Source organism: Lampetra planeri, chromosome 43, assembly GCF_965212315.1.
Source record: "Lampetra planeri chromosome 43, kcLamPlan1.2.h2, whole genome shotgun sequence".
Taxonomy (NCBI): domain Eukaryota; kingdom Metazoa; phylum Chordata; class Hyperoartia; order Petromyzontiformes; family Petromyzontidae; genus Lampetra; species Lampetra planeri.
In genome coordinates this window covers 8,710,746-8,854,924 of record NC_136149.1, presented here as the reverse complement: position 1 = coordinate 8,854,924, position 144,179 = coordinate 8,710,746, and the positions used below count along the sequence as shown (strand labels likewise).

General features: G+C 50.8%; 1 protein-coding gene across 1 annotated transcript; it reads right to left on the bottom strand.

Moving 5' to 3' along the window:
• Positions 1-39,257: 39,257 nt before the first annotated feature.
• Positions 39,258-118,222, bottom strand: LOC144732526 (SLIT and NTRK-like protein 2). The gene is made up of 5 exons (XM_078613933.1): positions 118,138-118,222; positions 113,454-113,588; positions 44,172-46,294; positions 42,230-43,518; positions 39,258-41,125 (listed from the first exon to the last, which is right to left on the bottom strand). Exons 3-5 carry the CDS (start codon positions 46,132-46,134, stop codon positions 41,108-41,110), a joined length of 3,270 nt encoding a protein of 1,089 aa, XP_078470059.1. The 5' UTR covers positions 46,135-46,294; positions 113,454-113,588; positions 118,138-118,222; the 3' UTR covers positions 39,258-41,107.
• Between the last annotated feature and the right edge of the window lie 25,957 nt (positions 118,223-144,179).

The window sequence follows — 144,179 nt, the reverse complement described above, 5'->3', positions numbered from 1 at the left end:
TGTCGCGAAACATTAAAAAGTATATATTCGACAAATTCCACCAAGCCACACGGCCAAGCTGGGAGCGATTATTTTCAGCGGCATTGGCTCGTTACAAGCAAAGCTCCGGTTTTGCCATTTGCTTGAACCAGTGCAGGTGAATTGTCACGTGTTTTTAGGCAAGGACTCTCTCTGCTGGACACGGGTCATGGTTTGACACACACATCTCTCATACACAACATAGAATAAGCAGCAGTGTTGTTGTGGAGAACACGGACTCGTTGTGTGCACTGCTAGAGCGAGCTCTAGAGTGGGTAGTTGACCTCTTCCACGCTGTATGTTGAACTTCTTTCGCACCGTAGTAGCCAACAGTGCTAATCGGAGGTGCTGTGGACGGACAACTAACTAAACAAATAAGCCGTTCTAAATCAATGGATTTCAATCTAGAGTCTTGTAATTCGTTAGCTGTGAATTGAAGTTCGTGATCATTATTGTTTTCCGTCCAAACTATTTGCAAACAATAGAGAATGAACGCGGTGTAAGCATGGTGCGGACAAAACCACTCGATTCTTCTTGTTTATCCCGGTGACTTTAACAAATGTCGGCCCTTGGTGCTGCTGTGGGGTAGGAGTGGAAGGCAGCAACGGTGACCTCAGGGTGTATGCAACAGGGTGGTGGAAATCGGAGCTGGAGGGGGTTGCATTACTGTAACGCATGGGAGGTTGGGGGGAGAAACCGGTTTAATAACAACCGTGGAGATGCGCGCGCGAGCGAGGCCGCTTGTTTTGCAGCAATTCGCGTGGAGCTTCTCAGCAGGCCGCCACAGGGTGTATGGGCTGCGGTGTCCGTACGAGCCCCGTACAATGACGGAACAAAATGGGCACGGGCTTTAGCCTTTGGGGAAATAAAATAATCAGGTGTTAAGATGTTCATACACCCAAATAGATACACCTTTTGGAAGGCATCAAGTCTGCATTAACCACACGTACTTGTGGCAAAACATGCAAACAAACATGCTCTGTTAACATACGCATTGGGACATTTTGTCAGTATCAAAGTATGAAAACATTTGAATAGGTTTTACCCTTTCTGGCAATAAAACAGGTGTGAATGTGTTCAAACACCAAATAGAAACCTTTTGCAAGGAACCATATCGACATTCACCACGCATATTTGTGGTGAACATGCAAACAAATATGCTCTGATTATCAATATATGACTTTACTGATTAGCCTACACCAGTGTCAGACCAGTCAAATAGAACGCACTATCAGAGGTTTCTATTCGGTGTTTCAACATCTCACCACCTGCTTTATTGCCGGAAAAAGGGAAAACCCTATTCTTATGTTTTCATAATATACGCGTTGTCTTTGAAACGGATTGCCCTACATCCGCAGCCTCTGTCTGTGAAACACAGCGGCCGCCTTCCTCCGTGATGATCGCCTTGTGCCGTAAGGACGATGTCGAGCAAAGCAAATATACAAAATAATTAATGTCCGTTGCCAATCCACTGCTGGATGATGCCCCCCGCCCCCTTGCGTGTGGCGGGAGGGTTGTTTGGCCATACTTCATCCATCACGCTGGCTCAGTGCAGGGTTGCTGAAGGTGGGGTGCATAGACATTGGAGTATAGTGCAGTACAACAATGGGATTTGCTGCTTTTGCCCTCTGATGACGAGGAATTGGACTCATAGTCTATAACTTCTGTTACGCATGGTGGGATTCCATCAAAGCAGTCTGATCCTGGGCTACACTGTTCACTGTCTGGTAAGCAAAATAGCCATCATCAGCGTCGCTGTGGAGAATATGAATAACATAATACATTAGCAATGTCTCCTGCACGCATTCGTCTCTCCACACACAAAAGGGTCCTCGCCTCTTACACATCGAGGCACTTCGCCAGCATCGGTTCAAGCGAAGCCAGACTGCCGACGCAACACTGAATATCGAAACGGGACCATGGCTGTGTAGAGGTGCTAGACACACTCTATTCGGTAATCTGCAGGGCACTATGTAAACTGTTATTTACAGCACCACAGTTGTTTTGGGTTTGAGCCAACGCGACAGATATGATTTCGCTCCCAGGGAGTCGAGTTTGTGTTTTCTGTGCGTAGAGTTGTGCAGTTGTGTGAGCGGGACTGCTCTTCCTGTGTGTATACACACACACAGTGTATATACACCCTGTGTGTGTATATATATATTGTGTGTGTATATATGAACTGTGTGTATACACACTGTGTGTATAGCGGGGAGCGGTAGTGTAACGGCCAACACCACCAACACCACTAACAACAGCGACGATTCTTCTTGGTTCTTTCTGAATGAGTGCAGACACTGTCTTTCCGACAGACCTGTTCTTCACCTGAGGACGGCTGCTTGCGTTGTGGCCGAAACGTCGTGAGAATTATTTTATTATGTTTTATTTGTATTACTTTATTATTTCCCTTCTACATAACTTTACCGAAAGAACCAAGAAGTCACGAAAGCTTTAAATCGAAATTTAACAGCGACGATTGTTTAATCAGTCCTCAAACGTGTACTTGGTGCCGAGTGTAAAAATCATCGCCAGCCTTCATAGTTGCTCGCTAACGGCACTTGCCCCAAGTCTGTTAAAGGCTATACGGGGGATCTTTGTTGTTTGTAAAATTATCATCATCATCATTCCCTTCTGCAGCTCGAACTTCTTTCTCAGCGAATTCTCATGAAAACAAAAACGGAATCGGGAATCATCCGAACGCAGCCAGTCAGAGGTGCACGTGGCGGTGGCTCTGACTTGTGGTTGCTGTGTTGGCTGGGGAACTCCACAATCACAAGCAGCAAGGGCAGTAGCAGCAACAACAACAGCAATAACAATAATGACAGCAACAACAATAACACCAACAATAATAGAAACACTAACAACAGCAATGACAATAATAACGATAGCAACAGCAATAACAACAATAATAACAATAAAAACCGCCTCTCCAGCATGACCGATCCGCGGCTCTCAGACAATGGCCACTGTTAAAGAATGTTGACGTTCAGACGCTACACAAATTCATCAATGTACGACGCTGCACGCATTATTACTGTGAGCGTTCAGCACATAGTGAACATTTACGTGTATTACATACAAATACACAGATCCCCCATATAGCCTTCAGCAGACTATTGGGGCAAGTGTTGTCAGCGAGCACCAGCTCAAGGCAGACACGGGCATACGATGTTCACACAACCGCGCTGCTGGGTCCTGATGGGAGTCGACCTAGGGGAAGCCCAGGTTCAAGTTCAGATATTCGTCACCGATAGTTGGCTGGGAGTAGGAATCGAACTCGCGTCGCTGGATGCATAGCAAAGCTCTAACACACCAGTAGACAAATGTCCCTTAGTGAACACCTATTAAGGCCGGCACAACGCACGCATCGATGGGTAGCCAACACCGCCCGGCCGTCTTTGTCTCCCCAGTGCAAATGTTTACACAAAGTAGCAGGTGCTCAAGATTGAGTCGCCCTAGGGGAGACATAACCAGTTCAAACATTTATCTGTCAACGTTATTGTTCTATGAACGGGAATCGAACTCTGGTAGCCGGATATGCAGGGCAGTGTCGCTTACCGCTGCGCCACCGTTTCCCGCTCGATACACTAACAAAGTTAAAGATCCCCAGTCTAGACTTAATTGGCTATTGGGGAAAGTGCTATTAGCGAACACATATGAAGGCAGGCACGGCACACGAGGGCGTGGGTGGCCAACACCACCCGTCCGTGTGTGTCTCCCCAGATGTTAAAGCAACGTACCAGATGCTCATGTAAAGATTGAGTCGACCTTGGGGAGACACAGCACCAGTTCAAATATTTCGCTGTCACCGTTATTGGTCTATGAGCCGGAATCGAACTCGGTTCGCCGGGTATGTATGTAGCGCAGCGTCGGTAACCACTGCACCACCGTTCCCCGCTCGATACGCGAACACGACAAAGATCCCCCATATAGCTTTTAACAGACTGTTGGGGCAAGTGATGTTAGCGAGTAGCACCTATAAAGGCCGGCACGGCACACGAGTAGGTGGGTGGCCAAGCACCACGCCCGGTCTCCTTAGTGGCGATTTTTACACACGCACCAGGTACTCATTTGAGGCTGAGTCGACCCGTTCAGATAATCGTCGCCGGTGTTGGTGGTCGTGAGCGGGAATCGAACTCAGGTTGTCGTGTTCACAGCGCGGCGCGCTAACGGCTATACCACCGCTCCCACATTAACACGCACGCACACACGCACACAGACACACACACGCAGACACACACACAGACACACAAGCGCGCGTGCAGGTAGATGCGTAATTCAATTCGCGAAATTGCGTTGCTGAAGGCGAAGCGCGGGAGGTGATTGCGGTGGTGGGAATGTGGTGGAGTGGAGGAGGTGGCTGTGGAGGGGGGTGATGGTGGTGGGAGGGGATGGGGAGAGTGGATTACGATGATGATAACGATTTTCAGGTGTATGTGTGATAGCGAGCGCCTAGCAGGGTCAAAACAAATACGCAAACAATAATAAACTCGCATTCACATATGTCCATCCACGTTATAAGTATGGCTTCATAAATATGTTTTACAGGGTGTCCATAACGTATTTAATTTATTTAAATCAAAGCAATTTATGGTAAATTATGCAATAATATAAGCAGAGGTATAGTTATTAACAACACTTAAGCGCAGTCAGGATCTCTGCACAACTCAAAACTCTCAACTGCATTGCGGAGCCACTCTTTTTTCAGCATCTTTGGAGTTTTTTTTTGTAACTGACGCCACTACATACGATTTCGTACATCTTGCAGATTTGTAAACTCTTGTTTGATGACACCTCTATAACTCTATAAAGACTCCATGCAAAAAAAATCCAAAAGGCGCCACATCCGGAGATGGAGCGGTCCAAGAAGCCTAATGCCGCCCCGTCCAATCCAAGCGATTTGTATAAAAAACGTTCATGAAAGGCACTCCCTGACACGACGTTTGCGTAATGACAAGGAGTCCCCCGTCTTGTTGACAAGTGTCACTAACGTGGCACGTTCATAGAAATGTGTACGGGGTGCTTCGAAACAATGTTAACATTTCCGAGAATTTGCAACAACACCACAAGACATGTGTCTCCGGACTCTGGAGACCACCTGGAGAAGAATCCAGGCATGCGTTGACAATGATGGCGAACAAGTGGAGACTCTTTGACTTTTAGAAGCTATTGACATACATTTGTTATCATGTTACAGTGTATTATCCGTTCTTTTTTCTTTAAAAAACGAATGTCCCATATAAGTGTTAATATGTTTTTGAAGCACCCTGTATATACACATTAGTTCAATACAAAATAGATAGGGAGCTTTATGGACACCCTGTATGTTCCGGCTTACATGAATCCAGCTTGCTGAAGGTTTGCTGTGCCTCGTGGTCCCCCACCTCCCTGCTCTTTCTGCACGCAGCTCGGGCAAGGGCTACGTGCCATGCTTCTTGCGTGTGTGTGTGTGCTGTGTGTTCGTGTATGTGTGCTGTGTGTTGTTTGTGTTCTGCGTGTGCTGTGTGTGTGTATGCTACGTGTGTGTACTGGGTGTGTTGCGCTTGTATGTCCTGTGCGTATATACTTGTATGATGTGTGTGCTGTGTATGTAATGTGTGCACTATGCGTACTTTCATCGCTGCGCGCTCACCTTGAATGCGAATTACTTCACGAGCAAGATTATTGTGTAGACGCCATCATCAAGATCACGATCAGAAATATTACCTTCATCAAGAACATCGACAACATCATCATCAACATGATCATCACCATCAACGTCGTTATCACCGTCATTATCATCATTATGAGTGCCTCACTATCATCATATCATCAGCCATACCATCAGCAGCAACAGCAGTATCATCATCAGCTGCAGGAATTATGCACCATCGCTGTTTGCACATGGGGGAGGGGGGGGGGGTCTATGAATATCTGAGTCAGTGCAGAGGTGAAGAAAATTTCAATGGTTCCACAAATCCCAGCTCCGCTGTCAGCGCTGGTCTCTCGTGGCGGTGGCACGTGCGCCGTTTGTTGCCGAGGTTCGCGGTATTCCAATCCTGCCGGCCGCCCTGGTTATTACGCCGACAGCTGGCAACTGACATTAAAATACACACGTGCCGTCCGCTTCAATCACAGTGGACGTTAAACGTTCCGTGTGAAGTCACGGGATACAAGTAGGCGATCATCTATGGGACTCTTTTTTTTTATAGCATCAGGATGATGTAAGAAAATGGAATTGGCTCTTTAGCCTTTAAGGCAAGAATACAGGAGGTGTTAAGATGTTCAAACACCAAATAGACACCATCACAAGGGATTAACACACATGCTTGCGGTAAAATATGCAAACAAACATGCTTGGATAATGTGTGCATTGCCCTTGAAACTGATTGGCCTACACCATAGACAACCTCCTTTATGGCAGTGTCTCACCAGAAATGTTAGAACAGAGAATGTTAAAAGGCAAACATCACAAAACCAATGCAAATATCAAAGCATTAATAGCTCGAGTTGAGCTGTTATCCCCGTGAGATATTGTCAAAGCACGGTTTGTTTGCCTGTTTTACCACAAACGTATGTGGTTAATGCGATGGGTGCCTATTTCCCGTTTGGACATCTTAAAACACGAGTAGGCCATTGTGTGCCGGCGTCACGGACCAAATGTTGCTAATGCTGCAAAATGACGCCGCCAATTACTTAATTTGGATTACACGTAACAACAGCAATTATCGCCAATAACGGCAGACCAGCAGGCCAGGTCATCTACGTCGCCTGGTGCCGCGCGGGGACAACTGCCACTGGGAGTGCCCGAGGCTAGACCAGGGGTCAGCAACCTGCAGCTCCGGAACCGCGTGAGGCTCTTTGGCCACCCCCTGGCAGGCGGCCGTTTTTAAACCCCTGAAATATTCAACATCATTTAACGTAAAAAGATACTTTATCAATTATGGCAATTAATACGTTACTATGGGATGTCTTGGTGACAACAAAATGTAACAACTGTGTTGTTAAAAATATAACTAAGGAGGGTGGGGGGGAAGTAAATTGACGCAGTTTATTCCCTCACCAATTTTGTTTAATTCAGAATGTGTGGTGTTGTTGTTGTTGTCATCTGCTGTATACCCTCTGCTGTGTTTGTGTACAAGTAGCTCTGCATGTGAAGCTGCGGCTGTCCAACTATTTTGGCCAAAGACAAAAACAAAACAACAATGGCTCTTATTATTATTTGACCACGTGGCAGCCACTTTGGTTGGCCCACTTTGTGTGGACCTGGGGACTATACTTGTTCCCTTCCCCCAACCCCACTTCCACTCCTCCTGTTCACCGCCCCCCCTCCCCTCCCACCTACCCCACCCCTCTTGGGGTCCCGCTTCTCTGGAGAAGGGGACAGAGCGACAGGGCGCTCTCCACCTCATTCAGGCGGGGAGGAGTGAAGAGTGAGAAAACCTGTGGGACCTATTTGGTTGTATCAAGAATGATGAAAAATAAGATTTTGCCCTTTTTGCAATAAAACAGGAGATTTAAGATGTTCAAACAACCAAACAGATACCTTTTACAAGGCATCAAGTCTGCATTAACCACACACAGTACTTGTGGCAAAACATAAAAAAATACATGCTTTGATAATGTATGCATTGTGTTTGAAACTGATTGGCCTACACCAGAGACAGCCTTTTAATGGCCTTGTCTCACCAGTGTCAGATTAGAGAACGCCAAAAGGCGAACAGTACAAAGACATCATGGGACCACCTTTGCCACTACCAAAATATGATAATAGATCTTTCCCCTTTTTTCTGGCAACAAAATAGGTGTTAAGATGTTAAAACACTAAACTGAAACCTTTTACAAGGAATCATATCTACATTAATCACAATGATTCTGGTCAGAATGCAAAAAAAACATACTCTTATAATATATGCATTGTCTTTGAAACTGATTGGTCCACACCAGAGACAGCTTTCTTTTGAGCCTCAACTCAAATGGTGTTAGACCAGAGGACGCCAAAAGGTATACAGCACGAGGCTCAAAAGAAAGCTGTCTCTAGTGTGGACCAATCAGAAAGACAATGCATCATATTATCAGACTATGTTTTTTGTTTGCATTCTGACCACAAACATTGTGGTTAATGCAGACATGATTCCTTTTAAAATGTTTCAGTTTGGTGTTTTAACATCTTAACACCTGTTTTGTTGCCAGAAAAAAGGGGAACAACCTATTATCACAGAGTAGTCTGTGCGGGTTGCAACGCAACTCCCCTTAAGCGGCGTTCGCCTCAGGCAATACTACCCTAGTTCCCGGCACAGCTTGATGCCGTCCCGTATGTGCTGTTGATGACGCGACTCACCTTGGCGGAGTCCGTCAGCCCCGGCTTCCACGCATTAGTGACCTGCCCCGACGTGGAGTTCACGGCCATTGTGCAACCAGGGCCTTTTATGCACGAGCTGTGCCCTCACATCCTGGGCCTGTACTGGGTGTGCTGTGCCCTGACGATTCGTGTTCTCCAGAGCGAGGAACCACAAGGACCTGGGACTGGAACTCTGCGAATTGGCCTGGCCGGTGCATGCAAATGGCTGGTGTGTTGTAAAAAAATGTTCCGAGTTTTTTTTTCTCACCTTGTTGCCATAATGCACCTTGCCAGTCGGGATTAGGAATTCACGCCTTTTGGCGTTAGTAACGAGGTGTGATGGCAACCGAGCTTGGTCTCCGTAATTCGTCTGGGGATGAGCGCTGGCGAGACTGCATGAGTGAATATGGTGGAACGAATAGAAGGGGAAGATTTACACCTCCATTCCACCACAGAGGCCATTGCTGCCTCCGACTGGCAAACTAACAGACCAGGTCACTTTGTGCCACACAGGGGCAGCTGCTTCTTGCAGCCCTCAGATGACACCGCGTCGCTTTCCATGGTAGAATTGCGAGCGGCTGGTGTTGCCCCCTTGCTGAAAGACGTGGGTTTTCTCCAAGTGGCTCAGTTTCATCCTGCAAGTGAATAATAATAATAGCTAATCGATTGGTGGACACATCTCAAAATAAAAAGCCCAATGTAGTAGTAGGACCCTCGAGAAAAAAATGTTATACGACTGAGCATGGCTCTCCTAGATACATGTATGATGTTGGGATTACAGGGACTGCACAAATGGGATGTTTTTGGGCCATAAATAGGGTGTCTGAAAATTAATATACCAAAAAAAAGTGTAGTAGTTGTATTGTTACTCGAGATGACATCAATTTGATATAAAGATATGCATTATACTTATAAGTTGTAGTTTATTGTGAATATTGATTGTTACTTTCTGTTGTATGAGATGTTCTGATATAAAGACAAGACTGCCCCTTCACCTGACTTGACACCATTCTATTTTTGTATCTCTGAAGTGTGTTAAAAAGTAAAGTCTCACACCAGCAAACCAAGGGACCTTGAAGAAGTTAAACATCGTATTGTTGACGCTGCTGTGTCATCATCCATCCCTAGAGCTGTGTTGGGAAATGTCTCAAGAGTTTGAAAGCCGATTTAGATGGATTAGAGTGAATGATGGACGACATATAGAAGTGTATTAAAAGTTCGAGAACATGCAATGAATACCATACAAAATTAAACAAACTGAAATGTATAACTCTATTACATATGTAGTGACATATGGCTGACTGTTGGACAGCAGCAGCAACTGCAGATGGGCACTTAGCACACACGCCGCTGAGCATATACACGGGTGTGCCGGGAGGGTGGAGGAACTTGGGCAAGGGTCATGGTGGACCTCGTGTGAAAGCCCCTGGAACTCTCTATAGGGTTCGAGAAGGGAGGCGTGACTCAGGCAGAGCCAAGCCACGCCGAGGGGAATATAAGCAGCGGAGAGCGAGAGCGACGCGCTGCCGGTTTTGGGATTGGACTCGTCGTCACTTTCGTCGTCGCCGCCCTCGGCGCTGCCGCCTTCACCCGATCATTGCGCGGCCGGACAGTAGTTGACTGTCCTGGTCGACACTCTCGGTGCAACATGGACAGGGTCATGTCTGGGATGGGTCATGCGACAGCGGGGTCGTGTGTGGGAGAGGCTGCTGTCGCTGGTGCAGGAGTTGAGTGTTGCCCTGTCCATTACGGAGGAAGACAACCTCACGTCCTTGAAGGTGCCCCGATGTATACAGGTGCACCTTAACTTGCAGCAGTGGCCTGCGGTGGCTGCTTGCGCAGGGGAACCCACGAATCCAGAGGGGCCCCCACCAAAGGAGATGGAGCAAGCCTGTGCTTCATTCACCCACAGCTCACGCGGGGGGGGGGGGGGGGGAGTCAAGGGAAGGCAGCCGGAGCAGGAGTGGCGCAGGAGGGACTCTCTGCTGACCTGGGAATCCGCGACCAACTGCTTCAATTGCAGCCAGCCAGGCCACATCGCCAGGAAAAGCGGCCAAAGTGAATTCGGCCAAATGGCAGGCCACAAACGAGAGACTTGTGGGCCGGCACGTATACGAGCTTCCTTGGAGACCCGGAGATAGAGCATGGTTGCACTGTCCGCAGGTGCCCGTGGGTATGTCCCCTAGATTGCATCGACCAATGCAGTGTCCTGTCGAGGTAGTTGAGGTTAAGAGGCCATAGTGTGTACGCATTCATGTCGGTCGCCATCGTTGGTTTGTGCACCTGTCACGATTGAAACTATTTGTCCAAACCCGTACACGTGCTCCATACCCACCTCCAGATCGGCGGGTGTCTGAGGTGTCCGACGAACCAAGGTCATGAGGCCTGGAGGCGGTGCTCAAAAGAATTGCCTTGTGCCATCCGCAGGATCCTGGCATCTGATGCCTGAGAAGCCTCATAAACCTGCGCAAGCCGGGTCGCAAATCACCGCTCCCGTGGTGGGGCCGCATCCCATAGGCCATTCGAGGGGTGCCCCTGCGGCCCCTGGCATGCTTTATCCTGCTTGGGAGGCGGGTCTGGCATCAATAACTCGCGCCAAAAGCTCTTCGTTTCGTTAATTGGGTAGTTCTTGCGTTCCTCCTACCCTCACGGTTCAATTGTGACGTGTTAGTTGCGAAATTTCTGCTCCCGTTGTTGTGTTCACGGAGATTCTCCGCCTTAACTCCCTTTCCTTAATCAGGTTGTAAGATCAGCCGGGACGGCTGGGTTTTTTTTTATGGGGAGAGGGGGGATCATGTAGTGTAATAATGCGGGCTGCTGACGGGGAAGTGGTACTGGCAGCAGGGGGCAGTACACACGTCAGCAGAAGAAGATCGAAGGGGAAGCCCAGAAAGGGGTCAACCACCTTAGACACTGCTAGCTAGATAGCCTGCCAACTGTTCTAGTTAGGTAGTGCCATTGAAAGTGACTGATGTGTGACTAGCGTATTAGCACGTGGGGCGTGGTTAGCTCCCCAACGTATAGAATAAAAGGTGCCTTACGAATCCTGTCTCCGACTGAGTCACTACACATGTATTCATATAAAATCTATGTCAGTATCTTGAATAACAATACAACTATTCAACGTTTTTTTTGGTATACACATGTTCAGATACCCTGTATAAATATACAGACATTGCCCGGTTTATGCCCAGGATGCATTCTTAAATACGAGAACGTCAATCGAAAGTACTTAAATCGAAATATTTTTGGTGGATCCACAAACTCGAAGGAAGACATTGTAGTGATGATGCACTCCGCGAGCTCCTGACGCAGTTGTCTGACTTCACCACCTCAATGTAAAATTGTAGTTGTAACTCTGCATCTACATCAGCAGCCGTATGACAAGAAGAAGATAGCCCTAGCTCTGTCTCTGATCATAATCTTTCCTCTGTCTAACTCTCACCATAGCCCTTTCCAATATTTCTCACCATAATCCTCTGTCTAACCATAACCAAGGTCCTAACCCATAAATCCGACCAAATCACATGGCAGGGCCTCTAATCGTCATGAGGGGGGGGGGGTGATTCTGAGTAAGCGTTTAATTGGTCCAATTGGCGTTAATTGATGGCTAATTAAATGCACGCGGATTGCCGTGCTGCAGCGATAATTAAATAACATTGACGAGGTGCTCGGGTAAATAAATAAAGTTGGACACCAACAAGAGAAACAAAACCCTTCAATTTCCAGGATCAATCTTTTCGAATCGGTGCAGAACTTGTTAACAAATGTATACATTGATCAGAAGTTGGAGCCATTCCCAGAGATAATGTGCTTAGGATTTGATTTAGGGCTGCGATCATTACCAGTAACTGCATAAGAAAAACTGTAAAAAGATAAAACACATCCTCATCGCCTATAAGAGGCTGTTGGGGAAAGTTCTGTTAGCGAGCACCAACATGGCACACAAGCGAGTGGCTATTGAGTAGCAGGCAAAACCCTTCAATTATCAAAAAGTATTTACTGCGAAAATAAATAATATATTTTAAAAGTAAAATTTAACACGTAGGCTTTCACGACCAATATCATCCATAATATAGTTTTTTTGGGTCAGATCGCGTAAATATATAAATGTGTCATTAAAACCCGCCACCACTACCCAACACAGCCAACTACTAAGGCTTGTCACATAAACAGAACATGCCAATTTGTCACTAGTACAGCACACCGGTGTGTTGTGGCTTGGCTCTCCAACACACCGGTGTGCTGTACTAGTGACGAATTGGCACGTTCTGTTTACGTAACGACACATATATTTACGCGATCTAACCCTAAAAACCTCTTATGGATAAAAGTTAAATTATCAAATATTGTTGACATTGCATTACGGTTAAGCCTGTTGTACCGAGGTCAATGTAAATATAATTCGCATAATCAACTTAGGGATGCACTCCTGGATACAACTCGAGAAGGGACTTGCAAATGTATAAAACTACTGAATATTTTATGAAAATAAAAAAAACTTTGTTAATTATTATACAACTTCAAACTAGTTTTGTCTGAGTGTCTTTTTAACCATTGCCATTCAAAACAAATGTGTTAATTAATCAAATATGTGTTTCAATAGCATGTGACCCCCGATGTGAACCGACAATGGGTTGTGATCGTGAGGCGTTCATTCAACCCTATCGGCTGGATGGTGCTTAGTTTGAAGACGCAAACAGTGACCCAGAGGTACCAGGATGCCGGTGACATCACCACAATGCTCATGCCAGGCTAGTGTCGAAGGCCCGCTGCTGAAAGGTCAGCTTTACACCGGGCCTGCCCACCATCATGAAGATTCTTAATGATATATGAGCAGAAGATCAGGGCCCCAAATACCACGAATAACAACCCAGAGCCTTGACCTATGAATAGTATCATAGGCCTTGGTAAGGTCAATAAAGCAGAAATGTAGGTCTTGTTGAAATTCCCTATATCTCTGCTGTAGCAGATGGACATAAAATTAAAATGGCGTCCGTGTAGGACCTCCCCCGGTGTGAAAATCTATTGGGGCTGCGCAAGCCCCTTTGTCTGGCAAAGGGGCAATGTAAGAAAATCCTTGCCAGGACCTTTTCCGGCACACTGAAGAGGGAAATGCCATAGTACCGGAATTCCCAGCTGCACGTAGGCAGTGCGTCCCTAGGAATTGCTACATAACTCGAAATTACTTAAAGCAACTCTAATTTCCCACAGACCCAATGTTAAAATCAGGGGTTGTGTGGGGGCCGACGTCCACCCCACTGCCCTCGCTGGGCAGGTGGGGCACGATGTCCGCTCATTCCGCTCCCTCCTCCACCGCATCGATTGGCTCCCGCCGGGCCCCTGCCGACCGGGTGATTGGGTCCCACACGCCTGCACCCTCTCTAAGGGACATAGCTAAACTGCTGGCTCACCGCCACACGGAGTTAACCCACGCTCACCCGTGTACACCACAGCCAATGCTAATGCAGGGCCGTGACCACGCTCGCACCTGCGGGAAATTATCTCCTAGCACACGCGCACAAACTGCGGCTCTGTGTTCAGTCTCCCACGACACCACCACTAACGCGGCACCCAGCGGTATGACCACACCCACACCTGTGAGTGATTTCCTCTTAATGCGCACATCCTGCAGCTCTGCGTTTGCTTTTTTGCGCGTTTTCCCATGCAGTCGTTGCACACACAAATCACAGACACAACACCGATGCTCTGTGCTAACTTTTATTCGTGGCGCAAATACACATTACCTGGGGGAATATTTTGCGAGAAGAGCCTAGCCTACTGCTGCCTAAGTGCCCAGTCACTCACACGTCCTATCTCGCCTACTTTTGATTATCGCCCACGGGTATTTTTTATTATATGGAGTGCCGCGGGCCAATCGTGTGCCCACCTCTGATTACCGCTCACTTGGACCTTGTGCCACGGGGAGTGCTGCTGCTCTGCCCACCCATTGTTCTCCCATGCTCATTGATTCTGACCTCCTGGTCTGCCCTTCTTGCCTAATATTCCACCCTCAGCCTCTCTCAATGTGGTGAATGACTCATTGAGGCTGGCCCATCGAAGCTTTTTGCGCCCATACAATTTTACGCCAACTCGGGGGCACCGCAATGTGATCTGTCCTGCAAGGGTCGGACAATCTCCTGGAACCGGGAAACTGTGGGACTTTCCTCCGGCCTACAAAGTCACCTCAGGCATCTCCATCACAGACCGTGTCAGGTTCGCGCATCGCTGGTTCTAATCGTGTCGCGTCATGTGAAATGCATGGTTTTGAGGGTGTTGGATAGCTGCGGTGTCCTGGTCAGTGGACTGCGTTGGCACATCGAGTCGTAGTAGTGGCAGTGGGATCGTCAGTAGTTGTAGGGATGGTGCAGGGTGTAGAGGTCCAGGTGTTGATAGATACCGGCACATCCACCACCCTGATTTCAGAAATAATTTACAGGTCGTTGCCGCAGAAATAGATTTGTTTTGGACTTATAGGGAGTACTTGTGTTGCCGTTAATGGCAGGAGTTTGGGTATTGTATGCCAGATAATGGTGTAATGCGGGCGTAAACGGCTTCGCGGATATGACGTCATGGGGGGGAGGAGTTAGGTCACGTGTGAGAGAGGGGTGAGATCTTAAGGGAGAGATACCGGAAGAGACGATGGAGTGTGGGAGACAGAGTTAGAGTGAGGCCACGCAGGGCGGAGGTCGAGGAGTGGCGAGATCGCCACACACACGGGGGAGTAAGACTTGGCACCGTCGGCCAGCGGTGACCAAGCACGGAGGAATGACGGGCAGCGGTGGAGCTGCAGTGAGGGCAGCAGTGGAGCTGCAGTGAGGGCAGTCGGAGGACTGCACAGGGGATCTGCAGCGGAGCTGCAGAGGTGTGGAGGCTACGGGAGCGAGGGCAGCTATGGAGCTGCCAAGGGGAGAGTTCTGAGCAAGGGCCATGTGGGAAAAGTGTAAGAACCCGAATAAAGGACAACGGAGACAGACCCAGGATCGAGTCCTTTATTACAATTGCAACGGTCCGGATCAGGGATATTGGGATGACAGGACCAATGCTGGTCTCGAAGTCACTGGCTGTACCTTGTCTATTGGGGATTATCTTTTTGAAGAAGATGCCCCTTAGAATACTTGTGGACCAGGGTTGTGTTTAACTGCCATCAGGCCGTCGGTTGGCGTTTTTGTCGGCCCCGACTCGATTGAGTGCGGCGAATGTTACAGTTCAAGACCCGGTGAGGGAGACTGTTCGAGTTCCCTCGGGAGCACAAATGCTCGTGCCGTTACGACAGCGAAAGCAGCTCGACCGGGAAGTTACTGCGGGGGGCTTCTCCTGACCGCCTCGAACAGGGCCGTTAAGGGTCTCATGCTGGTGGGAGCCCAAACAATAGTGAGGGGGGATCAGGAACCCTTCCTCTAGGTTTTGAATGCAGGATTGCGTACCGCGGTTGTGCAGGCGGGTACGGTTTTGGCTCATGCATCGGCTGCATGTTGTGAAGAGACCAGTGAAGAAACTGCTCATGTTGAGGTTTTAGTGGAGCATGGAGCGGCGGCGGACGTGTCATGGATGGATGCATTGTGTGCTGAGAACCCGAATTTGACAAGTGAGCAGAGGGGTGAGTTACGAGCCTTACTCCGGGAGTTCTCTGACGTTTTTAGCAAAAGTTAATTTGACACACGTCTTTGATGCATCATCATATTGATATGAGTAACGCTGCTCCCATCCAACAACATTCTCTTTGGTTTAGCCCAAAGGAAAAGGACCATGTGCATTAAGGGGTCGATGAGATGTTGGCCGCCAACATTATTTCTCCGTCCACCAGTCCGTGGGGAGCGCCCATCGTTCTGGTTAGGAGGAAGGAAGGGAATATGAGATTTTGCGTGGATTTTAGAAAATGTAACAAGGTCTCTCCCGTACATGATGCTTATCCGCTCCCACGGGTGGACGATTCATTGGATGCCTTGTCGGGTGCGTGATTCTTTTCCATCTTGGATTTGCTGTCGGGGTTTGGTAGTTGCCCTTGGATGAAAGCTCAAAGCCCAAAAAAGCGTTTTGCACCCCTCGAGGCCTTTTTCAGCTTAACTGTTTGCCAATGGGACTTCATTAGGCCCTGGCTATGTTTCAGCAACTGATGGAATTGGTATTATTGGGACTCCAGTGGGATTCGTGCTTGATTTAGTTAGACGACGTGATCGTCTTTGGACGCACGTTTTGAGAGCACTTACAGCGATTGCTCTCGGTGTTTGTTAAAATATGGGTGGCAAATTTTTAACTTAAGCTGCAGAAGTGTCATCTCTTGCAAAAGTCGGATTGTTACCTGGAGTACATTGTGAGTGAGGCGGGGATTGCAACAAACCCTGACAAAACTGGTTGTGTGCGCTCGTGGCAAACCCCCAAGTCAATGGGTTAAGTTCGCAGTTTTGTGGGGTTCGCGTCATTATCGCCGCTTTGTGCCAAAGTTTGCGATTGTCACCAAGCCGCTCCACTTTCTTACTGCTAAGGGTCAGATTTCTCTCTGTCGTTTGTGCTGGACACTGACGCCAGCGACACCGGAATAGGTGCCGTGTTATCGCAGGTAGAGAACACGGTAGAAAGCTTGGTCGCGTACGGGAGCCGGGTGCTGTCTCCCGCAGAGCAGCGTTATTGAGTTATGCGCCGCGAGTTGCTAGCCATCGGTATCTTCGTGCAGCAGTACCGGCCGTACCTATACGGTAGACATTTTGTAGTACGCACGGATCATGCGGCTCTGCAATATGCGCTACGAGTTGATCAACCATTGGGACAGCTCTCGTGCTGGGTAGAGGTTTTCCAGGATTACTCCTTCACAGTTACCTACAGAAAGGGGTTGCGCCACTGTAACGCGGACGCTTTGTTGCGATTGCCGCCTAAAGGCCAGTGTTCGTGTTTGACTGTGGCAGGGCATTGTAAACCAGTAGGTGATAGAGTGCCTTGCGCTATGGTAGCATCTGTGGACGTTTCACCACCCGTAGCGACAGTCCCACAGTACACACGAAATTGATTTCTCTAAGACGAAGGTACTTTGCAAGCCCACTGGCTATCAACAAAGATTCGTTCATGAAGCCATCCATATATATAGACACAGACACAATTTCAACCGAGAAGATGGGTACAAACTGAGCAATCATTGAAAGGACATTATTAACCAGTTTAGGTCATAACTGGCTGTGATGTTACCATCCTACCTTCCGATGTTAGTAGTTATTTTCGACTTTCTGGTTTTACATTAACAGGATAAATGTCTCACTAACACAGCCACCGTTGCTCGTTTTCCTTGATGTGACGGTGGCTCTACGATCTTACATTGACATGCTATCTCTCACAATGCAATGGCCAGCCCTGCAGCTTTGGCGTCATAGAGGTAGCTCTCCGATCTTACATTTACATGCAAATGTCTCACTTTAACATCACTAGCCCTGCTCACTTCGCTTATGACCCTTGGGCTACACCCATTTCCAAACTTTAAAATATCCTGCCTCAGCAGCTTTCCCGCTTTTTTTCTCCTGATGATGTGCTGGTTTTTTGTTACTTTTTGTTATTTTCTTTGAACCTATATTGACCGAATGTCCCAAGAATATGAATTCCTGCAGTCACGAAAGCTTTAAGTCAAGGAGTAGAATACCTGTCACGGTGGGCTTTTACTTGGCCCCTGCAGGATCAATCATCTTACTTTCATTATTGACGATTTAATTAATGGATATGTCTTGGACAAGAGGGCCCTGGAATGTCTATTTACGGACCAAGGCCATAGTTTTTCTTCTAAGTTGTTGAAAGATGTATGCAACCTATTGGGTACTAGTAAAATTCGGACTTCGCCCTACCACCCCCAGACTGACGGGATGGTGGAACGGCTGCATAGGACTCTCATGGCCATGTTGTGCTAGCAGGTCAACGAGGCACAGTCCGACTGGGATTTACACATGCTGGGCATCCTCGCGGCCTATAAAATGGCCCCTCACGCCTCTACCAGGTTCTCCCCATTCTTTTTTACGTACAGGAGAAAGTGTGACCCCCCCATGGAGGCCCAGTTGAATATTGACTCATTTACTAAAAAGACTGCTGTGCCGGAACGTATGCACCTCACGCTTAAACGTCTGACTGAGGCGCGGGAGGCGTCATGTCTGAATTTTGCTAAACGGCAAGTGTCCAACGAAAAACTGGCGGAGCCCCGCGAGTCAGGGAACCCGTGGAACGTCGGGGAGAGAGCTTAGCTGCACTGCAGTCAGGTGCCCTTGGGCACGTCCCCTAAGTTACATAGACCGTGGGAGGGCACGGTCAAGGTGATCGAGGTCAAGAGGCCCCAATGCGTTCGGATTCAGGTCAGTTGCAGACGTTGGTACATGCACCCATCGCGACTGAAACCATATTTTCCGCCTTGTCAAGATGTTTCATCTCCACTGCCCGAGGCCGGGTGTCTGATATGCCCGACGAGCCCCTGGCGTGCGACCACCGAGGTTGTGCCTCAGCGGATTTCCCCAGCACTTAGCGACCGTGGAGCTACCCATAAGGCCAGCAGAAAGCCTTCCAACAGGGAGGGAGCGGCAGACATCCACTTCCCCTCCTCTCCCATCTTTTGTCAGGGAGGGGCTGCGCCCATTAGGCCAACTTCAAGTCGTCCCCGGGGCCCGCGGTAAACCTGCCCTTGTCCCGCCTGGGGGCCCAGCAACAAGAATCCGTTCCAAAACTGTGAGGTTTAAATGACCACCCCGGTCATCCTATTTATTCCAACACTGCCTGGCAAGAGGCCGCAGCCACGAGGCGGGCTGCATTTGCTGGTTGAACTTGGTCCTTCCTGAGTTTGTGGGCGGCGGCGGGTCGGCGGTCGTCAGGTATTGTACATAGTCCGGGGGTGGGTCGTTACTGTGCCACGGAATTTTGTTGTGTGTTGTTGTTGGTTCTTGTTGTTGCCTCGTGAGGGGAGGGGCTTCCTATTGTTATTGCTGTTCGTTGTGAGGAGGTCGTTCGAATTGTTTGTCGCTGTTGATTGCAGGAGGTCTTCCATTTGTCGTTACTATTGACTCGCGAGGGGGGGCTGACGTTTTTTGTTGGTTCAGTTGACTTTCGAGTTAGGGGCTTCGACTTTTTTTTTGTTTTGTGTTCCGGTGGTTCGTCCCACTGTGTAAGGCATAGGGGTCAACCGGAACGGCTGAGATTTATAAGGGGGGGGGGGGGGGGGTGATGTAGTGATGTTAAATGGATCACTACGGCGTGTAGCGCCAAGTGCCATAGCAATGGGCACTGAGGCTAACACACCGTACAGTACCATACAGTGGGTCACTAGGGGCATGCTACTGGGTGCTAGCAGAAGAGAGCCAGACGAGCCCTACCAACAGAGTAGGGGATAACAGCCTCCGCCCGCGCGGCAGGTAATTGTCACAAAGTCGGTCACTGGGGGAGTGTAGTGGGGGTGGCTGGCGGTAGGGTGGCATGTGAGGACGAGTCACCCTGGCACCGGGTTAAGCACATGATGGGCCGGGGTGAGGAATGTGGACCAAAGGTGAACGGGACATCGGAAGAGTAGCTGAGAAACGTCTGTAAAGTTCCCGAGGGGGGCGTGATTAAGGGCGGAGCCAGAGAGGGAACAGGTGTAAGGTGGCCTGGAATCTTCGGGAATATGCCAGAGGTAGGCGCGGCCGGGAGTGGAGCCAGAAGAATAAAAGGGAAGCTTTGATCGTATATGGTGGCTGTCTGCAGGTGAAGTGGAACCCAAGTGCTACGTCTCCGTCTTCGACATCCGAGAGTGAAAGATAGGTGTATTAGTCCCGTGTGTAACGATGTTGCATAAGTGTAGAATAAACGTTGTTGCCTCCTAATTAGTTTCTCTGAAATTACTCACTACACAAGCATTGAACTGTTTTATTGCCGTGGCGGCTATACTATAGGAAGTGGAGTAGTCGTGTCAAGGATGTAATGTGTGGGATGAGAGAAAGGAATGGGAAATGGGAAGGGATGCCGGTACGAAAGTACCCAAGACCGACAAAAAGGGTGAATACCAAATGTATTTAACTAAACTAAACTATTTTATTTTACCAAGTAAGGCCAACTGAACTATACATCTCTATACATTTACATCAGCCAAACACTTAACGCATGTCGATTCTAAATGTAGAGGGAAAAACTGGAAGACCCGGAGAAAAATCCACGCAACCCTGGGGAGAGAGACATGCAAACTCTAAATATACAGCAGGCTTCAGAGTCGGGATGGAACCCACGGCCTATTAAACTTATCTTAGATCAACTCCACAGTAGATCTCACACATGAGGGGGTTGTTTGGGCAGCCCCACATCTGACCGCCTTTATATTCCCAGTTCTGCTGTTTAACACAGCACTGCGGGTACACTTTTATGGTTGAGTCGACCTAGAAGCAGCTCAGATATCACACGCAGCTGATGTTAGTCAAATTGGGAATTTAACTTATTTGGCTGGGTTCGTAGCACGGTGGGCTAACCACTGTGCGACCGCTCCCCACAGATCCACACACACACGCACAGACCAGTACACCGTACACATCAACACACGTACACACAGACACACATACATAAGCATACACACGTACAAATGCACAACACGTTTTACAAATGCACGTCTTGCGATTTCAAGTAAATTTGGTTTTGGGAGCACATTTAGCAAAGGTTACCGTACACACCGAGTATGGAACATGCAATCAAATGTCTTTTCACTATATATATGTGTGGACGTGTTTATATCTCGCTATAGCAATAACGTTCCGCAAAATTGCTTCAGCCAGCACGGTTTGTGTATGGGAGCCCCAGAGGAGTGAATTAAATGGCTTTTGCTGACTGAATCCCAAGACCTGGTCCCAGTGCACACATATAACAAACCTGACACACACGAAGACACAAAGATACAAATCTCCCGTATAGCTTTAACAGACTGTAGGACCAAGTGCTGTTAGCGAGCACCTATAAGGCCGGAAGGGCACAGCAGGGGATGGGTGGTCAGCAGTGGAAATGTTTACAAACTGCACCAGGTACTCATTTGAGGCTGAGTCGACCTAGGGAAGGCCTAGAAACAGTTCAGATAATAAAAGAGATAAACACCATCACCAACATATGTATATACCAGTACATAAACATAATACCAAATGTTCTAAACTTATCTTAGAGACAATACATATGAATCAACACAATAGGATTGTACAGATACACACATCCACACACAGAACAATCCCTACCACGGACGGTGGTCTGTAATCCAACACTGCGGAGGCAGCGAGGGTTGGGTGGATCACAAAAACAAATGTTGGCCCCTCGCCCAAGGTGTGCGTTTACGGTGTACTGCTGTGTGTCAACGTGAGAAGTATGCACGCGAAGAATTAAGTGTACTGCATTATATTGAGTTACATGTGCGCCCATGAAAGTCATTAAAACATGCATGCGCGAGTGTTGCCTAGGTGTGCGCGCCTGGTCAACTGTGCTGCGTGCATATGAAGTGTGCATTAGTGTCGTGCATGTCAAAAAACAGTGCCCGATAGTGTGCTGTGTGTGCTCAATACGTGCTGGGATGTGTATTGTGTATTTACTGGGTTTCGTGAGCGTCTGCTCATCATGGCTTGGCACCAGCGAGACTAGCGATTACGAATCCCCCCCCCCCACCTGCTGTGCTCATCCCAACTGTGAGTCGCATGACAGAGATGAACAGCGCCAGGGAGACCGCGAGTGGTTGGCCCAGGGGATGACGGTGTTCAATCTTCTGCAGTGACTGTGGTTGTCACTGTATGGTGCCGGGGCTTACGAAGCCACAGCGGATAATGTGTTGTCATTATGGGCAGCCCGGGTTACGGGGTCTAGTACCAGCCCTAGCGGGGCTTGGGTGAGCGCTGGTTAGCGCAGAGGCACTGCGAGCAGTGTGCGGTGCGGGCTCCCGGTGAGGGATCGAGAGAGAGTGTCAGCCAGCCAGGGTTACGTTGGGGCATGATACGCTGGTTGACCTGCTGACACGTGACCAGATGAAATTGGAGGGGGTCCACCGGTGGACGGGGGCCGCAGGGTGGTCACGTGGTCCAAAAAAGCTCTCGGGAACCTTCGAGAAAGAGCTCGAGAGACCTGGAAGGTGGGCGGGGTGAAGGGCGGAGCCAGCCCCAGCCCGGGGGCATATAACAAGGGCCCCGTGAGAAGCTCGAGGTTCTTCGTGTGCTGGTGTTATGAAGATCCACGTCGGGGAGAAGAAGCATCTAGCCACGTGGTCCGGGATCCAGCTTGCGGGATAGCGAACCGTGTCTAGTTCTGCCGTAGCGTGGTTAGATGGGCATTCGAGACCCGAGTGTAAATCGTGTTATGTTGCGTGCTGTTGTATAATAAATAGTGTTTCTCCCAAGATAACGTCTGCGTCTCAGTTGGACTCACTACACTTCTACAGATTGTTTGCGGAAATGACACCGGAGGTGGAAATTGAGTTCCGAGGAGAGTCATAAACACTGAAAGTGGACGGCCTGGGGGATCTGAGAGGAGAAAGATCCTGCACGTCTCGGTAAAGGCCTATGTGGCGGGCCTGCCTCCTCTCAATAGCCATGCCCTGAGACCCAGGGTGTACGGGTCCTGGCAGCACACGCCTCGCTGAGACAGAAGGTCTGAACGCGAAAGGCAGAGGCCAAGGGTCACAGTCCACCAGCACCAAGAGAACCAGGACCTTTTGGCCCAAGTTGGGAGTGACGAGAACTGCCCCCCCCCCCCCATCGCTGCACCTTCTGGACCACCCTGAGTATCAGGAGAAAGGACGCAACAGATAGGCCAGACCCTGTCTCCATGGGCATGTCAGGGGTGTCCGTGGTGAAAGTGCCGGGTTGGCAGTGGCGCGACGTGTAGCGGGTCAGCTTTGCATTGTCCATGGAGGTGAACCAGTCGGTGGCAGGCAAGCTGAAGCGGCACACGAGCTGACCATAAAGCACCGGGTGTAAAGGCTACTCACTGGGATCTAAGGCCTCCCACATAACCAATCGGAGGTGAATTTCTCGGTCCCAGCCAGATGCCCTGGCCACTAGGATTAAACCGGTGGGCCTCCTCAGCCCAGATTAAGAGAGAGAAGAATTTGTTCCCTCATGAGAGCTCCGTGGTAATATTAATAATGGCATTTATAACGCGCCACATTTTTCAGACAAGTCAACAACTCAGAGGTGCAGAGCCAACCTCAGGGCTGCTCGAAAGCCTGAGCTAGACAGATAGCGAGGCCTTTAGACGCTTCTGAAAAGTCAGAATGCATTTGATGTTGCGGATGTGCACACCGAGGGGCCGACAGCAAATTACCGACTGTAACAGTTCGAGACAATGGTGTCCGAAGCAGACATTGAGTGACACTGATGAGGGGACCCCTGGCTCATCATCATGGCAATGGCTGCCGTGTTATCGATGCCCTAGCATTCCAGTTGACCAGGTCAAGGCCTGCATCAAGTAATTAGCACGGTTGGCTACGTACGGTGCGAAATAAGTTCAACATACGTACGGCAAATTAAGGTGGAAGCCAATTACGGTCCCAAAAAGCCCTGCACAGGAGTTCAAAACTTGCCCTTAGATTTAAACCTGACTGATGCCTTCTGTGCTATTTTTTCCACGTACCCTACATATACACCGCGGCCCCGGAGACAGTGAACACCATCGAGGCCTCCTTGTCAGCGGTGCTGTCCACTGAGTCAGAAAGAACCAAAGAGGGTTTTTATTTCCCGCTGGCAGCACGCCTATGGGGAAAATGCGGGAAAACAATGGGAGCATCCACAATTAAGGAACCTCGGACAGCTGCTCACACTGGCCCTCGGGCACAGCATACCGATCGATGTGTAGTGTCTGGAAATGTCACTGCGTGGTACTGGGCCTGCAAGCCCACGGCGGCATGTATACTGTTGTGTACACCCCGGAAACGGGGTGTAGTACCAGCCCTAGTTGGGGCTTGGGTGAGCGCTGGTTAAGCGTGGTGGCACCACGCAAAGTGTGCGGTGCGAGCTCCCGTTGAGAGAGCGAGGGAGTGTCAGACAGCTAGGGTTACCTTGGGGGCATGCTACTCTGGCTGACCTGGGGACATGTGACCGGATGATGCTGGAGGGGGGCCACCAGTGGTGGCGGCCAGTGGGTGGTCACATGGTCCTAGAAGAACTTTGGAGAGCCTTCGGGCAAGGACAAGAGAAATCGAGAAGGTGGGCGGGTCCTGAGGCGGAGCCACCCCAGCCCGGCCCGATATGAGGGGGCCCTGAGAGGGGCTCGGGGTTATTACTGTTGGAGAGGCAGGAGATCCACGTCAAGCTTGAAGAAGCCTCCAGCCACGCGGTCTGGGACCCAGCTTGTGGTCCGGACCAGGAAAGTGGAACCGTGTCTAGTTCCGCCGTAGCGTGGTTAGTTGGGTGGTCACCACCCGAGAGTATGTTGTGTCAATAGCTTGGAGTATTTTGTGCTAAGAGTTTAGTAAAACGTGTTTCTCCCGATTTAGAGTTCCGGTAGGGTCTAATTGGTTCAGCTCATTCACGCCGGATGGCATCCATGCTGGTATCAGCAGAATCTCAGCATAAGTGGTTGTCGTTCTTTGAACTGCCCTCCTTCACCACTGACAGTTCACTGACAGGTCACTGGCAGGTTACTGACAGGTCAGGAGCTACAAGCCCCAGGATCAAAATGATACGCTTATGAAAATGCTTTAGGTCACCGGGCACAATGTGGAGGATAAAATAATCCACCCCACCTCCAAGGCAGCTGAAAAGGTTCCCTTATCCCGCAAATCTGAGTCTCCCCCTGGATATATATTTTTTCAAAGAGCCTCAGAATCACTGTCTAAAGGGATTTCTTTATTTTATTACCTTTCTATTCTCTAGAAAGAAAAAAATGTTTTTTTTTTATATACAGAAACTTTATTTTCCATTCGATTTCGCAAGAAAATGGTTGAAGCTGTAATTTTACCACTCTTGACTACTGTGACACTGCTTACAGATGAGCTCCTAATGAAATATTAAACAGACTAAATCCACTTTATTTTTCAACTCTTTCATTTGCACTGGATGTACCATACAGAACCCACCATTGTGACCTCTACTTAAAATCCAATCTCTCATCACTTGTTGCAAGAATAAATCTACATTAGGCCTTGTTCATCCATACATCCTCATTGGCAAATATTCGCTATACTTAGCTAATTCGCTAACCCTATTGTAAAACCCAAGAAACCTAAGGCGTCCATCTAATTGCCTTTTAACTATCCCAAGGACAATACTTGGAATAGGTGACATAGCATTTGTCTTTGCAACACCAACGTTTTAAAATAAACGTGTTTCCTCCCTTAACACCGTACACCTTTCAAAAAATATCCTGAAGCAGAATATTAGTACTGGACACAACTGCATTTATTTGCAAATATTATTTTTAAGTTTCATCCTTACCCATGTATCGAAAGTTACAATTTAAACGTGCAATTTTATTGAGAGCTGTGTGTTGTATTGGTGTGGTCTGGGACTGTGTTGTTGTTTTTCTGCCTTGCCCAAGCTTGAGAATTGGTTTACTTATGCAATTTGAACTTATATACTTATTTAATTGACAGATGTATGTTTAGTGATTTGCTTAACTTCCCTATACTTTGTACTCCTATCGTTGTTATTGTTTGTTGTTGTAACTTTCTAGACGTCTGTGATAAGGAGCTTCATAGCTCATAGGATTTCTCCAGCATAAATTAAGATTATTATCCTGTACAGCATTGTGTGAGATGCAATTTAGCATGAATGACGCGATATCAAATTAATGATTATTATACCTTAATATCTGGAAAATAAAATGGCCCTGATGAGGATGGAGAATTAACTTTAGCCTTATCCTTTATCTTCTTAGCCCTACTGCGCGTAGGCATCTTAACTGTGGGGTGCCTGTGGCGTTTTGACTTAGTTATGGGGGGCACCCCGGATAGGGTTTCCCTAAACCGGGCCACCTCAAGTGCAATGTCGTTAAGAAAATCACCAAAGCCCAAATGAGATAGCTGCTCAGACCAATCCTCCAGGTCTTCTTTGTCGGCCTGAAGAACCTCTTCCTCAAACCTTCCGTAGGAGTAATGCTGAGTAGGAAACTCCTCAGGCAAATCGTGGAAGGGCTTCTCAGGACCCAAATCATCCTGCGCAATGACTCTGAGACCACAGCTTCATGGCCCTACAGCACACAGTACAACGCACTGGTAAAGGCGACCGTTGTCTATTTGAGTAGGGACCTGCAGGGACCTGACACCCCGCCAAAAGGGACCGGCAAAAGTTGGCCTTTGCCCCATCGTTCGGAGGCCCCGAAAACAGAAGAAAAGCTTGGCAGAGGTCACTGGTTCCTGGAGGCAGTGTAGGCAGAGCCAGAGCATCCCCCCAGCATGACACGCCCATTGCCACCTTCTAGACAGTCAACAACACTGGGACAGCTGAATCGTGCCTACCTGTCCCTTTAGGATAAAGCGCGCAGCAGAAGGGACCGGAATCGCCCGGGAGCGATGGGCTCGGGGAGAAGAGATGGGTTTTAAGGGAGGAACGAAAGCAGGTTAATGCATATGATTGCTTTTACATGCTGAGGTATGTGGTACCTGTTGGAAAGGAGTGAAGGCGTAGGTAGGAAAAATGGGATGAAGAGAGTTGCAGTCAAGTGGAGTGAAAACGAGGGAGTAAATCACGAGTTCAGTAGCATAGAGTGAGACGAGGGAACGGATTTTGCTAATCATAGAATGGGTGAAAGGGGCAAGTGCGGATAGTGGTAGAGACGTGGTTGAAGAGCGAGAGAGAGGAGTTGAAGATGTCACCGAGGTTCCGAGCAGAGGAGATGATAAGATGGTAGAAAATGAGATGGTAGGACAGGGTGGAGGTGAGCGGGGAGAAGGGAAGAAAAGGATTTCAGTTTTGGAAGGTAGTGGAGTGACATCCAGGATTGGACAGTGACCAAGCAGTCTGAAATGCGCGAGGCAAGGTCAGGGGTAAATGAGAGAGAAATAAAAATAATATAACATCTAAGTTTCGCCGGGAAATAAGTGATGGGGAAAGTGAAATGAAGAGAGATACAGAGGGAGAATAGCAAGGGTCCTAGGACAGACGATTAGGGTACTCTTAACAGTGACGGGGTGGAGTGCTTGAAAGAAACAGAGGAACGGCGTGAAGAGAGTTGAGAGGAGAGTCAGAGAAGGTGCTGGAGATGAGGGAGATGGTGGAAAAGATGAGCCACCGCTTGTCAAAACCGCTGCAGATGTTTATTTTGCTTGGTTTGAAGCAATGTTGCTGACATTATACGCTTCCAGAAAGAAGGCCGTGTAGCTGATGGGATGTGTAAAAACACGTAATTTGTATTGATGTGCAGGCACACACATGTGTGAAGGTGGCGAATGTTGTCCATTTAACTCCGAATGCTCAAATCAAGCCGCGTGTGTTGCTCGAGGTGTCCATTGCCGACCGGCATAGAGAATCACTCGCTCCAGTGCCGCAGCTGTTATTGCCGGGTGTTTTATTATTGATGCCAGATAAATGTTACCGTGAAGGACGTAGCAGAGCGATTGATAGACTCGCACACAAACGTAGGAGACAAATAAAAAAAATATCCCCCGTATAGCCTGTCAGACTTTTGGGGCAAGTGATGTTCGCAGGCACCTATGAAGGCTTGCACGGCACACGAGGGGGTGGGTGGCCAGTACCACTCCCGGACACGTTTGTCTCCCCAGTGGTGATATTTACAGATCGCACCAGGTACTCATTTTAGGCTGAGTTGACCTAGCGGAGGCCCAGGACGGGGTCAGATATGCGACACTGGTGTCAGTCGTGAGCGGGAATTGAACTTGGGTAGACAGGTTCGGAGCGCAGTGGTCCACTAACCGGTAAATTACGGCTCCCCAAACAAAGACAAAGATCCCTTATATAGCCTGAGCAGACTGTTGGGGCAAGTGCTGTTAGCCAGCACCTAACGAAGGCCGGCACGGCACACGAAGGGGAATTGAACTCGGTTCGCTAGGTTCGTATTGCGGCGTACTAACCGCTACGCTACCGCTCACCACACGTATACGCACACACACATTCACGAACAGTCAGATACATAAAGATCCCCCCCCCATACAGCCGTGTACGGTGCGCGAAGTGCCAATATTCTTCAGCTTTTCTTTCAGATCCCTCGGCTATCGAGGAGTCAGCTGTCACCCCGGCTCCAAGATCCCGTTCCTGCGGTCTCATCTACATGCTTGGTGGCCAACCTCCGGGCGTCGTTCCGACAACCACGGTAGAGTTGGGGTAAAGTTCCATCTTCGTTTCGCAATGCGCCACCACATCACCCAGCTAGTCTCTTTAAACCGACTGCAACGTGAAGCTGACCAGTCGTGAAACTCCCAAATGATCCCAACTGTAACATTATATTCCATGCTTGCGCATGATTGCAGCAATTTGCTCACGAGATAAATGCCCAATTTTCAGCTTCGCTGGCCACCATTAGAAGGCTTCAGGAGAGAGTTTTTGTAAACTACTATTTTAAAACTATATACTTTACCAGGTAAGGCCGACTGAGCAAAGCAGATCTTTTTCAGAAGTGACCTGGCCACAAATGATAGCTCAACGAAATGGCTTATCAGGTGGAAATTTATAGCAGCCAAATACTCTAAATGCTTGTTGTTCTAAATATGTAGGGAAAACCCGGAGGACCCGGTGGAAAATCCACGCAACCACAGAGAGAACACGCAAACTCCAAATATACAGCAGGCGTCACGATCAGGATCGAACCCACGACCTCCTCCATGCCAGGCGAGGTAGTTAACGTCTAGCCACGGTGGCGCCCAATATAAGGCGCGTATGATGGGTGATGGAGGAGCTCCTGACGAGAAGGCTTTCTACGCACGAGCAAGTTGTCAAGTTGTTTAGAGTGCGAGGAACTTTTGTTGTCCTATCCCCGCACCTCCAATTATCACGGTTGGTTAAGTACGGTGCGAAAGAAGTTCAACATCCATGCATTAAAGTCATCACCCGAAGATGTACGTATGTATGTTGAACTTCTTTCGCACCGTACGTAGCCAACCGTGCTAATTGGAGGTGCGAAGATCGCCTCGAGTGGACTTCCTTTTCCCTTATGCGATGAGGTCCCAGTTCGACGCTGGATTGTATAATAATACACAACTCAACATAACGATGCGCGTTATTGTGCAGAATGTAAATAACAAGAGTTAGCTAACCGCTGCACCATCGATCGATTTCAGAGTTTGCTTTGCGTTGAATCCCTGATGATGGAATCAGGACTGATCATCACGCACTCCTACAGGGGCTGATAGGGTGCGTGCAGATTCCTTTAATTTAATGTGCGGAAGACGGATATGTGAAGGAGACATCGCCTGCCAATTTATCTCCGTATTTCTAATCTCCACTGCCGCCCCGAGAAAAATGGTTCTTTTGATCGCAGGCTGTTGGCTAAAAAGTTGTCGGATTATCATTTACACGGCGATCCTGGAGAGCCAAATGTTGTTGGTGAGCGTCCACAATGCAACCTTTTCTGTTGTCTGTCAACAACAAAACAACTTAACGCACGTATTGATTCACGGTTGCAGAACTCGAGGACAATCATTAAGCACGTTATGTCTCGTGACATTGCTGCTGCTGCTTTGGCAGTGCTGCACTCACACAATCAACACAACGGGAAGCTCGACGCAAACGTCAATAACTGTGGCGTTAAAAGGAAGAGACACCCAGGGTAGGCGACGATTTCAAGCAATGGCCCTCGCGACTGCTCATGAAGAAGGGTCATTGCCCGACGCGTCGCCTATTGTGTGCCTTGATAAGGGTGCGGTGTTGTTGACGGATGTGTTGAGGATTTTGTTGTTGTAAACAATCATCATGATAAATCCACGTGGGTGAGAGTTTCCATTAGAGCTTCAGCCATCCCTTACGACTGATTCACTCGTGTTGATTACCAATACACACACAAAGACACAGATCCCCTGTATAGTCTTAACAGACTGTTGGGGCAAGTGCTGTTCGTGAGCAACTATGAAGGCCGGCACGGTACACGAGGAGGTGGGTGGCCATCACCACGCCCGGCCCTCTTTATATCTCTAGTGGCGATGTTTACAAACTGCATCAGGTATTCATTTGAGGCTGAGTCGACTTAGGGGAGGCAACAGAAAGAGTTCAGATAATGGTCACTGGTATTGGCTTGAGCGGGAATCGAACTCGGGTCACAGTACATAAACACACGCATACCATAATAAAAGCAATAATCCTCCGCATAGCCTTGAACAGAGCGTTGGGCCAAGTGCTATCAGCGAGCACCCATTTCGGGCCGTGCAACGCCGCAGGACGAGACGGGTGTGGTCAGCACCATGCCCGGCCGCCTTTGTCTCCCTCGTGTTTGAGGAAGACAACCGTTTTTATGAGCGTCCTTGGTGTCTGTGAGTAGACCCTCGTATTGTGAGCGTGCGTACCACTGCTTGTTGAGCAAATGTACCTGCTGTTTGTGTATTCGCGTGCATGCTTATTTAGGGGAGATGCAGTGCAGCGTTTAGCGCACTGCACTACGAACCCGGCGACCCGAGTTCGATTGCCGCTCACGTCCAACACCGATGTCGATGATGCAAACCAGTACCTGGCCCTCCCCTAGGTCGACTCGGCCTCGAAAATAACTATGTGATGCGCTGTGTAAACATTTTCACGTTGGGCGTGGTGCTGGCCACTCACACTCTCATGTGCCATACAGGCATTCACAGACGCTCGTCAACAGCGCTTGCCCCAACAGTTTGTTAGAGACTATACGGGGGATCTTTGTTATAAATAATCTGGATTACTATACACTACAGTAATGCACAGTCGAGTGTGGATGGGTAAAGTGTGGTGTGACGTACAGCACTGTATACGGTAGTGGATGGCAATTATGGGGTGTGTGGTGTACGTGGAGTGTAATGTGCGGTGTAAAGTGCAGTGCAGTTGCTCTTCACCTGGGGTGCACGCTGCACCCCCTGAGGTGCACGCTGCACCCCCTGGGGGTGCGAGATTCCCTTTCTGGGGGTGCGAGACATGGCCAGATTTTTGAAGAAGTTAAGTCATCGAAACACAAATTAAGTTACTACTACTTATTTTTTTTATCAAACACACCTATGTATTTATTAACATTGTACATTTGTGTAATGATTGGTGTCGTCTATGATTGTGAAGCGTTCGTTTAGTGCAGGGGTCCTCAAACTACGGCCCGCGGGCCACATGCGGCCCGCCGAGGACATTTATCCGGCCCATGGTCACTAATTGGGCTGCGCTTGTGAGCACTAATTGGGCTGCGCTGGTGAGCACTAATTGGGCTGCGCTGGTGAGCACTCATTGGGCTGCGCTGGTGAGCACTAATTGGGCTGCGGTGGTGAGCACTCATTGGGCTGCGGTGGTGGGCACTGATTGGGCTGCGGTGGCGAGCACTGATTTGGCTGCGCTGGTGAGCACTGATTGAGCTGCGGCGGTGGGCACTGATTGAGCTGCGGCGGTGGGCACTCATTGGGCTGCGCTGGTGAATGGTTCAATGGGCCAATTGACTGGACTTGCCCCCCAGGCCTAAGGCTGCCAGCCCTCCCCTGGCTGCACTTGACTGGCTCTCCCTCCCTCAGCTCCCTCACTTGCCCCTCGGCTCCACTCCCAGTGATAATCCTGTGTGCTGGGGATGTAGATCCCCAGCACACGCACCGCTGAGTAAATGATAGAGGGGTAATAACAGAGTGATCTCTGATCTCTGGAGGGGCTGCCTGCTGTTTTTCCGTGCCGGTCAGTGACAGACAGCCGAGGAGTAGGAAACCCAATTTAAATGACAGTAAGTGCATTTATAATCTGATTGCTATTCATTTGTATGAGGTTATATGTTGTGTAATCCCCGGTTCATATTGTTGCGATCTCTGAGCAGTGCGAGTTCAGCCATATGCTTGTATGGCTGAACTTGCATTAGATTCGGAAGAAAAAAGGCACATGTGCCTTCTTTTTTCCTGCAGTGGAATCGGATCGCATGGGTCTTCTCTCCCATGCGATCAGATTCCTATGCGAGTTCGCAGATCGCACTGCGATCTGTGAACAAAACTGCAGGTGTAATTAATTTTTAATGGCACCCGCACCAGTGTGAGCCTGGGGTAAAAGCGGAGTTCCCCCAATCAGACTGCATTGATGGGCAGTGCAGTCTGTATGTCTCTGTGTGGGCAAAGTTATTGCTGGTATATTGTTTTTGTAGCGCTGTATATATATATTGGTATTTTACTAATAGCAATTTTGACTCCCTAGGAAACAATGATGTCAAGAAAGAGAAAAATTGACTCGGAGTGTAGGATATTCAAAGAACAGTGGACTTATGATTTTCTTTTTCATGCAGTACAAGGAAAGAGCTGTGTGTCTGATATGCCAGAATATAGTGTCTGTGTTCAAAGAATACAATTTACGTCGACACTATGAAACTCAACATAAAGATAATTATAATTGTTTGGTCGGATAAGTGAGAAAAGATAAAATATTTAAACTGAAAAATACATTAACAACTCAGCAAAATACTTTTGTGAAGCAGAAGCAGCTAAATATTTCATCACTGCGAGCAAGTTTTCAAGTTGCCAAGCTAATAGCGTGCACTGGCAGACCATTCGGGGAGGGAGAATTTGTTAAAGAATGCCTTCTTTCTGTTGCCAAAGAGATGTGTCCAGAGAAGGCCGATTTATTTAGTACAGTGAGTCTTTCAGGACCTACAATTACACGGAGGATTGAAGAAATGGGAGACAATTTGCATCAGCATTTGCAAAACTCCACAAAAAAACGTTCCTATTTTTCCTTGGCACTCGACGAAAGCAATGATGTTCGTGATTCTGCACAACTTCTCATTTTTATTCGTGGGACGAATGACTATTTCGAAGTCACAGAAGAGCTTGCTGCACTGCAAAGCATCAAAGGAACAACTACAGGAGAGGATATCTATGAAAAGGTTTGCCAAACTGTGAATGGTTTGGAGCTGAACTGGGCTAAACTAGCCAGTGTGACAACTGATGGTGCTCCTAGCATGGTGGGGTCTAAGAAAGGAGTAATTGCTCGCATTAACCAAGAGATGGACAAACATAACCATTCTCATCCAATAGCCATACACTGCCTCATCCACCAACAAGCGCTGTGTAGTAAATCACTGAAGTGGGACTCTGTTATGAAAATTGTGGTATCTTGTGTTAACTTCATTAGAGCTCATGCACTAAACCACAGACAATTTCAGGAATTTCTGTCTGAGCTAAATGTTGACTATGAAGATGTTCTCTACCACACAGAAGTCCGTTGGCTGAGTCGAGGGAGAGTTTTGAAACGTTTCTATGACTTACTTCCACAGATTACAGCTTTTCTGCTTTCAAAAAACAAAGAAGTACCAGAGCTCAATGATGCAGAATGGAAATGGCACCTTGCCTTTCTGACAGATGTAACAGAGCTACTCAACAGTTTCAATGTGCAACTTCAAGGAAAGGGGAAGCTCATCTGTGATATGCAATCACATGTCAAAGCATTTGAAGTAAAATTAGGCCTCCTCATCAAACAAGTGAAGGAGGAAAACTTCTGTCATCTCCCCACAACTCAAAATCTGTTAGCGGAAAAACCATTGGTTGCATTCCCAAACAAAACATGTGTGGATTCACTGGAAAAATTGCAAAAGGAGTTCCAATTTAGATTTAAAGAGCTTCATCTCCATGAACAGGACATACAGCTTTTCCGTAACCCATTTTCTATTGACATTGAAAATGTGGATACAATTTACCAAATGGAACTGGCTGAACTGCAGAATTGTGACTCTCTGAAAGACGCATTCAAGTCAAGCAGCCTTCATAATTTCTATGCATCTCTCCCCTCTGAGACATATCCTCATCTCAGGAACCATGCACTCAAAATGGCAACCATCTTTGGCAGCACTTATGTCTGTGAACAGACTTTTTCCAGAATGAAACATTTGAAATCTCCAACCAGATCTAGACTAACGCATGCACACTTGCATCACTTGTTACGACTAGCAGTGACAAATATGGAACCGGACATTGACCATCTCATTAGCCAAAAGCAGGCCCATAGTTCCCATTGAAATACTGGCAAGTTTGTTGATTTAACTTTACTTGTTCGTCATTTTAAATATTGTATTTGTTCCCGTTTTGTTTCTTCACTTCAAAATAAGATATATGCAGTGTGCATAGGAATTTGTTAATATTTTTTTTTAACTATAGCCCGGCCCTCCAACGGTCTGAGGGACAGTGAACTGGCCCCCTGTTTAAAAAGTTTGAGGACCCCTGGTTTAGTGTAAGGATGAACGCGGTGAGGTTGACTTGAGTGAGTAGAGGTAAGTAGGGAGTGAGTATGTAACTGTAGAACTTATTTTGCTAATCGGAGGTGCGATGAAGGACAACAAACTAAACCCAAAAATCGGTCCTAAAGAGCAGTTCTAAGGCTGAGATGAGGCTCAAGTGAGTGGGAGTAGCGGGTTATATGGGCCTCCCCTAGGTAGACTCAGCCTCAAATGAGTACCTGGTGCGGTGTGTAAACACCGCCACTAGAGAGTCAAAGGCGGTCAGGCGTGGTGATGACCACCTACCCACTCATGCACCGTACTGGCCTTCATAGGTGCTGGCTCACAGCACTTGCCCCAACATTATGTTAAAGCTGTATCTGAATCGTTGTCGTTTATATATGACTGTATGTGTATGTAGTAAGATTACCAATAACCAGTCTGAGCCATTCCCTGTTCACCTTGGGGCACGACAGATATGTCCTCTGGCCCTAACACTATAGCATTTCTTCTTTGGACACCTAGCTGGAGACGCTTTCCGTGGATTTCCTGGTGAAATTTGCATATGGTACATATAGAATGGGAGGCTGATCGATGCCCGGATGCTGTTAGGGGATGGCTCCCTGTTGGTCAACCATATTATTTATGCGAATAAGCTGGTAATGTGGCTACTGCAGGAATTCATATTCTTTGGGTCTTTCGGTAATGCCACGTAGATAGAAAAACTGAGCAATCATTGGAAGGACGTTATTAACCAGGTTAAGTCATAATTCGCTGTGATGTTTAGTAGTTATTTTCAACTTTCTGGTGTTACATTAACAGGTTAAATGTGTTTACATTAACAGATTAAATGTCTCACTAACACAGCCACCGTTGCTCGTTTTCCTTGATGTGGCGGTGGCTCTATGATCTTACATGCTATCTCTCACAATGCAATGGCCACCCCCGCAGCTTCATCGTCGTGGAGGTAGCTCAGCACTCCGATCTTACATTTACATCCAAATTTCATCACTAGCACCCGCCCACTTCGCTTATACACAATACAATGGCCTCCTCCGCAGCTTGGTCGTCGTGGAGGTAGCTCAACTCTCCGATCTTACATTTACATGAAAATGTATTCACTAGCCCCGCCCACTTCGCTTATGACCCTTGGGCTACACCCATCTCAAACCTTTATAACATCCTGCCTCAGCAGCTCTCTCGCTATGTTTCACCTGATGACGATTGCTTGTATTGCAATCGAAACGTCGTGATATGTTTTTTTTATTATTTATTCTATCTACATGGCTTTACCGAAATACACAAAGAATGTGTCTACTGTCCACTCTGAGAAGGATTAAGACGCCTTACTACCGAACTTGGAGCATACTAGTTAGAGATGGGGCCTTACCATCAGCCCCACAAAAATAAAGCACCTGCCTGGGTATTTTACGACATCAAATGGTTTCCTCCCCAAACTCCGAATGGGTGATGGGGCAGTAGTGGAGAGAGGGGAGACGTTTCTGTACCTGGGCAGTGTGCTTGGGCAGAAAAGGGCTCAAAATCAGTCGAGCGGCATGATCTTTTAATCACCTGCGTTATGCAGTTTGAAAGCTACCTTGCCTTTCAATCTTATTGGCCATAGTTATGTCCTCGCTTCCCTTTCCATGCGTAAAACGTGGAGCCCTTTTAAAGTAACATCTTTGCTGGCTTGAAACATTCAGGTTCGCCTGCCTATGATCCACCATGGGTTTAACCAGACTGGATTACAGTGTGGAGGAGCTCACATCCTTGAGAGATCTGGACACAGTCCCATCGGAGACCACCTCCGGCCGGCTGCGTTGGCTGGATCATGTATCCCGCATGCCAAGCCATCTCATTTAGCTTCCCTTTGGTCGGATATAGGCGGCTAAACGGGTATACGGCACGGGTTATAGAGGAGATTGACTGGCGTGGTATAGAAAGAATGGACTTGTCGATGATTGGAGGAGGTTTATTATGAAGGACGCTACCAGGCAGGTGGAGGCAGTCGCTCTCCAGCAACAACGGCCGGTGGAGGAGCGATGCTCACAACAACGAGACGTTTAAAACACAGCGATTTGGCACAGTCGGGAGCACAGGTGTTGCATCTGCCAGTTAATCTCAGTTAATCAACCCATGGCACCTGGGTATGTTCCGTGACATCCTGCCAGCGAGGCAAAGGCAAATATCCCTCCGTTATAGCATTTAAGGAACTGTTGAGGCAAGTGCTGTGAGCGAGCACCGGCGTTATTGCCGATCCAATGGGGTGGTTTATGCCTGAAAAAAAACAATGCCCGGCCGTCTTTGTCTCCTCCCGTGCTAATGTTTACACATCGCACCGAGATACTCATTTAAGGTCTGTAAACCTAGAGGATGTTGGCCGTGAGCGGCAGCTGGGTCGCTCTTATGATTCAGACGCCTTCGGAAACAACAAACCCAGCGGCGCGTGGAGCACTCACCTACACTGCCCGTCAGTGCCCACACATGAATCACGGCGTGACAGTCTAATTAGGACGCTGCTAAATTAAGAAACCATGCGTGCAAGTGGCCCGGAGACGCGGCGGGGGTGGATTCACAATGGTTGTTGTCCGCCGAGTGGATGCTGAGTCTGGCATAAGCGACTGACCGTGATTAAACCAGGTTCTCTAATGTGGCGAGTTGATGGCCTCAGCCCGGTTACCAATGACTCACACAGAGATTCCAGAGACTTACACAGAGATCCACAGACTTACGGAGAGACACATAAACTTACACAGATATCCATAGACTTACATAGAGACACATAGGCTTACACATAGATCCAGAGACGTACACAGAGATTCATAGACTTACATAGAGATCCATAGACTTACACAGATATCTATAGACTCGCACATATATATAGACTTATACAGAGATCCATAGACATACACAGAGATCCTTACACTTACACTGAGATCCACAGACTCACACAGAGACCCATTAACTCACATAGACCAGGCTGTGATTGAACCTGATTTTCTGTTCTAGTGAGTTGATGGTCTTTACTCGGTTATTTCGAACTGCACAATGAGACCGCCGTGCTACATTTGATTTCTGGCCTCATTTGGCAGAATTTCAACTCTTGAGAATTAAATGTCTCGTTTGAGGAACATGAGACGGATACTCTCGCTACGGCATATGCCACGTGCAAAAAGATACACCCTTTGAGAGGCATCAAGTCTGCATTAACCACATGTACTTGTGGCAACACATGCAAACATGTTCTGATAATGTATGTATTGTCTTGGCAACTGATTGGCCTACACCTGACAGCCTTGTTCATGGCCACGTCTCTGCACCAGTGTTAGACCCTCGAACGGCAAAAGGCGAACAATACAAAGACAATGCAAGTATCAGAGCATTTAGCGCTCGGGTTGAGCTATATTACCAGAGCATGTTTGCATGTTTTTCCACAAGTACGTGTGGTTAATGCAGACTTGATGCCTTGCAAAAGGTATCTCTTTTGGTGTTTGCACATCTTTACACTTCCTGTTTTATTGCTAAAAAGGGAAGAACCTCCACATATTGTTTCATCATGTTGATACTGGCAACAATGTTCCATAGATATTAAGAAAGTTGGCTAAAAGGTTGGAAAAAAACAATTCCATAGCTAACTGAAAGCACTTGATTCACATAAACTAAACTATTTTTTATAAACTATTTTTATTCCAGGTAAGGCCCAATGAGTAATATAGCTCTTCTTTTTCAAAAGCAACCTGCCCATCAATAATAGCTCAATGAAGTGGATTATCACGTGAAAATTATGAGCAGCCAAATACTTTTAACACATGTAGAGGGAAACACCGGAGCACCCAGAGAATAACCCACGGGACCATGGGGAGAGAGACACGCAAACTCCAACTACAGTATACAGACATCACGGTAGGGATCGAACCCGCGACCTCCTGTATACCAGGCGAGGTAGTAAACATATCACCACCGTGGTGCCCTTTAACACGTTTAATCCTCTATCAATTAACACCACTGTAATTTGACAAATCGTCAGAATTTCCAATCACAAATGGACTCTGGACAGAATTGCTAACCTATCAAGAATATAGTCAGATTGCTTGTGTTATCGTTAGAGCTGGGGGTTAATACCTACGGTTAAGGTATGAGCGATTGCTAAAGCTATGGTTAATGTCAGAGCAAGAGTTATAATTACAACTCAGGCCGCTAGGTAGCATTGACCCAGACAGTTCGGGAATTGAAATCCGTGTTCGGGTGGCAGGGGTTGATTTGTACCAAGATCTGGTAAGGGTGTTACTTTGTAGGACTGAATTACAAGTTGCAGCACAGATTTGAACGACCCAGGCTTATTGGAATGTCAGGGTTTGTGCATTCTATAGAATTGTTTTGGTATGTTGTAGATTATGTCGTGGTGGTATTCTATGGAAGTTTTATGGTGGAAATATGTAGAAACTGTAAGAGTTGAAATCTGTAGGATCCACAGTAGAGTGAATCTGTAGGATCCACACTGGAGTGAATCTGTAGGATCCACAGTGGAGTGAATCTGTAGGATTCACAGTGGAGTGAATCCGTAGGATCCACAGTGGAGTGAATCCGTAGGATGTGACTCTATGGCGGTATCAAGTTTTACAAAAACCACAAACACATCCATCCCAAATAATCGATCCTCACACAAACACACACACATGGTTTGACGCACGCGCCGTGAGTGTAATAGTGGAATTTTAATTGATAATAAAATTGAGGAATTGTCATGTGCCTAATGTATGCTGCTGCGTCTGACCACAATCGCCGACTGGCAAGCTCCGCTTAAGCTCATTAATAACTACTCCACACTAACCGTGGGAACGCAGTCATAAAATAATGATCATTAATATATCTACATATATATATATCTATGGGCAACATCTGCTGGTATGTGCATTGCAAATTCCCATTTATTAAGTATAAAGATCTTGCATCACGTTTCGCTGCACTCACTCCGATTGATAATGTACATTCCTGGGGAATGTGTCCTGCGGTTTAACATTCACACGCTGCTAACGCACAGCAGTAGCAGGGGTTTTTTTCCGCAGTTTGTTATTACTTTGAATCGGAATTTATTTTTTACGAGTAGGCTGGCCCCACGTCAAGATGCGGGCCAGATTCGTGTCGTAAGACCCTCCGCCATCTGACGAGAGCCAAACAAATTAAATATGCCTGTGAGAATCGTTCTCTACTGGTGAGTTAAAACCATGATTAAATATTACGATAAAAACTTGTACACCATTTAACACGTTTAACTGTTTGGTGGCTATGTCGAATGGTATTATGACACGCAAATTTGACCGCCACATTTACATCGTGGCCCATGCCCCGAACAAACAAACAAAATCAACTCTGAATCATTAAGGTCTCTGCTCGAAACGTCACACAGGTCTCCTCCGTGTTCCAGGTTCGTCTCGTGGAAGTGATCGCGAGCTTTTAATTGGCATGTCGTTTCGGTGGATCATTAATCAAGGTCACAACTCATTCCGACATGGTCCAACACTTACCAACATCCTCCCACGATCATCAATGATGCAGTTCCGTAATCCAGAAAGACTCGGGGGGTGGAGTTGGTGGATCACTCATAGATGGAGCGAGGTGGTGTTTTTAGAAGGCAGTGCAGCAGGTTATCCTCCCGTATTTTGACGTGCGTCTCCATGGGTTTTCTCGTGCACAAAAGATGACTTTAGTATGGATTCGGCCAAACATCTCGCAAGCAGGTCCCTCCTAACAAATAGTCTTGGGACTCACTGAGCCTTTCCTGACCTGTAGAGACGGGGGGTGAAGGAGGGGGTTGGTGGTTCACGAATAGGAGACACGGCCCGTCAAGATGATGATTTACATGAGGAATATGTCATTCGCGTGAAGGCCAGCACAGCGAGTAGGCCGAGCCAGGGTAAAGTCATGTTGCTTGTGTGGTGGTAATATTGTTGAAGCACTCTCCACGTTTGCGTGCACGGGTGTCATCTGGGCACTTCTGCGTTCCTCCCTCGCGTAATTGAAATGGATGGACAGGAATTATCCGAGCATCCCGAGTACATTGCTGAGGCTCGGCGAGGTGTCCTGATTTCATAAAGAGAGTTGAAAACGATTGACTCACATTTGTAGATTTTTTTTTAAAATGCTTCAGCCAAGACGTGTTTTAACAAAAAACGCCAGAAATTGCATAAAAATTCAGAAGCTTCTGCCTGAATATTGACTCATTCATTGACCACAGTGCCAAAGTGGGAAACCCGCCCGCATTGATTGAAACTCGAGACATCTCCAGAGACTTCAAAGTGCAGATGATGAGCCTTGAAAGTGTTTCTTACACTTCCCAGAAACCCACACGTTTCTCTGACAGTGTTGCCAGAAACTTGCAAATCCCAGCTGTCTTGATCTGAATGTCAGAAAATTAACTTACAATTTCCTGAAACGTTCTCTGATTTCACGCACGTTGGCATGTCCACGCGCATTGCTCTGGTTCACCAACAATCCCGGCACAGAAACAAACTGGACGGACACGGTCTCTCGGTCAGCGCGAAGTCGTCAAAGCCGTGCAGTATCCTGCAAAGAAAGTTCAACACGGCAACAACCGGGACCAATATCTCAGTACAAATCAACTCTGCTGACACTCGAACACAGAGGATGCCAATGTCCTGGACTGACCACGGTCAAACCCTGCAAAGGTGGTGACTTTAACATCGGTTCATGTGAGCAGGTCACCTCTTATTCACTCACCAGTCATGAGAAAGACAAGACAAAGCTTCTCCCTTCTTATCCACTGGTGGATATTTCAGATTCCCATGTTGGTGTCCGTTCTCTCCACATAGCAAAATATACAATAACTTTTTCATAAAGCAATGCTCGTTTTATTTCACATAGAGGGATGATGGTGATGATGATGATATTCCAAGTTCAAATTCTGGTTAGGAGGGCTTTACTCAACCCACCGTCCTTCTGCGGTCAATAAAAGAAGAACCACATTGTGGGCAAGATCAACAGTGATCATCCTATACAGTTTATACTCGTCCCTATCATTAAAACGTGGAATTTCCGCCACTGGCTCTGCAGGGCTGTAAATGGAAATGAGCACGAGTGCCCCAATCACTGCTCATTTGTGCAGGAACTCACTTCGACGTCCTTAACTGGTCGATATATTTAGAATCAGTTTTGCCCTTTCTGGAAAGGCTGATCTGTGACGTAGACATGTGGAACATGGAGAGTCACCTCAATAGGGGACCCACTGTCCACCCGAGAGAGACAACGACGGGCCAAGTCTACCTGGCTGGAGGGTTTTGACTCAACATTTATGGGCACGGAGGACAAAAAAATGGTAACTGATGAGCCCACGTCTCGGTGGCAAGGAGGCTTCAGTCACTCAAATATCCCATCGGCATCGCGGAACTTCTGGGAGCACACACTCCCGGCAGCATTGGGTTAAACACAAAGCAAACCCTGAACCGGTTGCAACATTCAGTGACTCATTATTCAGAGTGAGGGGGGCTTGCTTGAGCCAGTACTGATGGACTGCCAGAAGTTTATGGGCGAGGGTCTCCTCTCTGTAAGATATGGGCTTGGTAGAAAATGTATAACAATAGTATACATTTCCTACGTAGATGGGAGAGACGTGAGAAGGGAAGTGAATTGTCACAGGTGGCTGAGAGCTACCTGGCCTTGCAGAACCTCCAGGTAATCCGTCTCGGCTTGATGCTGCTGCTGATTCTGTTGCTGCTGTTGTAGCTGATGATGATGTTGTTGCTGATGCTGTTGTTGCTGCTGATGATGATGCTGCTGATGCTGCTGCTGTTGCAGCCGTACCCGCAGCTCCAGGTACTCCCCGCCGCACCCGCCCTTGGCCACGGCTTCGGCCGCCCCCATGGAGGCCGAGGGCCGCTCCTCGGCCAGGCGGCGGAAAGGCGCATCTGCGCCGCGCACCTCGCAGTAGCGCAGCCGCTCGTCACAGCGCAGTGCGTGGCACGAGAGCTCGTGCAGGCCACCGGCGTGCCGAGGCGCCGAGACAGCCGTGCCATGCCGGAGCGGGGTCTCGGTGCTGGCAGCCTCCCCTCCCTTGTTGGCCACCACAGTGTCGTCGTCGTCTTCATCATCGTCATCGTCTTCGTCGTCCTCCTCCTCGTCGTCCCCATGGGGGTTGTAGATGGGGTTCTCCTGCAGGAGGTTGGGGGTGGTCGAGCGCGGGTCATACACAGATATGGCGCCACCCTCCGGCTCGAAGAAGTCTACCCCTCCCCCTGGTCCTCCTCCTCCGTGGCCGCTGCCACCCCCTCCCACGCCTTCCCCCGCCACCTTGGAGGAGCGCTTGGCGTCGTCCTGGAGCCTCGTGCGCCCGTTCCTCCTCCGACCCCTGCGGCCGGCCCCGCTGCCGCCACCCCCCCTCCTCCTCCTCCTCCGCCGGCACCGCCGCCGCCGCAAGACGAACACGAGCCAGCCGGCGGCTACGAAGACGGCGCACAGCAGAACGAGCAGCAGGCCCAGAATGAGCACGGAGAGGGGAACGGGTCCCGTAGGGACGGAAGCCCAAGCGGGGGCGGCCGTGCCCACACAGGTAGTGGACTCCACCTGCGGCCATGTGGGCACCATCCAAATGCCCGAGCCGCTCCTATTGCCGGCGCCGCCACTGCTGTTGCGACCGTCGCCACTGTCGTTGGCGCTGGTACCGAGCAGGACGCTAGCGTTACTGCCGGCGTGGCCCCCGCCGGCCGGGATCAGCAGAGGCCCGCGCGTGCGGTTGGGGCACAGCGTGTCCAGCGGCACAGAGCGCAAGTCTCGGCCGGCCAGCTCCTCGGGTGACTCGCAGGTCAGGCCGCCCACGAGCACGCCGCTGCTGAGCCGCACGGCCCAGCGGCGCAGCTCGGCCAGCGGGCAAGAGCAGTCCCACGGGTTCTCCTGCAGGTCCACCTGCACTGGGCCACACATGCACACACAACAAACATTCTCCACTCACGTTGCCCTGCGCTACATGCTCATCGCGCTGGAACTCTCTGCAGCAGCGGTGGCAGTGGCGGCATCAGCGGTAGCAGCAGAACGACTCAAAACCTCTCCCCCCCCCACTCTCTACTCCATGGAGCAGGGACCATGGTCACTGCCGGGCGTCGTTTCTTCGGGACAGCATTAAATATTTCTGAAAGGCCCTCGATCTCTAACGCCTGGCTTCAAGTGACACTGAGCTTGGCTCCATGCCTCTCAAATATCACAGCCATTTGTATTGTGAAATGCTGCGTCTCTTACAAATTGCATTGTTTTATTTTATATTCTGTTTAATCCAGATCGTGCTACCATTGTGATGCGAAGGAACGGAGCGCAGAGCAGTTTAGTGCTCCATGTTAGAGAATGGCCCACGGAAGAAGCGGATATCATAGACCTACCTCTGAGATACATACAAGTCACCCTGAAGAACTGTCCCATCTCCGTTCTTCATATGGCAGTCAACGCCAATGTTTCAATACTCAGAGATTACATTTAGTCAAATTACGTGCAGGGTTACGGTTGAGACCATTAACTCACTAGACTAGGGAACCCGTTTAATCACAGGCAGTAGCAAAAACCTCATCCGTGCTCGCTCAATGTTCAGATGCCTGGGACACCAGGCCACCATCATCGCTACCACCACCACCACCACCATCTTCACCACTACCACCGCCACGGCAGTGCCCGTTGCCACGCACCTGCACAAACCCCGTGACGGGCTCGAGCACGGCGCGTGCTGCGAGCCACGCCAGGTGGTTGCCCCGCAGGTCTAGGCGTGCGAGGCGGGTCGCACCCGAGAAGAGGCCGGCGGGCAGAGAGCGCAGGAGGTTGCGCCCCAGGAAGACGAGCTGCAGACTGCGCATGCCGTCCAGTGCGCCGGCCTCCACCTCGCGGATCACATTGCCCTCCAGGTAGAGGTAGTGCAGGCCCGAGAGGCCGGCCAGCATCTCGGGCGTGAGGCGCGCCAGATCATTGCCATTGAGGTAGAGCCGGCGCAGCGAGGGCAGCGATGTGAAGGCGCCGTCCTGCACGAAGGAGATGCGGTTGTTGGCCAGGTGCAGCAGTTCCAGGCCCGAGTAGCCGCGGAAGTCGGCGCGCATCACGCCGTGCAGCTGGTTGCCCGTCAGGTAGAACTGGCGCGGGTCGGAGGGCCGCGGGCGCAGGGTGGCCACGCGGCCCAGCCCCCGCTCCTGGCAGTTGACGCGTAGGCCCAGGTCCACGTTGTGCACGAGGCAGCGGCACGGCCGTGGGCACTCCACGGGGATAGGGGGTCGCGCCGGGCCGGCCGTTGTTGCGGCGGCATCGCCGTGGGTGTGCACGCGTGCCGGCCGCGGAGGGGCCCGCGTAGCGCCCCGGGGAGGGGAAGGCGCCGGGGTCTTGGCGTGGGGTGAGAGATCGCTCTGCCCGGGTCGGTTGAGGCCCAGAGTTTTGTCGGCGGCGGCGATGCTGCTGCTGGGCTTGGCGGTGGGGCTCGGCGTCACCGGCTTGGGAGCGGCGGGGGCGCCCGGAGGCTTCGGCCTTCTGGGCACGAGGCCGCCACCTCCCAGTTCATCGTCTTCACCTTCGTCGTCATCGTCGTCGGCGGCTCCGTAACCTCCTCCTCCCGCTCGAGCGTCGCCCCCGTGTCCCCCGCCCACGTGGACCCTGCCGGCGCCTGCCGCCTGCATCATCATGCGGCGCGAGCAGACCTCGTGGCGCGACAGCTCGCGGAGCAGCTTTCCGTGCACGCGGAATGGGTACTCGCACATCACTTCGCCCACCAACGTGGAGTAGGGGATCTGCTCGAGCCAGCGGCGCATGGGCAGCGACGCGCACGAGCAGTTCCACGGGTTCTCGCCGAGCTGCAGTTCGCTCAGGCGGCCAAGGTGCTCGAGCAGCCCGGGCAGGGGCAGCGTCTTGATGCGGTTGCCGCGCAGGTCCAGGTGGGTGAGCGCCAGCCCGCGGAAGGCGTGCGCCGGCAGGCCCGTGAGCACGTTGTCGTTGAGGATGAGCACCTTCAGGCGGGGCAGTGGCGAGAAGGCGGCAGGCTGCACGCGGCGGACGAGGTTGTAGTCCACCTGCAGGTACTCGAGCGAGTGCAGGCCCAGGAAGGTGTCGTTTCGTAGCACCTCCAGGCGGTTGTTGCTTAGGAAGAGCTTTCGGGCCGAGCGCAGGCCCTCAAAGGCGCCGTCGTGTGCCGCGCGGAGGCCGTTGCCCGAGAGGCTGAGCAGCAAGACGCGTGAGAAGTTGGCGAAGTCACCCGGCCCCACGCGGCCGATGGAATTGCCGCCGAGGAGCAGGGAGAATGGCGGAGCCGGCGCCACGCCAGCGCCGGCACGGGACGTGAGGGGCACCGGTAGGCGCGCCACGGAGGTCACGCCGCGGCCCTCGCAGTTCATCTCAAGGAGGCCCTCCCGCTCGAAGCAGGAGCACGGCTCCCGGCACAGGGGCTCCCGCAGGAAGGAGCGCAGAGCCTGTGACGTCGAGGAGGTGGACGAGGAGGAGGATGGGGAGTGGTGCCCTCCCAGGGGAGATGAGTTCCCGGCAGACACCAGGACGCAGTAGGCAGCCAATGCAAGGCCCGGGAGCGGAGCGGGTGGGGGAGACATTGCGCGTTGTGCGACGCCGTCGGGAGGGGGTGGGGGTAGCTGGGGTTGGGGGGCGTGGGAAAGGGGTTGGGGGCTGAGTCGGGGTGGAGGTTGAGATGAGGAGCAGCAAGAGACTTAACACCTCGAGGAAAGTGGATAGGTGGGTGGGAGGATCGCCGGTCTGAAAGGAGATGGGAGACGTGCGGAGAGGAAGTGACAGGCAGGTTGAGAAACAGAGACACAAGGAGACACAGATTATCATTATACGTGTGTACATGTGCCTACGAGTGTGCGTGTGTGTGCGTCTACGCTATCGTGCATGTGTGCACTATGTCTTTGTCTTTTGTGGACATGTATGTGTGTGGGGAACGGGAGTGTAGCGGTCAGCGAGCTGCGCTACGTGCCCAGAAATCCGGGTTCGATTTCCGCTCACGACCAATACCAGTGACGATGATCTGAACCGGTCATGGGCCTCCCCTAGATCGACACAGCCTCAAATGAGTACCTGGTGCGGTGTGTAAAATTCCAGCACTGGTGAGACAAAGGCGGCCGGGTTTCGTCCAAGCCACATCACCATAGTGCGCCATGGTACTACTCGCCAGCAGCACTTGCCTCAACAGCCTGTGGAGGCGACCTGGGGAATATACGCCTTTTGTTCGGGATGTGTTTCAGAATTATCAGGCGAATCTGCGATTCTGGCCACGAGTGTGGTGTTGGCCACCCATCCCCTCTTGTGCAGTGCCGGCCTTCATAGGTGCTCGCTAACAGCACTTGCGCCAACAGTCTGTTAAAAGGGTATACGGGGGATCTTTATCCTTGTGCAGAGCTCAGCAATGGTGAATGAGCAGCCTTGTATTGCGTCTGGCACCGCGAATGAATGAAATCTCCGCCGCAATTTGATTCATTTATGAGAAGAGCGATTCGCTCGCTCTCTGCTCTCATTGTTAAGTCGCAGGTCACGCCAAACAATAACAACCTCAACTGGCATAACAAGTTAGATTTCTCCTCATATTTATTCCAATAATAATTTAATTGGTGGAGGGGGGGGGGATTCTGTGAGCGAGGGGATGCCCCCAGAAGAGGACATCAGATAACTGCTACGTCTGAGGCCATTTCAGCAGATTGAGCCAAACTCATCGAAGCAACTTTTGATGTTCCCGCAGAGAGTGTCTCTCGCAAGTCCATCCAGTCAGTCATTGGAGACCATCAGTTCACTGCGCTCGGGAACCCAGTTTTATCACAATGTGAGTCTATGGATCTATATGTGAGTTGATGGATCTCTGTGTACGTCTATGGATCTCTGTGTAAGTCTTCGGATCTCTGTAAGTCTGTGGATCTCTGTGTAAGTCTATGGATCTCTATGTAAGTCTATGGATCTCTGTGTAAGTCTATGGATATCTGTGTGAGTCTATGGGTCTCTGTGTAACTCTATGGATCTGTGTGTAAGTCTATGGATCTCTGTGTGAGTCTATGGATCTATGTGTAAGTCTATGGATCTCTGTGTGAGTCTATGGATCTCTGTGTGAGTCTATGCATCTCTGTGTAAGTCTATGCATCTCTGTGGAAGTCTATGAATCTCTGTGTAAGTCTATGGTAATTCGGCTGATTGGCCTGATACCACCAGAACCCGGTTTAATCACAGCACAGTCGATGTGAGTCTGTGGATCTCTGTTTTGCTCGCTGTTTGCGAGTCTGGTTTGTGCGATTTTTAGTAAATTCGGATGACCTATTTCTACCCAAAATGCGCTCCATGTAGTTTGAATCTACTCTACATGAATTCGGCTATGCGGTCGAATGTGTGACAACAGTGTGTGTGTAATATGTGTGCACTGTCGACTCTGTTTACCGTGTGTGTACAGTATGCAGTGTCCAGTGTGTGCTGTGTGCTGTGTACAGTGTCCAGTGTGTCCACTGTGTACTGCATGCATACTTTGTGTACTGTGTGTAGTGTGTATTGTGTGCACTGTGTGTATACTGAGTGTGTGTGTAGTTTGTACCATGTGTGTGGAGTGCGCGCACTGTTTACTGTGTGCCCTACTCGGCTACGGGCTGTCTCGTGAGGTTTCGCTTTTTGCACCCTTCATTGAAAAACATATCATCGCATGAAACGAGGTGAACCTGTATACTTACACGTCAGCCTATTGGGGTCTCTATAACAGGACCCTGCGGGGTGGGCTGGTAGGAACGAAAAATTGAATGGCTATAATAAAATGAAATGGCAAAAAATGGCCTCCAATAAGTGGATGCCCCGTGGCCCCGCCCTCCACCCGCGTAACCCCGCCCCGGCCACCCGTGGCCCTGCCCCATCTCGGTGTCCCCGGCCCCAGCTCGTTGCCCCGCCCCTTACCGCCGTAACCCCGCCCCAACCCCGCGTAGCCCCGCCCTCCACCTCGTGCACACGCCCTCTGCCGCCGTTGCCCCGCCCAGCCCCGCGTAGCCTCGCCCCCTGCCGCTGTAGCCCCGCCCAATACACCCCTAGCGGGGGAGAGATTTCCAGGCCTGGCTCTAGGCTGGAAAGCCCTCGACGAGGAGGGGGTAGGGAGTTGTTTTTAATGTAAAAGCTTTAAATGTAAATGTTTCTATTAAAAAACATCAGGGAATGTAACATTGTTAAACATTAACTCCCTTTCACACACGCGGGGGTACGATACGAAGGGAGAGTTTGAGGACTAGGTCTAGGCTATAGGCCTAGCTGTAGGCTTTAGGGCGCCGTGAGTTAATTTTTAATTTACCTGTTTTAATTATTTATGTAAAAGCTTTAAATTTAAATGTTTCTATTTAAAAGCATCAGGGAATGTAACATTGTTAAACATTAACTCCCTTGCACACACGCGGGGGAACGATACGAAGGGAGAGTTTGAGGCGTTGTTCGAGGCTTGAGGCCTAGCTGTAGGCTTTAGGCCGCCGTGAGTTAATTTTTAATTTAAATGTTTTTATTATTCATGTAAAAGCTTTAAATTTAAATGTTTCTATTTAAAAGCATCAGGGAATGTTACATTGTTAAACATTAACTCCCTTGCACACACGCGGGGGTACGATACGAAGGGAGACTTTGAGGCCTAGTTCTAGGCTTTAGGCCTATCTGTAGGCTTTAGGGCGCTGGGAGTTTTTTATTTAATTTCAAAGTTTTAATTATAAGCTATCTCAGGGAATTATAATGGAAGGTTACACGTGTTTAGCCAGGAAAGCCTCATTTATTTAAATGTTTTAATTAAAAGCTATCTGAGGGAATTATAAGGGAATGTTACACTTGTTTAGCCAGGAAAGCCTCACAGAGTCTAAAGGTTTTTGTAGGGTCATGCCAAGTGTTTGCAGTAGGGGGCTATGTTGCTACACGGACGGACGGACGGACGATATAATCTATTGTAGGCTGGTCCACTTAGTTCCTACCAGTATAAGTCTATTTGGTAGCTATGCAAGTCATTCGTCTGGGCACAGTGCCGTCAAAGAGAAGCTGCTTGATTGGACATGCAGTGGCTGGGCATGCGGGCTCCATCGCCAAGCCAACAACAGCGTCGCCTGCCAGAGGAGCTCACTGATGAGACTGTGGCGGATGCCTTTCGAGGATCTGTGAGCGCCTTCACACTGTAAGCCAAGCCAAGGCGGGGTAACCCAGGATGGATAGTCGGGCAGGGCCAGCTTGAATGTTTCAAACCGGCGCAGATGTCCCTTTAAAGGGAGTCCGCGTTTCATCAGTACATAGAGAAAGGAAGGGCATAACTGTGGCCGAGAATGTTTGCACGTGTGTGGAACTTATTTCGCACCGTACGTAGCCAAACGTGCCATTCGGAGGTGCGAAGACCCGGAGCAGCGCGAAGGGCCAGGCATCATCCACAGTGTTACACAAATACTAAGACTCCCACCCCCCCCCCTCCATATAGCCTGAACGGATTGTAGGGGCAAGTGCTGTTAGCGAGCAGCACCTATCAAGGCCGGCACGGCACACGAGGGGGTGGGTGGCCAGCATCATGCCAAGCTGCCTTTGTCTCCCCAGTGGCGATGTTTTACACACCGCACTAGGTACTAATTTGAGGCTGAGTCGACCTAGGGGAGGCCCATGCCCGGTTCAGATAATTGTCACTGGTGGTGACCGTGAGCGGGAATTTAATTAGTCGTTGGCGGGTTTGTAGCGCGGCGCGCGCTAACCGCTACACTACCTCTCCCCATAACAGCGTTTCCGCACGCATAGACACACACACAGACACACACACGCATAGACACACACACACGCATAGACACACACACAGACACACACACGCATAGACACACACACGCACGCATAGACACACAACAACACAACAACAACAACAACCGCCATTCGCCACTAAGTGGCGGTGACGTCACCACGACGCTTGTGCCAGGCCATGTGCACCTTGAGGCCACGTGAAGTGTCGAACGCCCGCTGGCAGGAGGTCACGGGGCAGACCCAGGTGCCACGGGTCGACTGACCGAGATGACCGAGATGACTGACTGATGCACCACCTGTGCCCCCTACTGTGCCAACTTGCTGTGCTTTAGCCACCCGGCGCTCTGCTCGTTGTTGTGAGCGTCGCTCCTCCGCCCTCCGTTGTTGTTGGAGGGCGACTGCCTCCAACTGCCCAGTAGCGTCCTTCACGAGCCTCCTCCACTGAGGCCGATCTTGACACCGCTGGTACCAGTCATCGGCAAGTCCACTCAGCTCCACGTCCTCCTGTACCACATCACTCCATCTCTTCTCTAGCCCGTGCCGCGCCCGTTTAGCCCCCTCGATCCGGCCGAACAAAAGCTGCTTAGGCATGCGGTGGCTGGGCATGCGGGCTACATGACCCAGCCAACGCAGCCTTGCCTGCCGGAGGAGCTCACTGATGGGACTTTGCCCAGATCTTTCAAGGACTTGTGAGCTCCTCACACAATCCAGCCTGGTTAAACCCAGGATGGATCGTAGGCAGGCCAGCCTAAATGTTTCCAACCGGCGAAGATGCTCCACTAGGGGGGTCCACGTTTCGCAAGCATAGAGAAGGGAGGGAATGACCGTGGCCGAAAAGACCTGAAGCTTCGTGCGGAGCGACAGACCAGGTAGCTTCCACACAGCGTTACGCAACCGATGAAAAGATATTGCCGCTCGACTGATTCGGAGTGAGACCTCTGCTGATAAACTGGAGCCGGTCATAAGCACACTGCCCAGGTATGGGAAACTCTCCACTCTCTCCACAACTGCCCCATCACCAATTGGGAGTTGTGGGGGTGGAGTGTCCGATGGTACAAAATACCCAGGCAGGTGCTTAGTTTTGGTGGGGCTGATGGTAAGGCCCCACCTCTTAGTGGCACGCTCCAGTCTCAGCAGCAGCGTCTCCAACTCCTCTTCTGAATGAGCAGCTATTACCAAATCATCGGCATACATAACGTGGTTGACCAATAGGGAGCCATCCCTTGATCGCACCCGGGCGTCGATCAGCCTCCCATTATATCTGTACCAAATGGAAATTCCCCCGGTACAGCTATTGAAGGCTTCACGAACTACGCAGTCGAAATAGATGTTAAATAATGTGGGAGCCAGAGGACATCCCTGTCGCACCCCAAGGTGTACAGGGAAAGGCTCCGACTCCCGGCCACGTAGTTTTACCCGGGCCCGCTCACCATCATGAAGGTCCTTAATAATCGTGAGCAGAGGGTCAGGGACTCCGAAAGCACGAAGAACAACCCAGAGCCCAGTCCTACTGATGGTATCATAGGCCTTGCCCAGGTCAATAAAGCAGAGATGTAGGTCTTTTTGGAATTCCCTACACCTCTACTGTAGCAGACGGACAGAAAATATGGCATCTGTGCAGGACCGCCCTTTCCTGAAACCGCATTGGGGCTCCGCAAGCCTCTCCTCAGCGTGCCTAGCAAGGCGATGTTGAATAATCCTTGCCAGGACCTTACCCGGCACACTGAGGAGTGAGATGCCCCTGTAGTTGTTACAGTCGGTACGGTCCCCCTTCTTAAAGAGGGGGACCACCAGGGCATCCTTCCAGTCCTGCGGAACCCGTCCAGTGGTCCAGACTGTTGTTATGATGTCATGTAGGGCAGTCTGTGCATAGACACACACACGCATAGACACATACACGCATAGACACACACACGCATAGACACACACACACGCGTAGACACACACACACGCGTAGACACACACACACACGTAGACACACACACGCACACAGCTTCCGCGCAGCATTACTTGCGCAAGCCGATGAAAAGAGAATGACGCGCGACTGATACGCAGCGTGTGAGCGAGCGAGTTTGTGTGTGTGTGAGTGGGTGAGTGAGTGGGTGAGTGTGTGTGTCGTGTGTGAATGAGTGTGTGTGGGTGGGTGTGGGTGTCGTGTGTGAGTGAGTGAGTGTGTGAGTGATTGGGTGAGTGTGTGTGAGAGCGGGTGTGTCGTGTGTGAGTGAGTGTGTGAGTGAGTGTGAGTGGGTGAGTGAGTGGGCGAGTGTGTGTGTGTCGTGTGTGAGTGAGTGTGTGAGTGATTGGGTGAGTGTGTGTGTGAGCGGGTGTGTTGTGTGTGTGAGTGTGTGAGTGAATGGGTGTGTGAGTGTGTGTGGTGTGTGTGGCCTCAGTGGAGGAGGCTCGTGAAGGACGCTACTGGGCAGTTGGAGGCAGTCACCCTCCAACAACAACGGAGGGCGGAGGAGCGACGCTCACAACAACGAGCGGAGCGCCGGGTGGCTAAAGCACAGCAAGTTGGTACAATAGGGGGTACAGGTGGTGCATCAGCCAGTCATCTCGGTCATCTCGGTCAGTCGACCCGTGGCACCTGCTGGGTCTGCCCCGTGACCTCCTGCCAGCGGGGGTTCGACACTTCACGTGGCCTCAAGGTGCACTTGGCCTGGCACAAGCGTCGTGGTGACGTCACCGCCACTTAGTGGCGAATGGCGGTTGTTGTTGTGTGTGTGAGCGGGTGAGTGTGTGTCTGGGTGAGTGTTGTGTGTGTGAGTGGATGAGTATGAGTGGGTGTGTTTGGGGAGCGGTAGTATAGTGATTAGCGCACGGTTCGAACCGGTCCTGGTCCTCCTCTAGGTCGACTCAGCCTCAAATAAGTACCCGATGCGGTCTATAAACATCACCACTCCGGAGACAAAGGCGGTCGGGCGTGGTGCTGGCCACCCATTCCCTCGTGTGCCGTGTCGACCTTTATCGGTGTTCGCTTCCAGCACTTGCCCTAACAGTCTGTTGAGGCTATACGGGGGATCTTTGAGTGAGTGGCTGTGTCAGTGTGGAGGAGGAGGCTCGTGAAGGACGCTACTGGGTAGTTGGGGGCAGTCGCCCTCCAGCAACAACGGAGGGCAGAGGAGCGACCCTCACGACAACGAGCGGAGCGCCGGGTGGCTAAAGCACAGCAAGCTGGCACAGTGGGGGGGCACAGGTGGTGATGCATCTGCCAGTCATCTCAGTCAGCCAACCCATGGCACTACCTGGGTCTGTCCCGTCACCTGCCAGCGGGCGTTCGACACTTCAAGTGGCCTCAAAGTGAACTCAGCCTGGCACAAGCTCCGTGGTGACTTTCACTGCCACTTAGTGGCGAATGACGGTTGTCGTTGTTTGTGGCTGAGTGTCTGGGTGTGTCTGGTTGAATGAGTCCGTGTGAGTGAGTTGTGGGCGTGTGATTGGGTGTGTGTGGTTGAGTGAGTTGTGGGTGTGTGAGTGGGTGGGTGTGGTTGAGTGAGTTTGTGTGAGTGAGTTGTGGGCGTGAGTGGGTGTGTGTGTGTGGGTGAGTCCGTGTGAGTGAGTTGTGGGTGTGTGAGTGGGTGTGTGTGGTTGAGTGAGTTCGTGTGAGTGAGTTGTGGGCGTGAGTGGGTGTGTGTGTGTGGGTGAGTCCGTGTGAGTGAGTTGTGGGCGTGTGAGAGGGTGTGTGTGGTTGAGTGAGTTCGTGTGAGTGAGTTGTGGGTGTGTGAGTGGGTGTGTGTGGTTTAGTGAGTTCGTGTGAATGAGTTGTGGGTGTGTGAGTGGGTGAGTGAGTAGTTGTGAGTGAGTTGTGGGTGTGTGAGTGTGTGTGTGGTTGAGTGAGTTCTTGTGAGTAAGTTGTGGGTGTGTGAGTGAGTTGTGTTGAGCGAGTCCGTGTGAGTGAGTTGTGGCTGAGTGGGTGGGTGTGTGTGGCTGAGTGAGTCTGTGCGGGTGTGTGTGTGTGGGTGAGTGGGTGAGCGAGCGAGCAAATGAGTGTGCAGCTCGAGTGAGCACGCAGCCGATGACAAGACAATGCCCGCGCTCGACTGATTCCGGTATGAAACCCCCGCTGTTTAAAACCCGGAGCTGGTCATGAGGGGTATGGAGGGGGAACTCATCCACACTCTCTCCACAATTGCCCCCTTACACTCACATGCACATTATGAAACGAGGTCAATCGTGGAGGTCACGTGACCAGGATGGGGATTGGGGCGGCAGGAGAGTGGGGGGGGCAGTGACCCCCCAACCCCACGCAACTCGGTTATTGATTTTTTCCCTGCTTGGGTAGAATTCTCGGCGATTAAACACAGAGATTTACTGCCCATGGGGGAGGTGTCAGTCAGCGAGTCCGTCACTGCCCCCAACACACGCACACACAACAGCCAAAAGCAAAGGGTCCCCCTCCCGGTGTAGCCTTGCACAGGATGTTGGGGCAAGTGCTGATTGCTGTTCGTGCTGCGGCGCGCTTTGCAGGTCAGCGAGGCGCAAGGTCGAGTGGGTGGTGTCGCTCAAAACCGCCGTGCCCGGCCGCCTTTGTCTCCCCAGTGCCGATGTTTACACCCAGCCGCAGCTGTTGGTTAGCAGTGTGCAAGGGTGATTCGAGCGAGCGGGAATCGGACTCGCTAACCACTGCGCCACCGCTCGACGCTCCCAACAACAACAATCGCTGCCGCCCACCGCTAAGTGGCGCGACGTCACCGCATATCTTGTGCCAGGCTAGGTGCACGACGACGCTCACACACGCGAGTGCGTGGGCCCGTGTTTGAAACTCACACACACACACGTCGACAGACACACACACATCCAGAGGCACAGACAGACACACACATCGAGTAGCGGCTACACTACAGCTCCCCACACACGCACACACGCACACACCCACATGCTCGCACACACTGACAGACATACTCGTACACATGCTGGAGGGCGACTGCCTCCAACTGCCCAGCAGCAGCGTCCTTCACGAGTCTCCTCCTCCAGAGGCTGATCTTGACGCCGCTGGTGCCAGTCATCGGCAAGTCCACTCTGCTCCACATCCTCCTGTACCACATCACTCCATCTCTTCTCTAGCCCGTGCCGCGCTCGTTTAGCCCCCTCGATCCGGCCGAACAAAAGCTGTTTGGGCATGCGGTGGCTGGGCATGCGGGCTACATGACCCAGCCAACGCAGCCTTGCCCACCGGAGGAGCTCACCGATGGGACTTTGTCCAGATCTTTCAATGAATTGTGGGCTCCTCACACAATCCAGCCTGGTTAAACCCAGGATGGGTCGAAGGCAGGCCAGCCTAAATGGTTAGGCTGCCTTAAACACACACACACGCTCACACACACGCACATATGCTCACACACACGCGCATACACATGCATCTGTAGTAGGTTCAATGAGACGCAGACGACGTAGTCGGAGGCACACTTATTTATTATAAAGTTCACTCAGCACAGGCCAATGTATACAACACTCGAAGGGGTAACGGCCCCTTCACCCGTCTAACAGGGAGACCCCAGTTACTCTAACCGGCTAGCCCACTCCCAGGTCCTCCACTCGAGAGCTAGGGGAGGCTAACTGATCCAGCTCTGGTCAAGCTAGAATCACGGCACCCTTAGCCACCAGACCTGCTCTTACAAGCGCATCAGCTCTGGGCTCTCGGGGCCACACCACTGGCTTGCCCTGGTCGGTCCTTAGAAGGACAGCGATCCAGGGGAGTCCCAGGGCCTATCTAGCCGGTCTTCGCTCTTCACTGGCTTAAGCTGAATACTCAACCCCGAGCCCACCGGCTCTCCACCTTATATAGCAACTCCCCCCCGAGGGGTGGGGCCGTGGGGGATCACAGCGCCGTTACAGCCCTCCAGGGCTAACCAATGCGGACGTGGATGTAAGCATCCTTCCGCGTGCGGGCATAACCACCCCTTGTGTGTTTGTTCGCCAGCCCGTAACACCCCTACACATCCACTCACACACGCACACGCTCACACTCACGCACACACGCACGCACACACACGCTCACACACACACACACGCTCACACACACACGCTCACACACAAGCTCACACACACACGGCACACACACACGCTCACACACGCACACACACACGGTCACACACTCACACGCTCATAAACACACGCTCACACACGCACACACGCTCACACACGGCACACACACGCTCACACGCTCATAAACACACACGCTCACACACACACACACGCTCACACACACACACGGCACACACACGCTCACACACACACACGCTCACACACACACGCTCTCACACACGCTGACACACGCACACACGCTCACACGCTCACACACACACACACGCTCACACAAACGCTCACACGCACACACGGCACACACACACACGCTCACACACGCACACACACACACACACGCTCACACACACACGCACACACACGCTCACACACGCACGCTCACACTCACACACACACGCTCACACGCTCACACACGGCACACACACGTTCACACGCTCACACACACACACGGCACACACACGCTCACACACCCACACGCTCACACACACACGCTCTCACACGCTCACACACGCACACACGCTCACACGCTCACACGCACACACGCTCACACACACGCTCACACACACACACGGCACACACACACACGCTCACACACGCACACACACACACGCACACACACACACGCTCACACACACGCACACACACGCTCACACACGCACGCTCACACTCACACACACACGCTCACACGCACACACGCTCATACACACACACGCTCACACAAGCACACACGCTCACACACACACGCTCACACACACACGCGCTTACGCACACACACACGCTCACAAACACTCACACGCTCACAAACACGCACACGCTCACACACGCTTACACACACACACGCTCACACACACGCTCACACACACACACGCTCATACACACGCTCACACACGCACACACGCTCACACACACGCTCACAAACACTCACAAACACTCACACGCTCACACGCACACACGCTCACACACACGCTCACACACACACACGGCGCGCGCTGTACCCGCCGCAGGGGCGCGTCGTGCCAGCTGCTGCTCACGAGACTCGCGGGGAGCAGCAGCAGCAGCAGGAGATGCGGGGCTCCCGGCCTGTCCGTGTCTCTTTCTCTCTGTGTCTGCGTGTCCCCCGATGTCGGTGTCTCTCTGTCTGTGCGTGCGTCTGTAAGTTTGTCTTTGTGTCTCGCTCTCGCTGTGTCTGTACTCTGTATGTATTTATGTGTGTCTGTGTGTGTCTCTCTTTCGGTGTGTGTCCGCGTGTCCCTTTCTGTGCGTCTGATTCAAAGAGAGCACTAGGGAGACAAAGACGGTTGGCCGTGGTGTTGACCAACCACCCCCTCGTGTGCCGTGCCGCCCTTGGTTGGTGCGTGCTAACAGCACTTGTCCCAACAGTCTGGGAAAGGGTACATGGGGGATCTTTGTCTTTGTGTGTCTCTGCCAGTCTGTGCGTGTCTGTATGTGTATCTGTAGCTGCGTCTGTCTCTGCGTGTCTGTGTCTCTCTGTGTGCCTCTCTTTCTTAAAAGGAGAACGTGTAATGCGTGACGTTTTGGGCAATGTCTCTTCTTCATAGCACATACACAGAGAGGCGGGTGGAGAGTGAGCGTGGATGAGAGTTTGAGACTGACCAGCTAGTTAATAGGCGTGTGAATAGTTACACTAATCTGAGCTATTGGGTAACAAAAAAAGTTCAATAATAATCAGAAAGTATGCATCGCTAAATGAACAAATTTATGAGGCGATCCACATATACAAACACAGAGACAATTTCAACCGAGAAGATGGATTCTGGCTCAGCAATCATTGGAAGGACGTAATAAACCATTTAGGATCTTAACTGATTGTTGTTCACGTTTACGGTGACTTTCAGACCGCAGTCCACTCACTGGCATTAACTGTGTATCTTGTCTTCTTGGTTCTTTCGGTAAAGTCACGTAGAAGGGAAGTAATAAAATAATAAAAATAAAAAATAAAACATAATAAAACAAAAATGTGTATCTTGTGTTCTCCACAGGGAATGCATTATTTGCTCCGCTGCGGGTCTCCTGCCACCGTTCTCCCATTCACATGTTTCATTGCTTCTACATACTATTAACATTCCCTCCCTTTGTTAATGCTACCCCCTGCCCCCTCCCTTTGGTGCTGCTGATCCTGCATAATGCATGGGCATAATATGACTTTGAAACCCCCCCGCCCACCTCCTACGCATTTCCCATGAATATGCTGAATTCCTCTTGATATGCACATTCTTCTGTTAAGGCGCTCTTCTTACACCTCCAACTCAGCTTATATATAAGCTCCTAGCTTGGCAGTGTCTCATTCTTCACCTGAAGACGGCTGCTTGCGTTGTAGCCGAAACGTCGTGAGAATTATTTTGTTGTGTTTATTTTATTATTTTATTACTTCCCTTCTACGTGACTTTACCGAAAGCACCAAGAAGAGAAAAAAACATGAAATGTTGCTGGCACATTGCATTGCGGGGCAGAGCTATTGCCTCATTAGCATAATCCACTTGGCGCCGCGTTCATTACGGGGCCTCAAGAGGGTCAGAGACGTTCTCGACAAGTGTTCGGGTCGGAGCGGTGTTCTTTATTGATCAGTGTTCTTCATTGATAAGTGTTGTTCATTGGTCAGTGGTGTTCATTGATCAGTGTTGTTCACTGATCAGTGCTCTTCATTGCCCAGTGTTCTTCATTGATCAGTGTTCTTCATTGATCAGTGTTGTTCATTGCTCAGTGTTCTTCATTGATCAGTGTTCTTCATCGATCAGTGTTCTTCATTGATCAGTGTTCTTCATTGATCACTGCTCTTCATTGATCAGTGCTCTTCATTGATCAGTGTTGTTCATTGCCAAGTGTTCTTCATTGATCAGTGTTCTTCATTGATCAGTGTTCTTCATTGATCAGTGTTCTGTATTGTTCAGTGCTCTTCATTGATCAGTGTTTTTCATTGATCAGTGTTCTTCATTGATCAGTGTTCTTCATTGATCAGTGTTCTTCATTGCCAAGTGTTCTTTATTGATCAGTGTTATGCATTGATCAGTGTTCTTTATTGATCAATGTTCTTCATTGATCAGTGTTGTTCATTTATCAGTGTTTTTAATTGATCAGTGTTGTTCATTGATCAGTGTTCTTCATCGATCAGTGTTCTTCATTGATCAGTGTTCTTCATTGATCAGTGTTCTTCATTGCCCAGTGTTCTGCATTGCCCAGTGTTCTTCTTTGATCAGTGTTCTTCATTGATCAATGTTCTTCATTGATCAGTGTTCTTCATTGATAAGTGTTCTTCATTGATCAGTGCTCTTCATTGATCAGTGTTCTTCATTGCCAAGTGTTCTTCATTGATCAGTGTTCTTCATTGATCAGTGTTCTTCATTGATAAGTGTTCTTCATTGATCAGTGTTCTTCATTGATCAGTGTTCTTCATTGATAAGTGTTCTTCATTGATCAGTGTTCTTCATTGATCAGTGTTCTTCATTGATCAGTGTCTGTCTCTGTGTCTCTGTGTCTGGCTCTATGTGGTTGTCTCTGTCTATGTGTGTCTGTCTCTGTGTCTGTCTCTGTGTGTCTCTCTGAATGTCTATGTGTCTGTATCTGTGTCTATGTGTGTCTGTCTCTGTGTCTATGTGTGTCTGTTTCTGTGTGTCTGTCTCTGTGTCTACGTGTGTCTCTATCCGTGTCTATGTGTGTCTGTTTTTGTGTGTCTGTCTCTGTGTCTACGTGTGTCTCTATCTGTGTCTATGTGTGTCTGTCTCTGTGTGTCTGTCTCTGTGTCTATGCGTGTCTCTGTGTGTGTGAGCTGCTGAGCAAGGACCCAAAACCCCAACACGTCACGGAGCCAGACATCAACAACCGCACTATCAAAGTAATCTCAATCTCCTTGCTCTCTCCCCATTCTCCTCTCGCTCACGTTACTCCCTCTCTCTCTCTCTCCCTCATTACCTCTCCTCTCCACCATGCTCAGGGGTCGGAAACCTGCGGCTCCGGTTCCCCATACGGCTCTTTAAGGACCGCTTCGTGACCATTATTAAGGACCCACCGTCTCGTATTCACCACACAGTGCATTGGCCGCTCTTCAATTATTTTACAGAATTCCAACAAATTGTCGCTTCTTGTTTTTTTGGTCTGTGTGTATGTGTAACTTCTTTCGCACCGTACGTAGCCCAACCGTGCTAATCGCAAGCCTGGGTTGCCGTGCCCCTGACCATGGCCTCTCGCCTCTTGCCCTCCCGAAAGTCTCCCCCAGCGCCCGTTGTCTCGCCCCCTCGCTCTGCGGGTCACGCTCACACGAAGCACGCGCACACACGCGACGTGCACATGAGGCGTGTGCGCCCTGTTGGGGCAACTGCCGCTAGTAGCGAGTAGCAGCACCCATGAAGGCCGGCACGGCACACGAGTGGGTGGGTCGCGACCTACCACGCCTGGCCGCTTTCGTCTCCCCAGTGCTGATTTATACACACTGCATCAGATGCTAATTTAAGGCTGAGTCGACCTAGAGGAGGCTGAACACTGGTTTGAGATAAGGCATAATGACCGAACCACCGCTCCCTACTAACACACAGAACCCCCGTATAGCCTTAAAAGACTTTCGTGGCAAATGTCGTTAGCGAGCACCTATGAAGGCCGGCACGGCACACGAGGGGATGGGTGGCCAGCACCATACCCGAACGTCTTTGTCTCCCCAGTGTTGATGTTTACAGATCCTATCAGGTACTCATTTGAGGCTGTCTTAACCTAGTGGAGAAACAGGTTCAGATATTCGCCACTGTTGTTAGTCGTGAGCGGGAATCGAAATGGAGTCCGCTGGGTTCGTAGCGCAGCGCGCTAACCGCTACATTCCCAACACGCACACACACAAAGACAAATATCCCCCGTCAGGGACGCTCGGACGGTTGGGACAAGTGCAGTTCGTGAGCACATCTTGAGGCCGGAACGGCGCACGACGGGTGGTGAGGCTGGGGCCGCATTTGTCTTCCCAGTGTTGATGCTTACACGCCTGTGGTACTCAGGCGTGTGCTAACTACTATACCACCGCTCCCTTTACATAAAGACAAAGATAATCCAAATAGCCTGTAACAGACTGTTGGGGAAAGTGCTGTTAGCACCCACCGATGAAGGCCGATACGGCACACGAGGGGTTGGGAGGCCAACACCACGCCCGTCTGCCTTTGTATCCCCAGTGCTGATGTTGGCACGCCCTACCAGGAAGTCATTTAAGGCTGAGTCGACCTGTTCAAATATTTGAACTCAGGTCGCCGGGTTAGATAACCACTGCGCCACCGCTCCCCCCCACACAAACACACACGGACGATGTAATCTCTTAAGTGTATTCCGCGTGACGCATTGACGTCCTGTCGCTTTATAGCAGCGCAGACTCTTATAATGTATAAACACTGATTGAGTTGGGCACGCATCCAAATGTAGGACTGCAGAGCTCGGGAAATTAACCATTGAGGCGTTGAGTATTACTGCCCCTCGGACGCGTGCGTTTTCCCCGGGTACTCCGGTTTCTCTCCCACGTGTATAATAAACACTCCACGAATGGAAATGAACGCACTGCCCGATGTAGGACCACCAGAGCTCGGGCAATTTTTTCAAAGCGCCGGTTCTGCCTGCCTTGCTTCCCAAGCGCTCATCTCTGATCATCGCCCCCCCCCCAACAGCCTCCGTGCGAAAAATTCACGCCACATTACAAATCCCGCACTTCCGATTAGCACGGTTGGCTACCTGCGGTGGGTGCGAAAGAAGTACAACGTGCATCCTGCGGCGGGAGTTTGATCTGTACTCCGCACGCATGAAGGCGCAATGTGAAAGCAAGACGTGGGTATTGGTGTTGCTTAAAGCGCACTCAGAGAGAGAGAGCGTCCCAGGCACGCGTGCGGTGCTGGCGTCATCGCGAGATGAGCACGGGAGAGACGGAATGCATTCGGCAGGCTTAGGACTGTAAACAATATAACTCAAAACATTGACCAATAGCACACCGTGCACGTGTGTACGGCTCTAAAGGGAAACAGATTTATAATCGGAGCCGTTTCAGGCAACGGCCCTTCTTCATGTTAAGAGAAAGCTGAAGTTTTCGCCTGTTATGTGTTTTTTATCTTAAGATAGACTGTAGGGGCAAGTGCTGTGAGCGAGCACCTATGAAGGCCGCCACGACACCCGAGGGAGCGGGAGGCCAACACCACGCCCGGCCGCCTTTGTCTCCCCATTTGAGGCCGAGTCCACATAGGGGAGGCCTCAGGAACGGTTTAGATATTCGTCACTGGTGTTGGCCGTGAGTGGCAATGGAACTCGGGACGTCGGGTTCGTAGTGCAGCTCGCTAGCCGCTACATTACCGCTTCCTCACCTGTCACGTTGATGCCACAAACACACGCGCAGTGTTGCCATTGACACGGAACGAGTTGAGTTGCTTTTTGTTAGCTGTGTTTGTGCACCACCGCCATTGCAACAGCAGCGGCATCGCCAACGCAGTTTGTTTAGGATTCTCGTGACTCTGCGGTAATGCCCCAGGGTTAATGCGCGTTAAGGATTACTCGGGTTTCATTAGTAATGCCCCATAGCGTTAATCCAGCAGCTGCTCTCACTTGTTTGATAATAATAACGATGATGCTGTATATATATAGAATAGATATATATAGATTGATATCGTCATTCTCCAAAGCACGGATTCGAAATGAAGCAGTCATTGTGATCGATGAATCAACACTCACCGATTCACTCGCTCATTCAAAACTAAAACTATTAAACTAAACTATTTGTATTTTACCAGGTTAGGCCCACTGAGCGATGTAGCTCTTTTTTTAGAAGCGCCCTGGCCACAAATGATAGCTCAACGAAGTGGCTTATCATAATGTGGAGATTTATAGCAGCCGAAAACTCTAAACGCGTGTTTTAAATGTGGTGGGAAAAACCGGAGGACCCGGAGAAAAATCTACGCGGCCACGGGGAGACCATGCAAATTACAAATAAACAGCAGGCATCATGGTTGGGATCGATCCCATGACCTCCTGTACACCAGTCGAGGTAGTTAACATTTCACCACCACGGCGCCCAGTCGCGTGGATTTTTCTCCGGGTCCTCCGGTTTTTCCCACCACATTTAGAAATGTGCGTATTTGGCTGCTATACATTTCCTCGTGATAAGCCACTTCGTTGAGCTATCATTTGTGGCCCTACCTGGTAAAATAAAAAAGTTTAGTTAAATATTGTTCTCGTGAATTCCTCCGCCCATGTTGAAGACTCAGTCTATGCCAGACACTGATTGTCTCGTCTCATCCACCACTGCACTACAGGTCACAACTACTCACCCACCCACGCAAAGAAAACGATGCCCCGTATAGCTTGAACAAACTGTTGTGTAAAGTGCTGTTAGTGAGCACCTATGAAGGCCGTCACGGAGCACGAGTGGGTGGGTGGCCAGCAACACGCCCGGCCGCCTTTGTCTCCTCACAGTGGCGATGTTTACACACTGCACCAGGTACTCGTTTGAGGCTGAGCCAACCGAGGGGAGGCCCAAGACCGATTCAGATGATCGTCACTGGTGTTGGCCCTGAGCGGGAATCGAGCTCGGTTCGTAGCACATCGCACTACCCACGACACTACTGCTCACACTTACCCACCCACTCACCAACTCACCCACCCACTCACCCACCCACTCACCCACCGACTCACCAACTCACCCACCCACTCACCAACTCACCCACCCACCAAAGCACTCACTCACCCACCCACTTACCAACTCACTGACCCACTCACTCACCCACTCACCAACTCACTGACCCCCTCACTCACCCAGTCATTAACACACTGACCCACACACTCACTCACCACACTACATTTCTTCCTTCGCACTGTTGCACTTTATCATTCCCTCTTTCCATCATCATCGTCTTTTTGCCCCCAAGCTCCCACAATAACAATAATAGCCTCGCTCAATCAATGACATGCGTAAACTCTTATCTCTTACAGCTTTGATAACGGTGCTCTTTGTTGCCGGTTGCTTGACGTTTTTGACCTTTGCTTAGCAACGGTGTTAACCTCGGCAGCAAACAGCAGCGGCAGCAGCATAGCAAGGGTGTGATCACCACCATCACCGCCAGTATCATCAGCAGCAGCAGCATCATCATCATCGATGCTCAGCACCACCCATAATATATATAATCACCATCATGGGCTGGGGGGGGAGTGGTGAGTGCGTTGGTGAGGAGGGTGGGGGGGCTGATGCGGAGGGTGAGGACGCTGGCTGTAAGCCTGAGTGGTGTGTTTCAGAACAGCACTGATCGGGGAAGCAGAGGAGTTCGAACGGCTGAGTTGTGAGCGTGATGGTGAGTGGGGAGCGGTAGTGTAGCGGTTAGCGCTACGAACCTGGCGACCCGAGTTCTATTCCCGCTCACGGGCCTTCCCTAGGTCTACTCAGCCTCAAATGAGTACCTGGTGCGGTGCGTAAAAACATCGCCACTAGGGGAGACAAAGGCGGCTGGGCGAGGTGTTGGCCACCCACTCCCCGTTCTGGCAAGCATAGGTGCTCGCTATCAACACCTGCCCCAAAAGTCTGTTAAGGCTATAACGGGGATCTTTGTGTGTTTGTTGTTGTGCGTGTGAGTCATCTCAGTCAATCCATGGAACCTGGATCTTTCCCGTGACCTGCCAGCGGGCGTTCTATGCTTCACGTGGCCTTAAAGTGCACATAGCCTGGCACAAACGCCATGGTGACATCACCGCCACTAAGTGGAGAACGGCGGTTGTTGTTGTTGTGTGTGAGTGGGGAGCGGTAGTGTAGTGGTCAGTACGTGCGCTACGAACTTGGCGGTCGGGTTCTATTCCCGCTCACGACCAACATCAGTTGTGAATATCTGAACCCATTTATGGGCCTCCTCTAGGTCGACTCGGCTTTAAATACGCACCTCCTGCGGTGGATCAACCAGCTTCTTCGTCTTTCGTGCGGCTGCTGATGTCGACGCAGAGCAACGACGACAATTTCACGTGGTCAAGCACAGATTGACGCGTCAGGAGCAAGCGGAGTGCATCGCTTAGTATTGGAGTGACAAATGCGGCCAGAATGGTGCTGGCATCTGTGACACAAAGAGCTTCATAGCTCATCAGATTCCTCCACTATAAATAATATTGTGATTCTAATCCCCACTTGCCTTTGTTAAGTACACCTATCAATGCTGGTGGTGGTGTGCTGTCTGCCATGACATCATCGGAACTGCCTGAATGGCTGCATAGGCATGGCGGGCCCCTTTTATGAGATTGGGTACCACACCGATTTCAACTACTGGGGCGCACCTGCTCGCTCACCCACTCACTTATTTACTCACCCACCCACTCACTTAATGACTCGTCATTTCCCAAGTCACTCGACAACTCACACACCCACTCATTAATTCGCCCACTCACACACTATTGTTCTCACCCACTCATTCACCTACTTACCCACCTACTCACTCATTCACTATTAATTTCCAAAGTCACTCAACAACTCATTCACACACCCACTCACTAATTTTCTCACATACTCATTCGCCTACTCACCCACTCCCTCATTTACTCATGCACTCACTCACCTCACCCACTCCTTTTCTCACTCACCCACTCACTCAACCTCTCACCCACTCACAAAGACAAATATCCCCCTATAGCCTGACCAGATTGTGGGGGCAAGTGCTGTTAGCGAGCACCTATAAAGGCCGGCACTGCACAAGAGGGGGTGGGTAACGCTTCCTCTGATCTGCGACTTGTGCACGTTCATTCAACAAGTTCCACTGCTTGAGCCTAGACGTCAAAAGCTCGGTATTGGACTTGGTGAGACCCAGATCTCTGATCAAGTCGTTGAGGTATTTTTGGTTGGGGTAGTATGGGTTTCTCTCCTCAGCTCCACCTCTAAAATTGTCATCTGGATCTACAACGTCTTCCTCGCTCTCTGACGTGCTGCTCTCTTCTAAAGAGGGCTGCTCTCTCTCCGGATGAGTGGGTGCGGGGAGCTCATGGCAGTGTGGCACCAGGGCGATGGATGAAGGAAGGTCCGGATACGTGATAGCAGGTGCATTCTTGCCAGTCCGATGTTTGGAAGGGTCCACCATGCAGAAGTAGCAGTTGCTTGAGTGGTCAGTGGGTTTCGCGCCAAATTCTTGGGACAGCGAACTTCATGGCTCTCTTTTCCCCTCTGTACCATCCTATAAAAAATAATTTATTTCACCCATGACTAATGTGTAAGAGATTCTCGCAAGATTTTTTTAATATGATATTTTTTTTCAATAACATTGAAAATTGTAAAACATTTACAAATGTAAAATTCTTTACAATTAAAATTTTTAAACAAATTTTATAACATAAAATTTCGAGAAACAATTGTCTATCTTACCTTCCAGAGTTGTTTTTTGCATTGTTCGCAGGTGAAATGAGGTGCTCAGGATTTGTCTTGATCCCTGACAGGCATGCCGAAATATGCCTTGTAGGCCTTACACATCTTAGCAGATGCTTCCACAGAGTAATTTTTCACTCTTGTCTTGATAAATTGGTCTTAGACATAGCAAAATGCGCCTGCCGGATGCTTGCAGCCTCTTGATGTCATCTCAGAATAATGCAGATATGTATCCACTTAGGCAGCTGGAACGAAGCTGAACTGGTGGGCTTAAGGCCCCTTTATTTATACTACTATTTATATTACTGGAAAGTTCTACAATGTTCGAGAAGTTACTCCAAGATTACTCAGCACTGAATCTATCTGGAATGTTCTGGAAAATAGGTAAATTTAAAAATATCACTGTCCTGGTCACAATAGCAAAGTTTGTGGGGAATAATAGCCATTTTCTGTACTTTTCAGGCATAAGCAATTCGGAAATAACATTACTACCCAGGAACAAAAAAAATTGTTACACAGCGATTATTCAAGATGACGTTGCCAAGGAAGCACGATGAGAGAAGCGTTACAGAGTCCCCAATGCGGTTTCAGGCAGGGGCGGTCCTGCGCGGATGCCATATTCTCCGTCCGTCTGCTGCAGGAGAGGTACGGGGAATTTCAACAGGGACTTTCACCTCTGATTTATTTCCCTGTCAAGGGCGACGATACCATCGCGGGGCCGGAGCTAAGGGCTATTCTTCATTCTTTCAGAGTCTCTGACTGCGGTCAAAGCCGTTCCCACAGACCAACCCCTGCATACGCGTGCTTGTCTCAGTCGGCACGAGGTCTGTCGAAACTGTGCGGCATCTCGCATTTAAGTTCAACTCAAATAACGGGCGCCAGATCTCGTGCACAAATACATCCTTGCCGCCACCCGAACACAGATGCCAAGTCCCCGACTGTACCGGGTCAACCCTAGGCAGTTGGCAACCCTATGGGGTGAGTGGGTGAGTGACTCGAGAAATTAACGAATGAATGAATGAGTGAGCGGGTCTGTGGGTGAGTAATCAAAACTGTGCAGGTATTTAAAACTGTGGAGGACCCTGAAATAAAGTTCAACGATGTCGGCACCAGATCTCGATACAAATCCAATCCAGCCACCCAAACACAGATGCCAATTCCCGGACTGTACTGGGTCGAACCCGGAGAGATGACCACCCTATCTGGACCCTCCGCTCATGATAATTAAGGGCCTTCATGATGGTGGGGAGGCCCAGGTTAAGCTGCGTGGCCGGCAGTCTGCGCCGTTCCATGTGTTTGTTTGCATGTTCACCGTGGTTAATGCAGACATTCATCGCAAAAGGTTTCTGTTTGGTGTTTGAACATCTTAACACATAATTTATTGCCAGAAAGGGTAGAACCTATTCTCATAAGTTTTGCTGATGACCCAGTCTGGATGTCTTCGCAATATTCAAGGCAAGTGGTGAATGTTGATGCAAGTGCGGAGTGTTTTTTCTGTGTGGCTGTGGTCAACAGTGGAGTAACGTGCCGTGAGGCCCTGCGGCGGAGTGATTGCGTGTATGTGTCTATTGAGTCGGGGACGTCGTTGTCGAGGGAGCTCGTGGAATCCGAGTTCCTACCGGGAGATTGTAAGGCGATTTGAGAAGCCCAAGGTGGAGCTCGCCATATTTCTTTCGGGGTAGCGACGCCGTTGTAAGATGCTGCCTGGCGCCTTAGAAAAGAGCCACGGAATTTGTTTTCAGGGTTTAATGGGCAGGGATTTGACCAAAATCAGTGCTGGATGGCAGACGCACAATTGTCGAGATTGACCGGGCCTTGAGTGGAGGTTAATGAAGAGTATGATTGAGTGTGATCGGTGTAGGTGCCGTTATGACATGATTATACTAAAAGTAAACATTTTTTTTGTATTTTACCAGGTAAGGCCCACTGACCTATGTAGCTATTTTCCCGAAGCGACCGGACCACAAATGATAGCTCAACGAAGTGGCTTATCATGTGGAAATTTATAGCAGCCAAATATTCTAAATGTGGAGAAAAGCCCACGCGACCACGGGGCGGGAGAGACATGCAAACACGAAATATACAGGCGTCAGGGTCGAAATCAAACCCACGACCTCCTGTATACCAGGCGAGGTAGTTAACATCTTGCCCCCGTGGCAACCAATTAGGGAGAGATGTAGGCTGAAGACAGTAAAGAATCCAGGGATAGATCCCTGGGGGACACCCTGCAGTGGATGTGTTGACTGTGGTTGAGGGCCTGCCGACCCTTGCCATGGGACCTTTTGTCAGAGATGGATGACAAACGCCACTGCAGAGCTGTGCCGCTGATGGCGAAATCGGATTCTAAGGCACTTCAGTAAAACAAATCTTGCGGTTTAATGTGTCCACGGTGGCACCTATGTCGAGGCAAACCGAAGCAATGATGGAACTGGAGTCGATAAAGGCTGTGATGTCGTCGGTGATCTTGACGGGTGCAGTCTCGGTGGAGTGAGCTGCCCCATAGGCAGACTGAAGGGGGCAGAAATTAGAGGATTAGGTGAAGTGATCTGTGATCCTGACAAGGGTGAGGTGCACCAGAAGCTTGGATATTATTAATAAGCTGGTAATAGGGCGGTAATTCACAAGTTTTCCATGGTTAGTCACGTTTATTCAATAAAGGAGTCAATTGGCCCAAATTAAGTGATGGATGAAATAGACCCGACTGAAAGATGGCATCAGCAACATGGAAAACTATGATCGCAATGTCAACGGCACAATGCTCGAAGGCACTCGCTGGTAGGAGATCCAGGTAACCGTTTTTTGTTTGTTTTGAGTTTCAGAATTAGTTTTAGAACCTCTTGAAGGTGTAACAGGTTCGGAGGGAGAAGTGCAGAGAATGGGGGTGAGAGAAGAAAGGGGATTGGTCCATGGCAGGCCATAATAGATGGACTGATGGTGGAGGCGATGCTGACAAAGTTGTCGCTCGAAAATCGATTGAATTCTAGAGCAACTGAAGAGTCGGAAAAGGTCACGAATGAAGAGCCGGCCAGGTGACCGTGCAGCATCATCTCCTGGTTGTAATGGAGGGCACTGAGTGTGGTTCAGGGTTGAATCTGGTGGTTAGCTACAAAGATTGTGTTCGTATGTTTATTATTATTGTTGTCACGCATGTTAGATTGTACTGGGCTTGTTGGTGGCTTCACAGGTACAAGTATATGGTCTCCAGACGGCTTATGCTGAACCCTGATGCAACAGCTGCTACAAACAACTGCACAGGCATACTTCTTTGAGCGCTCCGGATGCACTCTTGGTAAACGGATCACTATACGGAGCAGTACTATAGGAGGTCACTATAACACGGTTCCAATGGAGATGTGTTACTGACAATGCTATACGGAACAGCGCTATAGGAGGCCACTATAACACGGTTCCATTGGAGATGCGTTACTGACAGCGCTATAAGAAACAGCGCTATAGGAGGCCACTATAACATGGTTCCAATGGAGATGCATTACCGACAGTGCTATAAGAAACAGCGCTATAGGAGGTCACTATAACACGGTTCCAATGGAGATGCATTACCGACAGCGCTATAAGAAACAGCGCTATAGGAGGTCACTATAACATGGTTCCAATGGAAATGCGTTACCGACAGCGCTATAAGAAACAGCGCTATAGGAGGTCACTATAACATGGTTTCAATGGAGATTAATTACCAACAGCGCTATCGGAAACATCGCTGTAGGACGTCACTATAACGTGGTTCCAATGGAGATGCGTTACCGACAGCGCTATAGGAAACAGCGCTATAAGAGGTTACCATAACACGATTCCAATGGAGATGCGTTATCGACAGTGCTAATTTTTACCTGTGAGGGCTTCATTGTGGTATCAGTAACATCCTCAATGATACGATACACATGATAAATGTGTTAAAACATTTCATGAATAAAAAATATTAACTTTTAATGATAATGGCGTGTGAAAAAAACACAATAAACTTACGTACTCGCCAGTGCATTCGGCCAGAGCTTGCGTGAGATTAACCACCATCTGCCATTAAATGCGCTGGCAGGGTCTGAGACTGGCAGGCCGAAGTCGAGGGGGCGGCCAATTGCCTCGGCACCACTGAGCCAATCGGCCGCCCTCACCGGTCGGGCACCCGCACGCGGCTCGGAGGAGAGAAGATAGGGGGGAGCGACGCAGAATTCTGAACTGCACAGGGGAATCTCCCGTGCAGGGATTTTGCCTCCGGGACAAAGCGAGCATGATAAGGAAATGGCAATATACATAAGCTAGACTATTTTTCATTTTACCAGGTAAGGCCCACTGAGCTATGTACCTCTTTTCCAGAAGCGACCTGGCCACAAAAGATAGCTCAACGAAGTGGCTTAAGTGGAAATGTATAGCAGCCGAATACCCTAAACACGTGACGTTGACACTAAATTTGGAGGGAAAACGCAGAGGGCCCAGAGAAAAATCCACACAACCATGGAGAGGGAGACACTACAAACTCCAAATATACAGCAGGCGTCAAGGTCGGGATCGAACCCACGACCTCCTAGTATACCAGGCGAGGTAGTTAACATCTCGCCACCGTGGCAGCCCAGCACTGTAAGAGGGTACCGCGCCTGTACTCTTGACAGGTGATATTTGGTCACGTCGTCTGCCGTCGGTAGGTTGTAGGAGGAGGTGACGTCACTGAGGCAAGTGAACAAACTCAAGAGTTTGCGGAGCTGGATAAATTAAAATCTCAGCGATGATGAAGCCACCGATCGCTGCTTAGGCGAGGGTCTGCGAGGTTGGACAATCTCAGGTCTGGTGGGCGGTACAGAATGTGTAATGAGAGACATCTGGATCCGGAGACGAACTAGCAGACTTGAAGCTCGAAATATCTGGGACTGAGCGACAGTGCTGCATACAATTCTGACAAGATCAGCCTCTGTGGATGAAGCTTGTGAAGGACGCTGCTGGGCTGTTGGAGGCAGTCGCCCTCCAAGAACAATGCAGGGTGGAGGAGACGACGCTCACAAGAGCGAGCGGAGTAAAGGGCGACTAAAACGCGGCGAGTTGGCACAGTGAGAAGCACAGGTTGTACATTTGCCAGTCATCTCAGTCAGCCAACCTATGGCACCTGGATTTGCCCGTGACCTCCTGCCTAGTTGCGAGCCTTCCACACTCCACATGATGACCTCGAGTGCACCTAGCCTGGCACAATGAAAGTAGTCGAAGTTTTGACTTAAAACTTTCGCGACTGCAGGAATTCATATTCTTTGGTTCTTTCTGTAAAGTCGCGTAGATAGAAAATAATGAAATAAAATAATAAATAATTAAATGAATAAAAACCAAAAACTCACGACGTTTCGATCGCAACACAAGTGGTCGTCATCAGGCGGAGACGACCGCTTGTGTTGCGATCAAAACGTCGTGAGTTTTTGTTTTTTATTAATTTAATTTATTATTTTTCTTTTATTATTTTCTATCTGCGTGACTTTACCGAAAGAACCAAGAATAATATGTAGTCGAAGTTGTTATCATGAGGTAGCGTGTGTATGTTTAAGTGTGTGTGCGTGTGAGAGTGCAATTTTGAGTACTGGAATGGATGTGTGAATGTGTAAGAGAGTGTGTACGTGTGTGTGTATGCGTGTTCTTTTAAAGAGAGCTGCTAATGTAGATGATCCGTTACACAGTCTCATAGATTCGTGAAGTTAACAAAGCCACAGACTCGTTATCTCTTTCTCACGCTCTCTCTCTCTCATGGTGTCTCTCTGATGCTCTCTCACTTACGCTCTGTCTCACGCTCTCTCGCTCTCTCTGCTCCCGCGCCATGAAGGAGCTGCGCCTGAAGCTGGAGGCGCCGAGGGACGGTGGCGGCTCTCCACCCCCCTCCTCCTCCTTCCAGGAGTTGTGCTTCTCCTGCGCATAGCCCCCTAGCCACAGCAACTCCGGCAAGCTACTGAAGCTCCGAGGCTGCAGGAACGTGCCCCTGAAGAGTGCCCCGAACAAAGCGTCCTACACGTGCTGTGTCAAGGCGCTCTACACGTGCTGCGTCAAGGCGCTCTACACGTGCTGTGTCAAGGCGCTCTACACGTGCTGCGTCAAGGCGCTCTACACGTGCTGTGTCAAGGCGCTCTACACGTGCTGTGTCAAGGCGCTCTACACGTGCTGTGTCAAGGCGCTGCATTCCCGGGACCTGGCCGACCTACCGGACACAAAATAGAGAGACCATTTACCTCCCTTCATTGCGGCCGCCCCCCAGTGGAAACAAATGTACAAGTCTCCCGTAGCCAACAGGTGCGGTGACCTCCAGTGGAGGTTGGCACACTGCACATTGGCATTGGCCGTGTGGCTCAGCCGAATCTCGCCGGGAGTAACATAATTGTGCATTTCCTGCGGTGCCAGGGAGGATCTGACCCACCAGTACTTACGCTGCGAGCGCCTCAAACCAATGTTCCGCCTTTTGGGGGACATCTTGAGGAAACTGGGGGTGCCTTCTACAACAACAGCTTCGTATATGGGGTGGTGCCTTACCTTGTCTAACAAGCTCCATGACCTCGCCAACTTCGCCTGTGCTCAGGCGAAGATGGCGGTTTATAGAACGAGGAAAAAGATTCCGCAAGGTGACACTGACGGCTGCTCTGTGCTTCCAGTGTTCAAGGGCCTGCTCAATGCGCGGCTCTGGCTGGTGAACGCATACCACACACATGCCAGTAATGTGCGCGTTTTTTTCGAACGCTGGGGGGTCGGAAAAGCCCTCTGTACCAGCATGGACGGCACCCTCGTGTTCACCTTCTGAAACACTCGCTCGTCGCCGTGGCACGCACGATGACCACCACCACGTGACTTTTATTTTGTGTTGTGCGTGGCGCATTTAGCGCCACAGCGCATGGATTTATAGTGTTTGTTATTTGTTTACTGGTGACTGTATTTCGTATCGGAATCGCCTCCAGTGCTGTTGCTGCTGGCGGCAATACCAGATTTAAAAGTCAAAGTCTCTCACTCACGCTCTATCTCACGCTCTCTCACCACACACATGTCGATGATGTGTAAGTCTTCTTCGAACGCTGGGGAGCCGGAAAAGCCCTCTTTACCAGCGTAGACAGCACCCTCATGTTTACCTTATTGAAGCGCTCGCTCGTCACCGTGGCGTGCGCGATGAACACCACCACCACGTGACTTTTATTTCGTGTTGTGCGCGGTGCATTTAGCGCCACAGCGCGTGGATTTATCGTGGTTGTTTTATTTGTTTGTTGGTGACTGTGTATTTCATATCGGAATCGCCTCCACGGCTGTTGCTGCTGGCGGCAATAAAAGTTTTTTTAAAGTCAAAAAAGTCTCTCACGCTCTGTCTCATGCTCTCTCATTCACGCTCTGTCTCACACTCTCTCTCTCTCGCCCACACTCTCTCTCTCAGTGTCCCCTAAGTCTTTCACGATCTCATTCACACGCTCTCTCTCTCACATACAACCTCTCTCTGACTTTCACGCCCTCTCTATCTTTCAATCTTTTCACACTTATCAACTCTCTCTCTCACTCTCCCTGACAGCCTCTCACTCACTGTCTGTGGCTGCTCTCTCCCATTTATCGTGCTGCTTGCAGTTATCTTTCACAACACGTTTATAGATTCATCGTTTTTTACTAAAATATAAACTTTTTTTTTTACTGAGCTATGTAGCTCTTTTTCGGAAGCGACCTGGTCACAAATGACAGCTCAATGAATTGGCTTAGCATGTGGACATTTATAGCAGCCAAATACTCTAAACGCACGTTCCTGAATGTGGAGGGATAACCCGGACGGGCCGGAGAAAAATCCACGCGACCACCACAGCGAGAGAGAGACGCAAACTCCAAATATACAGCAGGCGTCACGGTCGGGATCGAACCCGCAACCAGGCGACGCAGTTAACATCTCGCCACCGTCGAAACTCCCAAACGTCAAGCAGCCAGCACCAAACAGCACTATCAACGCTGCAAATAAATACGAAATTGTCGCACTTTCGTTACGTCCAGTTTTCATAGGTAGTCACCGACACGCCCCGTATAATGTACAGATGAACTCCACACCTATCTGCCGGCCTCCCACATACTCTTTTTTTTTAAACGATAACGAAATATCGAAATCTCACGCGCGTGCTGGCTGATTCCCCCCACCGGGATGACTGGTCCTCCTCCTGTCATTGTTCGAGTGATACGACAACAACCAAAGCCGCTTGCAGACGGTCACAACCAAGAGAGCTCATGGCACTGCGAGTAACGCCAGGGTCCAACCATGCCCCGAAATAACGGAAGAACAGGATCAACGGAACGCGAATATCCTACCCTGCCCCAAAGGGCACGTTTAATAATAATATATATTTAGTATAGACATGACATTCACCCTTGCCCCCCTACGCCATTCCCCACGTTTGTCTTTCTCCCGCTGCCAATCTCATTCGGATACCTGATGCACAAATGGAAAATTAATAACTCTCTGGTCGCGGTGCAAATGTGGTCATCCAGAACAGACCGCACACATGTATAGCGGAGCGATTCTCCCGATCCACAAATACGGAAACAACACAGCAACGATGCTACACTCGGCTAGCTCCTAATGCCGTTCTCTGGCTTGACCACCTGAATGTGAGATTGCAGTTGCAGCTCTGCATCAGCAGTCGTACGGAAGAAGAAAAATGAAAAAAAAATACCAGCATAACTCATCCTCTGCCATTTTCGCAGCGACACGAAAACAACCAAAGCCACTTGCAGACAGTCACAACCAAGGGAGCTCATGGCACTGCGAGTAACGCCAGGGTCCGACCACGACCCGAAATAACGAAATAACAGAATCAACGGAATGCGAAGATCCTACCCAACCCTAAAGGGCACGTTATATATACTGACATGCTATTCACCCCTGCTCCTCCCACTTCTACTCCCACCCATTTGTATTTCTCCCGCTGGCAATGTCATTCAAGGCAATACATTTCTCAAGGGTAGACAGGAGGGATGCGGAGCGTGTAAGGTGACACCTATGAAAACCAGAGTTAACGTAAGCGCTGAGATCTGGCCTGCGGTCACCGACGCGCTCCGGGTGAGGTACAGATGAACGCGCGCCGGAGCTTTGGCGGAAGTGTGGGATGGGGGGCGTATTTCAGTGTCTGCAGTGGGCCCATGCTGGATTTTTCACTTCACGGCAAGATCCAGGACGTCATAGTCACCGTGTGACCTGACCTCGCTTCATTGACCGCACAGGAACAAACCCCTCGCATTAAAAAAAAACTAGATATCAACCACTGGCAGTTGATGCACGGTAGGACAAACACCTCAGCCGTGGCAGATCACTGTTACAATTCAGTGGGCTCACATGACATTGACTTCTCCAAGACAGAGGTTCTCTGCAAGCCATCTGGCTATCATGAGAGATTCGTTCATGAGGCAATCCACATATACAAACACAGAGACAATTTCAACCGAGAAGATGGATTCTGGCTTAGCAATCATTGGAAGGACGTAATAAACCATTTCGGATCTTAACTGATTGTGTTCACGTTTACGGTGACTTTCAGACCGCGTTCCACTCACTGGCATGGTGCAGTGTGCAGAGTAATGTATGGTGTCGTAATTATATAGTAAATATATAGCAGTGTGATACACATTAGGGTGGGTAGAATAATACATAGTGTTATATTAAAATGGATAAGGCAGCAACTGCAGCAGCAGCAACTGCAGCAGCAGCAGAAACTGCAGCAGCAGCAGAAACTGCAGCAGCAGCAACTGCAGCAGCGGCAAATGCAGCAGCAGCAGCAACTGCAGCAGCAGCAGCAACTGCAGCAGCAGCAGCAACTGCAGCAGCAGCAGCAACTGCAGCAGCAGCAACTGCAGCAGCAGCAGCAGCAACTGCAGCAGCAGCAGCAACTGCAGCAGCAGCAGCAACTGCAGCTCCCTTTGATGCTGTTAATCCTGCATAATGCACATGCATATGTAGTACTAATCACATTCCTGCATTTCCCATAAATATGCTAAATTCCTCTTGATATGCAAATTCCTTTGTCAAGGCGCCCAGCTTATATATATGCTCCAAGCTCGTGTGCTGTTTCATTCAGACTCTGTCGCCTCGACGGACCTGGTTTTCACCTGAGGACGGCTGCTTGCGTTGTGGCCGAAACGTCGTGAGAATAATTTTATTATGTTTTATTTTTATTATTTTATTACTTCCCTTCTACGTGACTTTACCGAAAGAACCAAGAAGATGAATCCCTGCAGTCACGAAAGCTTTAAATCTAAGGATAGAAATCGTTCCGTTAAGCGAAGCGTCAGGCTACGTACTAATTCGATGTTGCTTCGAGTGTTTGCAGTCACGTAAATAAAGAAATTAGCCCGTATATTTTATTTATTTTTCAGATAATCTGGAATCAGCTGCACGTACGGAGAAACGTGACTTGTACATGGACGCACGTTGATGAATGCCAGTGGTGGTGACATCCAAAGATTCAAAGTCAGAATATGTATTTACACTGGAGTAATCCGATGAGCTTTCAAGCTCTTTTGCCCAGTAGGGACGGGTAGGAACGTTACAACAACAAACAATACAAAAACATGATAGTAATGCAAAGTACAAGAAAGGTAAACAAATCACCCGAACACATATATATACATATAAAAACTAAACAATCTCCATCCTACCTGGCAAATCCCACTGAGGTATTAACTTACTTTTCAGAAGCAATCTGGCCACAATTTATAGCTCAACAAAGTGCCGTATCATTTGGACATTTATAGCAGAAAAAATATCTAAATCATCTCAATGCATGTTTCAAAATGTGGAGGTAAAACCGGAGGTCATGGAGAAAAAAATCCACGTGACCACGCGGAGAACATGCATACTCCAAATATACAGGAGTCAAGGCGGGGGTCGAACCCCTGACCTCCTGCATACCAAGCAAGGAAAATAACACACCGCCATATAATCTAATTGCATTATCAATTCCCAAGTTTCGGGAATTGGAGGAGGCCGATTGGCACAGAGGTCAGAGCGCCGCGCTGGCGCTGCTGAAATCCTGGGTTCAGATCCAGGTTTGTCGCCGTCCGTGACCCTAAACTGGGTTCCTCCAGTGTAGTGAGTTTATGGCATCAGCCCGGTCACCAGTAATTCACTCAGAGACCCATAGACTACACAGAGGTCCATAAACGTACACAAAGATCAATAGACTTACACAGAGACCCATAGACTTACACAGAGGTCCATAGACTTCCACAGAAATCAATAGACGTATACAGAGATCCATAGACTCATATAGAGATCAATTGACTCACGCAGAGATCTATAGACTCACACAGAGATCAATCGACTTACACAGAGATCCATAGACTCACGCAGAGTCCCATAGACGTACACAGATATCCATAGACTCACGGAGAGATACATAGACTGATATAGACATCCATAAACTCACATTGATTGGCCTTTTTTTAAACCGGGTTCTTTTTTACTGGACATCTGTGGAAAAAAGCGTCGCAGCTCATCGGATTTCTCCAGGATAAATAAAGATTCTGTGTCCTGCAGTGGGCTGATGGTCTCAGCCCAGACACTTCGTGAATGCACAACAAAAATCCCTGATCACGTAAATTTGTATCTGCGCTTATTTAGAGCTCGTTTTGACTGAAATGGCACGAACATAATTAACCGTCGCAGGGAGGGTGGATTAGAGATCAATTGAAATGAAATCTTAGAGGCAGCTTTGTGGTATCTGCTTCTGCGAGAGATCCACTGAAACGAAACATTGCACTTGCTCTCGTTGGCACAATATCGACAGCAGAATCAGTTAAACGGGGGGATTCTTGTTTAATGGTTGGTGACATTACCGAGGCGTTTGTACCAGGCTAGGTGTACTTTTAAGCCACATAAAATAGCCAAGTCTCGCTTACAGGATGTAATGGGGCAGTCCCAGATGTTATGGGTTAAATGACTATCGGATGCACCAACCTGCGCTCCCCACTATACCAACTCCCACCCCCTCCCCCCGGTTGTATCTGCTTATTCCAAGCAATCTCTGGGCATATACGGGCTACGTGACCCAGCCAGTGCAGCCTCCTAACCTGGCTTACCGATGGGACTGTATCCAGGTCACTTGCTGTGGTGTCACAGATTCCCCTGCTAATTCTGAAACACATCCTGAACAAAAGGCGTATATTCCCCAGGTAGCCTCCACAGGATGTTGAGGCAAGTGCTGTTAGCGAGTAGCACCGATGAAGGTCGGGCTGGTGCACTATGGTGATGTGGCGAGGATGAAACCCGGCCGCCTTTGTCTCTCTAATGTTGATGTTTACACACCGCACTAAGGTACTCGTGTAGGGCTGAGTCGACTTACCACTCACATTCACCTACCACTTACCCTCACTCTTCACCTTCACCACTCGACTTCGCGCACCACTCACCTTCAGTCACCTTCACTCACCACTTACTCTCACTGCTCGCTCCCACATTTGTATGTATGTATGTTGGACTTCTCTCTCGAGAAACGGTGCCTTAATGCGGCGAGAGAGTTTGTGTACGTCTGAGAAGCTGATCGCTATACCGTCGAGAGCCTAGTGATCTCAGAAGGGTCACCCAAGGCGGGAAGACTTCAGTGGAGACGTCAGACAAAACCCGTTTCGAAAGGTCCCCACATGACCTTTTCAAATAAATTGTGATCCAAGAAAGCAACGGGAAACTACTTGGATTATTTCTCCCTTGAAAACTTCAATGATGACAAGCAAAATCAACAAAGGCCCTGAGTATCGGCGTCCTTTAAATAGGACAGGGGTGCGAAGAATCTCCGAGCTTGTGTCAAAGAACCCTTTCAAAGTAGCAACTTGGAACGTTAGAAGTTTACTTAAAGCAGGAAAACTAGCCAATGTCATACAAGAAATTGATCGACTTAAAATCAACATAATCGGTCTAAGCGAAACTAAATGGCCTGGAACAAAAAAGTTTATATCGAGTGAACACCACATCTTCTGCTCCGGAGGAGAAGAAAACACCAAACAAACATACGGTGTCGCCTTTATAGTACACAAGAAATTAGCGAATAAAGTCAACAACTTTACCCCAGTATCAGAACGAATAGCACTACTACAATTAGCAGGCAACAAAGTCAACGTGAACATTCTACAGGTTTATGCTCCAACAGCAGATAAACAAGATCATGAAATCGAATCGTTCTATGAGCAACTAACCAACACGCTGAAGCCGCTGAAGAAGCAAGACATCACTATAATCCTCGGCGACTTCAACGCCAAGGTTGGCCACGGTCGAATGCAGAACATTGTCGGAGAACACGGACTAGGAACACGGAATGAACGAGGCGACAGACTGGTTCAATTCTGCCAAGAAGAACGTTTCAGTATTGCTAACACGTGGTTCCAATTACCACCTCGACGACTGTACACGTGGACCTCGCCGCAAGACTCCGACAACAACATCGTCAGGAACCAAATCGATTATATCCTAATTAACATCATGTTTAAGTCCAGTGTGATTACAGCAAAAACCTACCCTGGAGCCGATATATCGTCAGATCATAACCCAGTAACAGCTACAATAAGACTCAAATTGCGATCAATACAATGTACAAAGACGAGACGAGCAGACCTGGAGAAACTGAAGAACAGCGCCGATAAAAGACAAGTACAGCAACATCTCAACGATAGCATCCGCTCAATAACAACAGAAACAGCAGATGTTCAGGAGTACTGGCGCTCGTTCAAACAATGCATCACAGAAACAACAGAAGTCATGCTGGGACATCAGCCACCGAAAAAGAAACAACGATGGATGACACATTGTATTCTCGATCTAATGAGCAAACGAAGAATGTACAAAAATAACAACTTGGAGAAGTACAAACAAATGCAACAGAAGATCAGAGAAGCAATCCGACAGGCAAAAAAAAGTGGATGGAAGAACAATGCGCCGAGATTGAAGAACTAATTAAAAAACATGACAATTTTACTCTGCACAAGAAGCTCAAAGAAGCTGGTAACATCTACAGACCAGCCTCAACAGCTACATTGTATGCGGACAACAACCAACCAATCCTAAATAAACAGGAAAAAATGGACACCTGGACAAACTATATACACAAGCTCTATGGCGCCGCGAGAACATCTGCAGAAAAAGACCAACAGATGTCGAAAGACGCTCTACACATTTTAACATCAGAAGTAGAACATGCAATCAAAACAGCTAAGTCAGGCAAAGCGTGCGGGCCCGACACAATCCATGTAGAATTGCTCAAACTATTAGACAGTAACAACATACGACAACTGACTAATTGGTACAATCAAATATACAATGGCAATAAAATTCCATCCGACTGGCTACAATCCATCTTTGTGGCCATACCAAAGAAAGCAACAAGCCGGAAATGCGAGGACTACAGACTGATAAGCTTGATGAGCCACGTGCTGAAAGTCTTCCTGAAGGTGATCCAACAGCGCATACGCTCCACATGCGAAAATGCATTGAAGAACACACAGTTTGGCTTCTGCAAAGGACTAGGCACAAGAGAAGCAATCTTCTGTCTACAGATACTACTACAGCGATGCTACGAACATCAGAAAGAAGTGTACATCTGCTTCATAGATTACGAGAAAGCCTTTGACTCAGTCGACCACGACCGACTAGCTGCTCTATTAAAACAACTGGGACTAGATAAAAACGACATCAACTTCATCATTGCTCTTTATTGGAAGCAAACAGCCCAACTCCGATATGACAACGAATTGACAGATCCAACACCAATACAAAAAGGTGTACGACAAGGCTGCCCACTTTCACCCAGTCTTTTCAACATCTACTCGGAGCAGATTTTTGATCGAACACTAGCAGATAAAAACATTGGTATTAAAGTCAATGGACAATACATCAACAACATCAGGTATGCTGACGACACTGCACTGCTGGCCGATTCGGAACAAGACCTACAACAAATCTTGGACGAGGTTGCCACAGAGAGTCAAATATGGGGCTTACGAATTAATAAAAAGAAAACAAAGGTTATGAAGGTCAGCCGAACTACAAGCGAAATAACAATCAAGCTTGGCAGCGAAAAATTGGAACAAGTACACCGATTTAAATACCTTGGTGTAATCATTGACGATCAGTTGAACCATGAAGTCGAAATCAAGAGCAGAATTGAACAAGCAAGGCAAGCATTTATTAAATGGAAAACACTCCTTGCAGACCGCAACTTGAGTACATCACTGAAACTGCGCACACTGAAATGCTACATCTGGTCAATTTTGCTGTACGGAGTAGAGACGTGGACATTGACAACAACAGCAACAAAAAGGCTTGAAGCTTTCGAGATGTGGCTGTATCGAAGAATGCTGAAAATCCCATGGACAGCCAAAACCACCAATACACAAGTTCTGCAAGATATGGGCACTGACAGGCAACTGCTGAAGACCATCATTAGCAGGAAGTGTTACTACCTAGGCCACATTGCCCGAAACGACCACAAATACCAGCTATTAAAGCAAATCCTGGAAGGAAAAATCGAAGGGAAAAAACGACCAGGACGGCCAAAAAACGACATGGCTCAGTAACATCAAAACATGGCTACAATTAACAACAGCACAAACTCTACACGCCGTGCTAGACCGGGACCAATATCATCGTGAAGTCGCACACGCCGTTAGGCAGCACTAAAGAAGAAGATGTTGGACTTCTTTCGCACCGTGCGTAGCCAACCATGCTATTCGGATGTGCGCATTTCACTGGGGTCGCCACCGTTTCCACCAGGGACGAAATCCAGGCAACGTTCTCCCCAGTCGAGTTCAGCGAAGCCATCGATGGCGGTGCCAGAGAACTCGGTGACAAAGTGACTTGCGGGATTGCCGGCCAAACACCGCAAGCACCAATTCCCGGTACTGTCCCCACGTCGAACCCGGACGAGGGGGAAAACCCTTCTGATCGGCCACCTCGAGCAAGGGGATAGTGGCCCAACAGTCTCGCGATGGCCATGCCATGAAGAGCGACGAGGAAGCTGGGTTTTTTAGAATCTGGGGGGGAGTCAGCACGTAGTGAGGCTTCGCGCGACCAGTATCACTCACAGTGAAGTCTTTGTGTCATCGGGTCAGATCGCGCGAGTATAAATGTGTCGTTAACACACCACCACCTGATACAGCCAAGGGTTGTCACGTAAACAAAACGTGCCGATTCGTTACTACTTCACTCTCCAACATACCGGTGTGCTGAAGTTGATCTATTTTACCAGGTAAGGCACACTGAGCTATGAAGCTCTTTTTACAGAAGCGACCTGTCAACAAACGATAGTTCAACGAAGTGGCTTATCACGTGGAAATGTAAAGCAGCCAAATACTCTAAACACGTGACGTTGACTCTAGATGGAGGGAAAAACCGGAAGACTCGAAGACGGGGAGAGAGAGACACGCAGACTCCAAATATACAGCAGGCCTCAGGGTCGGGATCCAACCCCACGACCTCCTGTATACCAGGCGAGGTAGGTAACATCTCCTAGTCACCGTGGCATGTCCGGGTTTTGCTCTATGGTGGAGACGGCAGCAAACCTATCTAGCCATCGGAATCGCCTCTCGCTCCACCAACCGCCCCTGTCTGAGATGGTTTCTGTTTGCGTTGAGTGTTCACAGTCCGACCGCGCACAGGAGACCAGACTCAATGATGCAGGAACCGACCCGCGTGATGCAGAGCTGCCCGCGTGCGTTGATATTTTGTCACTCGAGCGTCCGTCGGTCAGACGTTCAAGAGGTGGCGCTGCCTCTGTTTGTGCTTACTATTTGCGATGACTCGAAGGTCACGGAGGCCCTAGGGAGCGTGCATCGGGCTTTGTGCCTAACGGGTCATTCGGAATATTAATAAAAAAAAGAATGAAAGATAATTTTCCTTCCTTTTAAGCTGAACAGAATAATTAAATATTTGTTGGTCCTGGCTCTGTGTGTGTGTGTGCGCGCGCGGGTGAACTGTATGAGGACGATGTGTGTATGCGTCTACTGCTACACGTGTGGCATAATAACGATGTTTGTGGGCGTGCGGTGGTGATGGGCTGCAAACGCGAAGGCGACGGTCGGCTCTCCGCACGAGTGCCACTCATGCATGCGAGCGAGTGCAGGACGTGGCACCGACTACCGACGCTCGAGTATATTCCGTCTGCCCACGTTCCACTGCTATTACTCTGGGGAATTGCATTCTGAGTGCACAAAGCCACTCGAGCCCCACCCAATCTCAATGAGCACCAAATCCAGCCACCCAGCCACGCGCCTGGACAACCAGTCAGCCACCCTGCCACCCACGAAGCTATCCACCCAGCCATGCACCCAACCTGCCGCCCACCCAGCCACTAAGCCACGCACCCAGCCAGCCAACCAGACACCCAGCTATACAGACAGCCACCCACCCATGCACCGAGCCACCCAGTGACCCAAGCACACACGCACCCCATCGGCCACCCGCGCATGCACCCAGCCAGCCAGCCACGAAGCTAACTAGCTAGCCAATCAGCCACCCTGCTCCCCCAACCACCCGCCCAGCCATGCACCCAGCCACCCAGTCACACACCCAGCCAGCCAGCCAAATACCCAACCAGCCACCCAGCCACCCAGTCAACCACTTACCTTGCAAGTCATTCACACAGCCACCCTGCCCTGCCAACCACCTACCCACCCAGCCACCCAGCCAGCCATCCAATCACCCATGCACCCTGCCCCCCAATCAAATAGCCACCCAGCCAGCCATCCAACCACCCACCCATAACCTAGCCACGCACCCACCCAGCGACTCAGATTTCCACCCAGCCATCCAGCTACTTACCCACCCCAGTGAATATAAATACGCCCCCATCTCTGTAACACATCGATCATTCGCATCGTAAAACAATAACTAGGGAGACAATTCGCCTCCTTCTCCACATATCTTGTTTCTCCACGTGGCAATTAATTTGGAAATGTACACATCCCATCAGCCACACCATTCTTCTGGGAGTGCACAATTTCAGCAGCATTAGTTAAAAAAAACTATAAACTAAACTTTTTATTAAATCAGGTGAGGCCCACTGAGCTGGCCACGAATGATAGTTTAATGAAGTGGCTTATCACGTGGAAATTTATAGCAGTCAAACATTGTAGACGTGTAGTGAGTCCAACTGAGCCACAGACGTTATCTTGGGAGCAACACTATTTATTACACATTAACACACAACACAACACGATCTACACTCGGGTCTCGAATGCCCATCTCACCACGCTACGGCAAAAATAGACGCGGTTGCTATCCCGGTCCGGACCACAACTGGGGTCCCGGACCGCGTGGCTATAGGCTTCATCACTCCGACGTGGATCTTCGAACACCAACACTTGAAGAACCCCGAGCTCCTCACGGAGCTCTCGTTATATGCCCCCGGGCTGGGGCTGGCTCCTTCTCGAAGGTTCCTGAGAGCTCCTTTGGACCACGTGACCACCCCACGACCCCCGTCCACCGGTGGCCCCCCTCCAATATCGTCCGGTCACGTGACAGCAGGTCAACCAGCGTATCATGCCCCAAAGTAACCCTGGCTGGCTGACGCTCCCTCTCGTTCCCTCACCGGGAGCCTACACCGCACACTGTACGTGGTGCCTCCGCGCTCACCCAAGCCCTGCTAGGGCTGGTACTACATCCCATAACCCGGGCTGCCCGTAATGACAACACATTACCGGTCGTGGCTTTGCAAGCCCCGGCACCATAGAGTGACAAGCACAGTCACAGCAGACGTGTGAGATTGATTCTAAATGCGAAGGGAAAAACTGGAGGATCTGGAGAAAAATCCACGTGACCACGGGGAGAATATGCAAACTCCAAATATACAACAGGCGTCAGGGTCAGAATCCAACCCCACGACCTCCGACATATTAGTTTACATCTTTGCTTCACGGCGCCCCAAACAGGAACTCTGCACCGGTTTTGTCATTCCGTATTCCATTGGCAAAGTCAAAGCTGATTGAACCATTGTTTACAGATGTCTATAGGCAAAGTCCCCTCGTCTGTCTTAGATACGGGTCCTAGTTCAATGCAAACCTCTACAATACATAACACTGAATAATCACTACGTCGGTTACAGACTTTCACAAATCCAACTCGTTATATATCGTTAAATATAATGTCGAAAATGGCAGAGCTCATTTAGCAGTATAGGGGTTGTTGGCGAGCGCCTAACAACAACCGCCATTCGCCACTAAGTGGCGGTGGCATCACCACGACGTTTGTGCCAGGCTATGTGCACCTTGAGGCCACGTGAAGTGTCGAACGTCCGCTGGCAGGAGGTCACGGGGCAGACCCAGATGCCACAGATCGACTGACTGAGACGACTAGCTGATACACCACCTGTGCCCCCTACTGTACCAACTGATCCATTCACTCATACACACGCATGCACAGAGACAAGTGCTGTTAGCGAGCACCTGTGAAGTTCAGCACGGCACACGAGGGGGTGGGTGGCCGGCACCATGCGCGGCCACCTTTGTCTCCCCAGTGCTGATTTTACACACCGTACCAGGTACTGTATTTACTTAAGGCTGAGTAAACCTAGGGCAGACCCAGGACCAGTTGAAGTATCTGCCACTGTTATTAGTCATGAGCGGTAATCAGACTCGAGATGCTGGGTTCGTAGCACAGCGCACTCTCCGCTGCGCCACAGCTCCCCACTGCACTCACACACACTACTTAATATGGGCAATTCCCCGACAATATAATTACAGCGTTGGACAGCATGGACAATAATCACAGAATTTATATCGTGGGCATCACCGAGTACTGTTGTACTCTATAAGTGTCCATGCACAGCAATTTGGAGCAACACAGAGGGAGAGAAAGAAAGGCGATTTCACCAGCCCACTCCTAACTATACTATTTATTATTTGATCAGGTAAAGCCCATTATGCTATGTAGCTCTTTTTCAGAAGCGACCTGGCCACAAATTATAGCTCAACGAAGTGGCTTATCTCGTGGAAATTGATAGCAGCCAAATACTCTAAGCACAAGTTTCTAACTGTGGAGGGAAAAACCTGAGGACGCAGAGAAAAATCCACGCCACCACGATGATAAAGACACGCAAACTCCAAATACAACAGGCGTCAGGTCGGGATCGAACTCGAGACCTCCTGCATACCAGGCGAGGGAGTTAACAGCTCACCACCTCGGCTCCCCCTCTGTAGGCCCCAATCTATAGAATCTCCAATGTTGCCATCATCATCATCGTCATCATCCTCATCTTCATTGTCAATCCACTGCTGGATTGAGACCTCCCTAATTTGTCCTAGCCACCTGCACACATCCTCCAGGGAATGTTTTCCACCAATTGGCTGCCACTTCATCATGAGTGTTGAACCATTGTCCATCCATCCCTTCTAGCCATGACGTGACCTGTCAAATCCCACTCTCATTCACAGTTTGAATGATGTTAACCTGCATACGCTCTGCGTTCATATTCGGGTCTCTCAATGTAATGACCATCCCGCATCTCTCCATGCTTCTCTGTGCATTTCAAATTTCATCGTCAGTGTCCGGGTTTCCCATTCTGTGAGTCGCAGTGGGCACGACGATTTGAAACGGCATAGAAACTCGTTTGGCAGCTGCATACAAAACACACAAAATGACAAAAAAACTCGAAACACTTATCAAATAACTCCCAGTGGCCACACACTTGCTGGACGACTGCCTCGCAGATAATGTCCCAGTGGATTCTACTTATACTTTTCGACAGTTAAAACCGGAAAACGAAGCTTTTCCAGATTGCAGAAAAGTACTATGCTGATATTCAACACCGGTCTTGCAGGACAGATTCCATGAACCCAGTGTATTCCTCAAAGTTACGCGTGTCCTCTATCATCTACCTTCCCGGTTTTGACGTTTCAGAATTACATGCATTGTGTTGAACTTTATCACAGTACGCGGCACAGTTCTGATACTATACCTAGCGCTGACTGGGGAAAATATGCGGGTTTGGTCGACAGTGGGAAAGGTGGCAACTTTACCAATCACTCACCTGTTCACTCACCCACACACTCACCTACTCATCAATTCACTCATCCATTACCAAAGTCACTCAGCAACTCAGTTTCTCACTCACCCACCTACCCACCAACTCACCCACTAAATCATTCACTAATTTATTTGGCAAATTACTTAGTAACCAGAAAATGTGTGGGAACTACAGAGGAATAGCATTGATGAGTCACGCCATGAAACTCTGGGAAAGGATCATAGAAAGGAGACGGATGAAGCCGGTGGATATTGGCGAGAGTCAGTTTGGATTCAGATAGGAACGGCCAACAATGGATGCAAACTTTGCAGAGAGTAGTGATGAAGAAGTTTAGAGAGAAGGAACGGGACCTGCATATGGTGTTTATTGATCTAGAGAAAGCGTACGAAAGGGTGCCTAAATAGCCCATCTGATGGTGTATGAGAATAAGAGGTATTCCTGAGGTATATGTCTGGCTTATCCAGGATATGTATGAAGGAGGGATATGCATGTGGGGAGCAGCTGTGGAGTGTCGGAGAGCTTTCAAGCCAAAGCGGGAGTGAAGCAAGGCTCCACCCTGAGCCCCTTCCTGTTCATCCTGGTGCTGGACACATTTACGAGAGATATTCAGCACAATGTCGTCTGCTGTTTGCAGACGACATTGTGCTATGTGGTGTTAGCAGAGGGGTAGTTAAAGATAATTTAAAGATCTGGGTGCAAAAGATTGAACGGAATGGGTTAAGGATCAGTCGGACAAAGACTGCGTATATGGTGGCACATTTCAGTAGAAATAATGCAGAAGGAGGATTGCAAATTGAAAGTGACCAGTTTATGAAGACGAACGAGTTTAAGTACCTGGATGCAACGAGGTGTGCTGATGGATCACTAGAAGGAGAGATGAGAACAAGAACAAGGGCTGGATGGTTAAAATGGCGAGAGATAACTGGTGTGGTGTGCGATAAGAGGGTCCCAGTTTGGTTGAAAGGAAAAGTGTACAAGCCAGTGGTGAGGCCAGTGCTGTTGTATGGGGCCGGGTGCTGGGGCACAACAAAAGAGGGAGGACCAAGCTATGGCAGTCACAGAGATGAGGTTGTGGGGATTAACAAGGAAGGACAGAGTGAGAAATGAAGAAGTGAGAAGAAGACTCAAGATGGTAGAAATCACAGAGAAGATGAGAGAGAAAAGTCTGGTGTGGTTCGGTCATGTGAAGTGATAACAGGAAAATTATGTGGGTCAGAAGGTGCAAGTGATGCAAGTGGAAGGAAAGAGATCACGAGGAAGGCAGAAGAAGAGGTGGGGCGATGTGGTGTGATCGGACATGGTGACCCGAGGAGCAGGAAGAGAGATGGCAGCGTGGAGGTTGGCAAGGATAGCGGACCCCACATGTGGGGAAAATGGGTGGAAGAAGACTCAGTAACGTATACGTATTTAAGGACAGTACGCGGCCTAGTGGCCATAAATAATAATTGAAGTGACAGGGACAGGCAGGGTCATGTAAGGACAGTACGGGGTCTAGTGGTCGTAAATAACAATTTAAGGACAGGGACGGGTAGGGTCAAATGAGGAGAGAGAGAGAGTTCGGGAAAAGAGGCGTGGCTGAGTTGAGGGGTGTGGCTAAGCCGGAGGGGGAGATAAAAGGCAGCGGAGCGGGGCTCAGGGTTGCTGTGGGGATTCTAAGTTGAACCTTCGTCCCTGTCGTCATCTTGGAGTGGATCGTCCTCACCGTCTGGGAGCGGGTCGCCTTATCGTCCATCGGCTCCTATATAGTCAGCCAGCTATATAGGTGAAAGTCGTGTAGCAGTTACATGAAGTTACCCACTGTACACAGTCAACTCGCATCTACCTGTTAACATGCCATACAGTCGGGCAGAATGTAATAGACAATATATATATACAGTACATACTTGAACAAGAAAGTGTATCTGAGTGCTACATTACACATACATACACTCACTCATTGATCCACTTACTCGGATTTCCACATATACAGGAATGTGCATCTCTGTACACATCTTGGTGTTTGTGATACGGCCATTGTCAACCCACTGAGCCACTTTTCCACTTCAATTTCATATCCTGCTCAATGTTGCTGATCAATGGTTACGACCTGTCCAGGTTTGACCTCGACAGTCTGGGGTAAATGACATTTTCTGTATTTGGGTGGCAACAAAAATGGATTTTTGCCGAGGTCTGTTATCGGTGTTGCTGTGTTGAACTCTATTTCAGGATACTGTATGTATGTATGTCGAACTACTTTCGTACCACACGTAGAAAACCGTGCTATTCGGAGGTACGGGAGAAGGGCAACAAACTAAACACAAAAATCAGTTCTAAAGAAACTAGTTGTCAATGATGATTTAAAAGTGCATATATCCAGTGGCATCCTAATATCGGAAGGAAGAGCATTCCAGACGGCCGCAGAAGCGCATCTGAAAGTGCATGATGCGGTGACAGTCCGTAATCGATGACTAACCAAAAGGCACTCTTGTTTTAACAGTATAGTTTTAATAAACCTAGCGCTTTCTTTCATGTCCAGGTTTGTCTGCTGTGGAGGTGGCGACACTACGAGACCATCGTCCAGCAGTGAATTAATGGTGAGCTAGATATAACCATGTTGTTGTGATACGATTAGAGTCATGGGTGTAGTGCAAGGGTCGACCCCACCTTTCCCCGTGATGTTGTTTGAGCTGAGGGGACCTCACAGAAACGCTCAGGAACCCTGCGAACCTGTTCTTGTGAGTCAGAGATCAAATAATAGTTATTTCCCTTCAGGATACTGATATATCCTTGGAGAGCCGCAGAGCTTTTCGAACCTCCGAGCAAAGGCTGGAATATGCCTCCTGATTTTCAGACAGAACACCTCCTTCGTTAGCCAGGGGTCTCTGGGGAAGTCTGGACCACGTACCCAATGCAGCCATGGCAGCTGCAAGAGTCGCAGTCCCATTACCCCTCAGCATCAGATGGAGGGGGGGAGAGTGGTTGGGGAGGATGCCAACTCCAGCTGCAAGCCGTGATGACGTTCTCGCTTCCAACCTTCATCGGCTAGCCACTGGGGGTTTGAGTGGGGTCCAACATGGGCTCTTGCCACCACAGTGAAGTATGGCAGGCGCATATTACAGATGACAGATCAAATCCACGGTAGGTCCTGGCGCAAGGGCATAGGCCCGCATTCCCTGCTCCATCACAATATTCTTGCTTGGATCCGGCGTGCATCTGTGATGTGTCAATAGCGGAAAAGTGTGTTGATAATTACCAGTCCATGGGCTGCAAAGAAGTCTAACAGCCGCTTACTCTCATTGAGCTGATCTGGCCCGATACCTTCCAATCATTCTGGCCTCAGTGCCTGTGTCATGACCCACTCAGGCATTAACGTCACCTCACAATATAACTCCATCCTAAGGGGGTTACTTTAGCCAGAATGTGGGACAGGAGGTCATATAAGGCATCTGATTCATCAGCCTTGTCTGCATCTCTCCACTGATATTCACATTCTTTACTCACACCTTCCCATACCTCGCTTCCACACCCCCGTTCACTATTTTATTCAGAAGAAGAGCTTTCTTCATTGTTTGGCAATTTCCTGCCCCAAGTAAATAACTGTCCACCCCTCATGGTGACTGGAGCCAGGACCAATCCATTGGACTTCCTGTATGCCACAGAGGTCCAAGCGGTACCGATCCAGCTCCCGACAAAGAAATGGAAGCCTCTCTTCTGCAGTGAGCTTTCAGATATCCCACGTGGTTAGCCTCGGGTTTTTCCTATTTATGGAAGAATCCCAAGGGGAGGAGCAGAGTCTGGCTCCCCCGAATGGGGGTTCGGCCAGAGGCGTCATTGACGAATGTGTCCAGCACAAGCCGAGTTTGGTGTTCCCGTTGTGTTTATTGGTAAACAAAAAAAAACTATGTAAAGATGGAGGGGTTACCAGCACCTTGCACACACTAATATTGTTACATACCAATACCCACCGTTTGCCACTAAGTGATGGTGACGTGACCACGGCGCATGTGCCAGGCCAGGTACACCTTGAGGCCACGTGAAGTGTTGAAGGCTCATACCCACATACCCAGGTGCCATGGGTTGGCTGAGATGACTGGCAGATGCACCAGCTGTGCCTCCTACTGTGCCAACTTGCTGCATTTGATCTGCCCAGTGCTTCGCTCGTTGTTGTGAGCGTCATTCATATGCACTCCGTTGTTGTTAGAGGGTGACTGCCTCAAACTGTGATAATAGGTTTTTCCCCCTTTTTCTGGCAACAAAACTGGTGTTGAAATGTTAAAACAGCAAACTGAAACCTTTTACAAGGAATCATGTCAGCATTCACCACGATGCTTTTGGTCAGAATTCAAACAAAAAACATACTCTGATAATATATGCATTGTTCTTGAAACTGATTGGTCCACACCAGAGACAGCTTTCTTTTGAGCCTCGTCTCAAACGATGTTAGACCAGAGGACGCCAAAAGGCCTCAAACTGACCAATAGCGTCCTTTACTTGCCTCCTCTACTGTGGCCGATCTTGACACTGCTGGTACCAGTCATTGGAAAGTTCACTCAGCTCCACAACATCCCGTAACGCATCAATACCTCTGTTCTCCAGTCCGTGTCGTGCCCGTCTAGCCCCCTTTATCTGGCCAAACAGAAGCTGCTTGCGCATGCGGTGGCCGGGCATGCCGGCTACATGACCCGTACAAACACACAGACATGCACACCCCTTACTCACTTCCTCCTCATCTTTGACGCAACACACTCACCCCTATTCACAGTCACTAAAGCCTCACCACTCACACCCCCTAATCACCTTTACTCACTCAGGTCAACCTCACCACGCTCATACTCACACTACACTATGCCTTACGCTCGTATATTATGCGAAATACTACACTATATACTACACTTTACACGATGAATTACACCAGACTAGAATATTAATCATACAGTACTGTACACTAGACAGTAATGTATAGTACTCCACATTAAATATAACACTCACATACACAAATATGCACACAAACACACACATATAAGCGCACAAAATAGGATTAAACAAACACATTGTGATATTCTTGGGTCTTTCAGTAAAGTCACGTAGATAGTTTAAAAGAAAATAACAAAAAATAACACATTGTGATAGTAAAAAGCAAGTTAATACGAGCTCATAAAGCACACGCAAGCAAACCCATTAAAACTAAACAAACGCTTAAAAATAGACTCTGATAATAAAATTGTTAAGTGCTCATTAAGGCTGTCGGTCAAATAAAACAAAAGACTAACCAATACCCATACTCGCCATTCGCCACTAAGTGGTGGTGACGTCACCACGGTGCCGTGCCAGGCCAGGTGCACTTTGAGGTCAAGTGAAGTGTCGAAGGCTCGCTGACAGGAGGTCATGGAACACACTCAGGTGCCATGGGTTTACTGACTCTGAGATGACCCCCCGACTGTGCCAACTTGCTGTGTTTTTAGACGCCCGGCGCACCACTCGTTGTGAGCGTCACTCCTCTGCCCCGTTGTCAAGGATTTGTGAGCTCCTCACACAATCCAGCCTGGTTAAATCCACGATGGATTGTAGGCATGCCAACCTGCAAGTTTCTAACTGGCGCAGACGTTCCATTAGAGCTGTCCTCTTTTCATGAGCATAGAGAAGGGAGGGCATGACTGTGGCCGAGAAGACCCGACGCTTCATGCGGAGCGACTGACCAGGTAGCTTCTACACAAAATTGTACAGCTGATGAAAATATAATGCCGCTCGACTGATTCGAAGTGAGACCTCTACTGTCAAACCGGAGTTGGTGGTCAAAAGCACACTGCCGAGGTATGGGAAACACTCAAATCTCTCTACAACTGCTCCATCACCAATGGAGAGCTGAGGGGAGGAGCGTTTGGTGGCACAAAATACCCAGACAGGTGCTTAGTTTTGGTGAGACTCCAGGTGCAGCAGCAGCTCCTCCAACTCCTCCTTTGAGTGAGCAGCAATCACCAGATCATCGGCATACATAACATGGTTGACCAATAGGGAACCATCTCTTTCCCGCACCCGGTCATAGATCAACCTCCCGTGGTATCTGTATCAGATGAAAATTCCTAACAACAACAACAACCGCCATTCGCCACTAAGTGGCGGTGACGTCACCAGATGCTTGTGCCAGGCCATGTGCACCTTGAGGCCACGTAAAGTGTCGAACGCCCGCTGGCAGGTCACGGGCAGACCCAGGTGCCACGGGTCGACTGACCGAGATGACCGAGATGACTGGCTGATGCACCACCTGTGCCCCCTACTGTGACAACTTGCTGTGCTTTAGCCACCCGGCGCTCCGCTCGTTGTTGTGAGCGTCGCTCCTCCGCCCTCCATTGTTGTTGGAGGGCGACTGCCTCCAACTGCCCAGTAGCGTCCTTCACGAGCCTCCTCCACAGAGGCCGATCTTGACACCACTGGTACCAGTCATCGGCAAGTCCACTCAGCTCCACGTCCTCCTGTACCACATCACTCCATCTCTTCTCTAGCCCGTGCCGCGCCCGTTGAGCCCCCTCGATCCGGCCGAACAAAAGCTGTTTAGGCATGCAGTGGCTGGGCATGCGGGCTACATGACCCAGCCAACGCAGCCTTGCCTGCCGGAGGAGCTCACCGATAGGACTTTGCCCAGATCTTTCAAGGATTTGTGAGCTCCTCACACAATCCAGCCTGGTTAAACCCAGGATGGATCGTAGGCAGGCCAGCCTAAATGTTTCCAGACACATACACAAACACCTATCAGACTTTCCCTAAAGGCAGTAGTCGGTCTGGTTTTGGGTTCAGCTGTTGCACATTCAACGGCTGTTGTAGCCCGGTTGGAGTGTCGGTCTTAGACCAATTAATGAAGTAGTGTCCAACTCGAAGTAAATCCCAGATGGGTTGAACATATTTAAGAAATACATAACATAACAATCTTTCAAAGTAATAATAAGAATACAATTAGGAATAATCATGTTAATAAATACCACGATTTTAAACGTAACTTTCAACTCTAACTTACATAACTACATCTATATATTCTTAGCTTTACTTACAGAGCTACTTGATATAGGACGTCGGCTCTCAGATGTCACTCCCGTAACCACACGAAAACACGAAGGCTCGCTGACAGGTCACGGGACAGACCCAGGTGCCATGGGTTTGCTGAGTGAGATGACTGGTAGATGCACCAGTTGTACCCCCTACTGTGTCAACTGACTGCGTTTTAATCCACCAGGCGCTCCGCTCTGCTGAGAGCGTCGCTCCTCCACACACACTGTGACACACACTGACACACAGTGGCACGCATTGGCACACAGTGATATACATGTAATAAAAGACTTGACCACGATCTCTGGCTCAGTGTCCTTTATTCGGTCCGTACTGCGTTCCCACACGGCTGTCTCTCTTATTCTCTCAGTGCTGGTTCCGATGTCACTCCAGTCACCATCAGCAGCCCCGCTGCTGTTCTTGTCGCTCTTGCAGCCCCACAGCAGCTCCGCTGCTGTAATCTCACACAGCTCCCTTGGCTGTTCCTGCTGCAGCTCTGACAGCCTCGTGCTGTCTCGCCTCCTCGTCGCTCCTGCGACTCTTGGCAGCCACCCCGCTGCCCCTCACACACAGCCTTACTGCCTATCTCTATCTGCAGCTTTACACCTCCCAGTAGCTCCCTACTGTTCCCGGGGTTGGCTCCCGCTTCGACGGTGCCCCCTCGGCTCGTACGCCCGCGTGGCCCCACACCTTTCCATTCACACCCCGACTGCCTTCTCTTTCCGGTTTACCCGCTTAAGGACCCCAACCTTTCACCCACGTCACCTGGCTCCGCCTCCTCGTGACGTCACATCCGGAAGGTCGCTTTCGCCCGCATTACATACATAACCTCCCTCCGACACTCACAAAGACAAAGACCCCCGTATAGCCTCAGACTGTTGAGGCAAGTGCTGATAGCGATCACCTATGCAGAACGGCACGGCACACAAAGGTGGCCACGCCAGGCTGCCTTCGTCTCCCTAGTGGCGATGTTTATGCACCACACCATGTCCTCGTTTAAAGCTGAGTCGGCTGATGGGAGGGCCCAGGATTGGTTCAGATGTTGGGGAACCCCAGGACCGATTCATCAGGAATCGAACTCGCTCGGTTCTTAGCACTGAGTGCTAAAAACTATACTTCCACTCCCGAACCACAAAAGACAAAGATCCCCTTATAGCCTTAAGAGACTGTTGGGGCAAGTGCTGTTAGCGAGCCCATATGAAGGCCGGCACGGCACACCAGTGGCGATGGTTATGCACCGCTGAGTCGACCAAGGGGAGGGCCCAGGACCTGTTCAGATAATCGCCACTGGTGTTGGCCATGAGCATGAATTGAGCTCAGGTCGCCGGGTTTGCAGCATAGTGCGCGAATCGCTGCACTCCCTAACCACACACTCGCACGCGCGCGAACGTGGCTCGTTACCACCACACGCGGCTAGGATTAAAACACGACAGCCGAGTTATTGTAGCTGAAGATCAGAGCGCCCACGCAGAGCCGCGTACCTCGCGAATACTCACGTCTCACAGGGTGACGTGGGTTTAGGGGGTTGGTTGGCGAAGGGGTTAGCACTCTCCGCGCACCTGTGTTCGATTCCCCGGCTACGGCTAACACCGGTGGCGAGTGATGATCTAAGTGTCCGCAACTGGTCTTTGGATCAGATCGCCGGCCGAGTAATATGTTGTGTCGCCCGCGCCCCAACTCAATCAACACAACAAAGAAACAAAAGACTGACAACTAGTTACAGTAATGCCCCGCTTTGCGTCGAGGCCGCGTTCCTGAAAAGTGCGACAACGAATATCGGAATGACGCCAACCCAAGCACTTTACAGGGTAGGTGGTGGAGGCGAAGGCTGAGAAGAACGGACGATGCTGTCAGCGACGTAAGTGTGGGGTTGAGGCGATGCAAATCACGTCGTGGTAATAATAATTAAGTGACGACATATTTGCGAAACGACGTAAAAGGGGAAAGACGTATATCGGGGCATTACTGTACTGCTTCAACACCACCACCAGGTAATGCTGCAGAGCGATGTAGACGACATTGAGCAGCTGACTAGTCCGACGTTTCGCTGGTCGTCACAAACCAGCAACATCAGGCAGTTGGCTCGCTCTCCAGCGCCCTCGTGGTGATGCTGCTGAAGCAGTAATACATTGACGCATGCGTCGATCACCTGACAGCTTTATGAATTGGCTGCTTTGTCAGGAGAAAGTTATTTCTTGACGGATATTTTGCTTTCGCCGTCTGACTGAAGAGATAATTATGAACCGATGTGAATTTCTGATTCATCTCAAACCTCCGTTTCTCAAAATGCTCATCGTTACCGACATCTCTTCGGGTCACCTCTTCCCCTCCTCGTAGGACGAGAACCACCTCGTCTCGGCCACCGGAGCCGTGATGCCTCTCCCAGGAGACAGCTCTCCCAAGCTGGTTGGCATGACGCTCTCTCTCCCGTCCCCCCCCCCCCGTCTCTACGGGCCGTGCATCCCTCTTGCTCCGAGTCCACTCATAACTTGTCTTGGCCTTCTCTGAGTTCAGGTAGAGTCTCGATTATCCGCGCTCATGACGGGGAGGACGGCCGCGGATGATTCAAAATCGCGGATAATCCAAAAATATACAAATTTCCCCCGGATCTCTATGCCAAACGCTAACGATCGATCGATCAATGCACATGCTCAGTGATGACACTTCCCTGCTCCCGTGCAGAAGACTCGGCCCACTAAGCGGATTATAGCAGAGCCACGCCAATCAACATCAATCAAACTCTGCCCACTGTTATAAAGATATGCAACTACTGTAGTTTAGAGGGCAATCACGTGGATTTCGGATTAACCGGAGCACATACTTATTCGTTTTAAGCCCGTAACTTTGCGATACAAATTTACAATAATTACGATGTATAACTGTTTTCAGATCATTATTAATTTGGGCTTAAGTGGAAATTCATGAGTTATTAATTTATGTCAAATTCTCATGTGCCCACTTAATCCACAAATCGGATAAATCGAAAGCAGATAATCGAGATTATACTTTACCAGTGTAGTGACTTATTACGTCACTACTGTGTGAACCTTTACACACATGACATCACTACGTCGGGTATATTGGAAAGACGTCACGGCCGGGTCGGAGAGTTGGGAGGCTGTCGTCAGCGCCACGGGGATTGTGTCAGGCCGTAGCACCACTCTGTATGAACCCGGCTGGACACGTGACCGGATTAAGGTGGGGGCCGGGGACCCCAGGGGGACCTTGGGGGTCGCGTGGCCAGGAGCTGAGACCTTCTCGAGGGTTCGAGAAGATGGGTGTGGCCTGGGCGTTAGTTTCAATGTAGTCTCTATGTTTACCACAGTTCCTGTGCCTGACACCATTGCAATCATTGAAGACCTGGTCCAACAAGGACTGAATGTTGATGTACCGGCCCTGGTGAGACACTGCCTCACCAACACTTACTTCACCTGGAATGGAACTTTCTACAAACAAGTTGAAGGTACCCCAATGGGTTCTCCCTTATCTCCAGTTTTATCCAATGTTTTCATGGAAACATTTGAGACAGATTCCATCAAGGCATCCACTCTATTTCCATCCTTGTGGAAGAGGTGCGTAGATGACACGTTCGTCATCTGGCCACATGGCCGACCAGCTCTGAACCAATTCCTAAACAACATCAATTCCATACACCCAGCCTTCAAATTTACCATGGAGGTGGAAAAAGATGGCAAGCTACCATTATTGGATGTTTTAATCGAAAGGAGACCAGATGGCTCAATGGGACACTGTCTACAGGAAAGCCACCCAAACGGATGCATATCTAAAACCTGCCTCCCACCACCATCCTTCCCAGAAGAATTCCCTCATCAAAACTCTACACCATAGAACTCGATGTATTTCGACCATCATCACCTAGCCAGTGAACTGAAACACGTACACTAAGCTCTCAAGACGAATGGATATTCAGACTACACAATCCGTAAAGCTATCACCCCAACCGTTGGGAAAGAACCATCTGAGGACTCAATCAAAACCATCACCTTGCCATACATAGCAGGGGTCACCAAAAATATCTCCAAAATCATGAGCAAACACAAGATCCAGGTTCGATTTAACACAGTACATGAAATTCGTAATCTGATCCTATCTGTGAAGGATGTGATCCCTGACATGCAATACTTCGGCGTCTACAAACTAAGCTGTGTCTGCGGCAGTAGTTACATTGGGGAAACTAAGCGACATTTCTCGGACCGTGTTCGTGAACATAAGGCAGATCTGAAACACGGCAGGACCAATACCTCAGCCGTGGCTGATCATTGTTTTAATGCGATGGGCTCACACAAAATGTATTTCTCTAAGACAAAGGTAATTTGGAAACCCACTGGCTATCAACAAAGATTCGTTCATGAAGCCATCCACATATACAGACAGATAATTATCATTGAAAGGACGTTATCAACCAGTTTTAGTCATAACTGGCTGTGATGTTCCCATCCTACCACTCTCCAATGTTAGTTGTTATTTTCGGCTCTCTGATTTTACATTAACAGGTTAAATTTCCCACACTAAAACAGCCACCTCACTCGCCGAGCTCGACGTTGCTGCTCTGCGATCTACCATTAACATGCTAAATTCTCGCAGTAACATAGCCACCTCCAAACCCTCATGGAGGCCGCTCTCCGATCTTACATTAACATGCTAATCTCTCACGTTAACATAGCCACCTCCGCGCCCTCGTCGTGGACGTCGCCCTCCGATCTTACATTAACATGCTAATTTCTCATATTAACATCACTAACCCCGCCCACTTCGTTTACGACCCTTGGGCTACACCCATGTAAAACCTTTAAAACAGTCTGCCTCAGCAGCTTTCCCCCTCCTTTTTCTTCCTGATGACGAACGCTTGTGTTGACGTCGACACGTTGTAGTTTTTTGTTATTTTTTGTTATTTTATTTGAACCTATCTACGTGACTTTACGGAAAGACCCAAAGAATAATATAGCTGGTATTAGATTTACATATCGCAACTGCATCTTACAATCACTGAAAAACCACAGATGAGTGTGAAGGAAACAGTCTTCCCACATGGGTTTCCATGAGTTTGTATTTGGGTCTCTGTTATGATGTTTTAGTTTTCCATAGAGAATCATCGTTCTTGCAAATTAAAACTCTCACAGTCGCTGAGCAACCACAGACATAAGTAGGAAGGCAGCAGCAGCAGTCAGGCGGTTAGCCATATCCACCAGAATTTTCTGAAGCTCTGTAGTCCTATATAAATATTAATATGACATCAGCCAATCAATTAGTGTTTCTACATGTGTTTATTTTGGTCTCTATGTGTCTCTCTTGGTTGGTATGGGTATCTGGGGCTCTATAAATCTTTGGGAGTCTCTGGATCTTTACGGGTGTCTATGGGTCTCTATAATAATGTTCCGTTTTTACAAAGGGCATCATTGTCGTTCATGTAAATTGCATCTCTCATGGTCGCCGAGGAACCACAACAACGGGAAGGCAGCAGCAGCCGGGCGGTGAGCCAGCGCAGCCAACAATGGTGCATGCTCTGCGGTCCCCTATGTACGAGGAGAGGTCTTCAGCCACTTGCCAAATGTGTTTATACGTGTGGGAAGGAACCCAGAGAAAAACCCAACGTGTGTGAGAGGGGCAACACAGATGGAGCAGATGGAGCAGATGGAAATTGGTCCGCACTTTTCAGCACCGCTGTCTGCTGGCGAGCCAGGATATGGCTCCTGTATGACTCCCACGGGAGAGAAGGGAGTTATACAACGTCCACCGACTCCCGCTGCTGCCTCCAAAGTGCTGACTGCTATGCACGTACAGGGCACGTGCATAGCAGCATCCACCGACACCGCACGGCAAGGTGCAGGGTAGAGGCTGGTTATTGCAGGTATCTAACTCGGGAATCTAAGCAAAATGTTTATTCATAGAGCGCCTTCACTAAAGGCTATTTGGAATGCTGTAGTTGACAGGGGCGTACTGCAAGGGTTTATTAATGAGTGACAACGAAAGAGGGGTGCTTAGGGATCACGAAAGGGCTGTAGAGGAGGGACGAGAAGGAGTGGAGGGGCAAGGGGAGGAAAAAGGAAGGGAATGGACGATGGAGAAGAGGTGAGGCTTTAAGAGAGGAACAGAAGGAGGTGAAGGAGGAGGGCTGCCTTAAAATCCAGGGGGAGTTTATTCCAGTGGATGAGTTATAGGCTTGGGCTGAGAGGTGGCGAGGAGATGTCAATGCAGTGGTTAATTCTTGAATCTATCTGTGAGGAGTTGTGTGTGTACTGGGTTTTCGCTGGGTTCTCTGATTTCCTAACGCACAAAGCCAAACTCTAAGTACTTGTAGTAGGACCCTCCCGATTAATTATTGAAACTCGGCGAGGTTTAACCAAGAGTCCCAGGGACTCACAGAGATATAAAAACCCACATTGAGATCCATAACCTCACAAAGAACTCATGGACTCGAATAGAGATCCACATACTCACATATAAATAAATAGACTCAAATAGAGGCCCATAGCTGTAAATAGAACCACAGCCTCGCATATATATCTACAAACGCACAAAGACACCCATTAGACTCACATATAGACCGATAGATTCCCATAGATGTCCATAGCCTCACAGAGACCCATAGCTTCACACAAAGACCCATACACTGACATAGAGACCCCTAGGCTAACATAGAAACACGTTGACGTACATAGGTAGCTGATAAACTCACATAGAGACCCACATCCTAATATAGAGACCCATAGCTTCACGTAAAGAACCATACATTCAAACGAAGACCCATATACACAAATGTAGATCCATAGATTCACAAAAAAACACATATAGAGAATCATAGCCTCATGCAGATAACCAAAAACTCACACAGACGCATAGACTTACATAGAGACCCACAAATTGTGACGACCACAGCCTCACATAGAGATCCATTCACTCACACAAAGACCCATTGCATCGCATAAAGACTCAGACTTCCATAGATATCCGTAGACTCACATAGCGAAACTATAGACACACAGAGAGAACCATAGATGGACACAGAGACGCATAGAAGCACAACGTCATCTTTATATTTACAGAGACCCATAGACTTCCACATGGACCGATAGTTTCACATAAAGACCAAAGAACTCACATTGACTCGAACAGAGACATAGAGACTCACATAGAGATCCATACACTTCCATAGAGACCCATCGTGTCACATGGAGATATATACACACAGAGAGATTCATATATCACATTAAGACACATATACTCACATAGAAACCCATAGCCTCACATGCTGACCCATACACTCACATAATAATGAATAGACTCATACAGTAAGGGGAAAAAGTATTTGATCCCCTGCTGATTTTGTACGTTTGCCCACTGACAAAGAAATGATCAGTCTATAATTTTAATGGTAGGTTTATTTGAACAGTGAGAGACAGAATAACAACAACAAAATCCAGAAAAACGCATGTCAAAAATTGTATGAATTGATTTGCATTTTAATGAGGGAAATAAGTATTTGACCCCTCTGCAAAACATGACTTAGTACTTGGTGGCAAAACCCTTGTTGGCAATCACAGAGGTCAGACGTTTCTTGTAGTTGGCCACCAGGTTTGCACACATCTCAGGAGGGATTTTATCCCACTCCTCTTTGCAGATCTTCTCCAAGTCATTAAGGTTTCGAGGCTGACGTTTGGTAACTCGAACCTTCAGCTCCCTCCACAGATTTTCTATGGGATTAAGGTCTGGAGACTGGCTAGGCCACTCCAGGACCTTAATGTGCTTCTTCTTGAGCCACTTATTTGTTGCCTTGGCCATATATTTTGGGTCATTGTCATGCTGAAATACCCATCCACGACCCATTTTCAATGCCCTGGCTGAGGGAAGGTGGTTCTCACCCAAGATTTGATGGTACATGGCCCCGTCCATAGTCCCTTTGATGCGGTGAAGTTGTCCTGTCCCCTTAGCAGAAAAACACACCCAAAGCATAATATTTCCACCTCCATGTTTGACGGTGGGGATGGTGTTCTTGGGGTCATAGGCAGCATTCCTCCTCCTCCAAACACGGCGAGTTGAGTTGATGCCATAGAGCTCCATTTTGGTCTCATCTGACCACAACACTTTCACCCAGTTGTCCTCTGAATCATTCAGATGTTCATTGGCAAACTTCAGACGGGCATGTATATGTGCTTTCTTGAGCAGGGGGACCTTGCGGGCGCTGCAGGATTTCAGTCCTTCACGGCGTAGTGTGTTACCAACTGTTTTCTTGGTGACTATGGTCCCAGCTGCCTGGAGATCATTGACAAGATCCTCCCGTGTAGTTCTGGGCTGATTCCTCACCGTTCTCATGATCATTGCAACTCCACGAGGTGAGATCTTGCATGGAGCCCCAGGCCGAGGGAAATTGACAGTTCTTTTGTGTTTCTTTCATTTGCGAATAATCGCACCAACTGTTGTCACCTTCTCACCAAGCTGCTTGGCGATGGTCTTTTAGCCCATTCCAGCCTTGTATAGGTCTACAATCTTGTCCCTGACATCCTTGGAGAGCTCTTTGGTCTTGGCCATGGTGGAGAGTTTGGAATCTGATTGATTGATTTCTTCTGTGAACAGGTGTCTTTCATACAGGTAACAGGTTGAGATTAGGAGCACTCCCTTTAAGAGTGTGCTCCTAATCTCAGCTCGTTACCTGTGTAGTAAGTTCGAGGAGACGAGGTCGGAGTTGAGGCACACTCTGTTTATTAACTCAGTGACAGGCACAATTGTTGAAGGGGTAACGGCCCCTTCACCCGTACTATGGGAAACCCACCCTAGTACTAAGCCCTCTGTCCTGTTCCCCGGTCCTCCTCTGTGGGCTACGGGAGGCTGACTGATCTGGCCCTGGCAAGCACAGATCTCGGCACCAGCTAAGCCGGCCTTGCCCTGACAAGGGCAGAGGTCCGGGAGCTCTTGGTCCACGCCGCTGGCTTACCCAGCTCGGCCCTGACAAGGGCAGCGAGACAGGGGAGTCCCAGGGCCTAATCTCCGAGTCTTCGATCTTCACTGGTCAGCTTCGTGTCGAACTGGCCTCGAGCTCTCTGGCTCCCCACCTTTTATAGGGATCCCCTCAGAGGGCCGGGGGCGTGGGGGATAACGGATGCGGACGTCAGTGTGACCACCCGTGTGTGTGAGTGCAGACACCCCTGTGTTTCTCGTCCGCCGTTTCTCCCGTAATAACCCCTACATCACCCCCCCCCCCCCCCTGTACAGCTCGCAGCTGTCCCGGCTGCAACAATCCCTCAACCCCCAAGAATAAAGATTAACCCCAGTCAACACGCGTGTGCCTCGTAACCGTAACAATAACAAGAACAAGTGTAACAACAACAACAACCGACGGTCCCCTATACGTACCTACTTCCCCAAAATGCAACATATATACAGAACGTGGTTCCCCATCCCCATGCACACAACAGGAAAAAAACAGGTGAGTGAGCCCACCAGCAGCGGAACGTGCGCGGTAAGCACTTTACAATAACCGGCGCGTCCTGGCGCATGTTTGTGCAGCGGGCCCATCACAAAGGCCCGACCCGGTAGGGTCGGCGGCAGGTGGTGAATGTACAGGTGCGCGGCGCACCGGCATCCTGGACGAGCCAGCGTCGACCTCCTCGGAGGAGGCTGGCGGCAGAGAGGGCATCAGTCCTCGGACCCCTGAAGATGGAACAGTCAGCAGCGGATCAGAGGCAGACAGCGACCCCGCCCTCCCGGAGTCAGTGGACCCCCCACATGTTCGGCCATAGTCATGAGAGGAAGCATGTGGAGCAAAGAACGGCTTCAACCGTGAAGGGTGGACAAACCACCGACGTTTCCCCCATTTAATGCGGACACATTGCGGCCGCATAACCTGCACAATTTCCACGGGGCCCCTCCACGGCCTCAACAACTTAGACGAGGTGGCCAATAGCACCTGGGGGCAGTGCAGCCACGCTCTGTCACCCGGGTGCCATTCGTGCGTGTGTGACCGGCGCGATCGCAACTTTTCATTTTGCTTCTGGCGTGAGGCAGAGTTTTGCATGGCCGCCTCCCGTGCCTCAGCCAACCGGAGGACGTTAAACTTAACATGGTCCGCCAACTTAGATTTAGCGTGCGGCGCGGTACACGTCAGCTGAGTCGCGACAGGCGGGTCAACTTCGCGGCCATACATAAAAAAAAAACGGTGAGAATCCGGTCGCCGCGTGAGGAGCCATTCTGTATGCTGCTAGGACTCCAGGGATCTGAAGGTCCCAGTCGGTTTGGGACTCAGATACCTGGTGGGATAGCATGGACGTAAGAGTCCTATGCAGGCGTTCTACCATCCCATCCGTTTGTGGGTGGTAAAGGGAAGTACGAGGGGCCAAGCCATAGGCCATCGCGTGAAATACTCGACGCCAACCAGCAGGTACTTATTACCCCTCGGCGTGGAGGGAAACGGCCCCAAAAGATCGAGGGTGACAAGCTCATTAACCCGGGTGACCGAAATAGACTGGAGCGGTGGGCCGGCTCCCCTCGCCGGTGGTTTCCGTTGAGCACACTGGGTACAAGATTGCAAGAGATCGTCCACATCCCTTGCCATGCCCGGCCAAAATAAATTAAGCTGGAGCATGGCAAGGGTTTTGAGGGTGCCCAGGTGCAGGAGCCGCTCGTGAGCGGCCCACACAGCCCTACCCCTCAACGCGGAAGGCACCACCAGCCTGTGGCGGCGGATCGTACCATCCCAATGCATGAGGAGGCCCTGGCACAACCCCCATGAGTCAACGCCCGACTTTCCCTGAGCGGATCCTTCCGCGCGACGCCGTAGCACCAGGAGGGAAGCATCCTCCATTTGGAGGCGCCCCCACTCCGCACATGACAAGCCCAATAGGGAATCCTTCCCTCCCACCGCAATAGGGTCAACGTCCGAAGGGGCCTCAATGGCGGCCGCTAGGACCGGATTGTGGCCGTCGTTTGCCGATTTGCAACGCCCCGAGCCCAAGAAACAGGTGCAATCAGAAGCGACCGGCAGGCGTGACAGGGCATCGGCATTGGTGTGGCGAATCCCCTTACGGTAAGTTGTTTCGAAATCGAAATCTTGAATGATCTCCAGCCATCGGGACAACTGCCCCGATGGCTGGTGAATACGCAGGGCATACTGCAACGCCGCATGATCTGTACGGACGGTGAAACGCCGGCCGTACAGATATGGCCGGTACTGTTGGATAAAGAAAACAATAGCCAACAGTTCGCGGCGGGTGACGCAGTATCGCTGCTCGGCCGGAGACAATACTCTACTACCATAAGCCACATCGCGCTCCACGCCACCCACAATTTGTGACAGCACGCCTCCAATCCCGGTGTTGCTCGCGTCCGTGTCGAGCACGAAGGGTATAGAAAAATCGGGGTAGCTTAACGGTGGGGCCCCCACCAGGGCGACCCGAAGAGAGTTAAAAGCGGCCTCCTCCTCCGGTCCCCAATGAAATTTGACCCCTTTGGCCGTTAAGGCATGTAATGGCTTAGCGATGGAAGCGAACTCCGTGACAAACCGGCGGTAATATGAAGCAAATCCGATGAAGCTTCTAACCTCCCCCACCGAGGTGGGAGTTGGCCAGGAGCTGACACAACGCGTTTTGGCGGGATCGGTTGAGATGCCTGACCGGCCGACGATGTGACCCAAATATTTTACAGATTCGCGCAGCAAATGGCACTTTTGTGGCTTGAATTTCAACTTAGCTGCGCGCATTTTGAGAAAGACGGCCCGAAGCCTATCAAGATGTTCCTCGAACGTCTTACTGAATACGATAACGTCGTCCAGGTAAATCAAACACACCTCCCATTGCAAGCCAGCGAGAACCAATTCCATCAGGCGCTGGAACGTCACGGGAGCGGAGTGGAGCCCCATGGGTAACCGATTGAATTGGAAGAGGCCGTGTGGCGTTCTGAAAGCTGTTTTGGGCTTAGATTCGTCGTCCAAGGGAAGTTGCCAAAATCCTGAGAGTAAATCCAAAGTGGAGAAGAATCGCGATCCTGCGAGGGCATCCAGCGATTCGTCCATTCGAGGAAGCGGGTAAGCATCGGCCACCGAGATCTTATTTAACCACCGGAAATCAACGCAGAACCTTAGGGACCCGTCGTGCTTTTTAACCAACACTATGGGTGCACCCCAAGGGCTGGTCGAGGGAGAAATGATGTCAGAAGTCAACATGTCATCTACAGCCGATTTGACATGATCCTTTTCGGCGGGACCTAACCGAAAAGGATTTTGTCGGATAGGAGCGCTGTCACCGGTGTCAATATGGTGGCGCAGCAAATTGGTACATCCGATATCGTATTTATGTTTACTAAAGACGTCGGAAAATTCCCGCAAAAGGGTGCGCAATTTAGCACGTTGTGAGTCGGACAGGTCAGGTGACTCAGCACACAGCGCCTCGAGCCAACCCTCGTCAATGTCTGAGGGCAGCCGCGACTGAGAATCGGTGGCCACCTGGCCAATGATCGGCATCTCCGCAGGTACCGGAACTGCATGTGCGAACACGGTTCCCTGCGAAACCACCGCCGTCCGTGTTCCGACATTTAGGACCGCGATAAACGGGTCCGCATCCCCTTTAACAATAGTCTGGGCCGTCACCAAATCTGGCCCATTTACCCCGGCCCTAAACGGGCCCAGCATAATGCCCTGGTCTGAGACCCCTTTAGTGAATGGTCGACGCAACCGCAGGGGCACCAGCATCTGTGCCCCCGGGGGTACACACACCGTTCGAGCAACGAGCGCCTGTACCGTTGCACAGGCAGTATGCAAGGCAGGAGTGGAAGGCAGGAACGTTATACGTCGGCCCGATGGAAGCTCGATGCATCGCTGGTCAATCAAAATTTTGATGGGCAATTTGGCCAAAAAGTCTGTCTCTAACAGGCACGGAATTGCCAGCGAGGAGGAGACGAACACCGGGCCAGATAGTTTAATGTCCCTGATAGAAATTTGCGCTCGAATTTGGCCGATAATACCTAACGAGCCCCCGTTTGCAGCGTAAAATGGTATGTCGACAGGGAGCAATGGGCGACTCTGAACGGGCAGGATATTATAAATCAAATCCGAAATGATAGTCGCCGAAGCTCCCCGTATCGACCAGTACCCGTACCTACACCCCGTCAATATGCCCCGTGACAACGGACGACCCCGCCGACGCAGCTACAACCCGGTGAGCCAACTCGGACCATTGGCCCAGTTGGAGCGCCCTCCCCGACAAGCCGCGACCCGACGCACCAGCACCCAAACCCCGAGACTCGTGTGTCGGACCATGTGAGAGGGAAGTGGGTGTGCGTGCAGGCCGAACATGTGGGGTGCCACGACTTGCCCGAGGATGTTGCGAAGGCTTGTGAAGAGGACCGTCTGCAGCCCCAGGTCTCGCTCCGCGCTTTCGAGGAGCCCGGCATCCCGACGCCACGTGACCCCGGAGGCCACAATTGTAGCACGCGACGAGCGCTCCCGAAGCCTTGGCCTGCTCTCGGTGGCTCGGTACGTCCCGAGCCGGTCGCTCGCCAGATCGCCATCCCGCAGAACGGTCGGCAGCGAACGCCCCCTCAGATTCGGAAGTGGTCGCCGCCACGGTGTGTCTCGCAGCTGCCTTGTTAGCCTTCCTCTGCTGGGAAATGAGATTGGCATGAATGTGCCTTGCAGCCCGCAATGACGACATGTCCGCATCATCCTGTGCTAGGATGACGAAGTCCAAGTCATCGGCCAGCAGCAAAATTTTCTCGGCCACCATCGCATCGATCCCCTCTTCATCCATACGCGGGAAGGCCTCCTTCGCCAATGACAGCAGGGCCATGCGATACGCAAGTGGTGACTCCTTGTCACCCTTCTGTCGCTCGTAGAAGAGCTGGCGACAATCGGAAGGCGGCCCATAAACCGTGGCCAGCAGCTGCAGTGCCGACTGAAGCGTGGAGCGTGCTGACTTGGGAGCAGCGGTGAGGGTGCCCAGGGCGTCGCCATCCAGCATCGCCGGGAGAGCACACAGCGCCTCGTTGTCTGTCCACCCAGCCATTTCTTGGTGGGCGAGGAACCGGCGCTGGAACCCACCCCAATCGCCGTCGCTTGCTACGAACACCTGCAGGGCCGGCAGGCGTTGTTGAAATGTCGGCTCCGTCCCCGATCCTCTCGCAGCACTCGTACCGTGTCTATGGACAGTATGAGCAATGGCGGCCCCTACTGGAGGTCGCGCCGTCAGTGACGCGCTGGTTTCAGCTTGGTCGGTGCTGGCGTCCACTGGTGGTGATGTGGCAACCCCTGATAGGCAGCCACTGCGACCCGCCCCCGCCGATGACGTGGCGCCCGCTGGTTGGGCCCCGCCACCCGCGTGACGAGCTGGGGCCCCTCCCTCGGCCCCTACTATCCCCGTGGCGGGAATTTCAAGCTTCCTGCCCATCGCAAAGGCGGGAGTTTCTGGCGGGCGTTGTGCATCTTCCTGCCGCGTCGCTCCTCCCGGCCCCAGGCGAGTTATCTGCTCCACCATGGCGGCCGCTGCATATAGGAGCTCCGCCAGCCGCGAGTGGGCTAACGCCAACTCGTCAGCCGACGTCCCGAGCCTCTCCGACGATCCCGCAGGTGTTGGAGCCGGCAGCGGTTGTGCAGGTACGTCGGCGGCGACGTCTTGCACCGCCTCTCCCTCGTCGTCATCCTCTCCTGGGTGTTGGGCACGAGCCATCCGTCTCGTATCCATGCTTGGACCACTTCTGACGCCAGATGTAGTAAGTTCGAGGAGACGAGGTCGGAGTTGAGGCACACTCTGTTTATTAACTCAGTGACAGGCACAATTGTTGAAGGGGTAATGGCCCCTTCACCCGTACTATGGGAAACCCACCCTAGTACTAAGCCCTCTGTCCTGTTCCCCGGTCCTCCTCTGTGGGCTACGGGAGGCTGACTGATCTGGCCCTGGCAAGCACAGATCTCGGCACCAGCTAAGCCGGCCTTGCCCTGACAAGGGCAGAGGTCCGGGAGCTCTTGGTCCGCGCCGCTGGCTTACCCAGCTCGGCCCTGACAAGGGCAGCGAGACAGCGGAGTCCCAGGGCCTAATCTCTGAGTCTTCGATCTTTACTGGTCAGCTTCGTGTCGAACTGGCCTCGAGCTCTCTGGCTCCCCGCCTTTTATAGGGATCCCCTCAGAGGGCCGGGGGCGTGGGGGATAACGGATGCGGACGTCAGTGTGACCACCCGTGTGTGTGAGTGCAGACACCCCTGTGTTTCTCGTCCGCCGTTTCTCCCGTAATAACCCCTACACCTGTATAAAAGACACCTAGGAGCCAGACATCTTTCTGATTGAGAGGGGGTAAAATACTTATTTCCCTCATTAAAATGCAAATCAATTTATAACATTTTTGACATGCATTTTCTTGATTTTTTTGTTATTATTCTGTCTCTCACTGTTCAAATAAACCTACCATTAAATTATAGACTGATCATTTCTTTGTCTGTGGGAAAACGTACAAAATCAGCAGGGGATCAAATACTTTTTCCCCTCACTGTAGATAGCCATAGCCTTCCATAATAAAGACCCATAGTCTCACACGGAGACCCACAGACTCACCTAGAGACCCACAGACTCACATAACTTCACAAGAAGCCAACTCTCATTATTGGCCAAACATCAAATGTATATATGTATGTTGAACTTCTTTCTCACCGTACATAGCCAACCATGCTAATCGGAGGTGATGTAGCAGCACCTTCTGATTCACGTGCGTGGGTTTTTTTCTGTCTGGGCACTCCCCTTTCCTCGCACTTGTTTAAAAACACGCAATGATCGGCTGATAAACATATTCGTGTATATACATATATAGAGAAATGCAGAGCTTGTGTAATTGTTGGGATCGCCGGCTCCTCGCCGTCTGGCTGCTGCTGCTGCTACTGCCTTCCAGCTTTGTCTGTGGAGCCTCGGCTATGGCGATCCATACAAATTACATCAATGACGACGCTACCGTATATACAACTAAACATTAGCATAGAGACCCATAGAAACCCATAGAGATCTACGTAGACACAGAGATTCATAGAGCCTCAGAGACTCATACTGACCAATAGAGACCCATAGAGACCGGAAGAGACACATGTATAAACGCTCATTGATTGGCTGATATTATCTTTAAATATATATAAAGCACGGCAGAGCTTGGACAACTGTTGGTGGAAGTGTCTCACCGCCTGACTGCTGCTGCTGCCTTCCTGCTCGTGCCTGTGGTTCCTCAGCGACCGCGAGAGATTAAATTTGCATGAACGACGAAGGTACTCAATATGTGACACTGCACATTATTACAGACACCCATATATACACTCATAGGGTGGTTCCATTGAGAGTCCACGGAGATCCATATAGACTCATTGAGCCGCAACAGAGACCCCCTTGACACCCATAGGGACCAACAGAGACCCGAGTGAGAAGGCGACTGCCAACATCGTGCACACTGCAGCTGGATTCGGTTTGTTCAACAATGAGCCTGGTGAGTGATCCAGGAGGTGCTGGAGTGTGGATTGGACAAAGGCGGAAGACAGCGACGAGGAGGAGAAGAGGAGAAGAAACGCCAGGACAGAGAGAATTGGCAATTATAATGATGATGACATTCATAGCACGACAGATGTTGCAGACAAGTCAACAACTCAGGGGCGCGGAGCCAAGCTTAGGGCTGCTCGAAATGTTGACCCAGACAGACAGAGATGCCTTGAGACGCTTTTTAAAAGTCAGAGTGCATTTGAAGTTGCCGATGTGCAAAGGGATTAGAGAGTTCCACACGGAGGGGCGACAGCCGAGATCCGACGTGAGGCTGTAACAGTGTAGTGTCGTGTATAGTGTAGTGTATAGTGTATATTAGGTATAGTATATTGTATAGTAGTGTAGTGTATAATGAAATTTAGTGTATAGTAGTGTGGTGCATAGTAGTGCAGTGTATAGTGTAGTGTATATTAGTTGTATGGTGTAGTGTATAAGTGTATAGTAGTGTAGTGTATAGGAGTGTGTAGTGAAGTGTATAGTAGGTATAGTATATTGTATAGTAGTGTAGTGTATAGTGAAGTTTAGTGTATAGTAGTGTGGTGCATAGTAGTGCAGTGTATAATGTAGTGTATATTAGTTGTATGGTGTAGTGTATAAGTGTATAGTAGTGTATAGTGTAGTGTATAGGAGTGTGTAGTGAAGTGTATAGTGACGTGAGGCTGTAACAGTTCGAGGCCCCCTTTGGTGTCCGAAACAGATTTTGAGTGACGCTGCTGCTGCGTCGGGTTCTACCGTGAGCGCTCAGTGCAAGGCGAGGGCAAGTGAGGCGAGCTCTGGTGGAGAACCGGCACAAAGCATTGGCAAATGTCGACCGTGATGCCCGCCCTCAACGGCCGACTTGTTGCGAATGACCTCACACACGAGATCTGGGACGTCAGCTGTGAGTGAAGCTGATGGCGTGTGGTAGCTTGTTTCAGGTCGACGCACAACAGACAACGCAGTGTTTGCCGGGGCGACGGCCGGCAATTAAAACCGTGAACATCTGCGGCCAGCGCCGAACGTGCTCCCACTTGCGCTGTGTCACCAGAGGAGGAGGAGGTAGTGATGGGTGGGACACGCGGTGTGTACGGTGGAGGAGGATGGGGTAAGCGACTTGGAGGTTGGGAACAGGAGCAGGAGGAGGTCGTGATGGGTGGGACACGCGGTCTGTGGGGTGGTGGAGGGCGGGTGACCAAGACTGCAATGGCACCCAGAGGTGGGCGACCGAAGGTGGAGAAGACCTAAAGCCACAGTCGGGGAGGTGAGGAAGATGAGACTCAATAGGTGTTCGCTAACAGCACTTGCTCCAACAGTCTACATGCCAAAACGATGGGAGATTTCACCGTCCTCGTCCTGACCAATGTATCACCGCTACCTCGACCATCAGAGTGATGAATACCTCACCACTATCATGATAATGAACATCTTCATCATGAACACACTACACTGCCACACAGTCACCATCACCACCACAACCACCGCAACCACCACCACCAAAGACAAAGCTTTCCGTATAGGCTTAACAGACTATTGGGGCAAGTGCTGTTAGCGAGCACCTATAAAGGCCGGCACGGCACACGAGGGGTGTGAGTGGTCAGCACCACGCCCGACCGCTTTTGTCTCCCGAGTGGCGATATTTACACACCGCACCATGTACTCATTTGAGGCTGAGTCGACCTAGGGGAGGAGGCCCAGGACCGGGTTGTTGACCATGAGCGGGAATCGAACTCGGGTTGCCGGGTTCGTAGCGCAGCGCGCTCACTGCTACACTACCGCCCCCTACAATAACCACCACCACGACCAGCACCACCACGACCACAACCACCACAACCACCATTTCCGATGCATTGCTGCTGCAGCCTCACCCCTCGTGCTGCTCGTGGCGAGTCCACGGGCAGTGGCGGCTGCGAGAGGCTCGAGCGCTTCACCCAGCAGTGCCTTGGGCACGGCTGCTGGCGATGAGTTAAGTAGCTACGGGAGTGTCTGTGTCTCTGTATAGGTGTCTGTCTTGCTTTGTGTCTACGAGTGTTTCCCCGCGTCTTCCCATGTCCCGCATGTATCTCCGTGTCCCGTGTCCTCCCCGTGTCTCGACGTGTCTTTCCGTGACCCGCCGTGTCCCCCGTGTCTTCAAGTGTCTCTCCGTGTCCCCCCATGTCTCTCCGTGTCCCCCCCCCCCCGTGTCTTCAAGTGTCTCTCCGTGTCCCCCGTGTCCCTCCGTGTCCCCCCCCCCCCCCCCCCCGTGTCTTCAAGTGTCTCTCTGTGTCTGCGTACCAGCCGGCGGCCAGCGCGCCTCGTCTCCCCACGTCTCGGTATCGAACTTTGGCGGTGCGAGCCCCGGGCTCCATGTCGTCGTCTCCGCTTCCCGCCTGCCGCTGCTCCGCAACTCTGCGAGCTCCTCTACCGGTGCTGCGAGCGGCCACGGGCAGAGCGGGAGAGCGAAAGGGAGGGAGCGGGGAGAATTAGAGCAGAGAGAGGAGACGGCGGGGAGTCAGCGGAGAGTGGAGGAATGAGAGAGAGAGTGGGGAGGGAGAGGTGGGAGGTGGACAGGGAGGGTGATGGAAGGAGGAGGGGAAGGGAGAGAGGGAGTCTAGAGCGTAGCGAGAAAATGAGAGGGAGGCGATCAATGGGATGCAGGAGAGGAGAAGCGAAAGTAGAAAAATAGAGAGGGGAGACAGGGAGGGAGAGGGTGCAGCCGTTCGAGGGGAGGGGAGAGTGCGGAGGCATCAATAGCGGAGAGACGAGGAAGAGTCTGCGATTGAGAGAGAGCAGAACGAAAGTATGGAGCTGGTGCAAAGACAAAGACCCCCCGTATAGGCTGTAACAGAATGTTGGGGCAAGTGCTGTTAGCGAGCACCTATGACGGTCAACACGACACACGATGGGGTGGGTGGCCAGCACCACGCCCGGCTGCCTTTGTCTCCCTCGTGGCGATGTTTACACACCGCACCAGGTACTCATGTGAGGCTGAGTCGACCTAGGGGAAGCCCAGGGCCGGTTCAGATAATCGTCACGGGAAACGAACTAGGGGCGCCAGGTCCGTAGCGCAGCGCGCAGTCCGCTACGCCACCGCTCCCCAGAGTCCGTTCACGTCTCTACGCGCATGTGATGAAGACAAAGATCGCCCATGTAGCCTGAACAGACTGTCGGGGCAAGTGCTGTTCGCGAGTAGCGCCTATGAAGGTCGGAACGGCGCATGACGGGGTGGAGTGGCCAGAGCGACGCCCGGCCACCTTTGTCTCCCCGGTGCTGATGTTTACATACCGCACTCAGGTACTCATTGAAGGCTGAGTCTACCTAGGGGAGGCACAGGAACGGTTCGATTCTCATACACACACTCTCTCACTCTCCCACACACTCACTCTCACACACACACACTCTCACACACACTCTCTCACACACTCACACAATCACTCACACACACACACACTCTCTCACTCTCACACTCTCTCACTCTCACACACACACTATCTCACTCTCACACTCTCTCACTCTCACACACACACTCACACACACACTCATTCTCACACACACACTCACACAAAGACAAAGATCCCCCGTATAGCCTTAACAGACTGTAGGGGCAAGTGCTGTTAGCGAGCACCTATGAAGGCCGGAACGGTACACGAGGGGGTGGGTGGCCAGCACCACGCCCGACCGCCTTTGTCTCCCCAGTGGCGATGTTTACACACCGCACCAGGTACTCATTTAAGGCTGAGTCGACCTAGGGGAGGCCCAGGACCGGTTCAGATAATCGTCACTGGTGTTAGCCGTGAGCGGGAATCGAACCCGGGTCGCCAGGTTCATAGCGCAGCGCGCTAACCATACACTACCGCTCCCCACACTCACACACACACACTCTCACACACACACTCACTCTCTCACACACTCACTCTCTCACCCTCAACACACTCTCACACAATCTCACACACACACTCACTCTCACAAACACTCTCACACACACACTCACTCTCTCACACACTCACTCTCTCACTCTCAACACACTCTCACACACTCTCACACAAACACACTCACTCTCACACACACACTCTCTCACACACTCACACACTCTTTCACTCTCAACACACTCTCACACACTCTCACACACACTCTCACACTCACTCTCACACACACTCTCACACGCACACACTCACACACACACTCACTCTCTCACACACTCACTCTCTCACTCTCAACACACTCTCACACACTCTCACACAAACACACTCACTCTCACACACACTCTCACACACACACTCTCTCACACACTCACACACTCTTTCACTCTCAACACACTCTCACACACTCTCACACACACTCTCACACTCACTCTCACACACACTCTCACACGCACACACTCACACACACACTCACTCTCTCACACACTCACTCTCTCACTCTCAACACACTCTCACACACTCTCACACAAACACACTCACTCTCACACACACACTCTCTCACACACTCACACACTCTTTCACTCTCAACACACTCTCACACACTCTCACACACACTCTCACACTCACTCTCACACACACTCTCACACGCACACACTCACACACACACTCACTCACACACTCACTCTCTCACTCTCAACACACTCTCACACACTCTCACACAAACACACTCACTCTCACACACACTCTCACACACACACTCTCTCACACACTCACACACTCTTTCACTCTCAACACACTCTCACACACTCTCACACACACTCTCACACTCACTCTCACACACACTCTCACACGCACACACTCACACACACACTCACTCTCTCACACACTCACTCTCTCACTCTCAACACACTCTCACACACTCACACACGCTCGGCTGGAGAGAGACCGCGTTGGGGGAACTCTCCACGGGGAGAGACCGCGTTGGTTCCCACGACGGCGCCGCCTCTCATCTGGGCCACAGGGAGATGGGAAGAGGGAGCGCGTGCGCGTGTGTGAGGAAGGGAAAGTGGAGGGTGCCCGTGTGTGTGAGAGCGAGAGAATGGCAAGGTGTGTGTGCGCGTGTATGCGCGAGAGGAAGACTGTGTAACAGAGTGTGTGTGTGAGTGTGTGGCAGTGCGAGAGTGAGTGTGTGTGAGAGTGAGTGTGTGTGTGAGAGTGTGTGTGTGTGAGAGTGTGTGTGTGAGAGTGTGTGGGGAGCGATAGTTTAGCGGTTAGCGCGCTGCGCTATGAACCCGGCGACACGGGTTCGATTCCCGCTCACTGCCAACATCAGTGACAATTATCTGAACCGGTCCCGGGCCTCCCCTAGGTCGACTCAGCCTCAAATGAGTACCTGGTGCGGTGTGTAAACATTGCCACTAGGGAGACAAAGGCGGTCGGGCGTGGTGCTCGCTAACAGCACTTGCCCCTACAGTCTGTTAAGGCTATACAGGGGATCTTTGTCTTTGTTGTGAGAGAGTGGGTGAGTGGGTGAGTGTGTGTGGCGGTGTGAGACTGTGGTAAGCTTTGTGTGTGTGTGACAGTGTACTGTGGTAAGGTTTTTTTGTGTGTGTGTGACAGTGTGAGACTGTGGTAAGCTGTGTGTGTGTGTGACAGTGTGAGACCGTGGCAAGCTGTGTGTGTGCGTGAGACTGTGGTAAGCTGTGTGTGTGTGTGACAGTGTGAGACTGTGGTAAGCTGTGTGTGTGTGTGTGAGACAGTGTCAGACTGTAGTGTGTGTGTGTGACAGTGTGAGACCGTGGTAAGCTGTGTGTGTGTGACAGTGTGAGACCGTGGTAAGCTTTGTGTGTGACAGTGTGAGACTGTAGTAAGTTGCGTGTGTGTGTGACAGTGTGAGACTGTGGTAAGCTGTGTGTGTGTGTGAGACTGTGGTAAGCTGTGTGTGTGTGTGAGACTGTGGTAAGCTGTGTGTGTGTGACAGTGTGAGACCGTGGCAAGCTGTGTGTGTGTGCGTGACAGTGTGCAAGAGGGACAGCGTGGAGGCAGGGAGGCTGTGTGTGTGTGTCTGTTCTCGTGCGTGCGATGGAACCTTCATAGGTGTTCGCTAACAGCACTTGCCCTAACAGTCTGTTAAAGTCTATATGGGGGTACTGTGTCTTTGTATGTATCGCGCTGCGCTTCAAACCTGGCGCCCCGGGTTTAATTCACGCTCACGGGCAACATCAGTGACCAATATGTGAACCGGTCCTGAGCCTCGCCTAGGTCGGCTCAGCCTCAAATCAGTACCACCCACTCCCATTGTGTGCCTTGCCTGGCTCCATAGGTGCTCGCTAAAAGCACTTTCCCCCACAGTCTGCTGAAGGCTATACGGGGGATTCTTTGTTTTGATGTGTGTATGCATTTGTGTGTACACTTGTGTGTACACGTGTGTGTGTGTGTACACGAGTGTGTGTACACGTGAGTGTGTGTACACGTGAGTGTATGTGTGTACACGTGTGTGAAGCCTCACGTGTGTGTACACGTATGTGTGTACACGTGTGTGTGTGTCTACACGTGAGTGTGTGTACACGTGTGTGTGTACACGTGAGCGTGTGTGTGTACACGTGAGTGTGTACACGTGAGTGTGTGCGTGTACACGTGTGTGAAGCCTCACGTGTGTGTGTACACGTGTGTGTGTGTGTACATGTGAGTGTATGTACACGTGTGTGTGTACACGTGTGTGTGTGTGTGAAGCCTCACGTGAGTGTGTACACGTGTGTGTGTGTACACGTTGGTGTGTGTACATGTGAGTGTGTGTACACGTGTGTGTGTGTACACGTGTGTGTGTGTGAAGCCTCACGTGTGTGTGTACACGTGAGTGTGTACACGTGTGTGTGTGTGTGTACATGTGAGTGTGTGTACACGTGTGTGTGTACACGTGTGTGTGTGAAGCTTCACGTGAGTGTGTACACGTGTGTGTGTACACGTGAGTGTGTGTGTACATGTGAGTGTGTGTACACGTGTGTGTGTGTGCACGTGTGTGTGTACGTACACACGTGTGTATGTGTGTGAAGCCTCACGTGAGTGTGAGCTCCCCTCTGTGCCCCGAGTCCGCTGCTGGAGTGGCAGCAGCCGCCGTAGCAGCCGCTTCGTTCCGCTCCTCCTCCGACTCGCGCCTCCTCGAGTCGGAGGATCGTCGGCGTCGTCGTCGGGACATTCCATTTCGGATGGGACCGGCGGGGGAGTGCGAGGGGGCTGGGATCGCGCGTGTAAATCGCTTAGCCGAGAATGACGCGCAGAACGCGCCGGATGATTGCTCAACACGGCCGCTGCCTCTCGTAATGCGGGCGGAGGCCGCGCGCGCGTTTGCGCGTGTCGCTCGGGATACAAAGGCGGCCGGGCGTGGTGTTGGCCACCCACCCCCTCGTGTGCCGGCCTTCATAGGTGCTCGCTAACAGCATTTGTCCCAACACTCTGTTTTCTATATCTGTGTACGGGGGGAGGGGAGCGGTGGTGCAGTGGTTAGCGCACTGAACTACGAACCCAGCTACCCGAGTTCGATTGCCGCTCACGGCCAACATCAGTGACGAATATATGAACCGGTCCTGGGCCTCACCTAGGTAGACTCAGCCTCAAATGAGCACCTACTGCGGCGTGAAAACATTTCCACGAGCGTGAAACAAAGGCGGTCGGGTGTGGTGCTTCGGCCACCCAAACCCCCTTGTGTGCCGTTCCCACGTGTAACAGGTGCTCGCTAACAGCACTTTTCGCAGTAGTCTGTTGAAGGCGATACGGGGGGTTGATGTTTGTCTTTGCATCGGTGGTAAAATTCGTGCGCGTGCTGGCGCCACCTCGAGACGAGAGCTCGAGACTCAGAAAACATCGCACATTGGGGAGTAATGCGAAGGGGTGGGGCCGATTACATCTCCCATCTACCCCACACTCTCACCCACTCACCCACCACTCACCCACCCAGGCACTTTCTCATCCACTCACTCACCCACTCACCCACCCACTCAGCCACTCACCCACTCACCTACTCATCTTGCCCCTCTCACCTACTCAGCCACTCACCCACTCACTCACTCACCCACTGTCTGGGCATCTACTGGACATCTGTGAAAAAGAGATTTACAGCTCATCGGGTTCCTACAATATGAATGAATATTCTGATTCCGATATTCTGTCTGCCAGTGATCTGAGTCAACCCATAACACTTGCCAGAGAACCGTAGACATTTTACGTGACCTCAAGGTACACCTAGCCTGGCACAAGCGCCGTGGTGACGTCACCACTCCTTAGTGGCGACTTAGGCAGTCGTACGATCGATGTGTCTATGCGCGAGGTTGTGTGTGTGTCTGCGGGGAGCGGCCGAGTAGTGATTAGCGCACTGGCATACAGAATTCGATACCTACTCGCGGCCAACACCCAGTGCCGATTAACTGCGGTGTGTAGTAAACATCGCCCCTCGGGAGTCAAAGGCGGTCGGGCGTCGTGCTGGCCACCCACTGCCGTGCCGGCCTTTTATAGGTGCTCGCTAATAGCACTTGCCCCAACAGTCCGTCCAAAGTTATACGGGGATCTCTGTATTTGTGTGCCCGTGAGAGATGTGCGTGTGGGTGATATGTGTGATACTTAGCCGAACATCGCCACCTCACGCTCATCTTGCCTCACTTCACTCGCCTCCACTCCTCTCGGTTCCTCCTCCCTCCTCCCCCCTCCCTCTAAAGGATGAGCACGGGTGGCTACGTGCGGTGCGAAATACATTCAACATCCATCCATACACACGAACCATCATCAACTGCATCAGGACATCAACAGGCCGATGAGCACATTTCCTTGATGAATGGAAAATTAAAGACACAAGCCACAGTAGCGCGACTGTGGACACGCAACCCAAACTATAGACCATATACTAAACCCATAGAGACACATAGAGACACATAGAGACCTCTAGACAAGCCATAGTAGTGCAATTGTGGCCATACAACCCAAATATTGACCCTATAGCAAACCCATAGAGATGCATAACTATGAATATAGGTTAATAGAGATACAAGGATACCTATAGAGACACAAAGAGACATAGAGATGCATTAAAGAAAATCAACAGTAGCGATATTGTGGACATGCAACCCAAACCCTGACCCACAGAGTAAACCACCGCGCTGCTTCAACAGAGGAGGAACAGCAACACCACACGAACTTAAACCTCGTCGTGGCCAGCTGACCTCGACATTGGCAACTCGCTGCTGAACATGGTATTATTGCTGCTGCTGCTGTTGCTGCTGCCATATGCACTGGAATATAAATCGGCAAAAGCTCAGCACATTCGTCAATGTCACCGTGGCCTTAAAAATAGAAGAAAATATATAACAGGCGACATGTATCCTCGTGTGTTTATACATGCATATACAATAGTCACACCGTGTCTGTTTAACGTTTGTGTAACTCATTGTTGTAATTGTGCTGTCATCGGTATGAACATAATCTGCTCGAAGCGGCTCACGTTACGGGGAGTTCGCTAGTTAACGTTGATTTGTGTGTTTGTGTGAGATCGGTTTCTCGCATGGTGGTGGTGATGGTGGTGATGATGACGCAGCAGTCGATTTGGCCCTGTCATTTGAGACCCATCCGGGACTCTTCCCGAGTTCTCACCTCGTGAAATTACACCACAATCTCGCGTCGGGCAACGGTCCCATCTGCGTAGCACATCTCGGGCCATTAAGAATCAAAGCCCATCGCGTAGGCGCCGGAGCTGATGGTCACCAGAGTAAACCATCAGTTCCCCCCAAACTCCAGCACGCGAGGCCCACCACTAACCACGCAGCGTCTTAGCCTCATTGATAATTTTTTTACTCCTCGCCGTTCGAATACAAATTAACGCGGCCCACGCTGCACGCGCCCGATTATTGTAAACGTGACGCGCCAAGCAATTGACGCTGCACGCGTCGGGGCACGCGTGGGACGCGCTCGCCACACCGACAGCTCACTCCGCATCGGTTCCATTCACTGCAAGGCGGCGGGAATTACTCGGCGCGACAAGCGGGTCCGCGTTTTGACGACCATCGGGCGTGGAAGGAGGTAATTTGCGCATTTTGAATTGGGTGAAATGCATTGGGGGCGGATGGGGGACGTGAAAAGATAACTGAGCGTCATCCGGGGTAGGTGGGAGCGGGTGGAGTTTGGAGAACCCTGCATGCTCTTTGGAGTAACAACAATAACGTTACGTTAAGTCGATTGCGAAACTGGCTCAGACTCGAGGAGCATCTGCCGCCAATAACCGAGCCCAGGTTCTGCGTGGCTCGGAGACCTCGGCAATATTTAACTATTTATTTTACCAGGTGAGGCCCACTGAGCTGTATAGCTCTATTTCAGAAGCGACCTGGCCACAAACGATAGCTCAACGAAGTAGCTTATCACGTGGACATTTATAGCAGACAAATACTTTAAACGCGTGATGTTGATTCTGAATGTGGAGGGGAAACCCGGTGGGCCCAGAGAAAAATCCACGCGACCACGGGGAGAGAGAGACACACAGACTCCAAATATACAGCAAGTGTCAGGGTCGCGATCGAACCCATGACCTCCTGTGTACCAGGCGAGGTAGTTAACATCTCCTAGCTACCGTGATGATGAGAGAGAGAGAGACACGCAGACTCAAAATAGACAGCTGCAGGTGTCAGGGTCGCGATCGAACCCACGACCTCCTGTGTACCAGGCGAGGTAGTTAACATCTCCTGGCCACCGCGGCGCTGGCTGACCGCACGAGGTTTGTGCATCGGAGACGGCGGCAACTCGTTGCTTGGAGAGACAAAGACGGAGCGGATTGGTACCATACTCTTGACGAAGAGCACACGAGACGCAGGGGAATGAGAGTCGGAGACGCCGCTATTCACAGGCGCCGACACCCCGACAGATGCGGGCACATGAGCGCAACCACGAGTGGACATTGGTGGGGCGACACGGGGCGAGTATGGTCGGATAACCTCCAAGAGCCAGACATGGCGTGGGGGGAAGGGCTGCGCGCATACGGAGCCCAACCGCCTTTGTCTCCCCAGTGCTGATGTTTACACACCGCACCAGGTATTCGACCTCGTGTAGGGGTCGGCAAATTGAGGCTCCAGAGCCGCATGCGGCTCTTGAAGGACCGCTCCAAGACGTTATGTATTGAGGTCAACCGTCTCATACCACACAGTGCATTGGCGGCTCTTAAAATGTCGATGTATTTTGTTACCAAATTCGACAAATGGCTCTTCTTGTTATTTTGGTTTCCGACCCCTGACCTAGGGGGGAGCCCAGAACCCGGCCCAGATGTCACAACTGTTGTTTGCCCGTACACGGAAATTAAAATCCAGGTTGCCGGGTCCACTGCGCACGCATTGACATTCATACGCGTACACACAAAGACGAATATCCCCTACGTAGCCTTGAACAGTCTGTTTGGGCAAGTGCTGTTCGCAAGCACCTATGAGGACCGGCACGGCACGCGTGTGGGAACGTGGTCAGCACCAGTGGTGATGTTAACAAACCGCACCACGTACTCCTTCAAGGCTGAGTCGACCTAGAGGAGGCACAGGACAAGCTCCATTATTCCCAGCCAATGTAATTGGTCGTGAGCGAGAGTGGAACGGATGGCCGGATTCGTCGAGCATTGCGCTCACCACTGAGCCACCACTCCTTACACTACAAAGACAAAGCTCTCCCATATAGCCTTCACATAATTTTGGGGCAAGTGCAGTTCGTGAGAACCGATGAAGGTCGGCACGGCACCGGCTAACACACGCACGCATATACGCCGACACAGATGCGCATGCATCGCGACACGAACATGCACAATGACATTCTCTCATTGAGACACCGACAAAGATGATTACATAATCTTATATTCACACACATTTGGCCATGGTGACCCACGCGTTGACGCGCACACACGCATTGGCATTCAGACGCACGGATACAACCAAGGTGACACGCGCACACTGATGCACACACATCGAGATGCACACAGACACACGCGTACCTACACGCATTAACACGCAAATACAAAGGCAAAGGTCCCCCGCATAACCTTAACAGGCTGTTGGGGCGAGTGCAAATACCGCCTCTCGCTGAGACAAAGTTCCCCCGTGAAGGCTTCAATGATTGTTGGGGTAAGTGCTACGAAGGCCGGCACGGCACACGAGGCAGTGGATGGCCTGGACCAAAGCCGGCCGCCTTTGTCTCCCTCGTGGTGATGTTTACACACCGGACCTTTCCCGGCACAGTAAGGTAGATGCCTCAGTAGTTGTTACAAACCGTGCGGTTCACTTTATTAATAGGAGGACCACCATGGCATCCTTCCAATCCTGCGAAACCCATCCTGTGGTCCAGACGGTTGTGATTATGTCATGTCGGGAAAGTCTGCACGCACTCGCCACATTCCCACAACAGTTCGCTTGGGAGATCATCTCTGCCCAGCGCTTAACCTGGTATCAGGCTGTGGGTTTCTCTTCGTTCTTTCTCAACAGATGGCACATCAGCCAGCCACTCCAAGGCGGGTGGCTACTTATTCAAACATGTTGAGGCACCGCAGCCTCAGGAGGGTTATCTCAACCTTTATCTAAGATGTAATTTAGGCTGAGGGTTTCCCCTCCCCCAAATACCTAAAATACTCAGCAAACCTGCAGCAGACTTGTTGCTGGGGGTCGGAGATCGAATCACCGATCTATCCCTCCGGATGGTAACAGGTGTGACGCTGTAAGTGCATTTGTGGTTGGAATTAAAGAGTGATTTGTGATGGCGGGCTACTGAGGCATTTTCAATCTTCTCAGCAACCCGCAACCACCACTCATCTTTGCAGCACCGCATGGCTCTCTGAACCTCCGAGCGACGGATGCGGTAAGCCTCCTCATTTCCCCACATGGGATGTTGTAGATAACGCACACACTGAAACAAAGATCTCCCGTATAGCCTAAACAGACTGTACGAGCAAGTGTTGACCATGAGCGGGAATTGAACCCGGGTCGCCAGGTTCGTAGCGCAGCGCACTAACCGATACACACAGACAAAGATCCCCCGTATCGTTTTAACATACTGTAGGGGTAAGTGCTGTTAGCGAGCACCTTTGTCTCCCTAGTGACAATGTTTACACATCGCACCAGGTACTCATTTGAGGCTGAGTCGACCTAGGGGAGGCCCAGGACCGGTTCAGATAATCGTCACTGGTGTTGGCCGTCAGCGGGAATCGAACCCGGGTTGCCAGGTTTGTAGCGCAGCGCGCTAACCGATACACCACCGCTCCCATACTTACACACAGACACACACACGTGTGCACACACACACACGTGCACACAGCAACAACAACCGCCATTCGCCACTAAGTGGTGGTGACGTCACCACGACGCTTGTGCCAGGCTATGTGCACGTTGAGGCCACGTGAAGTGCCGAACGCCCGCTGGCACGAGGTCACGGGACAGACCCAGGTGCCACAGGTTGACTGACTGAGATGAGTGGCTGATGCACCACCTGTGCCCCCTACTGTGCCAACTTTCTGAGCCACCCGGCGCTCCGCTCGTTACTGTAAGAGTCGCTCCTCCGCCCTCTGTTGTTGTTGGAGAGCGTCCTTCACGAGCCTCCTCCACAGAGGCAGATCTTGACACCGCTTGTACCAGTCATCGGCAAATCCACTCAGCTCCACATCCTCCTGTACCACATCACTCCATCGCTTCTCTAGCCCGTGCTACGCCCGTTTAGCCCCCTCGATCCGGCCAAACAAAAGCTGTTTAGGCATGCGGTGGCTGGGCATACGGGCTACATGACCCAGCCAACGCAGCCTTGCCTGCAGGGGGAGCTCACTGATGGGACTTTGCCCAGATCCTTCAAAGATTTGTGAGCTCCTCACACAATCCAGCCTGATTAAACCCAGGATGAATCGTAGGCAGGCCAGCCTAAATGTTTCTAACCGGCGAAGATGCTCCATTATGGGGGTCCACGTTTCGCAAGCGTAGAGAAGGGAGGGACAGACCTTAGCCGAGAAGACCTCAAGCTTCATGTGGAGCGACAGACCAGGTAGCCTCCACACAGCGTTACACAACCGATGAAAATATATTGCCGCTTGACTGATTCGGAGTGAGACCACTGCTGTTAAACCAGAGCCGGTCATGAGTACACTGCCCAGGTATGGGAAACTCTCCACTCTCTCCACAACTGCCCCATCACCGATTGGGAGTCGTGGGGGTGGAGTGTCCGATGGTACAAAATACCCAGGCAGATGCTTAGTTTTGGTGGGGCTGATGGTAAGGCCCCACCTCTTAGTGGCACACTCCAGTTTCAGCAGCAGCGTCTCAGTCATGGTTTAGACCAGGGGTCGGCAACCTACGGCTCCGGAGCCGCATGCGGCTCTTTACGGGCTGCTTCTTGACGATACGTACGTATGTACAGTATGTACTCAGATGCATTGCGGCTCTTGAAATACTGAATTTTGTACCGAATTGGAAAGAATTGGCTCTTCTTGTTATTTTGGTTGCCGACCCCTGGTTTAGACACACACACAGACACACACAGACACACAGACACATATACACAGACACACACACACACATAGACACAACAACAACAACTCCCATTCGCCACTAACTGGCGGTGACGTCACCACGACGCTTGTGCCAGGCTATGTGCACATAGACACACCCACACACAGAGACACACACATATAAACACAAACAAACACACATATATAGACACACACACATACAGACACACGCCTGCGCTGCGCTCATTAAGAACCAGCAGCCCCCTCCTCGCCGGGCTCCATTAAATACATCCCGGGAGAGTCCATTGCGAGTGGTGCGGGGGGGGGGCTAAGTGGACGCTACCATCCCGCACTCGGCACGCGACCGCTTTGATGAGACCCCCAACGTTGATCCCTTTTCATCGCAGCCGCCATGGCACACAGTGGTGTGGTCAGCACTACGCCCGGCCGCCCGCCAGTGGTGCTCATGCTTACACACAGGGCCAAGGGTGCTCATTTAAGGCTGAGTCGACTTAAGGTTGAGTCCCTTCACTGGTTCCAGATGCTCTCCAACGATGCTGGCCGTGAATTCGAATCGAGGTCGGTCAAGCTGGGTAGGTAGCGCAGTGCGCTAACCGCTGCGCCGCCGCTCCCCACTGCATTGGGGTGACAGGCGCGCATACGCGCTGCGCGGGAGCGTCCCTAAGGATATAAAAATAGGTTTTACCCTTTCTGGAAATCAAGCAGGTGTTAAAACACCAAACAGAATCCTCTTCAAGAAGCTGTCTACATTAACTACACGTACTTGTGGTGAACATGCCATTTTTTTTTTATCAGAGCATGTTTTTTTTTGGATGTTCACCACGAATGCAGACAGAATTCCTTGATGAAGGATTCCGATTGGTGTTTTAACATCTTAACACAACTGTTTTATTGCCAGAAAGGCCCCATATTGTCTCTACGGATATTCACATTCAGGGCGCAGAGCTCGCAGCTTCAGTCCGAATTCAACTTTCCCGAACTCGTGCTCAAAAAGAAACCCGTCCGGCACATCGCCCCCCCCCACGTGTCATCACCGCGTTATAATCACGCGGTGGACGCGTCAGAAATATCTTCGGGAGATGTCGTTAGCGGGAATGGCGGCGTCACGGTGGCAAATGTTTTTGTGATTGTTTGCCAACTTTGAAAATGGTTAAAAGACAATGGCACCGCGAGTCGAGCGGGCTTCTAAGGCTCGCGAGCGGCAATCATCGTCCACGACCGGCAGGAGCAGGCCGATGCCTTGCAATCGAGACTCATCCTATAAGGCTCTTGAGTTCTCGCCACCTCGTTCAACAAAATCAACTTGGAACTCGCCACTGTCTCTATGTTGAACTTCCTTCGCACCGTACGTAAACCGCCGCGCTAAGCGGAGGTGTTATGTAGGAACATCTGGCGATTTCCGATTGCTCTGAGGAGTTGGAGGCTACTGTTGAACCTGGAGCATGTCACGAAGTGGTGGGGACTCACCACCAGCACCTCCACAACAAAGGACCTGCCTGGGTGCGGGAGAAGACAACAATCTAAACACGGAGAAGTCGTTCTGAAGAAACGAGATTGTCACTCTAGATGATGATGATGATTTAAAAGTGCAGAGGTCCAGTGGCTTCCTAATATCGGAAGGAAGAGCGTTCCAGACGGCGCATGAGCTGCTGCTGATGCTGCTATCGTGGTGGTGGTGATGGTTTTTGTGATTACAGCTTATTCCCTAACAGTCTGGTAAGGCTATGGGGGCGGTGTTTCTCTTTCGTAATGCTGTTAGCGAGCACCTATGAAGGCCGGCACGGCACACAAGGGGCTGGGTGGCCAGCACCACGCCCGACCGCCTTTGTCTCCTGAGTGGCGATGTTTACACAACGCACCAGGTACACATTTGGGGCTGATACAACTGAGGGTAGTCCCAGAACTGGTTTAAGATAATCGTCACTGGTATTGGCCGTGAACGGAAATCGACCTCCTGTCGCCAGAATCGTAGCGTAGCGCCCTAACCGCTACGCCACTGCTAACATTAGTGGTAAATAGTAGACTGTGTATATACATCATGTGTAGGTAAATAGTAGACTGTGTATAAATACATCATGTGTAGGTATATAACCCGGTCCTGTCGCTCTTCTCAAACCGCCACCCGCCCCGCTCCACCAACACGTCCTGACCAGCGTGGTGAAGTTCGTCAAACACCACCCCATGATTGACGCATCCAATAACGCATTGACGGAGGGCCGTAAGTGACACTTAATTGTAATTTATGATCAATTCATTGATGGTGATAGATGTAACGATGCTGTAATTCACGTCTCATTTTATTCTCTAATCCCCTACTCGATAGCATTCAAAGGCTTGCGCGCGTGTGTGTAACAACACGCGTGTGTGTGTGACAACACGTGTGTGTGTAACAACACGTGTGTGTGTAACAACACGTGTGTGTGTAACAACACGCGTGTGTGTAACAACACGCGTGTGTGTGTGTGTAACAACGCGCGTGTGTGTGTGTAACAACACGCGTGTGTGTGTGTGTGTAACAACGCGCGTGTGTGTGTGTAACAACACGGAACAAGCTAGATAGGACCCTGGGACCCCTAGCCCCGCCGCCCTTATCAGCGCCGGGACTCTGTGTGGCTCAGTGGTGAGACCCTGGGTACTCACGGCCCGACGTCCTTATCAGGGCCGGGTCCGATGGGCCAGTGGTTGGCACCCGTACCCTGGCTAGGTCGGGTCAGATAGCCTCCTCTAGGAATTACATAGCCGGAGGACCTGAGAGCGTAGCCGGTGTCAGGCATGCGTAGCCGTAGGCTGTATTCCTAGGCTGTATAGCTGACTGTTACTGTAGAGTGTTATAAATAAATACGTGTTGCCTCCGTCAACTCGTCTCCTGCACCATTTACACCGTTACATATGTAACGACACGTGTGTGTGTAACGACACGTGTGTGTGTGTAACAACACGTGTGTGTGTGTAACAACACGTGTGTGTGTATGCAGTGTGGAGGGGTGGCGCAGCAGTTAGCGCGCTGGGCTACGAACCCGGCCACACGAATTCAATTCCCGCTCACGGCCGACGCCAGTGACTATTATCTGAACCTGTCCCGTGACTCCCCTAAGTTGACTCAGCCTGAACAGAGTGCCTGGTGCGGTGTGTACACATCGCCACTCGAGGGCGGCATGGGCGTGGTGCTGGCCACCCACTATGTGTGTTGCTCCTCGCTCACAGCACTTGCCCCAACAGTCTGCGTGGGCTACACGGAGGACCTTTGGGCAGTTTCCCTGAGTGATGTTGCGAGACGCCTACGTCATAGCGCGACACACGTGTGCCATGTGTGCTCGTGTCGTGTCCAGTCGCGTGACGTGCGGTGTGTAAACATGCATGTTGGGCGCGTGTGCGGTGTGTACACACATGCGATGTGCATAGGTGTCATGTGTAGGTGTGCGATGTGTACACATGCGATGTGCACGCTGTGTGTGTGTCACGTGTACACATTATTGCGGGCCTACGTCGTTTCTCCGCCTTTGTCTCTCTCGGGAAGAGCTCGTGGCGTGGAGCTCTCGCGCCACCTCGTGGCTCGAGAGGGCGACTCGGAGACGGAGGAGGGGGGTGAGGGAGGAGGAGGAGGGGGGGTGAGGGAGGAGGAGGGGTGGGGTGAGGGAGGAGGAGGAGGGGGGAGGAGGAGGAGGGGGGGTGGGTGAGGGAGGGAGGGAGGAGGAGGGGGGTTGTGAGGGAGGAGGGGGGGGGAGATGGAGACACGGGGACCAGGGGAGCGAGTGAGTGGAGGCGGCTGAGAGACGCGGCTTGTTGACAATATCAAAACATCATTTTCGTACATAACCAATAACCGAATAGGGGAAACAAAAAACATCGGTATAGTTCAAGGGAACGCGTTTAAGATGTTTTGAACCGGTGCGACACCCCTCCCCCTATTGCCTGTGTCCAGCCAGGCAGCGCAGTGAAGTGGATTGGCAACTTGCGCCTGGCGGGGTGAAGTGTGGGGTGACCCTCCACGTGCGGGGTGACCCCCACGTGTGTGGTGACCCCCCACGTGTGGGGTGACCCCCCACGTCTCCCCACGCGTCTCTGGCGGCTGCGCTTCGACCGGTTGGGGCAGCGTCGTGCGAGCAGAGCGGCACGGTCGGCCCCGCATGAACATATATAAACACATCAAACGTCCTTAAAGAAATGTTATACAAAAATGCATTCTTCATTCAAAATAACCTGCGGTCTACCATGTGCCAAGCACGATGATTAACGCGTCTGGCTATCGGCATATCAATAGAGCAACATCACGAGACGCGATCCGCCCCCTTTGAGAAAATCCTCGACTCCGCATGAAAGCAAGACTCACGGTAACTTAATTGTGAATAGTGTTGGACTTCTCAATCTTGTTTTTATTCATCCTCTCACTGTGAGAATGCCTTCATCTAAACCCAGCACACGGTGCAACGAACACAATCTATGAGTAGTTATAGCCGAGCACATTATTGTGTGAAAAGGAGTGCAGGCCACGGTGGGTTGAACTGCGTGGCCCATCGTGTGGGCGCCCTGGCCACAGTCTCACCACTGTCGCTTCTCTCTAATCTCTCTCTTCTCTCTCTCTATTCGATATGCACACGAAGCTTTTGCCCGTTCAAGGACGGGTGTATTGCAGTAAATGTGAAACTTGCAAGCGATAAGCAGACCGCGACGTGATATATGAATTGCATCCATTCGTGTGCAATTTGTAAGGGCGCGGTGACACGGACTTATTTCATGTAAAGGTTATAATCCCTTGTTCATCACGACGTCCTTTGTACTTCAATGTCTCAACAGCAGCGTGACGGAGGTCGCGTGACGTGAGGGTTCAGCCTCTGTCGTTAGGGTTGTGAGTTGACGCCGAGGAGGGGGGAGGAGACGCCCCTCCCCTATCCCCATGTCGAGTGACGTCACCCGCTCAAGATTATTAATGAGGGGGGTACATGTGGAGGACCCCACCTGCTCATGATTATTAACGACGTGGAGTGACGTCACGCGCGTTACACACTGACATTCTTGGGTAAATATAGTAGTCAATCTGTGAGTCTATGTGTCTCTATGGGTCTCTATGAGTCTATGTATCTCGATGGGTCTCTCTGTATCTCTATGAGTCTATGTGTCTGTGTATCTCTGTGTCTGTGTATCTCTATGTGTCTCTGTTTACCATGTCTCTATGGGTCTCTATGTATTGCTGTCTCTCTGTGTATCTCTATGATTGTCTGTGTATCTCTATGAGTGTCTGTGTATCTCTGTGTCTGTGTATCTCTGGGTATCTGTGTATCTCTGTGTGTCTCTATGAGTCTCTGTGTCTCTATGAGTGTCTGTGTGTCTCTGTGTATCTCTGTGATTGTCTGTGTATCTCTATGAGTGTCTGTGTATCTCTGTGTCTGTGTATCTCTATGAGTGTTTGTGTATCTCTATGAGTGTTTGTGTATCTCTGTGTCTGTGTATATCTATGAGTGTCTGTGTATCTATGTGTCTGTGTATCTCTATGTGTCTCTGTGTCTCTATGAGTATGTGTCTGCGTATCTCTTTGTGTCTCTGTGTCCTGTGTCATCGGCCTGTTGTCGATGCTTCTGGTGATGCGCTGGATGGCTCCGCCAGCGGCGTCTTCGAGGAGCAGCAGCAGGAGGAGAGGGGGGCGTCAAAGCCAGGAGGTTGCGACCTGCGAGACATTCACTCCCTGGACTGAGACAATTCTTGAAGCACCACGCTGGGGGAGAGACTCGACAGAGCTCCTGTCGGCCAATCAGAGCCACGCACTCGCCGTGCCGTTGCTTTAACCTCCACGCCTGTGCCGAATTGGCGCGCTCATTGCTGAACATTGCACACGGGGAACTGTTTACCGGGTCGTGATTTTCAGAAACCGGTAACCGATACGACCAAACGGTTACTGGTTTAGCGGGTGCGGTTTAACGAGCCCCTTGGTGAGACAGAGTGGCGAGTGGGCTACATTGAGATACATCGACGGAGACAACCGTGAATCTCTGAGAGACGGAGGGGAGACAAAGCGGGCTCGAGACAGCGAGGCAGACAGCGAGAAACACACGGGCTGGTGGGGTTCCTCGTGACGCAGTCCGGACGATGTCGCTGTTGCCCTTTGAGTGAGATGCGGAACTCAAGATGCAGCAGCCGCTCTACCAGTCGAACGCCACCACCACGAGTCGTCATCTTTGTTGTGATGCCACCCTCCGCCGAGAAATAATTCCGGAAATGAATCGAGTAAACCGTCTCGACCCACGTCTCGGGCACGAGGAGTCACATCGCAACACGGAGCCAGGCAATCGTCATCAGGGCGAGGTTGCTGCTAGACGGCAACATACTGCGACGTCTTCGTGTTCAGCCCGCTCGGATAAGAAACGTTTCGTCTTCCGACTGCTTCGACATCACGAGAACTGATTTTGACTCGCACCGCCACCACCCCGCAAGATGTTCTCACCGGGGTTGTGTTTTTTTTATATCGATGCTGTATATAGAAACCGCGCGCCAGCGGTGTGTATCGCGCCAATACGTCCATGAAGAGACGGGTAGACGATGGTGCCACGCTCTCATGAGAGCAACAGAAGCTTGGAGGGAAAGGAGAGAGAGACATAGAGAGAGCGGTGGAGGCTACGCTGCTGCTGCCGCTACTGCTGCATGTGGCTGCCTGTAACCCAGCGCTGTGAAGGCAGCAGCAGCAGGGGTTGGTGGATCACCGCACAGATGGGCTGCGAAACTCCCTTCCCTGTGAGCGTCGTGGAGGAGCCGTGCCCCGCCTGGCTCACCAGGGGAAGGCGGCACAGCACACACGTGTGGACTCCGCCTGGTCCGTCGGTCTGTAAGGGATAGAGTGTTGCCCCCTCGCACGCGTGCGTTTTCTGTGGGTACTTCGGTTTCCTTCCACGTGTATAAACATGCAGTAATTGGCTGATAACATCTTCAATATGTAGAGAACTGCAGAGCTTGAGCTATTGGTAGCGCCAGCCCACCGCCTGGCTGGTTACTGCCTCCCGCTCGTCCGTGGTTCCTCCTCCTGGCGCCTCTCTCTCTTTGTCAACGTCGTTATGCGTACACGTGCATGTCCTTCCGTGTGTTGCGGATAACGGGAAGGACGTCTCTCAACATTGTGCTGTGTGATCCATCAACCTTCGTTGCTGATGCCTCCACAGTGCTGGGCTGCAGGCAACCACGTGAACTGCCACGACCCGTCGTGATGAAGATGATGGCGACGATGATCAAACGTAATAATTGACATTTGTAAGGTTGCATTTCATCCATAGATCCTCCCAATGCGCCACGTGTATGGGATGCAGGAAATAAACAGAACCTCCAGGGTAAACGGCCAGAACTCAACTGAACGATTTTTTTTTACCAGGTAAGGTCCACTGAGCTAAATAGCTCTTTTTCAGAAGCAACCTGGTCACAAATGATAGCTCAACGAAGTGACTTGTCGCGTGGGCATTTATAGCAGCCAAATACTTTGAACGCGTGTTTCTATATGTGGAGTGTAAACCCGGATGACCCGGAGAAGAATCCACGCGACCACTGGGAGAACACGCAAACCCCAAATACACAGCAGGCGTCAGGGTCGGGATCGAACCCACAACTTTCTGCACACCAGTCGAGGGAGTTAACGGCACCCCGCATCTAACCCGGGGGGGGGGGGGGGTGAAGGCCAATTTAAAGAAGTGAGTTTTAAAGAAAAAGGCGAAGCGTTCCAACCCTTGGGAGCTGCACTGCCAAAAGCGCCATCAACCGTGCAGGGACAGAGCCTTGACCCCCGAGTCCGTAGCAGAAGGCGAGCCTTGATGTCAGGGACTTCGTTGGAGCATACACATGGAAGCAGTTCCTGATGACGATCACATTAATGCTGCTGATTATGATGATGAGATCGACGCGTTAATGGTGATGACCACGATGGCGATGCTGATGACGATGATGGCGCTGATGATCTCCATCATCATCGTGAAGATCCCACCAGGCCCCACGTGTGTGTCGTGTGTTGTGTGTGTCGTGTGTTGTGTGTCGTGTGTGTCGTGTGTCGTGTGTGTTGTGTCTCGTGTGTGTTGTGTCATGTATGTTGTGTGTTGTGTGTGTCGTGTGTGTTGTGTCATGTATGTTGTGTGTCGTGTGTTTGCCGCGTGTGCACAAGAGACAGGCGGCGGGGGGTAGTCAATGACCGTAGCGGTCGCTGTATTACCCCGTGGCCGTGGGCAGCACGGGGGGGGGGGGGGCAGCACGTGGGGGGGGGGGGACAGCACGTGGGGGGGGGGGGGCAGCCCGGCCTCACGCACGGCCGCTGGCTCACAGGGACACAACGAGGCGCGGGACGAGAAGGATCGTAAATCATCATCACACGGCAAGGAAAAACAACAAACGCGCGAGTTCCCGCAGTAACGACGCTGCTGCTGCTGCCAGTAGCGGTGACATTGGGGTTGGTGAAGAGGCCTACGGTGGGAATGATTTTTTTGTTCACATTTTTTTTTCAAACTCTTGGTGCTATAACAGATGCGAGTGTCATCGGCCGTGGTGAGGTCGAGGCGCAGGTTGGACCCCTCGTGTCGAGCGGAGCTTCTCAACGCCCCCTCGATTCCACGGCGCAACAGATAACTGGGTGCGCCTTCATCCAGCAGCAGACTGACCATGGCAAATGGTGATGCTGATGATGAGAATGTTGCGTGTGTGGGTGCACGCGGCTTTCTCGAGTGGTACGCCGCCACGGATGGACTTGATGCCGTCATAGCCACGTGGAATGTGTCCGTCTATGAGAAGGTGTTATTTCTATGTCTGTCCGTCCGTGTTCATTTCAACGCCGAGTGCGCCCATGTGATTGTTCTACGCTGATGGCTGCGGGTGTGCGTGTGTTTGACTGATTGTTATTCTCTTCTTTCTCTGTCTCGGCGTTTCCCGTTGATTAATTCGAAAATACTGCGGCGCACTGCTGGGGCTATAGCACAGTGACACACCGGGGGTGACACACCGGTGTGACACACCGGGGGTGGCACACCGGGGTGACACACCGGGGTAACACACCGGGGTGACACTCTGGGGGTGACACACCGGGGTGACACACCGGGGTGACACACCGGGGGTGACACACCGGGGTGGCACTCTGAGGGTGACACTCTGGGGGTGACACACCGGACGTGACACTGGCAATTGTTCTTATTTAACACGTGGGCTTTCGCCGTAGTCGAGTTGTAAATGTTGTGGTGGGTTTACTCTCCATCACGCAACCGGTGTGTTGAATTAGTAAGTAACGAATTGGCACGTTTTGTTTACATGACCAACCCTTCTAATTGGCTGTGTCGGGTGGTGGCGGGTGAAACGACAGATTCATATTTACACGATGTAACCCCAAAAGAAACCCCCTCTACGGCAGCGATTGTTCTCCACTGGTCTCATTCCCACTGCGCGCCCTGGCGCGGGGCAGTCCGCAAGTGCCACTCACGAGAGAGACGCGAGCGCGTGTTGGGGTCGCGTCTGTTATCGCATCATCATACACCAGTTGGTCAGGTGTGTGTGCGTGTGTTCATGTGTGTGGGGATCGGTGGTGGAGCGGTTAGCGTGCTGCGCTACGAACCCGGCGACCCGAGTTCCCGGCCAATACCAGTGACGATTATCTGAATCGGTGCTGGTCCGCCCCTAGGTCGACTCAGCCTCAGATTAGTACCTGGTACGGTGCGTAAACATCGTCACTGGGGAGACAAAGGCGATCGGGCGTGGTGCTGGCCACCCGCCCCCACATGTACCGTTCCGGCCTTCATAGGTGCTCGCTAACAGCACTTGCCCAAACAGTCTGTTAAGGCTACACGGGGTATCTTCGCCTTTGTTTGATGTGTGTGTGTATGTACAGAGACTCGGGTTCGATCTCCGATCGTGCGCAGCGTCAGCGAATGGCGAGACATCCGAACCTGTCCAGGTCCTCCCTTAGGTCGACGCAGCCTTAAACGAGTATCTGAGCTCACGTGAGCTTGTTTTATTGTTGTTGTTGTGACAGCTGCGGGCAATCCGTGAGGTCCCCATGCCTGCCACGTGGTCACGAGACGGAAGGAATTTGTGTTTATATTCGGTAGCCTCTTACACGGAGAGAGGTGCACCGCCACCTCGCGTGACACCACGGGGCCCGCGTCCTTGAGTCGCCACAGTCGGCACGAGGAGGAGGCGCGCCGTATCGCGCGTCCCCTGCACGTGGGGTCCGCTGCTTCGCGAGATCGAATCGCAAATTTCTGACTCGGTCAGCGGAGCGAGCGGAGAGAAGCCGAATATGGTGCGGCCGCAGTCCTGGTGGCGACTGCCGCCGACCCGCCAGAAGCCGAGAAGCCGGGGACAGGGGCCGCGTGGGTGTCCGAAAGCCGACCGTCCTTGGGTCTATCATCAACACTTGCGCACGTTACGGTAATGAAGTTAAACACAGCGATATCGGGTACACAACTTGTAGGTTGGGAATTGGATGAGGAGGTTGTGATGAGGTTGTGATGGGAGGGACGCGGTGTGCGTCGTGGAGGAGGAGGTTGTGATGGGAGGGACGCGGTGTGCGTCGTGGAGGAGGTTGTGATGGGTGGGACGCGGTGTGCGCGGTGGAGGAGGAGGTTGTGATGGGTGGGACGCGGGGTGCGCGGTGGAGGAGGAGGGCAAGTGACCGAGATGTGAATTCTAATGGCATCCAGACGTCGGCGAGCAACGGGAAGAGAAAACCCCAAGCCACGTGGTGTCTTGTTTGTGGTGGTTGTGATTAGACTGTGAGGAGTGGTCCTTGCAGGTCCGCGTATCAGATGCGCAATGTGATCTGACAGAAGGAAGGAATCGACGGCGAGGTGCAGCATTGGCCACTACCACCTGGTATCGAGTTAGAATGCAGCAAAATCATTTATGGAGCACATCGTAAAGTATTGGCACTGTAATATACGCATATATATCATTCCGAAAGTATCAAAATTACATTTGGAAGTATAATAAATATCTTAAATACATACAGCATGCGAATAAACACTTTTGTATCATATGCTATTATTTTCACGTAGTGGTTTCTTTCCTTAAGGGTTAATTAGCAATGGAGGGGAAGAGGGGTGTGGGTGGGGGAGCAAGAGGAGGGGAGCAAGTAGGGGGGTGGGGGAGAAAGAGGGGGGGGTGGGGAGCAAGTGGGGGGGGGGGTGGGCGAGCAAGAGGGGGGGTGGGGGGAGCAAGAGAGGGGGTGGGGGAGCAAGGGTGGGGGGAGCAAGAGGGGGTGGGGGGGTCAAGAGGGCACACGGGAACGGCGGCGAGTCGTCACGAGTGGGCAGGCGTCCCGCAGTCGCGACGCTCACGCGGCGCCCTTCGTTGCAAGGCCACCCCCCCCACCACCCCCACCATCATCGTGCTGCTGTCACAAACCAACCCCCAATGGTTTCAAATGACGTGGCGGGCCCCGCGCAGCACACACTGATGGTGACGTCTTATCGGAGTCTCCGACAACCACGGGGCTTCTCAGAGTTGTTTCGACATCTCCAGAATTGGTCGATTTCGGGGGTGGGGTCCCAAGCCTCGTTCTCAAGAGGGGGGAGGGGGACCGAGGGAGGGGGGGACGAGGGGAGGAGGGGGGGGGGGGAAGGAGGGAGAGGGGAGGAAGGGAGGAGGGAAGAAGGGAGGGAGCAGAGGGGAGATGGCGGATCACTAAATTATTGTTGTTGTTATCGCGCGAGATGCTCAAAATAGCTGGAGATGCTCGTGCCAGCCCAGGGGGAGACAGCGCCACGTGCTCTTTCTGGTGGCGACACGGCGCGTCGCTCGGTGGAGCACCCCGTTGGAGGGAATCACGTACGACCACAGCAAGTTGACTGCTCCCCCTCTCCGTCTCTCTCTGTTTTTCTCTCTGTCTTTCTCCGTCTCTCTCTCTGTGCCCACCGCTTCGTCGGCGCAGCCCCTCGTGTGAGCGGTGACGATTTGCGCGCATCCAGGACTGGCGCTTCGTGTGCCGCGGAATCTCAGCCAGAAAAAGCGCCACACGCCTCACCTCGACCGACCACTCCAATACACTGCGACAATGCAGCCGGGGGGGGGTGAGGCTCCCACCCAGTGGCAAGTGTCCCTACGCGGCAGCACGAGGCATGACACACAGCTGGCGGCTTGCCAGTGGGGCGACGATGCCCTCGTGGCGCAATAAGCGACGCTTGCGTGGGGTAATGATTTACGTGGAATGCTTCACATTGTTTAAACCGAGACGTGGACCGTGACGGCCGGCCCACGGCGCCTATGAAGGCCGCCACGCCGCGTTGAAGCTGCCGCCCTGCGGAGTATTTCGCCTTGGCTGCACGCCCGTCCAAACCCCCCTGCGCTGCTGCGCTGCTGCCCTGGGCCACGCCTCGCCGGCGGCCCCCCGTGCCAGGTGTCGTGGCTTCTCTGCGGGGTCCTCACAGACCCTTGCCACAGAAACACAACCCTCAGGTACAGGACCCACACGGAGACGTCTTGAGGCTCACCGAAGGCTCTCCTGGCCACACAAAGGACACCGATTCGCACGACCATCTTTTACGCCGACTGCAACCGGCTCCTTCCCTCCCGCTGTGAGATTCCGACCCCCCCCCCCCCGCTTTTGCGCCACGCGCCCGAGGCGTGGAGCTACCGCTGTCGTTAGAGACGGGCGACTGTCCAGCAGTGGAGAGATGAGGACAACGCAAGGCGCGGGCCAGAGTGAGCGACATCGACTCGCATCGAGGCTCTCCCGCGCGGCCTTGGTGAAAGGGGCCGCTCAGCAACGGGAGGGGCTGCTGCTGCTCAAGGGGCCTTGGCCTCCCAAACCTCACCACGCTGGTCACCGCAGGCCGGTGAAGGAGGGAGACCGGCGACAGGGTGGTTCGTGCACTGCAGCAGTCCAGAACATTGCAAATCCCCATTACCCCCCCCCCCCCCCCCATAGTGTGAGGGTGAATCCCACTCTCGCCTGAATCCCACTCTTCTCTCAACCCACTCTCGTCTCGATGCAACTCAATTTTAATCCCACGCGAGTGCGAGTGCGACTCCCACTCGGGGCGATGCCGCTGAGCGGGTCTGTCTGCTACGGTAAATGCCAGTGGACACAAAGACGATGCCTCACTCGTGAAGGCTCACATTTGTAAAGGTCACGTGGAATATATGCGATCAGGAGACGAGAAGACGTTGTGCACGCGTGCGTGTGTACGCGTGTGCGTGTGTGTGCACGTGTGTGCACATTTATCAGTAATCGTGTGTATACATGGAGAACGGTGGTGTAGCGGTTAGCGCGCTGCGCTAAGAACCTGGCGACCTGGGTTCGATTCCCGTTCGCGGCCAACACCGGTGACGATTATCTGAACCGGTCCTGTTCCTCCTCTAGGTCGACTCTGCCTCAAATGAGTACTTGGTGCGGTGTGTAAACATCGCCGCTAGGGAGACAAAGGCGGCCAGGCGTGGTGTTGGCCACCCATCTTTCTTCGTGTGCCGTGCCGGCCTTCATAGGTTCTGGCTAACAACACTTGCCCCAACAGTCTATTTAGGCTACAAGGGATCTTGTCGTTTGTGCAAATGTATCAGTAATCCTGTGTGTACATGTGTAGCGTTAAACATGCTTTGCCCCGTCTGCTACAGCAGAGGTGTAGGGAATTCCAACAGGGACTACATACGTGAGTTATGGGCGCCACGGTGGCGAGATGTTAACTTCCTTGCCTGGTATACAGGAGGTCGTAAGTTCGATCCCGACCCTGACGCCTGCTGTATATTTTGAGTTTGTATTCAGTATTCTCCCCGTGGTCGCGTGGATTTTTCTCCGGGTCCTCCGGTTTTTCCCTGAACATTTAGAAACACGCGTTTAGAGTATTTGGCTGTTATAAATTCCCACGTGATAAGCCACTTTGTTGAGCTGTCATTTCTGGCGAAGTCACTTCTGAAAAAGAGCTCAGTGGGCCTTAACTGGTAAAATAAAATAAAAAAGCTTATAGTTTATTGACCTGGTCAAGACCTATGATACCATCAAATAGGCCAGGGCTCTGGGTTGTTCTTCGTGCATTCGGAGTCCCTGCCTCTCTGCTCACACTTATTAAGGGCCTTCATGATGGTGGACAGACCCAGTTAAAGTGTGTGGCCGGGAGTCGGAGCCATTCCCTGTTCACCTATGCGACATCGATGTCCTCTGGCTCCGACAAATAACATGTTTGCGAGCACGCAGTTGGAGAAGCTTTTCATGGCTGTACCAGAGGCATTTACATCTGGTACAGATTCAATAGGAGGTTGATCGATACTCGGGTGCAGTAGAGGGATGGCTCCCTACTGGTGAAACATGTTATGTATGTATGTTTAACTTCTTTCGCACCGTACATAGCCAACCGTGCTAATCTGAGGTGTTATGTAAGCCCATCTGGCAATTTCCGATACTCTGAGAAGTTGGAGACTACTGCTGAACCTGGAGCATGCCACTCCAAAACGAAGTACCTCCATGGGTATTTTATGTCATCAAACACTCCTCCACCTCAACTCCACATGAGCGATGGGTCAGTTGTGGAGAAAGTGGCAGAGTTCCCATCCTTGGGAAGTGTGCTCGTTCCAGTTTGACAGCACGGGTCTCCCTCCGAAGCAGTCGAACGTAATTATTTGTTCATCGACTGCGTGACGCCACGTGGAAGCTACCTAGCCCGTCGCCCCACATGAAGCTTCAGGTCTTCTCGGCTACAGTCATGCCCTCCCTTCTCTATGCCTGTGAAACGTGGAGCTCTTTAAAGGAGCATCTGCGCCGGTGTGAAACATTTAGGCTGGCCTGCCTACAGTCCATCCTGGGTTTGACCAGGCTGCATGGTGCGATCTCACAGATCCTTGAAAGATCTGGACACAGTCCCATCAGTGAGTTCCTCCCGCAGGCGAGGCTGAGTTGGCTGGGTCATGCAGTCCACAAGCCCAGCTAGCAACTTCTGTTTGACCGGGTAGAGGGGGCTAAACGGGCGCAGCACATGCTCGAGAAGATTTGGGCTAATACGGTACAGGAAGATGTGAAGCTGAGTGGACTTTCCGATGACCTGTACCAGAGATTTCAAGATCGGCCTCTGTGGAGGAGACTCGTGAGGGACGCTACTGGGCAGGTGGAGGCAGTTGCCCTCCGTAAACAACAGAGGGCAGAGGAGAGACGCTCACAACAACGAGCGGAGTCGGGCGACTAAAACGCAGCAAGTTGGCATAGTGGGGAGCACAGGTGGTGCATCTGCCGATCATCTCAGTCAATGATCTCAGAACACCCGGGTCTGTTCCTTGACCTTCTCTGCACTTCGCCTGGCACATCAGTCAACCCATGACACCCGGGTCTGTTCCGTGACCTGTCAGAGAGCCTTCAACATTTTACGTGGCCTCAACGTGCACCAAGCCTGGCACAAGCGTTGTGATGTCACCACCACGTAGTAGCGAACGGTGGCTGTTGTTGTGTGCGTATGTGCACATGTGTGTGTATCTGCAATCATGTGTGTGCGTGTGGTTGCGTGCCGAGCATGGTGTTGGCAACCCACCCCCATGCGTGCCGTTGCCGGCCTTTATAGGTGCTCGCTAACAGCACTCGCCCCAATAGTCTGTGCAGGCTATACGGGGGATCTTTGTCTTTATGTGGTTGTGTGTGTATAAACGTGTGTGCGTCTGTGTAGACGTGTATGTAGACGCATGTGTGTAGACGTGTGTGTGCGTAGACGTGTGTGTGTCGACGTGTGTGTGTAGACGTATGTGTGTGTAGACGTGTGTGTGTGTAGACGTGTGTGTGTAGACGTGTGTGTGTGTGTGTAGACGTGTGTGTGTAGACGTGTGTGTGTGTGTAGACGTGTGTGTGTGTGTGGACGTGTGTGTGTGTAGACGTGTGTGTGTAGACGTGTGTGTGTAGACGTGTGTGTGTGTAGACGTGTGTGTGTAGACGTGTGTGTGTGTAGACGTCTGTGTGTGTAGACGTGTGTGTAGACGTGTGTGTGTGTAGACGTGTGTGTGTAGACGTCTGTGTGTGTGTAGACGTGTGTGTGTAGACGTGTGTAGACGTGTCTATGTGTGTGTGTAGACGTGTGTGTGTGTGGTTGCGTGTAGACGCGTGCGTGTGTGTACTGGGCGTGCAATTCTTTGACCTCAGGAACTCGACCGTCAGAATTCTCCGAGATTCCACTCGCGTCGTCTCGTTCCCCCGTCTCGTCACTACTCGCTACTTCCATCTCGTCTCCACTTTGTTTACTCTGGTAGCTTCGCAAATCGTTTGCATATCATTTGCATATCATTTGCATACAAGCAACAAATGCCCCGCTAAATTCTTAGGCTCGCTCGACTCAACACGTGCATCGTGATCATGGGAATCGATGGATCGATTAGTAAACACTGGCAACTAATGTATCCATGGTGGTGCCGCCACCACCACGAAACGGGCGGTAGAAACTAGGATGTGATGCGTGGAAGGGGGGAGAAAGAATGAGGAATGGGAAAAGGAAGAGGGAACGAAATGGAGAAATACGAGGAAAAGGATGGGAAAATTAAGGCAGGGACGGGAGCAAAAGATTCAGGAGAGATGAGGAGGAGGCTACATCAGGGCCTAGACGCTGCTGCATGGGGACGTAGCGGCGTCTGTTCTCACAGGGGGCAGGGCAGAGGGGAAAGGGGTTCAGAGTGGGGGTGGCCACACACAGAAGTCACGTGGTTTACGGGAGGCTTGAGCTGGTTTAGAGAGAGAGACTCAGATGAGAGAGGAGGGATTCAAAGTCACGTGATTTACGGGAAGCTTGCACGCACGTCCGCGCGTTTGTGTGTGTGAAAGGAGACAGAGAAAAAGCCAGATGGATTCCTAGCTTTCTCACTGGACGAATGGACAGGTGGACAGTTTAGTTAGATACACAGAGAACGTACCGAGGCGTATTGCACGGCTTGTTCTGTACAGGGAGTTTGGTTCTGTGGCTGACAACGCTGTATATATAATATAGAACGCGCTGCTGTATAACACTCAACGCGTTGTTATATAATAAACCCACACGGGTGCTCTCGGCTCCCATGGCAATTGGAGACTCGTGGGGTTCAGAGGTCTCTCATCACCGAGCGGTGGCACGGTCTGCCACTTGAAGGCAGAGAGGTTCGCGGTTCAAGTCCAGCGGCCCGGCCCCGATAAATACTGCAGTTGTGTAATTAGCGTAATAATAATACGACTACTACGCGCCGTCTGCTTCACTCAAAGTCCCCCCCACCCCGGACGTCATTCACAAGAGCGGGCCACGGTGTACCAGTGGCAGAGTTTTAAATTGTTCCAATTTCGAATGTGACCCTGCAACATGACTCAATGGGGGGGGGGGGGGGGGATTACGCACACAGCGGACACAACCATCGCCCCCTACTGGCAAAATAATGTCCCGAGTCACTCTCTTGCGAACGAGACTAAATCCTGGCCACGTGAGTTCTCACCGTGGCTGAACGAAAGCAAACTTGAATCATGACGAAGGAAACCCCCAGATGGGAATAGAGTCAAGAGCCTGTAGGGACACTCCAACGGCCCAGCAAACAGTAGTGGTTTCAAAACACGGAGCGGATAAATGAGGTATGGCCACCGGAGTAGCGTTTGGCTGCTGCTGGGACGCACAGTGCGTACAGATTCTCATAAACGATTACACAACCCGGCACAGAGTTCACACACGGTGAAACCTGAGCCTGTGCCCTTCTGGTTTTGGGCTCCGTAATCCGCAAAATAAGAACTCCGTGCCAGGTTGTGTGTCACGCCAGTTTCCCCATGTATTTGGCCAGGGCTTGGGTTAGTGGGGCTGAGGGGAAATTGACCAATGGAGAGAGATTCCAGTTGAATTCTGACTTAATGGAATTTTTACTTATTCATAATATATTTTTTGGCTGAGGCTGCATCATGACTCGGAGAGATTTGTGTCGGTAAGAATCCTCCACCGCCCGGCACGGTCAAAACATTTTTCCTTTAATTGTCACGCGGTTTTACGAGCGTTCTAACAACGCGCCGATTGCTGTGTATGCTTCGGCTCAACTCGCCTGGTGAGTTACAGAGCAAAATCCTCGCAGCCGAAATTGAGCGGCAATTAAGAATCAATGTCCTTTTTTGCCGATCGATGTTTAGGGTCAGGGTTTCTGGCTAATGGCATTAGTGGCATGTGCGGGGTAAGCTTGGGCCTAATCACATTGGCGCTATTTGCATGGCTAAATTATTCTCAGCTCAAAACCCCCCCATCCCCCCAATGCCCCTAAGAAAACATCACCAATTGTAAATTGAAATCAGTTTCGGCATTTGTCAATAAATAATGAACATCCACTCTTTCAAGAGACCAAAAAAAAGCATGTATCGTATAAATGGATTGGACTCTTTGAACATCCTGACCGAGCATTGATCGCGAGGTATTCAATCAATTGTGAGCTCGCGCTATTGGTCGGGTTTCACAGTTGAACCTCTCTCATTGGTCGATTCCACTCCCCCCCCCCCCACATACTCCACACCCCACACACCCCCACCCTATGATGGAATTCAGGTTGACTCGATGGGTTGTTCCCACGCTAAGAGTTGCACCGCGAGAATCCCCTCGGGGTTGTCAGATCGACTCCGCCGTGGAAGTGGAAGGCCGCGGGGGGTGGACTCCCAGCTCGTGGCCGCCCCCCTCATGGTCTCTGTGTGTTTAT

Excerpts from the sequence above, each read along its gene's own strand:
- LOC144732526 (XM_078613933.1), bottom strand. The coding sequence starts at position 46,134 with ATGTCTCCCCCACCCGCTCCGCTCCCGGGCCTTGCATTGGCTGCCTAC. Across the intron at positions 43,519-44,171 it reads TGGTGGTGGTAGCGATGATG|TGGAGAATGTTTGTTGTGTG; the intron begins GTGGCCTGGTGT and ends GGGCAACGTGAG.